At 38.7% G+C, this 124135-nt stretch overlaps 3 protein-coding genes across 7 annotated transcripts; 2 read left to right on the top strand and 1 right to left on the bottom strand.

Moving 5' to 3' along the window:
• Positions 1-3067: 3067 nt before the first annotated feature.
• ak6 (adenylate kinase 6) lies at positions 3068-10132 on the bottom strand. The gene is made up of 6 exons (XM_084729369.1): positions 9995-10132; positions 9828-9911; positions 6806-6898; positions 6484-6542; positions 5026-5171; positions 3068-3418 (listed from the first exon to the last, which is right to left on the bottom strand). Exons 2-6 carry the CDS (start codon positions 9862-9864, stop codon positions 3229-3231), a joined length of 525 nt encoding a protein of 174 aa, XP_084585495.1. The 5' UTR covers positions 9865-9911; positions 9995-10132; the 3' UTR covers positions 3068-3228.
• Positions 10133-10145: 13 nt separating this feature from the next.
• Positions 10146-43144, top strand: rad17 (RAD17 checkpoint clamp loader component). 5 transcript variants are annotated; one of them, XM_084729365.1, is made up of 17 exons: positions 10149-10317; positions 10694-10783; positions 20568-20798; positions 21976-22050; positions 22399-22537; positions 23099-23235; positions 27183-27235; positions 27637-27762; positions 28246-28315; positions 28400-28514; positions 29228-29434; positions 35200-35303; positions 35395-35541; positions 36692-36820; positions 39564-39684; positions 41691-41748; positions 42967-43144. In XM_084729365.1, exons 2-17 carry the CDS (start codon positions 10742-10744, stop codon positions 43136-43138), a joined length of 1926 nt encoding a protein of 641 aa, XP_084585491.1. In that variant the 5' UTR covers positions 10149-10317; positions 10694-10741; the 3' UTR covers positions 43139-43144. The 5 variants fall into 5 exon arrangements, with proteins under 5 accessions (XP_084585494.1, XP_084585491.1, XP_084585490.1 ...); XM_084729364.1 differs by having other exon boundaries at positions 10149-10450; XM_084729363.1 differs by having other exon boundaries at positions 10149-10463.
• Positions 43145-43728: 584 nt separating this feature from the next.
• On the top strand, positions 43729-65241 carry ccdc125 (coiled-coil domain containing 125). Its single transcript, XM_084729362.1, has 12 exons — positions 43729-44009; positions 45924-46167; positions 52785-52846; positions 52938-53024; positions 53207-53284; positions 56538-56623; positions 56705-56787; positions 57032-57144; positions 58525-58629; positions 59689-59839; positions 61095-61213; positions 64462-65241. Exons 2-12 carry the CDS (start codon positions 45924-45926, stop codon positions 64807-64809), a joined length of 1476 nt encoding a protein of 491 aa, XP_084585488.1. The 5' UTR covers positions 43729-44009; the 3' UTR covers positions 64810-65241.
• Positions 65242-124135: the final 58894 nt, after the last annotated feature.

Raw genomic sequence — 124135 nt, 5'->3', positions numbered from 1 at the left:
ACTTTAAGTTTCAAATGTAATCTATTTCCTGATTCACTATTCACTTAAAATCTCAGATAATTGTAGGTCTGTGCTGCTCATATTTCAGTAAATCTGTGGATCTGCCGGGCTAGAATAATAACAATTGACGTTATGGTTAATTGTGGTTGGATCGTGGGGGGAAGCATCTCTTGCCCGGGAGAGAAGCGGTGCGCAATTGCGCACTTGGTACAGGAGACAAGGAAACGTCTGTGGCAGAATTCTCAAATCATTAAAGTAAATCATTAAAGAAAACACTCAGACTTAAGTACAACACACAGTAAAACATCACCTGGAGACTGTTCTTAAATCTGAGAAAATAAATGGTTCAGGTGCGCACAGGAGGATTCAGACCAACTCAGAACCGATCAACTCATCACCAAAAATCACCACAAACAACCTTCTTCATTTGAGATTTTTTTTTTCTGATTTCCCCTGTTATTATCTTTTAAAATTCAAATTAGAACTTAAGTCAGAAAGAAGTCTGTCTGTCAGTGAGAAACAGTTTTACGTTATTTGTCGTCATTTCATTCAGTCACAGGTGTGGCTGATCATTCCTGAACTTCGGGTTCGATACGAGTTACATCATTTAAATTTTTCCTGAAACATTTAACCTAATAAATAATTTATAATGTTCAAAATTCACAATAATCATAGTCTGAGTAATTCAATAATCAATTTACAATCAGAATATCAATAAACACAGGTGCAAAATAATGAATAAATCACACAAACTCGTTCTGCATCTGATATATATTTGTAAAACAGGCTGCTGCGCTGACACTGATAAGAACTGAGTCTTTACTTTTAACACAGAGCATGTGTGCAGACACAAACTCCATCAGAAGTCTGCACAGCTGCTAAAGCTGGCTGACAGCTGTCCCAGCTGTGATCAGCTGCCGCCGTCATTATAAACGGAAGTGGCTTCACGAGACACTTCAGAAGAAAAGGACGTCTCGTATGTCTTAAAACGGATTCCAGTCATACTGGGCCAAAATTATTTCCCTATTAAGAGGTCCAAAGTGACTTAATGAAGGATGTAAAGCTGTTTATTCCAGTTTACCTCCCTTCCCTCCTCACCTGAGTGATTGTTTTCATTTAATTGTTTTACTTTTTTGTCTGTTTTTGTTTGGTTTTGATGCTTTTTTATGGTTAACTTGATTTTGAATGTGGTTCTTTGTCTTGTACTTGTCTTTCTCTATAGCTGATTGCATACAAAAAATGTGAGTCATGCAGTAAATGTTCTTAGTCAGGATGGTGAATGATTTATGTAATTCTCTCAGTAAAAAACATAGATTGCAAACAGTGCAATATGTTAACTTCTTCTTACTTTCTTCAGTCCTGTTTTTAAGATAAATGTCATGGTCCGCTTTGGCACACATTCATATTTCTACCTCCACTGGATTAAGATTTACCAGTCGTATGAGTTTGGGTCACTGTGTAGCTAATGTCTGGATACCAGACTAGCAAAATCCAGTTAGCAGTCATCACTTGGCCAATACCCATAGCAATAGCTACAACATGTTGCAGGAATGCTTGCAGTATCAGGGACTCTGGCAATGAACACAGGATGTCTAGAAGGGTCCTTGAAGCAAATCTCCTCCACATAAAAAGTGTAGTGTCCTGTTGCTTGCCAAATAGTGAGCCAACATTTATTATTTACTATCGAGCCTCAGATCACATTGCTTTCTGAGCTCTCTTTGACTGCTCCATCTAACCATTTATACCTGTCAGCTTCATCAGATTTGTTAAAAAATTACTGCATTTAACCAGAATCAGCAGATCTCACAAAATTTAATTTGGCATCAAATTATCAGATGAAATTACAGATATCTTCTTCAGAGGAGAATTCCAGGTGTGGCACAGTTGGTAATCCTCCTTTGAATGGTGTACTGATCACCCAGGCTTAGTCATCAATCAATAAATCGATAAATGTAGAGGTTTCACACTTTACAATAAGGGTCATTTTCCCAGTTATTAATGGTCATAACTCATTAGTAACATTAATAGGTAAGCAATGACTGAATCTTGCTGAATAGTTTTCCCACAGTCTTATTGTAGTAGTATTATTGTAAAGTGGTACCTGTTTAAATATTTCTTTTTGAAAAATACAAACGCTTTTTCTACAAAACCATTTTTTCAATCAACAAAAGATGCTAAAGTTTTCAAATGTAAATGTTCTTTAAGTAAAATGACCTAAAATTGGAAATGTTTTTATTTAAGTTGGGATCTATCTGATAACAAAAGTAAAAAGGCTTCAAATTTGACCACACATTTGCCACCAGCTCTTGTGACAGATATTGGCCTTTGCACTGGTCATCAGACAAACTTGTGTTTTCATTTGCATGTGTGAATTAGTGTGTGGATGTCAGATAAATAGGCTCTCAGCATATTATTGAATAGGTACAAGCCCAAAAATGTTGGTGTGACATTCAAACCCAACTTCAAATTTTAATCATTAAGGTGGTTCCGATGCCAGTTGTGTGCCCCAGCAGTTCTGCGTTTGAGTCTAGCATGTGGCCCTTTAGTGCACACTCTCTCTCCCCGTTTCCTGTCATACCTTCAACTGTTCTACCTCAACTAAAGGTACAAAAAGCCCCCCCAAATATTAAAAAGGTAGTTGAGTCTTGCTTTATGACCTAAGAAACACAGCAAAGCTTTGATAGATGTTTATTTTTGAAGACATTAAAACTGTCATACGTGGCTTCATTTTGATGAGCCCAATATTCTTTACATACCCACTTCAGTCCTGAAGCTTTTTTCAAACCTCTTAGTTGAGTCAGTGTCCTCTTAAACCACTTTTCAAATCACTGTTCATTCTATCTCTCCTTATTCTGTCACATTTTTTACTTTGTTTCTTCTACTGCCTTATTTGTAGCCTCTACATTTTATTCTGTATTTCACAAACAATTTGTTTTGTTATGCTGTAAAGATCTCTATAAGATTTGGAGAAGTGCTCTATGAAAACATTAATGTTGCAAGACCAAACTATTATCCAATAACCACTAGGACATAGTGAGAATGCTGTTTCCAAGCAGTCATTTGTTTATAAAAAAAATGATGTCTTAAAAAGCAGGTGAAACAAGCCACTGAAGAAAGTGAGTCTTCATGAGGGCAAAATCTATGAGAATGAATGCTGACTGGAAAATAACTACATTTGTCATTGTCCAGATAAGTTTAGTTGAAAGTTCTGCCAGTGGAACCCAGCTGCTAGTTATGGTCCTTCATCCACTGCTCAGTCCACTGCACTATCTGCTCCAGGTTGCGCTCCAGGTCCTCAGGAGTGTTGCTGGGCAACTGGTGGACAATCTCCTCACTGTATGCCTCCATGGCCTCCTCATAGATGGTCTGGAAGATTTCACACTGCACGTTGTCCTGCAGCTTCTTCCCTGTGTAACCCCTGTCAGTCACACAGAGCACAAGAGGAGGGAGACCAAGGTTTCTACACATTCCATTTCAAAATTCCATACTTTTCTAGACTCAACTAGGCCTGACCTGAATGCTTTGAAGCTTCTACAGTTATCATGGTTTATCATTGACATCCAAATCAGTATTTGATTTTTGCATTTTTTTTTTTTGAAGAGAGGAAGGAGACACTGTGTCGACTACACCAAAAAAAGAGGTGAAAGAATGATAAAAAGTGAGAGACGGAGCTCCTCTTTGGGGGTCAGAACCTGTACACATAAAAACCAGGTGTGTTCCCATGAAACAAGTGTGCAGAAAAACATCCTCACAAGGGAGCATTTTGGCTCGGCGTGACTGATGTCCCCTCCCCACCCCCCGTCCTCATCTCGTAGACTCATAAATTCACTCATACCCAAGTAGTTAGGTAACTAAGCCTGATAGTGATGTGTAGGTCGACCCACAGCCTGTGGGTTGAATATTCATGGATCATTGTCGCTGGAGCTTCTAACCCCCCAAAACTACTATTCAGGGCAGCCCTAAGAATTTCTAGCTTTCCAGGTAGATTTTTAGATAACATCTGAATACAAATACCTAGATGTTTATGATGTAAATAAAATGGTTTTAAAATCTGTTAATATGTATTGTGACATTCTGACTATGTATGATATTATATTGCCAAATAATATGTTGTATGTAAAACATTCTTATACAAAACACCTAGCTTTCCTTTCCCATCTGGAATCCTTATCCAACCCCAACCAGGCTTTATATGTGGGATTGTCAAGCCAACCTGCAGAAAACTTGCATTTACCCATTGTGGATGTTCAGTTCATGCTCCTGGACAGCTTCCACTGCCAAACATCTCTGCCCAAACAGGAATTAAACTAACTAGTGCTGCTTATATCTGTATTATTTTCCCTTGACATATTAAAATAATAATATAGTACAATAATATAGTATAATAAAATTCTTCTTTTTTATATAAATAAGAACCAAAAATGAGTTTTAAAAAATTCAATAATTTAATTTTCCTGCATATGTGCAGCCTTATTTATTCACTGTGTCAATGGAAACAACCATGAACACAGTCATAAAGGTTTGGTTTCCTAGAAAGGCATAGAGGCAGCTCTGCTTGTATGATCCATTTTCTTTTAGAAATTCTGAATTTTCTGTTTTAGAAAATATGAAGAAGGGGGGTTATCCTGGAGACAAATATTTTTTAATACTCCAATTTCTCTTTTCCATATCTCATATAGTGAAGAAAATCTATAATTAAACTTATTATAAATGCTAGACAATAGTGGGGCAGGCATGGATTTATCAAGCAGCCAAGGCTCCTAGGAACAGTGTGGCTGTAAAGACTGCTCTCGTTTATGGAAAAATGCAATAATAAAAGTGAGCTAATATTAAAAAGTAGCTGATGGTATGCTACTCTTGGTTTGGTGACACCTACCAAGTCTTCAGTGTTATGACACTGTTAACTACTGGTTTGCTGTCACATAAAAATGACAAGCCACTTGTTGTGGTTCCTAACAGAATCCAGTAGGCATAGTCATACAGGTCTTGAGGTTCAGTATACATGAGGAGTAAAGCAGAAGTTACCTGCTCTCTAAGCGTGTGTACAGCTGGGTGTTGTCTGTACGTAGAACAAAGATGATGTGGAACCAGCGTTCAGGGAACAGGTCACAACCATGATAGTCAACAATTACACCACCTTCCACCATCTTTTCATCCAGCTCATCCACCACCTGCAGGACAAGACAAGTCACAATATTTACACTGACATCTATTCACCTTATTTTGTGACTGCTGTCAATAAAACTGGGTCACAGGTGCCCCATAGAGCAATGCTCAACATTAAAATGTGTTCAATAGCACCACCATGTGGTCAGTTAGTAAGCATTAAAGTTTTGGCTTATATCTCATGAACCTAAGGGAGTAGAAGGAGTAGAAGATTTTTTTCTACAGTAAGTTCCTTGGATTAAGCAGATTCAAATGATACAGGCTAAACGTTAACGCTAAAACATAACATAAAACATATCAGCTTGTAATGTTTGTCTGTTATTGGTTATCAAATTTTTGAAGGTGTGGCCTGATGCATTTAACAGGCCTAAACTCTTCAATGCAAATTTCTATACATACAGCCACACTGAACATGTGTGCAACTTTTCATACAACTCAAACCACAGGGGGTGCTACAGTAACAGTGAAAATGATATCTCTACAAGTCTGCTGTCTTTAATGAGATGAAACTTGGTAAACAGCTTCTTTACAAGCATGTCCAGGACATACTGAAGCATGGCGCCAATAGTGCCACCTTGTGGCCATTCATAAAACACCATCATATCTCTTGAACACATTTTTCAATTACCACTAATTTTGGTATCTTCAGATGTGAATCACCAACACTTCTTGTTGATACACTTTCAGATGGCGGGCTGTTGAGCGGCAGCAGCAGCAGATGCAACAGTCACACTGTGACTGTGTGAAATGCAAATATTCTAATTCAATCTGTAGTGTTACTTTAATTCACATTGGTTCAATAACTTCAAATTAGACACACATTAGCTCAACAGAGGAACTAAGCTGCCCTGGAATTCAACCAATTATAGTGACAATTTAGCCTATCATTTGTCTACAGTCAGTATATGGAGTGGCAGTCATAAACACAGCACCTCCTCCTTCACTCCTGACCAAGATGTGACGTGCACAAAGTTATGCTTTATGGACGCTCCCGACCAGCACCTAGTTGCTATATAACAAGCCACTCATTACCACTTCTAATTTTCAGCTCTGTTCTAATTATTCATCTTGCTAGGTGCTCCACAGTCAGGAGTGACCTGGCTGGGTCAGGGACCAGAGGCCGGGGCTGGGGGACCTGGGGGGTAGGGTGGTTTCCCATAGTGACAGGGGTTTTGAAATCAGTAACAAGCAGACAGCAGATGGCAGGATAATGCTGCCTGAAATAGGCGGCCAATGGCATGCTTATACCCACAGTCTACAAGTAGTGAGTCAAACTAAGACCAGCATATCAGAACCAGGTTCAAAGCTTGTACTCACCCTGTCCTCATCCAAGATTGGGCACTGGTACTCTTCATCATAGCCATCATAAAGTTGTCCTGGGGGATAGAATCAGGGTCATGAGAACATACTCAGGATGACTCTGCCATTATCTGCAGTCATTTGCATACCAATCTAAATGACTCCATTAGATTTAAAACAGAGCCAGCTACGGCATAAGGACAATGGCCAATAAGATTTTTAATTTGTGATTCAACAGAAAGATGAAGGATGATCCATTTTCTAGAAATTTCAATTCCAGTCAAGTATTTGTTTCAGGCTTGTGTTTCTATTTGTAATGAAAGTTGGTTGAAGGTTTTACCTTCCTTGGCCAGGTCTCCTATGTTAACATAGGTCAGTTCTGTCCGCTGAGCCAGCTCCTTTCCTAAAGTCGTCTTTCCAACCCCAGGGGTTCCTGGAAGAGATGATTAACAGCAAGATTTCATTTAAAAACATCAGCGTTGTCCTATTTTAAAGGTAAAGGTGTGCCTATTACATCATCTGGCAAGATCTGATCAGGACCAATGATGGTGCAGTGAAGATGCTGAATTGTGCTGACATTTACTGCTTAAATCATGTTTAGAAATGGGGTGATGCTGATGGTAATGGGAGATGCTTCTGCTGCCAGATTTGTCTAAGAGGCAGTGTTGATGCTGATAAGATGCTGTTTTATGTATAAACCCCTCTAAGACTGCAACTAATGATTATTTTCATATTGATTAAGATACCAGCTTCATCCATTAAACTACTGGACTGATGATTTACTCTAGAAAATGTCAGCAACAAAGAAATGCCTGTAACAATGTTGCAAAGCGCCAAGGTGAAATCTTCATTTGTTTCTTTGTCTGACCAAACAGTCCAAAAAGATAATCAGTTTATGATGATATAAAACAAATTAAGCTCCAACTGAGGCTTTGGTGAAAAAAAGACTATTCTCAGGTGTGTGTGATTCTCTCTTAAATATTATGAATCAGTAATCTAAATTTTAAAATGCAATTATCAATATTTATGATCCCTTACAGCTGAACAGATGGTGAAACATAACAGATGTAAACATGTGTGTTGTGTTTATATTCCAAACTAGGCTACTTCTTGAGTTTTGGAGATCTGGCCACACTGTGTGCATGTTGAGTCTAAACTAATTATGGATCATTGCAAATATGCTGCATATTTAAAAGTAGTGGGTAGTCACACAAAAAAAGGTCTTTAAATTGGAAACAAATAATGAGGCGCCAAGAGTTTCCCACTCCTTGCTGCAACCATGTTCGGCATTTTCGCTGGAAGGGAAAATTAAGGCTGTACTGTGAAGCAAGATTAATGGGTTAGTGAGATATGTTATGCAAGTGTAAAGTCAATTTTCAAGGTTATAAAGAGTCTCTCTTTTAACCAGGCTAGATCACCATGGTTACTTATGCTGCACTCATAGCCTGGTTTGGAGCAGATTATGTCAAGAGTTTCATATTAAATCGGCCATAAAAGGCAACACTCTTTAACTAATTCTTTTCCTGACGATGTTCTTTATGAGTGATATAGATTCTCAACTAAGGGCAGATGTTATATATGCAAAGTCACAGAGTTGTATGTTAGTAATGTCACTGAATGAAACCATGTCATGTAATTACAGCACCCCAAACTGTATCCATCTTGTTGCCCCAGGAACCTCAGGTAATGATGCAAAAAATCTTTTTTTTTTGCTTCATGTAATTAAAAAAACCCCCCCAAACTTTAAAGTTTACACAGCCGGTCATTCACACACTAAAAAAAAATAAAGGGTGATCCCATAGCTTAGTTGGTAGAGTGTGCTTCATGTAGTGAGGCTGTTGGTCCTCTGCAGCGGCCACTGGTTCGATTCCTGCCTGTGGCTCATTTGCTGCATGTCATTCCCCCTCTCTCTGCCCCCTTTCCTGTCATATCTTCAGCTGTCCCTATCCAAATAAAGGCAAAAGCCCAAAAAATATTCTTAAAAAAATAATAAAGCAAACAATATAGACAACTTTAAATATTTTTAAACTCTGAGCAACCAAGCTGTTTTGCAATGCTGATACTGCAGCTCACAACAACGACTAGAAAATGAATTAGTCCACTGGTATTTATCACAGAGAATTCTTAATCAGTAACGCTCATTTTACTTTGATTTGGCCAAAAACTAAAGTGATGTCTATGTCTCCTTCATTTTGGGACAGTGTCAGACCAACAGTATCTGATCTAAACCTGCTGCATTACTATTCTCTGGAGGCTCATACATTCGTACTTCTCTCCTTTTGGGATCTCTTTCCATGCGGATGGGGAGCCAGAGATTATGATTTGTATGTTTTCTTTACAGCCTGTTACACAGCAGCTTTTCTGCATTTCCCTGTCTCTCTCATTATATGATCTTTTCCCCAAGAGGTGACACTGCCTTAGTGACTGGCAATTGATGGTGTATTGCCAGTTAGATGAATAGCAGCACTGAGGAATTTATTAATTCAATTTACTACATTTACCATCAACACTGACTGGACATCCACATAAAAAGTGCAGAATTTCTCTTTAATAAATGAATTCAAAGATAATTTGGTGTTCAAAAATGCTGGTAGTTAATTTTCTGTTTATTAACTCATTGATCAAAAGACTGATTATTTCAGCACCTTATGTAATAACTTACTCTCTACACACGTAGTAGGTGCTTTATATGTTATTGAGAGCTGCAGTATACATATAGTCAGTGTGTGATTTGTTCATTTTTACAAGGAGGATAGACCCTGTTCGGTTCATTCACCCACAACTAGCCAAGCGACTCATTAACTCTTTCGGTTCTGAAAAGTTAGTTTAAAAATGAGAATATTATAGATCCAAGATTAAAATGACAAGACTGGAATGAAAAGAGTCTGTCACAAATCAAAACGGTCAATCAGTCACACAGAAGAAACCCCTCTGCCTTGCACTCTCTCTGACCAGGTTTGTCAGGTTAACAACGGGGATGAGCTACAAAGCCTAAAATCGCCTAATGCGAACAGTACAATATAATCTATTAGACCTCTGATAGTAAATGGATGCCATGCACGTGTACATCTGACGATACATGTAGAGAAGAACACAAACGCCCATCTGAATATCATCTGATCGTTGATAATCCTGATGCAAATCAGAATAATCCCTATATACCATCATTAAAACAAAGCTCCTGCTCAAACTGGCTAGTGATAGTATGACTTTACAAAGTTTCAGACATGCAAATCCTGATGCTTAAGTCCAACTCTAATGTGATTTTTCTGCCGCTGGTTTTATGTAGAGAACAAAGGCATATGGACTGAGCAGTTTGAGGTTCGTAGCAAAAGGACACAGTGAAAGTTAGTTTTTGTCACCTGTTAACAGAATGTTTGGTCGCTTCCTCATCTTCATAGCTTGTTAGTAGCCAACACGTGTTTGATGAAGGTCCGTATGGTGACCTGAAACACACAACAGTCCTGTTATCTCTTCATACCATTTTTCACACACCGTTTATCTCTACAATACATGTCAAAAAACAAACCTGACCAAGAGGATGCAGTCAAAATGGAAGGAGTTGTTTCCAATCACACCACAAACTGCTTATAAACAAACACGGCAGTGAGCAGAGGGTTGACGGCAGTTTTACGTGAGCTTTACGTCAATGAACAGTCAGTTTGCGGCACTCTGAATCCACGGAGTTTAAATAGGTAAACTTGACTTTGCGTCGCAGTTCCTTGAGCTCTTCCCTAACACAAACTCATACTCTCTTAATCACATACGTTAACTTTGCAACCGTACAACAGTTTGAGGTGACGGAAACACCGAAGTGTTTGTGTCAGCGGACACATCTGATGGTCAAACAAGGTAACCTCAGACAGATATCACACAGTCAGAAGAGCTTAGTGTTAACCCACTCCATCAGTCTGCAGTAACAGCGTGAATGTAGTCAAACCACAGGATCTTATCGTCCAGAGACATTGAAAGAAAGTGACTAAAAGTACGTTTATCAGGTATGTGGCACTTATTAGTACAAGTTTGGCAGCACAGTAATAAGGAAAAAGAAGTTGGGCTAAACATAACGCAACATTAAACCTCGAATGTCCGTCAACCCTTTACTTACGCTTTGTAGTGTAGAAAAATAGTCCTCCACTAAGAGAATTATGCCTTCTTTGTGCTGCCTCGTGTTAATAGATTTTATAGCATCACCACCAACAACTGTTCCCACTGCTTTCCTTTGCAGTTGTTCGTTGAACTGCTGCCCTCTCAATGTGAAGCTCCACTGCGGAGGATGAACAAGCTCTCTGTTGAAGATAAAGCTGCTTCAAGCAGGGTGAGTTCTCTAAGAGCTTTACATCACAATGACGTGTGATTTCCAGAAGCAAATTGTCATCGATAGATTATCTGATACGAATATATGAGTATATATGTAGTGCAGTTTGTGAGAGGCTTTACCCTCAGTTCCTTTCAGTGGATTAAAAAGTTTTATCAGACAGTCCTCTGTTGATCTTTTACTTAAAGGAGCTATATGTTAAATCTTAGCATTAGACCTTGACAATATATCGAAATTATATCATATATGAGACTAGATGTGATAGATTTTGGATATTGTTATATTGTGATATGGCATACGTGTTGTCTTTTCCTGGTTTTAAAGGCAGCATTGCAATAAAATTATGTGTTTTCTGAACTAACCAGATGGTTCTAGCTGTTCTGTTATTTGTTTTTGCCCACTTTGTCATTTTATCCACATTACTGATATTTATTTATCAAAAAATCTCACTTGGCTAATGTGCGTGAATGTGCTCATTCATCCAGGTCATTGCAATCTTAAAATAAGATTAAATCGAAGGCAACTGGACTTGTTTATATGTCTTTGAAAACGTTTCGCCTCTCATCCAAGAAGATTCATCAGTTCATGTGAGTCAGACTAGTCTGAGGTAGTCTAACTAAATGGTGGGAACTCAGGTATTTAACCTTTGTGGATGTGTTCACAAGGCTATAGATGTTAATGGCTCATTGGTGTGTAGGGTTTGGTAATGACAACGGATGGAATCAACTTCATAAGTGCTCCATTCAGTTTAATGGCAGTTGTTTGGAGTTGTTATTGGGTGCCACCTGACACCAGGTATGAGTGACAGTCATTAGAATCACATGACTGTGAACAACTGTTGTTTTTGTATCTCCTGGGCAAGGATGAAATAACAGCATTGTGAGAGGTTATGTCTCAGGCCTCCCACTCTGTTGAGAGTGGGATTCTCCACTTTAACATAGATGGCTTCCTTAACTCCTCTCTCAAACCATCTGTCCTCCCTGTCTAGAATGTGGACATTGCTGTCCTCAAAGGAGTGTGCCTTCTCCTTAAGGTGTAAATAGACAGCTGAGTCTAGGCCTGAAGAGTTAGCCCTCCTGTGGAGAGCCATGCACCTGTTCAGTGATTGATTGGTTTCTCCAATGTAGAAGTCATTGCAGTCCTTATTGAATTGGACAGCATACACCAGGTTACTTTTTTGTGTGTGTTTTGGATGTACCAATTTCTGTCTGAGTGTGTTGCTGGTAGGGGTGGGAATCTTTGGGCACCTGCCGATTCGATTACGATTACGATTCAGGGGCTACGATTCGATTATAAAACGATTATTGATGCATCTTTATGTATATTGATGCACTTTTTCACAAACACATTTATTTTTGTCTCACTGAATAAGCATTCGTCACTTGCAATTTTTAAAAACAGCGCATTTGTAATAAGAATTCATTTCGATTATATTTTATTAAACTATTGGAAATATGTGCAAACTGGAAAGTACCAACAGTAGCCACTAGTAGCCGCAGCAACAGCAGCCTGCCGTCTCCCCGACTCCTCCGTCGGGTGGAATCGAGTTACGGCTTCTCATGTTTGTTGTGTTGCCAAAGTATTTTATTTTAGCTCGACACAGCTTACATATAACGTGGCTCTTGTCCAGTTCGCTTCCGCCGTCGACGTTGTAGAAGCCGAAGTGTTTCCACACGGCTGCTTTTAAATTAGAAGGAGCTGTTCAGACCTCATGGCGAGGTGGCTGCCGGTCGGCCATGTTTGTTTTCCGCTGTGCGCGTGTCGCTCCAGGTGCGCGTCCCAAAGTGTCCCGGCGATGACGCGTACCGCGCTTCTTAGTTCCACATTATTTAGAAGCTTCTGTATCACTTTAATTAACAGATTTAAATAATCGAAATTTGGACGTTTGTGAATCGATTCAGATTCGTCCACGTCCGAATCGCGATGCATCTAAGAATCGGAAATTTCCCCCACCCCTAGTTGCTGGGTTTGAAATATACTTGTTGAACACCCTCCTGAGTTTCTCAGATATCCCAGCCACATACGGGATCACTACGTTATTTCATTTGGTTTTCTTTTTCTCGTCACCCTCAGTGTTGGTCTTCTTTCTGGTCCATGTGGCTGTTTTCACAAAGCCCCAACTAGGGAAGCCACAAGTTTTAAGGGCTTTCCTCAGGTACTTGTGTTCTTTCTTTGAGGCCTGAGTGCTGACTGGCACATTATCAGCTCTGTGTTGCAGAGTTCTGATAAGTGGTGTGAGTCAAAGTATAGGTATTAGTCTGTGTGAGGGGCCTTCCTATATACCCTAATGTGGAGGCTCCTGTCTTTACCAGTGTGAACTTCACAGTCCAAGAAAGGCAGGCAATTATCCTCTTCTCTAGTGAATTTGATGTTTTTATCCACTCAGTTGATGTGCTTTGGCCAAAAATATTGTGATATTTTATTGTGTCTATATTGCCCAGCAAAAATACAACAAACTCATTTTATCACTTTAAGCTGCTTCCACCCCTACACGCACAGTCACAACCTACATGATCAAGAATTATCAATATCGACCAATATCTATCATGATAAGTTTTTCAGCTGTATCACCCAGGCCTACCTAGCATTTATTTATTTTTTATTTTTTTTTACTTTTTTTCATTTATTTGAAATATAAAAACAAGGAACATGAGGTTGTCATGGGTGTTACATTTAAAATCTCAATAAATTTTTCCCATACATCATGCTATAATGTCATACTATTCTAAACAGAGTGCATACATAATCCATTTTTCCTAGCATTAAGTACTTTTCTCCAACTCAAGTATTAAAACAAAAGTAAGTCTCTCCATACAGTAGATTTCTTTCATGATCCCCCACCATTGGGCCAATGTTGGAGGATCAACTTGCAACCATTTATGGGTTATAGCTTTCCTACTACTTGCCAAAAGTATCTTCAATAAGTATTTATCTTTGCATAGGAGTGTTTCAGGTATTTTACCAAGATATAAGGTAACAAAAAAGTAATCTAACTCCCTAACTCCCATTATTTTGTTTATTTTGTTTTTGAACAAGCCCAAAAGACATGAAAATGATTAGCCATAGAGGTTCCACATTCTCTCCAACAGAAGCCCCAGCTCTGTGTGCCTGTTTGCACTGCTGTTATTTTAGGAGTAATAAAAAATCTCACTACATTCTTCCAGACGAACTCTCTCAACAATCTTGAATTTGCAGTGGTTGCTTGATTCTCACATATTTCCATCCAGGTCTCCTCTGATATTTGTGTTTCTGACTCTTTCTCCCATTTTTGTTTGATGGGTATCGTAGAGTGATTTTTAGAGGCTTGTATATTTCCACATATTCTTGAGACCAACTTTTTATTGTCTTTTTTTGTATGCATCATGAAATATAGAAATCAGGTTGTACTGATTTTCCTCTTTGATTTGTAATTTTTGAATATAATAGTCTCTGACTTGCAGGTATCTGTGGAAATACTGTGGAATTACTGCTATCTGTGTAATTTCCAAGGATTTCCATTTAGATTCATAGTTTGGGGCACACCAGTAAACCAAGGGTTTCAATTGCGCTGCATAATAGTAATCCTGCAGGCATGGTAAAGCTCTACCTCCCTTCTCTTTTTTCAGTTGCAGTGTCTTGAGCTGTACCCTAGGTCTTCTACTGTTCAAGATGAACCTTGAAATCTATCCATTCCACTTATTGAATTGTTTTTGGGGTACCTCCAGAGGCAGTGACTGAAAGAGATAGAGAAACCATGGCAAAACGTTCATTATGATTATTTCAATTCTATTATTCATATCTAGTGGGAGGAGAGTCCATTGAGAAATGTCAGATTTTATCTCTTGGTTAATGAGGTCATAGTTGGTTTCAAAAAGTTTTGACATGTCTTTTGTTAGATTTATTCCTAAATATTTTATTGTGGGAGAGTTCCATTTAAAGTTGTATTTCTTTTTTGTATCTGGTGGGGTGTATAATTAAATAGGAGGGTTAGGTTTTTTTTTTGAATATTTAGCTTATATCCAGAATATGAATTGTAAACCTTTAGCAGGGACATCAGTTTAGGGACACTTGAGTCAGGGCTTATAATAAAAAGTAGAACATCATCTGTGAACATACAAGTCTTATGTTCTCCTCCTCTGATCGTAATCCCCTTTATCTCAGAGTCCTCTCTGATTGCTTGAGCCAGGGGTTCAATAAATAAGGCGAACAGGGTCGGACTCAGGGGACAGCCCTGGTGTGTCCCTCTTTCCAGATAGATAGTTTGTGACAGGTGTCCATCAACCCTGATCCTGGCTGTTGGAGAGAAGTATAACGCTTTAATGCATTTAATGAAGTCGTCTTCACAGAGACCCACAGAGTCAAATGCCTTTTCGGCGTCTAGGCTGATCAACATTTCACTAGTATTTTCTGATATAATATGGCTCATCACTTGTAGTGTTCTCCGTAAATTCTCCTGTGTCTGTCTATTTAATACAAAGCCTGTTTGATCTAAATCTACCAGCTCTGAGACAATTAATTCCAGTCTCTTTGATAGGATTGAAGCAAATAATTTATAGTCTACATTCAGAACTGAAATTGGTCTATATGAGCTGCATTCCTTTTTATCTTTACCTTCTTCTGGGATTACAGACATAACTTCTTCCTTCCATGTTTGTGGGGCTTCCCCTGTTCTCAACGTATGATTAAAACAGTTAAGCAGTACAGGTGTTATTTGTAGTTTAAATGTTTTATACCATTCGGGTAGATATCCGTCTGTGCCCGGAGCATTATTAGCTTTCAATCTTGAAATGGCTTTATTCAGTTCTTCTGCCGTTATATCAGCCATAAGTTCTTTATTCTGTTGTTCTCCAATGGATGGCAGGTCTAGTGATCTTAGAAAAGTCTCTATTAATGTAATATCTGCCATGGCAGGTTGGGTAGGTCTTTTTAATATAGTTCAAATGCCCATTTAATATCATCTGGTTCACTGCAAATATTTTTTTTTGACTCAGGGTTCCTAATTTAATAGATTGTATTCTTTCTCTGTTGTTTTCATATCCTCCAGGAGAGAGGTTTCATTGCCCTAGGCCCTGCCTCATAATACTTTTTTTTGGTAAATTTAAGTTGTTTTTCAATTTCCTCATCATATATACCATTTATGTCTTGTTTAATTTTGTTAATTCTAGTTAATATCTGGGGATGTTTTTGTTCAATGTGTCTAGTCTCTAATGACTTCAATTCCTCTTATAGTTCAGTAAGTTTTTTCTGTTTTTCCCTTTTCTGCGAAGCTGTGAGGGCAATAATTTTACCTGGAATGACTGTCTTCGCTGCATCCCATAAAGTATATGGAGACACCTCTCCATTATCTTCATTTTGTAGATATGTTTCAAACTCCTGATGGATCTGTTTCTGTACTGTTTTGTCATTTAAAATACTGATGTTAAGTTTCCAAAGTGTATTTTTCTGTGGATTAGTTAGATGAAGGGTTAAGTACACACCTGAGTGGTCAGATAAGTCCCTAATCCTTATTTTACTATCCCTAACACAATGCCAGTCTGATTTATACATAAATAAATAATCAATTTGTGTATATACAGAGTGGCATGGGGAATAATAGGTAAATTGCTTTTCTCCTAGATGGGACTCTCTCCACACGAATCAAACCCAGTTCTGTAAGCATCCGCTGGATCATGATGGCATTTGGACTTTTCTTTTGGTGCTGGTTTCGACGTTTCTAATTTAGGTTGAAGTTGTACATTAAGATCACCACCACAAATCAGGACCTCTTGTGTTTCCATGACTATCAATTCAAATACTTTCTTGCTCCCCAAGAGGGCATGCACATTAAGTAACGTTACTTCTTCATTATCTAATTTGCCCTTTACTAGAACAAGTCTCCCTTCCTTACCCTTCACTTCTGAAAGAAACTCAAAATTTACTGCATTAGGGATCAGTATAGCCACTCCCTTCCTATGGCCTGATTTATAAGATGAGTAATAAGTATTTTGAAATCCAAGTTTTTTTTAATTTTTTGTGTTCTAAAGAGGAAAGACGTGTCTCTTGCCAAAAAAATACCTGCAGCTTTTCTTGGCTAATTTTTGCTCTAATTTTACCGCTTTTAGTCGGATTATGTAGCCTATTGACATTTAGTGTGACTACCTTATATATCTGATGATGCATATACTCTTTTCAACCTGTGTGCACTTGTGTTACATTATCCATGATATCCAGAACAAGAACAGTGAACAAAACAGGAAAACAAAGACCAAAGACTTCCAAGTCCGAAGTTCAGGAAAAACCTCAGGTTAAGATGAAATCCTCGCGTCCATCGAGGGCCTCTCGTCAGTGTCAGAGAAGATACTTTGCACTGCTAACATTGCTTTTAAAACAGTTCCCCCATACCCGGTATAAAGTTCCATCTTTAACAAGCTCAAAAAATAGTGATGTTAAGTCTCTGTGTAAAATAAGTAGAGAGTAGAGAAACACAGGTATTATTTTCTCAGGCGTAAGTATGAGAATGAGCATATTTGAGAAAGAAAAATTAAATTCCTTAGTAAACTGACCAAGTTGCAAAAGCATTTTCCCTTTTGGTATAAAAATTCAACATAGGCAGGTTTGAGGAGTAGTTACATTTTTATAATATGAAGTAGACAAAATCAAATACTCAAAAGCCAGAATGTTTTCATCTTAGATATAAAAATTCAACTCAGGTAGACTTATAGGGTTAAATCTCTTAGTGGACTGATAGGAATAGAGATACCATAGTATTTGGCTCTTAAGTATAAAGTTCAATTTAAACAAAGCCGAGCAGTTACAGTATTAAATCTCTTGGTAAACTGAATAGTGTGCCATAATAAGTAGAGATGCACCGATTTCAATTTTCTGAAGGGTCTGACCTGCGGATTCCAATTTTGGGCGATTCCGATTTTGAGTCTTTCTAAGAACTGTAACCGACAGCATTCACAAACATTTTTGCAACTTTTCTTGTAAAAATTAAATTGGATGTTCATAATAAGACACTGACTATTAAATATTCATTAAATACTATTTAAATTTTCTTCAAAGTCCTCCAGGGTACAGCCAGGCCTTATTATAGTTTTATATTAAGATTATGAATCAGGTGAACGCGATCTCGCAGGATTTCGCTGGACGCAATTTCATGTGATCTCCTGGGGAAGCAGATGAAAACAAACCAGAGACAGACGCGGTGCAACAGTTTGCTGCAGTAGAACTTTGCCGTGAGAAAAACAGAGGCAGAAGTTAAATGAGTCTGGATGAGAAAATGCTTGAGGAAACACATCAACACAGGTTGTTTATTCTTCAGCCAGAACAGGAGGTGAGATTTTAACTGTCCCTTTGTGAACAGGAGCCTGCTGCTGGCTAACATTAGCCTGAAGAGCTACAAAGAGCTACAGAATGGCTGTTCTGTGACATTGTCAGCTGCTCTGTCTTGTTATAGACTGTTTGTCTTCTCTTTATCATGTTCTTGGAATCTGTCACTAACACCATCTTCAAGCTAGCATGTGTCTGAGTGTGTGTAGCTGTTATCAGCACTGTGGTGATATTAGGGTCAGTTTGTCTGCTGTGCGCATGATGTGACCATCATGCAGAACATATGTGTGACAATGACCAGCACAGAATCGGATTTGTGACGCTGACCAGCCGGTCACTGGTCAGGGTCTGTGTCACGTGAAAACCGGCCTGATTCCAAGCATTGCTGATTACTCGGTGCAAGTCTAATAATAAGTCCTCCTCTTCACATGAGGCAAGAACACTTTACTTTAGAAGCCCAGTGTTAAAGAAGTGGTAACTTTATGGATCCAAACTGGGTTAACCCCAGGTCCTGCAATGATTTTCAATTATCAGACACTGGCTTTACCTTTGAGGAGGTAAATCGCTCCAGCCACCTACCCCGTGGTCACATGGAGATATTTACCCTCAGGCGTTTCACTCACCAGCGTTGGATGCTCCTGATGGAGCACGCTGAAAGCTCCATAGTCTCTCCCTTGTCTGCCCTTGGTCCACTACCTGTCTGCGGCGATCTGCACCTACCCTCTCCCACGTTGCTAATTTCTGCTGTTTCAACACTGTGGAGTCTGGCTCCTTAATGTCTTCCAAGGAGAGTCCTCTCTTCTTCAGGTCTTTAGCAGCCTCTGCCGTGCTCTCGTAGACTTTGGTGCCGCTGTCAAAAAACACTTTCAACTTAGCTGGATGTGGCGTTTGGAAGTGGATTCCTCTGGCTTTGAGCTCTTTCAATATCCCCACATATGCCTTTCTTTTCTTCAGTATCTCGGGAGGATAATCTTGGTCAAAGTAAATCCTTTTACCATCATAGCGAACATCTTTCCTTCTCCACGCTGTATGCAGCACCTGTTCTTTCAGTCTGAACTCCATATATATGGAGGTTGTTCCGGCGTGAGCATGTTTCTAGCTCGGTTAGCTTTGCCTGCAGAACCTCCTGATTCTCTAGTGCCTGGGTGAGAGCCTCTTTAGCCATCGTGTCCCATTCTTCAATGTCGGTTATGTGCTTATGTGCCTCTGCCACTCTTCCTGTGGTAGCCTGTAGCTCACTTGTTGCTTCTTGACGTTTCCGGTTGATTTCTCCTCTAAACTCGTTCAGCTCCTTCCTCATGTCGTTACAAAAGGAAAGTCCGAATTCATTCATTTAATTTTTGAGATCAGACCTGAGTGCCTGAATCTCATTGTAGATGGTCTACATGAAGGGGCTAGCTGCTTCCTCGTTAGCATTGCCATTGCTCTCATAGCTTTCCTTGTCACTGTGTGTTGCTTCGACTGTTTCTCCTTTATCGCATCTTGAGCCTGGTTTATATTTAGTCTTTTTTTTTGTTTTTCCCCTTCCATTTTAAGTTTCAGTTCAGTTTTTTTATATTTTAGAGTTCTTAAGGGGATTATATCTGACCGTTTGGGAGTGAGATTTTTCAAGTAGCCATTTGCTTCAGCAGCACCGGAAGTCCGCCTACCTAGCATTTAAAAATTAGTACTACAATCCAAATATCAGTTTGGAGCTACAGATGATACATAAAATAGGTTGAATCCCTACTTTTTATACAGTCAATGGGTGAAGCGAGTTGTTTCCAGCCTGAAGCTCAGGGACACTGAATCTCTACGAGCACAAGATAAGTGCAACATTATACTTTGGCAATGATAAGCAACAACAAGTCCTAAACTGTAAATCAATTATTTGTAACTCTCTCAGTTGTTTGTCAATGTAAAGTTAGGCCCCTTATCCTGAAAACAAAAGCCCACTGCTCCAAGAATACACATCGCAGAGTTGTACTTCAGTGACTGGCTACTGCCTGCCAGACTCTGAACATATTGCTCAATTTAACAGTTCTAGACTCTAGAAATATTGAGTTGATTTCTTATGACTCATGCAAAGAAACAAACTCTTTCAGGGAACATTCTGCATTAATTTAAACTGATACATGTGAAACCAGCAAAGAAAAACAGTTATTTTGGAATGGAAATTGTAAAGGAGAACATGCAGGCTGTAGTGTTGTTGTTTAGAAAAGCAAATATATTTCACTTTTTTCCTTTCTCCTTTAATATTTGTGCCTTACTTCTCCTCGCTTTTTCTTCTTTTCTTAGTCATAGCACACATTTAATCACATATAATGTGCCTCAGTTGCCAGTGGGAAGATACCACCTCTTTGAACACACATTGACCTTTGCATCCTCTTGGAAATGATATCCACTGGTTCTTTCTAGGAATTGGATTTGTATTTGGCTGTAATGTACAGATGTAGATTATCGTATTCAATTGTTCCTCATGAATCTTGAATCATTTTGTCTTTTTTTATAATAGCTGAACCGCTGGGTGGATCCGTCCTTCACTGATTTTCCAGAGGAAAGCTTTTCTTTGCCTGGAAGGAGAAAGGGAAGCAAGGCTTTGGGTTTCAAGGCTGAGTCCAAGAGGCCCAGGAAGAGGAAAGGAGAGGTTGACAGCTCAGATCCTCACTTGTCCTACCTACTGAAAGAGTCAGTCCAGAGGGACCAGTATGAACCCTGGGTGGACAGATACACACCCCGCTCACAGGTCAGCATCATCGCTGTTGTCATTAGTTCTGGTATCCATGAATAGTTTGTATACAGCCCCTGTGGACTTGCAGACTTTGTCTAGTACTGTGATGTGTTTGAAGTATTCTTTCATCACGTAAAGGCAGTGAGGGTGCTGGGCCACAGGGAGGTAATATACCTTACCTTAAGACCTTACTCATTGCCATGGATATTAACAAATGCTGAGATCTTGATGCAGTAGTCAGTATGTGTGGAGTTTTTCCAACAGTTCAAAACAGAATATACATTGGTTATATACATGCAATATAAAGCCTCAATATATAAGTATAAATAACAACATAATGTCTTAAGACTGGCAAGCAGCCAATATGATTAAAATCTTCTATCATATTATATTTCATTTTAAGTCATTATGATGATATATACCTTAATACAGTAAAATTCTGGAAAATCAGTTAAGAAACCAGTTATGATACAATAATCAGTTTTATTTGACAATAGTATTGCCACGTTTTATTATTATTGGCCCTGAAGTACTACGTTCTTAACAAAACTCCAATGTAAGAGATGTGGGTCAAAATCCTCGTCCCTAATTCTGTTTAAAAATGCATTATAAAGTTCAGCTGAAGCCTAAATGGGTCAGCAGGCACTTTATAGTCAAATTAAGTTATTCTCCAAAGTTTAGAGTCTTTTAGTGTGAATTCCTCATTGGAATTGCACAGTATTACTCCACAACCAGTGTAGCAAGGAACAGCAACCATTGAAGGTCCTCTCTGGTTGAAAAACATGTTTTTAACTTTGTTAACATGTTCATGTTTTTTTTTTAATTTCTTATTATTTATTTTATTACAAAATAAGCAGTAAGCACCATGTCTGAGCATTTTTTTGCTTTTACTTCATAGTGAGCAAGGACAGTCTGAATTGAGTCAGGTTGGCTTATATGATGCCATAAACCTAATCCTGTTAATAGAAGGGGTGGCACTATACGTATCATTAGCAGCAATTTCCACACCATTTATTACCCTACCCTTCTACACTGGCTCTAATTTTGCCAGTTCAACATGGAAGCAAATATGACAGATATGAGCATGTCTTTACAGTTGATAGCCATTAATTAAGTACCAGTGATGAGGGGTTGAAGGTTCAAGATGGAATCTTGAACTAGAACTAACTAGAAGCTATTTGTGTTTGTGTAGGCTGAGCTAGCTGTCCACAAGAAGAAGATAGAAGAAGTGGAGAACTGGATAAGAGCTCACACACACACATCAGAGGTACTAAGTTTCATTTTTCATTCTAATAATTCATGATTTCAGTAACTGAGCCTTGGGTCCCAGCCTTGTGTCCTATGAGCACATGTTGCCCCATTTATGACCATTTACTTAGTGTTGTGACAGCACATCCACATTCTTGGTGAACAAAACAAGCTAATTCTAATCTAGTGGATAATGGGCTTTGCTGTCAGTCATGTAATGACTCTTGTCTGGTTACGCTGTATGTCATGAGCCAATCTTGTATTCTGAGCTATTATGATCTTAAACTATTGAAATGTTGTGTGTGGACTGTGAAGGTCTGAAGTGGATCTCAAGATTCAGGTATGGCCTGGCTGTTTTCATCTACAGGGCGGTATCTTGCTGCTGACGGGATCATCAGGCTGTGGAAAGACTGCCACAGTCCAGGTTTTGTGTCGGGAGCTTGGCCTGAGGGTTCAGGAGTGGACCAACCCCACTAGCCTGGAGCCATACAGCAGCAGTTGGCATGGTGATCCTTCCTGTCCTGCCTGCTTCACACCTGTCATTGTCACTTTCAAAATAAGAACTGGCTTGAAGTTATCAGTAATATAAAAGACAATTACCTTGTTGATGAAAATTTGCTCCTAAGTGACCAGAACAACTGGAGCAAAAATGCTTTTGTTGAGACTGTGTGAGAGATGAGTTGGAGCTAATGTATTGGATTGTTATATTTAGAAAGTATTTTGTCCACGCAGGGTTTGTAAATATGGATGGATGTTCTGTGGGTGAATGTAAGCTAAAAGTTTCAATGTAATAAATCATCTTAAGACAGTGCTTCCCAATCCTGGTCCTCAGGGCCCACTGTCCTGCATGTTTTAGATGTTTCTCTGCTCCAACACACCTGATTCACATGATCAGCTCATCATCAAGCCTCTGCAGAAGCCTGATAACAACCTGATCATTTGAATCAGGTGTGTTGGAGCAGAGAAACATCTAAAACATGCAGGACAGTGGGCCCTGAGGACCAGGATTGGGAAACACTGATCTAAGAAATCTACACTGTCCTGTGTAATTCTTCATCTTTTGTCAGAATGGAGGACAAATGGCTTGTCCTGCAGCTCCCAGTTGGCCCAGTTCCAGGATTTCCTCCTCAGAGCCAACAAGTATAACTGCCTGAAGATGGTGGATGATGGAAGACCGATAGACAAGAAGCTCATACTGGTGGAGGTATGTACTACACCTTCAACTAAAGCCACTGTTCCTATAATTACCCCAACTTGTCATTCCTATTCATTTCGGCTGCACAGTACAATGCTTGTAGACGATGATGATGTAAATTGCTCAGCCTTGTTGCTCTCTCTTGTCCTGGTGTATGATTTGGCTTGGCTGGGCAACATCACCTGAAATTCATATCATGATTAAATAGACCTTTTACAGCAGCCATTTCAACACGAAATAGGGTAAACACAGGTGGCACTGATGATAATAATTAAGATTCTGTTTCATTCAGGTCAAACAGAATGCAGCATGTTGACTTACTGGAAATGGAACAGGACCTTAATTAGTATCACAGGAAACACCTGTGTTTACCCTACTTTTTCATATCAATATGGCTGCCATGAAAAAAGGTCTATTGACACATTTAACTGTGTAATGATAAAGGCATCCATATTTTTCATTAGACACACCAGTACACAAGACTTTGTAATAAACCAAAACAAATTTATTTATCATATCCAGTAGTTACTAATCTATTTAGTAAAGTATCTATTTAGTGTATAAGACTGCTGCATCTGAAATGTGCCCCGTTTAACTGTGTGGGTGTCTTTATTCTTGGTCATGCACTCTTTATGTTGCATGAGTTGTTATGTTTTCGGTGAGCAACAAATTGCCTGTGTTCCTGTGTTCACTGAACCTAAAGTGTGCCTGCACAATACAAATGGCATATTTTTTCTGTACCAACTGGCCATTATGTTTTCAAACCGATAAACTTTATTGTTTTTTAAATATACACTCATTCTGAACATGAATGAAAATGAATGCCTGTAGCACCTCTCCAAAAGTTGGCACAGGAGCATGTTTAACCACTTTGCTACATCACCTTTTCTTTTAACCACACTCAGCCAAATGTTTTGGAGCTGAAGACACTAATGATAAAAGTTTGGAAAGTAAAATTCTTTCTTATTCTGGCTTGACATACAGTATGTCACAAAAGTGAGTACACCCCTCACGTTGCAGCAACCATTTTATTATATCTTCTCAAGGGACAATACTATAGAAATGAAACTTGGATATACTTTAGAGTAGTCAGTGTACAGCCTGTATAGCAGTATAGATTTTCTATCCAATGAAAATTACTCAACACACAGTCAACACATGCAAAACCACCTGTCCTATTCATCATGTTCATGTTTTTGCCTGCTTGACTCAACCATACAGATTTGTGTGTCATGGATTAGAGCTGTTAAATTTGGTGCTTTGGGTACAATTCTCTCATACTGGCCACTGGATGTTCAACATGCCACCTCATGGCAAAGAACTCTCTGAGGATGTGAGAAATAGAATTGTTGCTCTCCTTGAAGATGGCCTAGGCTGTACGAAGATTGGTAACACCCTGAAACTGAGCTACAGCACGGCGGCCAAGGTCATCCAGCAGTTTTCCAAGACAGGTTCCACTCTGAACAGGCTTCGTCTGGGTCGACCAAAGAAGTTGAGTCCTCATGCTCTGTCATATCCAGAAGTTGGCTTCAAAAAACAGACGCATGAGTGCTGCACGCATTGCTGCAGAGGTTGAAGAAGCGGGAGGTCAGCCTGTCAAGGTCAAGGATATTTATTGTCATTTTCACTGTGCATTTACATACACCAGAGAACAAAATTTCGTTTCTCAATCAGTGACTGCAGTGCAATAGAAACATGTCAAGGGTGAGTGTGGGTGTGTATGTGGGGATGGGGGACAGTCCGTTAATAAATCTTACAGCCTGGGGAAAGAAGCTATTCAGCATCCTGCTAGTCTTGCAGCTGATGCTGCTGTATCTCCTCCCTGATGGCAAAAGGGAGAAGATGTGGTGGGAGAGGTGGATTGGGTCCATGATGATGGAGGTGGCTCTACTGATGCACCGCTGCTGGTATAGCTCCATCAGGCAGGGGAGTGGGGCACCAATGATTTTGCTGGCTGTCTTGACCAGTCTGTTAAGGCGCTTTTTGTCCTTTGTACTGCAGCACCCGAACCATGTGGTGAAGCCATAGGTCAGGATGCTTTCAGTGTGCCCCTGTAGAAGGTGGTGAGGTGTGTGGTGGGGAGGCCTGTTTTCCTGAGTCTGCGGAGGGAGTGGAGCGGCTGCTGAGCTTTTTTGAGGACTGCTGAGGTGTTAGTGGTTGAAGTGAGGTCATCATCAATGTGAATCCCCAGATACTTCACACTGCTGACCTTCTTCACAGAAGTACCATCAATGAATAGTGGTTCATGATCCTGTTTGCCAGCCCTCCTGAAATCAATAACAACGTCACTGGTCTTGTCCACATTGAGGAAGAGGTTGTGGGAGCTACACCATGAACTCACCTGTTTCACTTCCTCCCTGTATGCAGACTCGCTATTGTCCTTAATGAGGCCCACCACTGTTGTGTCATCTGCGAACTTCAGGATGTAGTTGCTGCAGAATCTGGCAGTGCAGTCAGAGGTGAGCAGGCAGAAGAGCAAAGGGCTCAGGACGCAGCCCTGCGGAGAGCCTGTACTCACTGTGATGGTCTTTGATGTGTGGCTGCCCACCCTGACTGTCTGCTGTCGCTGAGTCAAAAAGTTGTAAACCCAGTTGCAGATGCCATTGTCCACTTTTAGTAGCTGCAGCTTTTCCACCAGCTGCTGTGGGATGATGGTGCACTGCTGAAGTCTAAGAACAGGAGCCTGGCGTAGGTGTTCTTCTTCTGCAGCTGGTGGAGGCAAAACTGAACTACTGTGTAATCCCTCAGACTTAGAATTAAGTGTCTGACACATTATGGAAAGGTTTTCTACAGAGCTGGACCTTTTTTTAAGGAGTAAGATTTTTGTGTTTAACCAGAAACAGACATTTTATTGCTGTTGCCAGATCTTTACAGAAACAGTAATTTTAACATCATAAAAACACACTTCTTTCAAACTTGACAGAAACAAAATACAACTCCTCCAAACCATTTTGGTTTGTCTTTCCACTGATCAAAAAAATCACCAACTCTGGTTTAGTCAAAATAAAGCCTCACTTATGTGAGTATGATATGATGATGATATGTGAAAATACTCTGGCTGTACACGCCATTTCTCCCCACTGCTTCTCTGATGTCTGACTTCCCTTTCACTCTTCTCCCAATATTTTCACATCTAACATGGTGGAAAAGGGGGTTATTGCAGCCAAACCAGAGTTGGTGATTAGTGACTTTATTTTGTTTCTGTTCAGTGTGAATGAAAAGTACTTGTCCTGTATATATGGAATCCAGTGGATTTGAACAAAGTGATAGGTCATATCTTCCTGGTTAAACCAAACATATCTCATGCTTAAACAAAATAGTCTGTCTGGGCAGGGATCATTTCCATAAATGAATAACAATCTGAGCCTTTCAATGGCAAAATGAACACTTTAAGTGGACATACTTTGACAGTGTGCAGTTGCACTGCAGCCTGTTTGGCCGACTGATGGCTATAGTGGACCAATTTTTAGAAATTGTTGTTCCCATCAGACACTTACACAAAACATGAAGAAATAGGATCTAGGTTAAAAAACAAAGTTACCCTGTAAGAAACCAGGATAGAGCCTAAATCAAAACAGTGGTATCTTGTTTATCCACAAAGGACTGACAGCTCACCTTTTGTAGTAGATGAAGTGGTGGCTGAATAGTTGATCAGGTCAAAAAAAAAGTAAATCTTGACACTGCTGGCAGATGCCAAGAAACTTCACAAAAAGAAATTGGAAGTTGGCTTGAACTCAAAGACTCATTACTGTTCTTCTGTGAAAACATTTCTGTTGAGATGCTGAGCTCAGGCTTTCAGTGCATCTATGTGCTATTTTCTCACTTAGAAGTTGTGTATTAACTTCTTTTCTAAAATTGTCTAACTGATTCTTTAATAGGATGATAAAGCGGCTTTGTTTTGATTAATTTGGATACAGAGCTGAGTTAACACTTGATCATCATATGTCCCCCTTCAGGATTTTCCAAACCAGTTCTACAGGCAGCCCGGCAGTCTGCACGATATCCTGAGGTGAGATCAGATTTCCTTTCACACGTCCACAATGTAAACCAGGAGAAGTAACTATGATGACAAACAGCTTTGAAGTCACTTTGTAAAAGTAAAGACAGAAGCATTGTGACCAATAGCAGTACCAGTGCTAGTGATTTAATTGTGCAGCTTTCAGTCTCTCCAGTAATAGAGATTAATAGGAGGTCTTGGAGTCTTACACTTTGCTATTAAACCATGCTTGGTCCCCAACATCAGGAGCTGCCAAATTGTAGTTCTGGTGTAAGCGATTCCACAGGACAGAGTGGTCCTGTTGTGTCCCTGTTGTGTCAGGTTGTGTTCATTCTATTCACTATTCATTCTATGTCCATCCACCTGTGTATTCCCCTGCTCTGTGAGAGACTGTCTTGCTGTGTGTCTTCCAGGCGCTTTGTGAAGACCAGTCGATGTCCTCTGGTGTTCATAGTGTCAGACAGTCTGAGTGGAGACAGCAGCGTGCGCCTTCTTTTCCCCAGAGAGATCCAGGAGGAACTGGACATCAGCAGCATCAGGTTCAAAGCGATGCACAGTACTGGCTATGACAGGGATGTTAGACCCCACAGACCCCTAGACTGTGTACTGATGAGGGATGATTGTTCTTCTAATTCATGGCCATATTTCCTAACAAAATGTGGAATGAGTTTGCAGTTGTAATCTCTATGTAGCCAGCACCTGAATACATTCAACAAAGAGACACTCAGCAGCAGAGTGATGAGTATGACATGGTTGATAGTCTTTGTGCTTTGGAAATGTAGATTACTGACTTGACCATATATGTCTTAATACTACTACTCCTACTGTTTTGGCCTTTAATTGTTCATGTTGATGTGATTAGAGTCCTGGACATGTTTTAAAGAAATTATTTGAGATTTTTTGGTAATCAAATGCAGATTAACAGAATACTGAATACTACAGGGTACTGAATTAAGTCCATTCCATTTGCGAGGTGGTACTGGATTCTTATGAACGCTGTTTTGTATGTTTTCTGTTTCCAGTTTTAATCCAGTGGCTCCCACCACAATGATGAAGGTCCTGACTCGAATATCAACACTGGAGGCAGGAAAGGTGAAAGAGATACTTGTAGTTCATCTGACACAATGTAGTCTGTGTTTTTTTGTGTTTAATAATACATTTTTCCATAATTCTAAGCAGAGCTCTGGGAGGATGTGTGTCTCAGATCAGGCGGTGTTGGAGATGCTGTGTTCAGGAAGCTCTGGAGATATTCGCAGTGCCATCAACAGCCTCCAGTTCTCCTCTCTCTCAGGTCAGGAATAAATCCACAAACCACACCAGACTGTCTGAGCGGTCTAGAACATTGGCTCTTATCCTTTGTCTTTACAGGACCCCTTTTCTACAATTCAGTAAACTGACTCCTGACTAAGTGATATATTTCTGTAGAGAACACTAAATGAAATTACTATTTCTTTAGAGTTTATATTTTTATTTAAGATATAAACTAAAACAAATCTCACAGGAAAAGAGCACAGTGACAAATTGACCACAAGCTATATTCTGTATTCAAGCTATATCCACAGAGAAGTACACATTTAAAACAACCAAAGGAGAAGAAAATGTTGAATTTGTCAAAATTGAAGCCTATTACGATTGTTGAAAATAAAAAAACAAAAAACAAAACAGATACAAAAATCATCAGGAAAATTCATCTCTGATCAACATTTATTGGGAATTATCTGTTTAAAATTCTTCCAAATCGCTTGTTTTCCTCCCATCACTGTCTGGAATTATTGTCACTCTGTATTGTTATTGCTATACATTGAATATACTATGAAATATCCATTAAATGAGTGAAATGCTGACATATTGGCCTACTATATATAAAGAGCAAAGCTTTGACAACCCCTAGTAGGGGTTGGCACACCCAGGTTTGGAACTGGTGGTCTAGAGAGTACATACAGTGCATGCAGTGTAATTTGCTGTAAATTTCTTTTGCTTTTTAATGATTCACTGACCCTCTAGACACATCATGGACAACTCTGGAAAAGGGGCTGTGGAGGATAAAGAAGGACAGACCTGTGACTTCAGGGGGCAAAGCTGTTTCCAGAATAAACCAGAGGAAGAAGACATCCAAACAGATGAAAGAGCTGGAAGAGGAGCAGGCTATTGGAGGGAAAGATGCTTCTCTGTTCCTGTTCAGAGCACTGGGGAAGATCCTGCACTGCAAACGTGAGTCTTATCCCCCAGCTTCCATACAAGCCTTTACTCTGTTCTGTTCCTCGTAACTTTTCTGTAATGGAGAGACACATTCTTTGTGTGTGTATCCAAAGGCTCTGTGCTGCAGAAATGAAAAACATATCAATGAGCCACACTGTGGGACTGTGATGTCCTGCTAACACAAATACTCACTTGAGCACCAAATGTGGATTAACTGGCTGCTGAAAATAGTTCCTAACAAATGGGTAACATTAAGTTTAGGGAAAAGTTCAGTAATTTCCTAATCATTTTTGTCTTCAGTAGGAACCAGGGGATTAGAGTTTGAGTACTACATACAGGGTAGGGTAGACAGAGAGTATTGAGAGACAAACACATTGATGGTTTTGATCTTTTCATGGGATTTATTGAGAATTAGAAAAAAATTTAGATTGACATCAGTCTTATCCTTTAGGTCTTGATTTCAGTAAACTGTCTAATCAGGAAGTTCATGCAGATTTGGTCAATTCTTAAACATTTGGATTATGAGGACCACAAGAAGCACAATTTCCATTGTGTTATAAACCACACTGTCATTTTCTGTCACTACACCTTGCTGATGTACCAGAGGGCTGTATTACGAAGGACGCTCAACATAGCCAGGCTGGCTTTACAAAACCTGAAACCCAGATCAGAGATTATGGGCACCTCAAAGGTGTTTATCAATTTTCTTTGTTAACCCAGGCTTTCTGCTTCGGGCTCTGTGTATGGTCACATATAAAGGGGCATTTGTTGCACCATTTAACTCTTCTTCCAAACAAACTTGAGTGATCACGAGCCACCCACTTCAGTCAAGATTAATGCTACATTATAATGGAGAGCTATGGAGAATATCAAAAATAGATTTCTGCAAAAAGCAACACTGTTGTTGCAAATAAGACATGAGAGTAATGCTGTCAGAAAGTTACTAATCAGGTTAATGAGCTCTTGATGCTTGAAGTTTATTTCTAGTGTAACAGCTGCGTGTTAAGGAATTAAACTTGATATAGCAGATTTAAACATGATCCTGTCAGTCTCATGCGACCCATAATGAAGATATGCATTATGATATGATGATACGCTGATATTCAAGCATTTTGGTCAAATCAAAATAAAATCAATGCTACTGATTGGATATTTTCTGTGATAAATAGGATAGACAATTTTCTAATCCGTGACCTGAGCTGTCTGTCTACATCAGCAGCCTCTCTGCGCATGTGTTGGCGTCTTTGATTGTCAGTCAGACAAGCTCCCATAAAACAAACTTTTATCTGGTTCTTAAGCTACTTTTTAACGATACACGTTTTAGACCCTGGTCGTTTTAGCAGTATCTTTGTTTGATATGTTTGGATCTGAAGTTACCAAAGAAACAAGCTGAGCACTGGTTCAAGGAGCCATGACTCCACTCACCTCACCACTGGCCTGTGAGAGCTGCGTCAGCCTCAGCCAGAAGATCGCTGAATTGGAGCAATGAATCTCCACACTGTACAAAATCCAAGAAGCGGAAAGGCAACTGGACACTATCATCTTTGGTTCTGCACAAGCCCCCGTCACCACTCCTGAAGATCTGGCTGCCACAGTTCCGTATCTACCTCGCACTGCTACACCTCCAGCTGCAACGTTAACTCCACCTGCTGCTACGGCTCCATCCGCTGCTTCCCTCTCTGCCTCTGTCACTGTCTCCGGCTCGGGGCTAAACCCAAAGCCCCGGTCAGCTCTACTCCAATACAACCAGAGCCATATCCACAGCCCTGGGTTGTTGTCGGCAACCAGAAAAAAAGGGGGGATATTCTCCTGCCCACCTGTCCATGCTTCTGTAATCCAGGACATCCAGGCAGTAAATCGATATGACTTCCTCGATTTACAGGAATGCCCTCCACTGGCTGGGGACATGGAGCCTCCATCTTCCAGAACAAACCCACAATTTTGGTCACCTGTAAACTTCACCGCGCGCCTGCCGCACAGACGAGCATCACCTGGTCTGGACGGGCCGGATGAAGCCTCTCTCCCAGTTCACAAGGACCTACAGCCTAATCACTCTCAATCGCCTACTGCCCTGGGATCAGCTGATGTCCAGCGACGGAACACTCGGCGTCAGGTTCCATCTCACCACCGCGCTACTGAGTTGGTGACCCGCGGGGCCTCTGACAGCTCCCGCACCCCACACTGGCCGGGATGAGCTCCTCCATCAACGCTCATTATTGGCAACTTTATAATCCGGAATGTGAGAGTGCACAGAGCTCATACTGTCTTTTTCCCAGGTGCTACTTACAAACCATCACTGATATAGTCCCAGACATAATAAAATCCTACCTTGAGGTTGACAGGGTCATCATACATGTCGGTACAAACAACATTCAAAAACAGCAGTCTGAACTGCTGAAACAAGACTTTATTAGCCTCTTCAACGTCCTCAAACAGTCCCACAAGAGAGTGCATATCTCCGGCCCAACAACCACCCTCGGTCGTGGAGTGGGTCGTTTCAGTAGACTGCTCAGCCTCAACACCTGGCTCTCATCTGCATGCGACACCAATGGACTGAACTTTATTGATAACTTCAACCTCTTCTGGCAACGTGGTCATCTCTTTGGTGTAGATGGTCTCCATCTGAACAGAGCTGGTACATGGATGCTCTCTGCCAACCTGGCATACGGCATCTCCCATCCACGTGCTCCCAAATCCATCTATGCATCTCATCACTGTAGCATGACCACCCATCAGTCCGGTGCTGACCAGTGCATTACTAATTGATGCTCCCCCGGTCCTAGTCCCTATCACAATGGTTCCACCACACCCACAGACACACCTTATGTCGGACTTGGACCATTAAATGTCCCTTCTCTTACCAAACAAGCTGGACAGTTCTCTCAAACAAACAGCTCCAGAAAATTAGTAAGTAAACACAAGCTCACCAAATTTTCCAACTGTAAATCATGCAAAAATCATATGGGACAGAGATACTAAACCAAAGGGCATATTTGGTGGGCATCTTAATGTTTGCAGCTTACTTCCTAAACATGATGAAATTAAAACACTGTTAACAGATTCAAATCTACACTTTTTGTGCCTCAGTGAAACCTGGCTCCACAGTAGGATTCAGACCAGTTTAATTGATGTCCTTGGGTACAAATGCTTTAGGAAAGACAGAAAAACTGGTAAAGGAGGGGGAGTGGTAATTTAAATTCGAAACTAATTGAAATGCACAGAAATGGTGTTGGATTATGATGTTCAAATTGAATATCTCTGTCTTAATGTTTGTTTATCACCTTGAATTCACTTTAAGATCATGGTTTTATATAATCCTCCTGCTTGTGACAGTTCATTTTATGATAATTTAGAGAAATTAGCATTTGGTGATTTTAACATTGATTGGTCAGACAAAAGCAAGAGAAGAAAACTTATAGCAGGTCACAAATTGATTTAATTTTTTCAAACAGGGAGGAACGGATAACTAAATCATATAACTTCCTGACTGGCTTGTCTGATCACAACATGATTTTAACATCACGGAAGTTGACTAAAAAGCGCTTTCCAACTCTTAAGTCAATCTAAAACCAATACAGTAACTATTCTAAAAAGTGATTTCCCAGCCTTGGAGGGTGAACTGAACAAAATGCAGTGGGACAGAGTTATGGATAAGGGTGATGTACATAGTTGTTGCGATGAACTAATGAATACAGTTGAAGGGATTGTTGGCAAGTTTCTAAAAAAGCCCAAGAAATCAATCAGAAAATCCTCTTTACTATGGGTAAATGAGTACGTTCGAAAAAACAAATGAAACAACGAGATCTGTTTCTACAAACTGCAATGAAAAGCTGCTTAAATAATGATATGGTTACATATAAAGGTCTAAGAAATCGTGTTTTTAAAGAATTAAGAAATGCAAAAGCTGAATATTACATCTCAGCAATCACAGAGGCCAGAGGGAATTGTTCTGCAATATGGAAACAAATAAATAGTTTAATAAAGCCATTGGGCAAATCAACAACAATATCTAAACTCAAAATTGGGAACCACCTTTAGAGGTCCCAGTGTGAAGCCATCTGTCCCAGAAAATATATTTGCCAACAGCTTTACATTACAACAAATCCATCAGACTGAAGTCCTAGTAATAATAGATAAACTCGCTAATAGTCACTCAAAAGATCTCTTTCACCTTGATACTGCCTTTCTAAAAAAACACAAGAACACTTTGGTAACACCTCTCACTTATCTAATCAACCTTTCCATTACTACTGGGATTTTTCCAAGTAAATGGAAACTAGCCAAAGTCATACCCATTTTCAAATCAGGAACAGTTGATCAGGCATGTAACTATAGCTAACTATCTTTTCAAAGGTCCTGGAAAAAGTAATTGCTCATCAGTTGCTCAGTTATGTAGAATAATCATCTATATCCCCTACAATTTGGCTTCCGTCCAAATTATTCCACACAGACTGCTAACTGCTTTCTTATAGAACAGCTCAAATTATCATTTGATAAAGGTGAGGTAGTTGGGGCAGTATTTCTGTACCTAAAAACAGCTTTTGATACTTTAAATGATGATATCCTCATGCATAAACTCTCCAAATTTAATTTTGCCAACAAAACATTACATTGGTTTAAATCTTATCTGTCTGATCAAGAGCAGTGTGTTACTGTTAATAATAAGAAGTCTTCTTTTTTAAAGACTAAAACAGGAGTACCTCAGGGTTCTGTTCTTGGTTCACTTCTTTTTAGCTTGGATCAGGTTTTCAGATGTATGCGGATGATACAGTTATACATGTGTCTGGTAAAACTGCTCTGGCAGCTTCCATACACTTGTCATCCCACTTACAGTCCATCGCAGCATGGTTTGAAAAATCACATCTTACACTTAATGTTAAGAAAACGGTGTCAGTTTGCTTTTCCTCTAGGGCTCGGTCATCAGCAGAAGCTAATGCGTTAAATCTGAATATTAATGGACAACATATTGAACAGGTCTCAGAGGTAAAATACCTCGGCCTCATATTAGATTCCCACCTAAAATTTGACAAGCATGTTAAGATGGTGAGCAGGGTTGCAAAAGCAAACTTACATATGTTTAGACTTATCAGAGATTGTCTCCCATTTCATGCTGCAAACAGTTTCATGCATACTATGATTTTTTCACATTTGAGTTACTGTGTAACCTCTTGGTCACAAGCAGCATCTACAATAACCAAACCTCTCATGATGATATACAATCGAGCAGTTAAAATTTTAGACAGGAAACCAATAAGATCACATCGTTGCCATGTTCTTCAGAAACTAAATATGTTAAGTTTTAATCTCGCCAATCTCAAACTCATCCATAAATGCCTACGTAATCAGGCTCCTCAGGTGCTCAGTGACCTTGTGGTTCCACTTAGAGCTTCAGGCTCAGTAACACATGGAGCATCCAATGAGAATTGTAAGGTTCCCTTGTGTAAATCCTCATTTGGACAAACAGCTTTTTCTGTCCGTGGAATTAACGTGGAATTTTTTACCTGTAGAACTCAAAGTGGATCCTGATTTAGATCACTTTAAATTCAAATTGAAACAGTTTTTGACGAGTGACAAAACTCTGACTTTAGACTCAACATACCTTGCTAAAATGTTAATCTCATTTCAGCCCTCAGCTAGTCCTAATCCTGACCCTGCAGCAGCAAAACATCTGCTCAGTGAAGAGGACAACTGCTACACTGTGGCTTTGATCAACCATAACACTACTTCAGTAATTGTAATGCAGATAGTTTGTATACTTGTTTTTTTGTCATCAACAGGAGGGAAAGATGAAGGTGCTGAAGCAGCTGAGTGTGCTGCTGGATCTGGTCTACCATCCCACCTGTCTCATCATCACAGAGAAGCATTACTAGTAAACCCTGAGGTACAAACAGACTTTTCTGTAGCTTTAACAGGAAACAAACAGCATGCCTAAACAGAACACTCAGAACTTATTTGTCTGTGTCTCTGTTCAGATGGTTGTTGAGCGTTCACACATGTCTGGGGAGTTCTTCAACCTGTACCTCCACCAGAACTACTTGGACTTCTTCTCTGAGGTGGAGGATGTGGACCGGGCCAGTGAATACCTGTCTGATGCTGACCTTCTCACTGCTGATTGGACGGTTAGTCTCTCCCCAGTCGTGAAAAAAAACATATCAGGATGGTTTGATCAGTAGAATCTAAACCAGTGTCCATGTTATTTGCATGCCATATTTAAATGTACAGTATACAATATTGAGCCTAACTAGATGTCAGCAAACAACTGTTTGCTATGTATTAGTGGAGTAATGGCATCCTGAGCAGAGAACAAAGTCATGCTCCTTCAATGTGTGTTGTAATGTGGTTCAGCTGCACGTGCATGTTAGTGCATGTGAGTCCCTCTCCGTCCTCCCTATGTCTGTTTTCAATATGGCAGCCTAGTGAGTGACCTTCTCATATTACAGTGAAACAGTCACTAAAATATGTTGGTGAGAGCTAGGCATTGTAGTAGCAGGATATTGATCCATATTTGTTGAGCACTGCCAAGTTTGACAGTTTGTGTTCAGATGGCAGCACGTTAATTCATTCATTCATTCATTCATTCATTCAACCTTTATTTATAGTCGGGAATACATTGAGGTAGAGACCTCATTTACAATGTAGCCGAGTAAAACAATTGAAAATAAAAGCACATAGACATAGAACACCAAAGAGAAACTTATGTAAGAGTGACAACCAGAATAAAAAAAAAAACACACATACAACTGCAATTAAAAATCTTTAAAAAAAAAAAAAAAAGGGCAGTGAATGCACCTTTTAAGGAGTTGCTCTCACATTAATGTATCATACCAATGGTTCCATGCCCCTACCTGCTACCTTCTGAGCTGAAAAATATTTTGGACTTCTAATAACCAAGGTTATTAAGAGAATAAATTCATACCAAAAATAGCACTATTTCAAAAGATGGTGCTGGGAAAATGAAATAAGAACCGAAGTGCCAGTTTGTAATAAACATATCCGGGGTTTTAAAGCCTATCACACACCACAACATAGTGATTAGGATGCTATGAGACAGGATGTTACAAAGTACTCCAACAGTATATTTTCTCAGGTGGAGTAGGTGGTACTACAGTGGAGAACTGTAAGGAGTATTAAGTAGTAAAGTCAAGACACAACTTGAACGTATTTGTTTATTACTGATATTGCCTCTGTATTAGAAATATTGTCCATGGTGTATTGACTGTTAACAATAATTTGTGGTCTGTGTAATGGGCTGTCCTGGGTTGTTTTCAGAGTCGCAGCACCATGGGGGATTACGGGTCGTCAGTGGCCACAAGGGGGCTCCTTCATGCCAACTCTCGGCAAGTTTCTGTTGGCTTCAGACCTCTGCACAAACCCAACTGGCTGCTGGTCAACAAGAAGGTAACACACAGGGGCTGTTGTTCCATTATTACCGTTGCTCTGGTTTAAGTATTAGAGGGATACTTAACCCAAAAATGAAAATTCAGTCACTATCTACTCACCCTCATGACGATTGCAGGTCGGTTTTAATTTTTTCAGAAACAGAAAGAGCTTTATTTTCATTATATTCAGATACAATGAAATTATGAATGGCTTCTCTGTGTGTGTCAGAAAAATAGAAACACATACAAATATAAAATATAAATGAAAGTAGATACAGAGAAAGAGCAGTAATATCAGCTTTAAAATACATTAAAGTTTAGGTACATTGTGCAGATTCTTCACATTTTGTGGCTTATTTACAAGGAGGTAGCTGGTAAAATTTGAATAAATAGATGCTAAAACAAATGGTGCAATGTGTATCTGCAGATGCAGTCTTTGAAAGTGGGAGGTGTGTGTTAGTCACAGTCTTGTGCACACACTTTACTTTCTGAAGGTGTGTGTGTGTGTTTCGAGGTCCTTGAAGAACTTGTCAGTTCTTGGGGTCTGTTGTGTGTTGGGGCAGGGAGGGTTTGTGATGGAGGCCACAGCTCTGGGAAAGAAGCTGTTCCTCAGTCTGTTGGTGTGAAATTTTATTGTCCTGAGCTGACCTTAGTCGACTGGCATATATACTGTCCAGGTGTGGGAGCTCCATCCCGTTAATGCGCCGGGCCGCCATCACCACCCGATGTAAGTCTTTCTGCTCAGCTGTGCAGCTGCCATACCACACGATGGAGCAGTTAGTCAAGATGCTCTCACTAGTGCTCCTGTAGAAACTGAGCATCAGTTCCTGTGGGAGCTGGACCTCTTTTAGCTTCCCAAGGAAGAAAAGTCTTTGTTGAGCCATTTTAACCACATTTGAGGTGTTGGAGGACCATGTCAGCTGTTTTGACACAAGGAAGTTTGACACACTTTCCACTTCTTTTCCATGTATGTAGAGGCACTTGACAAACTTTTTAGGCACTAGAATTATGGTGGTTTGGAGGTTTTGAGGCACATTAATACAGTAGCTTGTAGTGAGAGATTGAATATTTTAATAAACGTCTCTATAAGCTGTTTGGCACATGCTTTCAGTACGTACCCGCGCACTCCATCTGGACCACCTGCCTTTTTTGTATTGATCTTTTTCAAGGTATGTCACACCTGTTGGTGCTGTAGAAAAGGGCTACATTGATCAATAGATTAATAAACTATATTTCAACTATACTATATATATTCTATATTTATAACAATATTTTGATCGATTAATCAGTTTGTGTAATTTTCTAAGACAACAGTCAAAATTTCACCTTATTAAATGTGAATATTTTTTGGTTTCTTTACTGATAGTAAACTGAATATCTTTGAGTTGTGAGTAAAACAATACATTTGAGGCCATCATCTTAGCCTTTGGGAAGCACCAGTCAACATTTTTCACCATTTTCTGACATTTTAAAACAAACAACTATTAATTAATGAATTGAGAGAATAATTGACTGATTAATTGACTACAAAAATAATTGTTAGTTGAAGCCCTACTATAGTATCCGTGTTGACCTGCTGGCAGATGGGTTGGTAAGGGGAGCAGAACCCTCCCTCTGGGTGTCAAAGGGGGCAAAAAACTGATTCTGATTGGTCTGCAAATCCAAATACAGGAATTATGAATATAGAAGGTCTGAGACCACAGGTCAGCATCCTTGGATCTATAGATCAGGGTCAGTGATATGATAACAGTTACGTCTGCTCCGTTCAGAGAGACAAGACAAACACATCTCCAACCTTAGCCGCCATAGCAACACTATTGGATGGTTCCCTTGTTTATCTGAAAGGAGAAGCTGCATCTTCTGTCTAGAAGAAAGACAGTATGTCTGTTAAGAATTAGTGTGACCCTCTCAAGGACTCTAAGGTCTTATGATATCTAAAATTGGAAAATTCCCGAACAGTCTTATTGTCCTCGATGTGAAGATGGGGCTGCTTTAAAGGCTCCTGGGATGTTTGTGTAGACTTGGCCCAGCACATTATTTTCTCTTGTTGGGAAATTTGTGTTTTTATGAAATTTGAAATTTGGGCATGACCACTTTGAGATCTGCATGATTGAATTTCCCTTGCTATGATCATTATGCCATCTGAGTGTGCCATTGGCTGCTTGATGATAACTTAGCCTTAGCTTGTGGGGGAATGTATACTGTCATAATTGTTACTGTTGTGAATTTACTGTTGAGGTTTTTTTTATGTTTGAAAACTGGTCACCATTCACTGTAATTGTTTGCAATGCTGTTTTCAAGTGAAACTCCAGCAGTGTTTTGTGGACTAAAAAATTAAACTTTATCTTCAGTCAGCATGAGGATGAGTAGATGATGACGACGTAATAATAATGGCTTCATTTTTGGGTGAGCTATCCCTTTAAGGTTGGTTTAAATTTGTGTTCTCTAGAGCAAAGACACCAAACAATAGGCAGAGACTTACTCTGCCAAACTAAAGTTGTTTTGGTTATGGTCAGCTAGCTCAGTTTGTCCACCAGAGAGCACTACCTGTTTTTCCCAACTGCCCTTAACTTGTTCACAAATCTTGTTCACTAATCTGACCCTTAAATATGTAGAACATTTCTCAGATCAGAGAGTTTGATTATGAATGGATCATCTAAACAAAAGGCTGGTGTAGCTGTTTATTTGTACAGCCTATAGAAGTAGACTGTAAATAGCAAAAGTAAATGAGACTGTAATGAAGTTGATGTTGTTCCTGTTAGCACCGGGAGAACTGCCTGGCTGCTCAGTCTCTGCTCAGGAGCTTCTGTCTGACACCAGTCAGCCTGCAGACTGAGCTGCTGCCCTACCTGGCCAAACTCACCAACCCTATGAGGAACCAAGGTAACACACACACATCCATAACACACTACCCTACAAAGTACTCAAGTTGGAAATCCAGATAGTTTTTAAATGTTTTTTAAATTAATGTAATCAGTTGTGCTGTATTTCTATGTTTCCTTTAGTCTCCTGGCTTTGATTTTTTTTGGACAGTGTAAAAATGACAAACCAAGCAATCCAAGTAACAATAAGTATTGTAATATATTCACAGTTTATTGGAAATCTGTACACAGGTTACAAGTTAAGAAAGGAATAAATTCAAAATTCAATTTAATTTAGGCTGAGTTAACAGGCTCGTCTCATGAGATGCAATAAGTGCATTTAGATGGAATTAACATGCTCTTTTTCTTGTTCAATATTATTATTATTATTAGTGTTCCATAGTAATTGTACATTCCAGAAATTCAAAAGGCAGCAATTGTAAGGAAAAAATACATATATGTACACTATTCCTCCTGAAATGAATTTATGAGTGCATACAGTATCCCACTCTCCACTAGCCTGAGGGAAATGGACATGAATGGAGGACACTATGAATGACACCTGATCTATGGAAACAGAATATAAAAAAAGTATTTAAGATGTTCACATGAGTCTGCGTACACACAAGCACACTCACACTTTTACTCACAGGAAGCAGTATTATAATACATATCTTAATAGTAGTAACAGTCACAGTTCTTCTAAATAAATCTTACATGTTATCGCCATATAATGGAGACAACCCAATTCCAAAAAATGGAGGCCCTGAATCCCTTAATATGACTGCAGGTGGGAGTGTTTTGAGCTGAGACACATCTAACACTTCCATACAACCATCAACAAAGCCACTGGACCATCTGAAAAAATACATTACCACAAGGTTGCTGAAATGTCATCTTTTATACTGATGCAGACTTGCTGCCAGGTGAATAGGAATTGGACCGTTATGTTTTAATTTATGTTTGATAACCATTGAGTGGAATTAAATTTATGATTTTTTCAAACAAGAGTGACACATCTGGAGATTCATGACCAATCAACCTTTGAAGAAAACATAACCATCAAAATAACTCAACACACAGCCATTAATGTCTAAATCGCTGGCAACAAAAGTGAGTACACCCCTAGGTGAAAATGTCAGAGTTGGGCCCAATTAGCCTTTTTTCTCCCCGGTGTCATATGACTCGTTAGTGTTACAAGGTCTAGACATTAATGGCTGTGTGTTGAGTTATTTTGAGGGGACAGTAAATTTACACTGTTATACAAGCTGTACACTGACTACTTTACATTATATCAAAGTGTCATTTCTTCACTGTTGTCCCATGAAAAGATATAATTAAATATTTGCAGAAATGTGAGGGGTGTACTCACTTTTGTGAGATACTCTATAAACAGATTCTCAATATATATTTTTACATACCAGCATGCTTTCCCCCCTCATCTAGTCCTGAAATACAAATGCCTGTGTTTAATGTTGACCTGCATCTCAGCATACCATCAATTTTCCTTTTAACACTTTACTAAAATTCAACAATATTTGGGCATTCCCAGGACTAGGAATTCCTAGGAATCAACAGGCTCTTGTTTTTTTCTTCTCATCACTAAAACAAAATACAAAATAAATTCTTTATAAAAGGTTACTGCATATATGAAACATATTAGTCATATTTATTTGGGGACCCAAGTAAAATCTCCTGTGACCCACTTGTGGGTTTCGACCAAGTCTGTGGGAATGACTGGTGTAGTTGCTTACAGCATGCCAGAAATACCAACCACTCTGAGCAATATTTCAAAGCTTACAGATAATTGTTGCACAGTATTTTCAGGGGACAGTTTGTCATTTTGCTCTGTGGGGCTTCTGGTATTGACTGCTTATACATAATGTATTGCTGAGGAACTGTGAACAAAGTACATGAATGTGTATTTATGACCCTTAAATCCTTTTTGCTTTGATAATCTGGCATCTGTCTAAAATCAACAGAGCTTTGTTTCATTTCAAGTGTTCTGTGCTTCACCGTCTCTCCCAGCTCAAATAGCTCTTATCCAGGATGTGGGTCAGATGTCACTGAGGAGGTTCCCTGGCAGGTACAGATTTTATCCTCTCATAATGCAGTTAGATTCAAGTGTGTCTGTAAGTTATGACGATCCCCGGTGACCCACAGTGTGCAATCCAAAGATCCACCCAACCTTTATAGCAGCTGTCTGTATTGTCTTGTTGACATCAGAGAATGGTGGAAAATCAGGCCCACAGCTGGAATCAAACCACGGTCATCCAACAGCTGAAATGGTATCAACTGTTTCTAGACAAAATAATCTGAACTCAGATTTTACTGATTACTTTTTTCAATTTAAAAGCTTCTGGCAGAAGGATTTGACGACTACTGATGATTCATTATGTAGTAGTTATGGTGTCACATACAAGAAAACACTATTTATCACAGAATTGAACAGTAATGATTTTGTCAGATGATGTTGTTTTAGTGAATAAAAGTAATTGAAAACTGTAAGAAAAAACTAGTGGTGTGAGTCTGAGAAGAAATGGCTCCACCTGATGATAAAATTGAGAGCTGATAACTCTTTACTTTGTGGTGTCTGTAACCAACAAAACAGTTTCATAATCAATGTATCTGTATTCTATGAAGAGCTGCAAAAACCTGACTGCCACCAGACAGTATTGTCTGCTACTTGACAAATGGATCAGTTCTGAGTGTGAACCTTAATATTTTTAAAACTCATCTGTCTTGTTTAAGTAGCTATGTGATGGATTGATGGATGGATGGATCTTCTGAAATGAGTTTGACAAAAATAACTACATTTTTTTGAGTGCCATCCAGGCAATCAAAAAGATGAGAACATACATAACAACAAGAGGGAAAAAACTGAAGTGGCTCAGTTAACATGTCTTGACCACTGTAGATCTTTGTCAAAGCTTTAAACAAACAAACACAGGTGTAACCACACCTATATGGTAGCAACACCCAATGGCAGTCCCAGATAACATAACCTGTAAAACAAAACAAAACAAAAAAAACTAAATAACATGAGATAACACAGAAGAAAGAGAAAAATATTTTTATATATCATAAATAGAGGATAAAAAGGCAATTATATGTGTTAAACATAAGCTGTGATAAAAACAGCAAGGCGTATACAGAGAAAAATAACAAATCATTAAAGAAAAAAAAAAAATCAGAAAACATGAACACTCCAGTGGTATATTTGTCACCATTGACTGTTTCCATGGATACCTATGGTTTCATGTACATTACCGAATGATGTATATAATGTCGTGTGCATGTGCAGATTAAAACTGGAGGCTCTGACAGACAAAGAGCCGGGACACCTGGAGATAGATACTGAAGAGGAGGAAGAGGAGAAAGAGGAAGGTCTTCCAGCCAGTCAGCCCCAGCCTACTACAAGCCAAGAACTTGTGGAGGAGGAGGACCTGATCATAGAGGAATATACCAGTGACTAACACTTCCAGCGATTGTCATACTTGTATTGTCATACATACCTTTAGCTGACATCTCTTTTACTGTTGGATGGAAAATAAGAAATATTACATTAAAATGCTTATTGAGAAATGCTTATTGACTGTGAACGGCTGATCATGGAGCTCTTTATTTGAACATTATCTCCCCTCACACACCCCTTCATCCAATATTTACTCAACAGTTTCACATGAGGTTCTTCAAATATTCCCTCTGGTGACTGTGACTAACTGTCTGTCTGCTGCAGGAACTCGCTGAAGTACTTTCAACTTAAATTCAAGAAATGATTCGTCCTAGAATACATTTTAAAATGTATGCTGCTCCAATAACATCTGTAATTAATAATTTAGGATTGCATTTTTAAAAAGTTTCAGTTCAAATTACATTATTTTCTGTCATAGCGTCTTTTGGAATGTCATTTTTTTTTCTTTTTTTCAGAAAAGATTTTTTTTTTTTTTACAGTATGTTATTCTGTGATTGAGTAATTCATAAGTCAGGAAGTCAGTTATTTCCAGCAACACTTTGTTTTTGTCTTAAACATATAAGGGACTTATACTTACTTATCAGAGTTGTATGGAGTTTATTTTGAAGGTGATGACAGGAAGTAGTTGGTGGTACAGCTTTAGCTTGATTATGCTGGCATGCCAGAGATTAGACTGGGTGGAAGAAGGAAGTCACTTTGTATTCTCTCCGTGCGGCACGGAACGGATTTATGTGGAACTTGTCCTTGCTGTTACTTCGTAGGCGAAACTAAGACGACATTTCACTAAACTCTCTTTTTGTTTGTGTGGTTGTCGGTCGGTCGGTGGAGGTTCTCAAGCATCGAGGAATATAAAGTTCTCTTCAAAGTTGCAGGTAGGAGGAGGTCGTGAAAAACCAATAATTATTAACATTAAAGGAAAATTCCACTTGATTTTAGAATCCTCTGTAACATATATAGTTGAGGTTTTATTTATGTCTTTCCAAAAATGAATCACCTTTAGATGTCAGGCTAATCCTATGAATGTAAAGAACTAAAACTAAACTAACAACTAAAACTGGGTGTGAAAAAACATTTTAGTTAACTGAAATAAAATAGAATTCTTTAGTTTTAGTTTCTGTCATTTCAAATATCTCAACAGAGAAAGCATGAAGAGTCACTGAGGTATCTGTTTAGACTGGGATATGACTGAGTCGGTTTCTTTTACAAAGTGTTGTTTTTATATTGTAATACCTATTCTAAACTTGTGAAATGTGCTCTGACCAAAAAAAAAACCAATTTAATAAAAATAAATCTAATATTGAAACTAGACCTAATAATAACTGAACTGAAATAAAACATTTTAAGAACCAAAAACCGAAGTGAAATTAACAAACCCACATGGGAAACTAAACTAAACTGAACTGAGAAGAAAGAAAGAAGCGAAATAAAAATGAAGAAAAATCCCAAACTGTAATAGTTCTGGTCCATAGTCGATACTGGAACACAGAGCTGAATGATAAAACTGAAATCAATATCACTGTACGATAAGCATATTCAATGGCAAATTAATAATTAGTGCAGTTAACTTTTCCACTTGCATGCGTCACATGAAGCATTTCACACGTTAAAAACAAGTCAGTAACAAATTTTCTTACTTCACACTTTGCTTGGAACTGTGTATTTTGTCAACAGAACAAAATGATTTTTCCCTCCACACGTGAAAATATTAATTAAAGTGATCTGAGAAAGAAAGAATCAGTGTTTGGTTCATGTTGGCCAAAAACCTTGAAAATGTTCAAAATGATGGCTTCATATGGAAAATACTGTAGGCCTCCTGTAGTTTCCATATAGTTTAACATGATGTTTAGTGCTGTAAATACAGAGGATTAGGCTGTGATTTGAACAAGTACACAAAGTCGGTAGGCAGAAACCACACTGATACAATATCCTTCATGATGTCTAACCTATGAACATTTTCAGCGTTTATAAACAAAACAGTTTAGTGAATGTTCACTTTTAAATTTGTATGAAGCACTAATCTCACAACCTTCAGAACTTTTTAAGAATTTAACTACAAAGATGAGTTGTGGGCCTTTTAATGTTAATTCATTTTATCTTATAAATATCAATATTAATAATGGTTGTTTATGAAGTGACCCCTGGCCTCCTGTCACTTTGCAGAAGTGGCCCCTTGGTAAAACAAGTTGAATATCCCTGGCCTACAGTTTATGTTTTTTTTTTTTTTTAACAATATTGAGATTCAATCAGTTATCTGGAAATTTTATTCAGAGACTGCTTATGCATAAAATAACAAGACAGGAATGTCTGATCTAGCATGTATTAAATACAAATCAAGACCGGCCTCTTTTTTTAATGTTTTGGTACAGTATGACGATTTGGAGATTTAATCCAAATGTGGAGGTGAAAACAAATTGGAGGTTCAAATTGTGTAGGGCCTGTGAAGTGTTTTGATTTTGTGACATGTAAAGGATAAGGTATGACTTCTTGACAATAAAGCAAAAACAAGGAAAAATACAAAATTCATCACATTGATGAAATATGAGCATAAAGTGGTCCTGTTCATACTGGCCTAATACAACCAGAGATATTTAAGAGACAGTTACCTGAATATAAATGGTTTAAATGTTTAAAATGTCTGACAGTTGATGATTGATACCATCCCATGAAATACAATATCACTAGAGGTAAGTGAGCAAAATATGTTTGTGTGTGTGTGTGTGTGTTTTGAGTCAACCATATCAAAACCACCCTGTGGTGAATGTAATGTAAGGTTTGACCTGGTGCAGATGCAGGAGGTCAGCAGCGTGGAAGATGACATGGTGGATGGAGACCTGGGGGATGGAATGGGAGTCAGAGCAGCACCCAGCTCCACAAGGATGAAGAGCCAAAGTTTTGCAGGTGTCGCAGAGAGCCTTCTGCCCAGAGAAGGGCAGCTGAGGCGCAGCAGCCACACAGGAGAAGCAGCCTGCATCCCTGGACTGAAAACTGCAGAGACACAGCGGAGAGCCCGCTGGAAGCTGTCACACTCTGGTAAGAACGTCTGTCTACTGACCCTTTACTGTAACAAAGGAGCTAAACAAGATCAAATCATACAGGAAAGAGCACTCAGTTCTCACATTTTAATCAAATTTATTTGAAATAGCAGAGATCACTTCATCTCTCATTTCACATAAATCAAAATAAACATTTTTTAATGAAGGAATACACAAAACTCTGAAGTTGTAGATTTTTTGGGGCATTTTAGTATAGTTAGTGAGGAAATAGGAAGGATGCTCTGAGCACTGCTGTTTCTATACTGTAGTTACTTACTAATTTTGAAACATGTAAATTCAAATACTTAAAAATATGAACCCATAAGGAGGGTTTTTGTCTGATGAGATAATTTATATAAAAGTCTTATCTCCAATCCTCATGCTGCATGTTGGGTGAATTGGCTCTGTGTAATGTAGGGGGATTGCTCATAATAACTCATCAGTTCTGCAGAGCCTTTTTGCTACTTTTCAATCATAGTCCTGGTTCAGTCTTCAGCAGCTGCAGCTGTTTTCAATGGGAAAAGCTCTAAAAACCCACATTATGCCTCCTGCTGAGCAAAAAAAAAAAAAAAAAGCATACAGACTAGTGCTTTAATTGAGCCTGAAAAGCTGGGCCTGTCAAGGTCAGATGCCAACAAAGTTCTGTCTGAAATGGACCTGAACCTGACCCTCATTAGTATATTTCAGCCCGAACCTGATTACAGCCCAACATCTTTCTTAACAAGCACCCCTCTATACACCCAACAGTAGGAGTTTTCAGTGACAGGGACAATACATGCAGAGAAATGTAATTGGCAATGACTAAATTGGGGAGAAAAATGAAAGTAAATAAATATAGTACAGCTGGAACCCAGCAAGAGACTGTGAAATATGTGAGAAATAAACAAACCTGTTAGGTCCTGTTTGGTTCAGGCACAGGTCTTGGGCTGTAATACAGACAGAATTAGAGACAATTAACATTGTGGGGCATCTAGAAGAGTAGTGTGGGGCATCTAGAGTCAGAGATCTATCGATATCTAACTGTCTGATATTTAGAAGAGACCAAACCAGAGAAAAAAACGAGTGAATATTGGACTTAAATTCATCAGGTGGACACAATCACCTCTCAAAATGCAGAACACGCAATATTTCTTATCTGATTACTTTATTAATCGGCAGAATAATCAATAGATTATGCTTTAATTTTACTGGTTCAGCCCACTTCTGATCACATTGGGCTGTGTGTGGCCTCTGAACCCCTGATCTAGGTAATTTATTATCACCATAAAACACAGAGTGGCACAACAACATGGGAGCTGTAGTTCCTTCATGCTACACACACATGCAATACAAATAATTAAATTCAGAATAAAATGCAGCAGCTTGGACACTTTGCCATCCTGAGTCCCATTTTGTCTGTTTCACTTTCGTGACTGGACATTATCCAGGAGCAGCCTCGGAGTAAAGTCACTGCTCTTCTTGGTAGTCTGTGGCAGTGTGTTCAGCTGATCTGGTTGGGTGTTGAAAGATGCTGTGTGCTGTGTTTGTTGATCATCTCAGGGCGCACTGTTCTTTAATCCAAACTCCACACTTCCTTTTCCAGTGCCGGCCTGTGCGTTTGTGCCATCATGTGTGATTCAGCAATGAAGCCCAAATAAAGAGGAAAAGATAAAAGTAGCTAAATTTGAAGGAACTTCAGGCTGCTGTATTTACATGCACAGCCATATCCAAACCATGTCTTTAAGCCAGTGGAAAAAAGTCAGTGGACACCCCTACTAATTATTAAGTCCAGGTGTTTCAGCCATAGCAATTGCTGAAAGGTGGATAAAATCCAGCATATAGTCATGAAACCTTTGTTACGGCCACCGCCCCCCGTGTCTAACCTCTAACCCTTTGCCGTGTAGTTCTTTACTTGTATATTGCAGTGTGTGAAATCCGACCCGTGATTGGCTTCCAACTATGAGGGGCGTTACCCTTCGCCACCCACTCCTGTGTTGTTCGACTTGCTGATTGGTGCTCTGCGTTCATCCATCCTCCAATCACGGGAGTGCGGCCAGAAGTTGACATATATAAGCTCAGTGAGCGTGTCAGTCATGGCGGCTGCCTCTACTATAGACAGCATGCCACATGTGCCTCTTGTTGTTGTTGTTAGAGCATTAAGCTCTATTGTATGAGGTACTCGTTGCAAGGGACTGGGCCAGGAAATCAGATTCAAAAGCTGATAAAAGTTGTCACACACTTGTTAGGTTGTTTAGTATTGTATTAGATTACACTAGGCACAGGGTGCTGGCTCTTTGTATTTATGTTTTAAGACCTTAATAAGGTAGGTGGCTATAGGTGTTTCTTTTTCGCATCCTTATTTTTAGCTTATTTAGTTTCCTTAGATAGTTGTAAGCTCCAACTCTGGGAGCTCTCCTTTTGTTATATTTCTTTCATTGAGTTGAGCAGCACCCATCGGCCCTGTTGGCTGTTCAGCTTAATTTATCTCATTTGTGTTAATTGTCAGTTTAATTGCTGGTGTAGATAAATAACTTTACTGTACCAATTACAACTGGTTTATGTTCCTTCCCTTTTGCCACCACGAGCTAAGGGTCTTAACAATCTTTATAGACACATAATTTAGAATGTGTTAAGGGACTTGAAATGTGGCGCTGTCATAGGAAGTCAAGTTTGTTAAATTTCTGCCCTCCCAGATCTGCCATGGTCACCTGTAAGTGCCAGGAGAACAACAACTCGGCTATTAAAGGATAGATCATGCAAACTCATGGAGCAGGGCCAACAAGTGCTACAGTGTGTCACACATAAGTTGCCTTGAAGATGCATCATTCACTACAGAGTTCTAAAGTGCCTCTGGAAGCAACATCAGTACATAAAATGTTGGTCAGGAGCTTCATGAAATGTGCTGTCTGGAGTGATGAACCACACTTCATTAACTGCCAGTCTGAGTGACAAATCAGGGTTTGGTGGATGCCAGGAGAACATTGAATTAATAGTGCCAGAGAATACAAACATTTTAACCAACTGGTCACTTCCATCTTCATGGCAACAGTTAGGGGAAGGCCCTTTTCTGTCCCAGTACATCTGTATCCCTGTGCTCAAAGTGAGGTCCATTAGGACATGGTTAGACAAACTTGAGGTACTCCCTTCACCTGTACCAAGTCCTGTCCTCAACCCCACTGAACATCATTTGGAAGACATTAGAACACAGATTGTGAGCCAGTCCTTCTTGTCTAACATCAGGGCCAGACCTCACAAATGGTCTTTTGGCTACAATGGCACAAAATTACCACAGACACACAAAATCATATGTAAAGCCTTCCCAGAGGACTGGGAACTGTTATAGTCACAAAAGGGGTCCATCTCTATTTATATATTATATTAATACTATGGTTTTAGAAAGGGATGTCCAATAAACCCATATAGGAATGATGGTCAGGTGTCCACTGACTTTTGGCCATATAATGTATATGTTGCTGACTGACTGATAACAGGTCATTTTTATTTATAAAGCACCAAATCATAGAAGTTATCTCAGGGCACTTTTCATAGTGCAGGTCAGACCACACTCTTTAGAATATTATTTACAGAGACTCAGTAGTTCCCACCAAGATCAAGCACTCAGGCGACAGTAGTTGGGAAAATCTTGAACAGTTGATGCATCTGCTGGTATATGTGAAAAGTCAGAGAGTTTTGAAGGAAGTTTTCACTGACCACTGTTGATAGATTTCCAGTGTGCAGCTGGTGCTGCATGTTATGTGTATGAGCTTCCTACATGATTTCCTATAATATTTTATAGTGTCCTGTTATTGGTTTGAGAACAAACTTTCTGGCTTGAACAAAATAAAGTTCACATGTCAACAGCAGCACCTAAAAAATGTGAGTTTGTCATGAATGATGACTCTGTACGGTCAGTGTAGTTATCTTGTTGCAACTGAGATGTGATTTACATTGTTGTAAAGACATTTTGAAAGTCTTCTTGTACAAAAATGTAATTAAGTGTAACTGCAATGCTGTGTTTGTAATTAATAAATACAAATACTTGCATGCATGAATTGGTTTACCGAAGATCACAAAGATTGAAAATACTGTGAATCTTGTAAAAGGATCATAATGTAACAGCTGCAGCCTCCCACAAATTGAAATGAACTAATTCATTTGTGAATCACTGGTTTCACAATATCACTGAAATAAAACATCTACTATATTTCCACTATATACTTACAATTAGTTTTTAGCTATTTCTAAGTTTTCTAACCATCATGATGTGTTCTTATTACAAGGAAAAAAATCTTCTCAAAGGCTATAGTGTGTGACAAATTTTTATTTATTTATTTTTTTTTTTTTTTGACATAAAATAGTGTAAACACAGGTGTTATCAATGGTACTAAGTAAGGTTGTGTTTTTTCATGCTGTTGTACATGTTGTCTTGCTCATTTTTTTGTAGCTAGGAACATCAGGTGGGCCAAGTTGAACCTGATTATGAGCCAATTTTGGCATACGAGACCCACTTTGGGCAGCCCTGATATAAATGAAAACCAACATGCACTACAGAGGCCAGTCAGACAAGTATGGTTTGTACTTTCAATAACTTGATGGTTTCGACAAAATTTGTTTCAGTAAAATTTGTCATCCTCACTAAAGTTTTTTTGAATGAATTCTTCTGGCCTCTGCTGTTGTCTTGTCTCTGGATTCACTCCATTTTTCTGTTCCATTTTTAGCACCATTAATTACTTACCTCACTTCAGGGGCCTCAATTATAAACACTGTGCATGCACAAAAAGGTCTTTAAATGTGCTTACGCCACTTTCTAAGGATGAATTGGGATTTATAAAAAGAAAAAAATGGAAATGTTTGTATATTCATGTAAATTTGACCCATGTGTACACATTTATTGGAGACTTGGGAAATTGGCAATGCGATGGTGAGGTGGTGAATTGAAATCAGATTGGATAATAATTTTCCTTAGTGGTCCATGTTACCACCATTGTACTTTTGCTTATAGTGACCCATAACTATTCCCTAAGCACCTTTCACTTTGAAAAGATATAATCCAAATCTTAAATCAAATTCTGCTAAATATTTCATTAGCACTCTCACACCATCATGTTCTCCAACACCAGAGCACAGGAGGAGGAAATAGCCAGACTGTATGAAATGATGATTGGTTGTAGAAAGATTACATCAAATAGCATTAAATAACTGCAGAACAGAGCGTGAGTAGTTTGTAATAATATTCTCCATCTGTCATACAGTAGGGGGAGAACATGAATAAAAAATCATATACTGGTATACTGGTCTTCCTCTCTGTTGTTGCCATGATTCACCATGCACATGCACAGTGTTTGGCTCATGCATTTGCAGACAATTCCAAGTTGTTCCAATTATGCACTGGCAGATGTATGCATGGTTTTATAAATGACATTATTTTTGGTGAATGTAGATTTCCTCTTTTGGACTCCATAGTCCCCAAATTTAATCCACATTCATGAAAGCTACTTAAATATCCTGGTTTAACTAGCAGGCGGTCAGGGGTCAGCAAACTGCGGCTCCGGAGCCGCATGCAGCTCCTTTGCCCCTCTCTAGTGGCTCCCTGTGGCTTTGTCAAAGAATTAAATGGAAATGAATGACAGCTCTTGTTTTTTTCTTCTCACAGTTGTAGACCTAAAGTAATTCTTAAATTCTCCAACTGTAAAAATGTATAGCCTATACACCAAACAAACAAACAAAAAAAAAGCTTTAATATTTGGTCAGCTACATCTCTAGACATCTACAACTCAGTGCCTGTTTCTCTAAACTTCACCTGTGGCTAGTCTTGTGTCTCTCTAGGAAAGGAAAATCTCAGGAATTGGAGAATTTAACAGTTTAATAGTCTTATTTTTGTTCCTATTCAGCCCAAAATGGCTGTTTTGATAGTAAAGGTTGCTGACCCCTGATCAAAACCCTGTCTGTGAAACCGGCCATAAGAGTCTTACAGTGCCAGGGTTAGGTGAGGGCTGGTGGTGAATCTCAGGCAGGATAAGAGGAGAGGCTGGGGGCAAGCTTGAGTCCAAAGGGCGAACAGCCTCCCATATGAATGTTGCCTACTTCCGGTAAGTCCTAGCTGCAACCATTTAGCAACTAAATGGATTGGGACCTTAGTTAGTATCATTTCTAACACCTGTGTGTATCCCACTACTTCATATCAATATGGCTGCCTTAAAAAGGTCAGTTATCATGGTACATACTGAAGTGTTTTGTAACAAACCTGGTTGTTGAATCTGTAGACATATTTCACTTAAATGCCAATTTTATTTTCCATTCTGGTTTCATTGTGATGATGACTTTTTAATTTGTATATTCATCAAATAAATAATCAGCAGCAGCTCAGGTGAGAGTTTAGTTATCAGAGTACGACCATAAAACACTGCACACACAGTAATGGAGGAGGCACACATATTAACTGTTCTACACAATAATGTGAACAGCTAACTTTCCAGTTGCAGGTTTAACCACAACAGGTGCTGACTCTGACAGCACTCTGAAGATTTTTACACTTTGCAAGTGTCTAAAGTCTAAAGTTCCACACACACACTCACACAGCACACACATACAGGTTTCTATGATGTCTAATGCATGAATGCACTGTTTGTGAATCAGCAGACTCTGTGGTTGAACTGTCCAAAGACGAGCTGAAAGACAGACTGCAGGAAGCAGCTGAGGTGGGAGAAGTAAAGATAAACTGGAGTTGACAGAATGTCCACTTGACTCCAGCCCAGCAAACTGTAACTGATGCTTCTGCTGTATCAACAGGTGATAGATGTGTTGTGCTGTGAGTTGGAGGTGGCACATCGTTACCTTGAAGGCAAATATGAAGCTCTGAAGATTCTACAAGGGAAGGTAGAGCAGCTCACACATACTGAAGTACTGCACTTACACTTCACTGTAGTTCAGCCATAATCACAAGGGTGCCGAGACAGCACAGGAAGCACATATCTGTCTGTGTCCCTGTAACCTAGTTGTCTAATAGGGGGCTCCAATGTTTCTCTCTTGAAACATCAAATGTCATCATCTTTGTGCAGGCCATTCTGGACAAAGCCACGAGTCACACTAAAAGTCTGCTGCAGAAAAGTGAGGAGAGGGCCAAAGCTCTAGAAAAGGTAAGTGGAAGTGCAAGCTGTTCAAATAAGGGCTTGGTCTGTTTGCTTTAGAATTCTACAGCAGGTTTCTCCACAACAGTAAGGAACTCACTGCTGCTTTAAAGGAAACACAAGTGTAATAGTGCTATAAAGAGACATGTCTCTGTTTACAGAAACGTTCTACTTTTTTCAGCTGATGAGAGCACTTCTCCACACACAGAAAGTCCTCAAAGTTGCTAAATTTTATGAGAAATATCTGAAAACATTAAATGAATCAAGAATGATGAATGAAGAATTGCCTTGAATATAACATTTCAACTTAGCTCACAGGGCTTGTTTTTGTATACGGATAACTGAGTTAGCTTGATTTGATCACTGTAATTTGCTCATAACAGTTGTCTGAAAGTCCCTCCTTATTCACTCATTCATTGTTCCTTACATATTATACACACTATAGTGACCACTAAATTGAGATTTCAGACACTTATGAATCACTTACAAAATACAGAATCAATTTATTTATCATTATACAACAGGGTTGTATAGCAAGATTTAGATGTAAATCTTTGTTAATCATAAAAACGCACATTTGAATAACACTCACCGGCCCCTTTTGCCCTAAGAACTGCCTTAATTCTTTGTGGCATAGATTCAACAAGGTGCTGGAAAAGTGTCTCAGAGATTTTGGTCCATATTGGCATGATAGCAACACACAGTTGCTGCAGATTTGCCATTTGCAAATCCATGATGCAAATCTCCCGTTCCACCACATCCCAAAGATGCTCTATTGGATTGAGATCGGGTGACTGTGGAGGCCATTGGAGTACAGTGAACTCATTGTCATGTTCTTTAAACCACTTTGGGATGATTTGAGTTTTGTGACTTGGCACATTATCCTGCTGGAAGTAGCCATCAGAAAATGGGTACATTGTGGTAATGAAGGGATGGACATGGTCAGCAACAATACTCAGGTAGGCTGTGGTGTTGAAATGATGTTTAGTTGGTACTAAGAGACCCAAACTGTGTCAAGAAAATATCCTCCACACCATTACACCACCAGCAGCAGCCTGAACCATTGATATAAGGCAGGATGGATCCATGCTTTCATGTTGTTTATGCCAAATTCTGACCATCTAATTGTCACAGCAGAAATTGAGACTCATCAGACTAGACAACGTTTTTCCAATCTTCTATTGTCCAGTTTTGGTGAGCTTGTGTGAATTGTAGCCTTGGTTTCCTGTTCTGAGCTGACAGAAGTGGCTCCCAGTGTGGTCTTCTGCTGCTGTAGTCCATCTGCTTCAAGGTTCTGCATGTTGTGTGTTCAGAGATGGTCTTCTGCATACCTTGGTTGTAATGATTGGTTATTTGAATAACTATAGCCTTTGTATCATCTCAAACCAGTCTGTCCATTCTCCTGAGTCATCAACAAGGTATTTTTGTCCAGAGAACTGCTGCTCACTGGATATTTTCTCTTTTTCAGACTTCTCTGTAAACCCTAGAGATGATAGTGTGTGAAAATCCCAGTAGATCAGCAGTTTCTGAAATACTCAGACCAGCCTGTCTGGCACCAACAACCATGCTATGTTCAGAGTCACTGAAATAACCTGTCTACATGGCATTGGGTTGCTGCCATGTGATTGGCTGATTAGATATGGCTGGGGTAGGTGTATCACCTCACCTTCTGGACTGTTTTAATCACCTGCTATGTAGTCTACCTGTCATGGGCCAGTTTGTGATGTTTCCAGTTAGGAATCTTTCAGTTGCTCCTCTGTAGAGGTTGACAAGAAGTTGGCACAGGAATTTCAACTTCTTCTTAAATTTCCTTTGGAAATACAACTGTTCCTGGACCTTCTTTACCAGGGTGGAGATGTGTGATGTCCATGACAGGTTCTCTGTGGTGTTGATTCCCAGGAATCAAAAACTATTCACCTGCTCTACTTTGGCTCAACTGATGTAGACAGGAGTGTGCGTCTTTGCCTCCTTTTTTAAAAATTCAATAATGAGCTGATGTTGAGCAGTGTGTTATTTTCTGTGCACCACTCTGCAAGATTGTTGATTTCCTCCCAATATGAAGTCTCATTGCTGCTCATCTGCATGCTTTACAATAGTGAAGAGTTCTAGAGCTTTCTCCAAGTCCGGGGGCTGCAGTCATGGGTTTACAGTGTGAACAGGAGGAATGTAAGCTAAATTCCATTGTGAGATTGTTATGAGAATATAGTGTAGATGTAATACTTATTTTCATTCTGAGGATATTCAACATCTTGCATAGTATAGTGCCTACATTTCACACTCAAAAATTCAAGACACATTCAAATAAAATGGAGGACTGTAAATGTAGTCCTCTGTAGCCACTCTGTTCATCTGATTAAGGCTTTTTATCTGTTCCCAGTTCTGATTTTAAATCTAGAGACGACTGTGCTGGCTCCTAAACTTTGGAATAGCCTTCTCTATCCTCTCAGATCTACTGAGTCTGTGGTTTGTTTTAAGCAGTAAAAACATTCAAAAATGCATCTTATTTACAGTTAGCTGATCATGACTTTTCGTGGTAAAATCCAAACATGAACTCACTTTCAGATATAACTAATTGTTTTCCTTAGAGGCACCAAAATTAAAATGTCTAAAGAAATATGATTTTAGATGAGGTTTTGTGAATTAGGGAGATGTTATTCAGATCTGTGATTATGTAAAATCAACTTCATACAATGAAATATACATTTCATTTAGTCTAATTAAATATCCTCTGAGTTAAAGAGCAATGTATTTAAAAGTATGGCTGTTACCAGACCTGTAGAATGGTTCTATTATTAGATTTGGTTAGGAATTTAAAACTTGATTTATTACATGTGCTTTCATCACAGGTATACAGTGGATACACCTTGACTGAAACAATTAATTCATTCATTCATTTTAATGAAAAGTGTCCCAGTTTGAAGAATGATGGGTCATTTATTGAAGTAAGATTGATTACTAAACTCTTGAACTCTGAAAGAAAGTGGCTCATTATTCAAGGTATGTTTATTTAAAATAAAAATCTGCCCTCTGTCTTCTGTATGTGAAGGATGGATAACATCATGTTAGCCTGGACAGGGACCAGGAAGGTCATGAATATATTTTTTCATGGAAAAGTCATGCTACTTACTACATTAGAGCTCATATATAAGCTTATATGTAAAACTGGATGCATGTGGCTCGGTGTTATGTGATAATTGGATTATAAACCTGTCTATCTAATTAAAATATGGTAATCATCATCTGTTCCCTCAATCTCTTGCAGGAGGTGAACAGCTTGCAGTGGGAACTCAGCTTCAACCAGGTCCAGATGAAGAGGTGTCAGCAGTCCTGGGAGCAGAAATACAACAGGTCTGGTTAACTCCACATCAAACATGCCTGTGGTACTTTCATTGGTTTGTATTGTAACTTTGTTGTTGTTGTTCTAATCAGAATTATGAATGAGAACAAGACTCTGACTGAGAACCTGGAGGAGAGAGAGAGTGAGATCCAACAGCTGCGAGCAGAAAATTCTGGTAAATAATGTAAAATGATTTGTAGGTGACCTAGACATGTCTGCACACATCATCTCCATCTGTGGATCTGAGATGGATCTGTTTTGAAGGCACTGACTTGACTCACCAAACCTCAGTGTGTGACTCCCAAGTCAGAACATGACTAAATAATCTTAACCCAAAGTCCATTTGCAAGCTTTTCTAGAGCTTTCAACCACATCTCATGTTCCTTATCAGCACATGGAATTAATTTGTGTGTTTGCAGCTCTAAGTCGGCAGTGCTCGGAGCTTCTCTCCATGTTGAATGTGAAGGAGCAGAGAGTTTACCAAGGAACCAAACCTCAGTACAGCCCAGAGAGAGATGCAAGTGTCCTGGAGGTGAGAGAGAGAGCACGGGTCAACATCACAGAGAGAGACAGAGAGAATGATATCTTAAGCTGTGACAAAGGCAAAGACTTTATAATTCATTTCACTGCTGCACACCTGACCACATCTTCTTTTCAAAGTAATGACAGTGATGGCAAAAGACAGACAAAGAACACAATGAACTTTACAGTGTTTTAATAGAAATAGCATTATCCAACATGATTATGTGAAGAGCAGTCACATTTCCAGGCCTCATCATTTATGTACTGTTATCTGACTGCTTCCTGTTTACACCAGGACGCCCATGCCCAGTGTATGTCATTGGTCATATGATTCGTGGATTCAGGCCTACTAGTATGGACCGGGGATCTGCAAACTGTGGCTCTTTAGCTCCTCTCCAGCGGCTCCCTGTGATAAAAAATAATATGGAAATTAATATAATTTATTTTTTTAAAACATTTTAATTTCCATATAACATTGTTATAGGTCTATGAAAAAGGCAATGTACTGCAATAGATTTTTGAATTTTGAGCCCAACTCAAACTACTAATTACTTTAGATAAACTTAAATGTTTGAGTTTTAGAAACCCAAAAAAGTAAATGCATTGATATGATTGTTCATAATACAGGGGTTATGATTCAGTATACTGTGAACACCCTACCTGTGTTGTGATTGGTTGTTTAAAAAAAAAAAAAACTCCTGTACTGTGATGGGTTGTTTTAAAACCACACCTGTTGTGATTGACTCAGACTCCATTAATTGCTCAGTTTAACAGTGATAAACATATACACATTCTACAAAATTATTAATGTAGAAGCCATTCATAATTTCTTTATACCTTAGTATAATGACAATAATGATCTTTCTGATTCTGATTCTGATCATTTCTACACTAGCTCATTTTGTGAACACTCCGATTTCATTTTAACAAAAAGTTATTCTGATATCTCAAAATCTTCTTGGTACATTTTAATAATTTGTTAGGAAGAGCAGATTTTTTTTAAAGCTCAGTTAGTGCCAACATGTGGCCATGTACTGAATAAAGCCATTTACATTTTGAACTGGGAAGCAAAGTATGTATTTACCATATTTTTTTTCATAAAGTTTTTTTTTTTTTTTCAAAATTTCCTAATTGATATCTGATATGGTATGTGCAGTTTTCTTGAAACAGACCTCTTATTGCAGATTGTCAATTATCTAGCTACACTGAAACAGTGTAGCTGTAATAAATAGGAATAAAATGGACATTTTCAACCGTTTTATAAATCTCAGATTGAAGACTATCATGAGCTTAAATATAGAATGAGTGTCTTTCTTTTAATTCAGTAATTAAGTATAATTTGTAAGTAACTTGTACCCAGGAGTTTATTGATCTTATCTCTGTGTTCCAGCTGGCAGTGTTGGGGGCCTGCCGGTGTCTTGGGGTCGCTGAAGCCTGTTCATGCAGTCGGACTGCTGCTGCTAGCAGGAAGCAGCTCATCCAGCTACAACAGGAGGTAAACTACTTCTAAGTACTTCACCTCCATCCAGGCTCCATCTTTTTCTCCTTGTGTGCTCTCAAACAATTATTGTTGTCCATTAGATGTAACATCAGTCCTCAGCATTTTCAGGTCTGCTCTTCTTTTTTTCTCGTTTTGTGAGATATGATAAAACAATTTTGTACTTACTTGAGGTTTCAGACCAACTTCCTGACAACTAATGCTGAAAACTGCGTAACTTTTCCTTCCAATGAACTGTATTGAGCTAACTTTTGGCAATGTGAGCTAACGTCTGTGTCATTGTCAGTCCTTCTGTGAAGAATGTGCGGTGTTGAGTTCACATTATTATTATTATTATTATTATTATTATTATTATTATTATTATTATTATTATTATTATTATTACAGTAACTTTATGCATCAGCCTTGTGTAATCACAACAGAGTGTGTGCAGTGACAGATAACCTGATAGACATTTGTTGAGCAAATTTATGGTCTCTACAGAGACTGTTAATACTGGTGACCCCCTGACCTTCCTACCAGCATGTCTTTGTTACAGTGCTCTCCAAGTACAGCTAATACTGAAATAAATGTTGACTTGCAGCACGGTTAGTTTATTTTGTTATTTGGTTCTGTTTTTATGTGACTGTCTCATGTGTAAAGAAAAAGTTCTTCAGGAACAGTCTGATGGAACATTTCTGTGTTAAACATGCTGAGCGGTATGACAGATACAAGATATTTCTTAATAGTTAAAAAAATATATATATTTATAGTATTAATAGCCAAATTTCCAAGGTACAAGTTAGATTTATTTATCATTTTACAACACAGGGTTGTATAGATTAAGTTGTTCTCCCTTTGTAAATATGATACAAAGAAGTGTCATATGTACACAGATTATATACAGTGGACTGGTTGAATAAATAGTAAGACATGAAAATAAAAACAAAAATCTATTTTACATGGAGGATAAAGATGAATTTAGGAGTATTGCGGCCTGAGAGAAGACACTACAGCAGCTGACACTTCTGTATCTCTTGCTAGACAGTTAGTAGGCTTTGTGCTTGTATTTTCCAGCTGGATGCTCAGTGTGCAAGGAGAGATGAGGCGTTGATGGTCGCAGATGCTTTTCGCATTGCCTTTGAACAGCAGCTGAAGAAACGGAGTGAGCATTTCCTGCTGCTGGCTGAGGCCAACATTCTGAAATCCCATCAGCATAAGGCTGAAGGCAAGTCAGCCCCCAGCACAGTGTGCTATATCAGAGCAAAGTGGATGATTAGGGTGGCCCTATCCTGTGAACTTCTAAACATGATGAACGTACCTCTACCTGTACTGTCCTGAGTTTAATTTTCACAGCTTGCATGAATAACAAACTACTTTCTCATCAATTAACTTATTTAAAAATTGGTTGAAATTGGTTGACGATATGTAGTCACATTTCCAAACAGTAAACCTACCTTGGCATTCACAATACATGTCACTGATGAGCTGATTCTGTGCCTCTCTCACCATCCACACACCTTCAAACCTTTGGAACATTTCAGGTCTTCAGCAGTGTGTAGGATCACTGAAAAAATGACATAGTTCACTTTGTTGGTACGGGACATAGAAGGCCAAATTGTCAGGTTGATATTATTAGACAAAGGATGGATCTTCACTAACTATTAATCTTAGTTTCTTTAAATGCTGCAGTCCTTCACTGTAAGTTTGATCAGCATCTACAGTATCTCACAAAAGTGAGTACACCCCTCACATTTCTGCAAATGACATTTTCACCTAGGGGTGTACTCACTTTTGTTGCCAGCGGTTTAGACATTAATGGCTGTGTGTTATTTTGAGGGGACAGTAAATTTACACTGTTATACAAGCTGTACACTGACTACTTTACATTGTATCAAAGTGTCATTTCTTCAGTGTTGTCCTATGAAAAGATATAATTAAATATTTGCAGAAATGTGAGGGGTGTACTCACCTTTGTGAGATACTGTATATAGTTTTCTGAACTTTTCTGTGGTTTACACATCCTAAAATTGGCTTAAATTGAATAATCAGCATCTTATGGTAGATGACTCACTGTGAAAACACTATAATGCATGTTGGCTCACTGGAAGGATTCAGCACTTAACACAAAAAAACCTTAATTAGTATAATTTGTAACACCTGTATGTAACTGTGACCTGTGTATCATATGACGTGTGGAACTCAAGTTGTTAAAATGAAATGGAATTCATAAATCTATTCTAGTGCTCAGAAGAGCATTTTCTGTATTCCCCAAATATGAATGTATTATGTGTAAAATAAACACACAGAGGGATTCAGGTGAACTTTGGATTAGGGTGCTCAAACTGGAGTCCAGATTTCCACTGAATGTACCTGTATATTTTCTTTAACTCACTGTCACTGATTTCCTCATTAAGATATAATAATCATATCTGAGTGCCTAATATTTCCTGTTCATTTATATACGTGTCTTTTCCTTCCAGGTCTAAACAGGAGTCCTCTGATCAGTGTGAGGCAGAGGCTGAGAGGATTCTTGCCTTCCAGTTTGGAGGTAAAAATGCCTGATGATCTGTTAGAGACTCTCTACAGACTGCTGGACCTGGTTAGTATCTCCTCTAACATCAGACTTGGGTAGTAACAGATTACATGTAACAGGATAACATAATCAGGATAGAAAGTGACTGTTGTACCTTTAAGTTATAGAAAAAAAGACATAATCAGATTTACAGTTACATGTAGTAAAAATGGGGATTGTTGAGCAGGTTTGCAATTTTAAAAATACACTCTAAAAGACAGAATGATATACTACCATGCTCAGTGTGCACACATTACAACACTTAGTGAGTCTCACAACAACACTCAGTGAAACCAGCTGATCTTGGCTACTAGTGAAAAAAAATACTTAACTGGGTAGAAATTTGACATTATTTTCTCTTAAATTCAGAAAAGAGGAACAACATTTCTGTACAGTGACAGTTCTGCCTTCAGCTGTGAAAATACTGCCATCATCCAAGAACTCAACATCTAATTAAAAAAAAGGGTTAAGAACGTGAGCCCCAGATTAAGTTTATGGCAGTTTACTTGAAGTTCTAATGTGAAGTGTGAATAGCTGCTTAACAAAGAACAAAGAACGCATAATTATGACTGTTAATCTACATATGCATTTGTGCATAACAAAGGAGAAACAGCTGGATAAACATTTAATAAACTAATAAATAAACCAAACATATTTGACTAAACAATTTAAACATATTTGATATTGAAGAAATCCAAAAGTAATGGAAAGTAATTAGGTAACATTACTTTAAGATTGTGACACCTGGATTACTTTAAAGACTACATTTTTTAACAGCTAATGAGTATCTGTATTGGAAAACATTTTTAAAGCCTGTCTAACATCTGTTACCTAGACATTACAACATAGAGACAGTATGGACTTTACCGGGGAGGTCCTTATATTGAACTAGAAAATAAATGACAATAAATAATCTCTCATTAAAGGCGCTCTTCGAGGACACAGATGCACAGATTCATCTGTCTATGAATTTAAGTGTATATATTGATGGTTGGGTTTACGCAACGTGTTCCAAACCAAGTGAATAGCTATAGGCTTGTGAGCAAAAAAGGAATATTTTTACAAGACAATGCCTAGGAATGAGAAGTCAATAGAATAACATTAAACAAAAGATGGGGTCCTGAATTCCCTGTGCATGGGACCTCTACTGCACCACAATGTAAAAAGGAATTAGGTGAGTATCAGTCAGAAAATTAGGACTGTGGAAAATAGCTGAGTTCAAATGCCATTTTGACTTGAATTTTGAGGGTCATTAACTGATGTAGAAGTAGTATGAGAAAAAATGGGTCAGATTTGTCCCTCAGTTTTCAGTGAAAATGAAAACGGGTAGAAATCGATGCTAAAGCGTTGATTCTGATGCCTCTGCCTGCAACAGTTTCATACAACTGTGACTTTTTGTGTTCCCTACACCTGATTGAAACCATAGATTTATTAAAAATCCAATTTTCAAGTGTCCCAGGAGTTTGAGAAAAAGCTTTAAAATTGACCAAGTTATTGGCATAAGTGTGTTTTCAGAGACAGGTCTGTCAGGCGGCCATTTTGCAGCTATCTTGAAAGCGTTGGTCTCCAAAATTTAATCAGTTCATGTACCTGTTATAGAGTGTTAGCACACACGATTTGGTGCAAATCCGTCCACCCATTCAAAAGTTATCGCACAAACAAAAATCTGTGACGGACAGACGGACACACGGACTCACGTATGGCCGGACAACCGGAGAACAGTATGCCTCCGGCCGAGGCATAAGTAGTGGCTGTGCAAGCTACAAACAACTCCCAGCATATGATTCAGAGAAGAAATATATAACAGTGACATCAAGTGTTTTTACTGGGTACTGCAGTCCAAATTAAAAATACTGGAGTGAGTTGTTTCCCCCACACCTTCCTCCCCAGAGTCAAAGGCTGCACAGACACTGAACCAAACCTGCATGAGCACCAGAGAAGTGTAATGTTATACTCTGACACTGACAAGGATACAAGGCCATTTATGTCATTTACAACAAGGTGTGAACAAGGTGGTTGTTTTAGTTCCCTCTTTGATCAATTAGTTGATTGAAATTAGTAGTTGTAGAGATAAATTAAAAAAGAAAATCTAGAACAAACTGATTTATAAGTTGGAGTGCTGAGGATGAATGAAACAGTCTCACAGTCTGAGGAAAGAAGCTGCTCTTCAGTCTGGTGGTACGGCAGTGGATACTTCTGTCTGATGGCAGCAGGGTGAACAGGATGGTGCTGGGATGGGTGTTGTCTTTTAGTATCCTCTGAGCTTTGAGCAGGCACCATCTCCCTGATATCACTGATGCTTGACAGATGGGTAACAATGATATTCTGGGTGGTTTTAATCGCCTGCTGTAGAGTTGTTCTGTTCTGGGCTGAGCAGATCCCATGATGCCAGTTTGTGATGCTTTCACTTGCTCCTTTTGTAGAAGTTAACAAAAACTTGGCATAGGAATTTTGCCTTCTTTAGTTTCCCTTAGAAATACAGCTGTTTCTGAGCCTTCTTTACCTGAATCACAGTGAGTTCTCCACTTTAAATTGATCAGCTGTTTATTACTCTGTCAGTTGTCTGTCAATGTAAATTTAATCCTGTGATCCTGAAAAGCCCATTGCTCCGAAAATACACACTATGTAGTTGAAGCCAGTATTTTAACTTAACATGTTTTCTTTAATGTCTGATGACATATAATGGTCATTTTTATAATTTAATACAGTAAATATATTACATATTTGTCATAGCTGGTGAGTTACAGTCTGCCATTATAAGTCTGGGGTGTAGATGCTTTATTAATTTAAGTTTTCTTGTTCCACAAAAACTTAATCAAGGAAGTACCCAGCCTCTTCCAATATTTTTTTCTTGTTAGAGCTGAAAAATGTAACACAAGAAAGAACATTAATCTGAATTAAAGAAGAACATAAAGAGAAGAGATACTTTTGAAAAACTGCTGGAGAAATACAGTAAAAGTTTAAAGTCAGCCATTGATTGTTATTTCAACAATTAGAATCCAGGCTTATCTTTACTGTAAGTAGGAAGCTCTGTAGGCCTGACCTACAGAGCTTCCTGAATTCTTGAATGTGTTTCAGTCATGTGTTCATCATCCAAAACAGTAATTTTGCCTTTCATTCCAGCATAAACACAAATCAACCTTTCAAAACCTTTGCATCATTGCTGTACTGCAGCTGTGATGCAAAGCTAAATATCTTGACAGAAGTCACTGTTATGAAGAATTTCTTTGTCTCCAGAGAGAATGATTTTTATGATGGTGTGTTTTGTGCTGCAGCTGAATGACAAAGAGGAAGCCCTGGCCCACCAGAGGAAGGTGAGCCTCATGTTAGCCCACAGCGCTGAGGAACTCCAGAGAAAGTTGCACCTAGATTCACATTGCCACCTATCAGACCCGTCACAGTCCAGGGTCCCATCAAGTCAACAAGATCCAACAGAGAAGCAGAGCCAGTCTCAGCAAACATCTGGTACATCAGAGTCAAACCACAAGTCAGACTCCAGCTTTCACACACAGCAGCATCCAGAGTCCCAGCTTCAGCCAAGACACCACCACGTTTGTCAGAGTCTTTTTAACCATAGAGACCACAGGTCTGACATTCAGCAGTCAGCCCAATCAGAGTCCTGATCCACCCACAGGGGCTAATTCGCCCAATCAGAGTCCTGATCCACGTGGACCTCAAAAAGGAGGGTGCTTGAGCCGATGTGAGACAGCTAGTGGGAACATGGAACACTGAGACATCCAAAATAATTAAGGGTGGATGGAGAGGAAGGGCAGAAGAAAAAGGGACAGAGGAAGGAAGGACATAGAGTGAAGGAAAGGCAGAGAGAAACGACAAGAGAAGCACCTCTCTCTCTCTCCTGAGACTGATAAAACACTGGAGTGGGTGGATTGCTTTGTATTTTATTATGCTAGATTACTGAGTTTAATCGTATGTTAAGTAAGTTAAAATGTTATTCAGCTCTCGTCCAGCTGGTTCATGGCTCCATGATACCTTTGCTTTTGCTACAGAAGGTTGAAAGGCAGAAGTGAAAATAAATCATCTTTTTAATTCCAAAAGTTTGAAATATACACTCCGAGCTCCCCTCCTGCCAGTAAAGTAGCCGGCTTCAGAGTGACTCTGGTGTTTTTTTCCTCAGGAAACACACTCTGCCACCGACCCTCTTCTGCAGAGCTCCCTGGCTCTAAGCAGCTCTGTGTCTTAGGTCAAAAGTGCTGCAGTAAAGTGAAGTCAAAAGTGAGCTGACAAACTCAGAAGTTTCCATCATTGACTCAGGGTCTCACCGCATGGATGTGCATGCGCAGCTACACTAGTAGGAGGAGTCCTCCAGGTCTGAGAAGACCTGTTGGGCCAGATACTCTAAATACTGTCTAAATACTGAAAACAGAGCCAAGGAGAGGTGAAGAAGTCTAGTTCTCTGTCAGAACACTTGATTTACAATATGCTGAAAGGTTTTTATGAAATTATTTCTCAATACCAAAACAGTGTTGCCTACCTTAGATTTCTCCAGTGGCACTTTTTTATGATTAATATTATTGGCATTTCATAAGTCATGCCATGGAAGGGGTGTGACTTAGGCAGTTTTTAATCGCAGTTTATTGTAAAATATCACATTTCAAATCAAAAAATAATTTTTCTCTCGCCATAGATTACCATTCATATTTTTCCCAAAGTTAGGTCCCATGGGGCACACCTGATGTGACTTAGGAACTCTATAGAAAACATTACAAGCATACAAATGAGAAATTTCTGGTGACAGGACAACCGGCAGTATTAAAGGGATAATTCACCCAAAAATGAAAATTCAGTCATTATCTACCCCCACCTCCATGTTGATTGAAAGTCAGGTTACGTTTTTTAGTCCACAAAACACTGCTGGACAGGAAAACATTGTTGCAGACAAACAATGGAAGTGAACAGTGAATAGTTTTCAGATTAAGATTAAGAAGCTTTATTGTCATTGCAAGGGGTACAATGAAATTCCGTTTGGCAACATCTCTTGTAGCAGCTACAATGTCCTGGTCATAAAATATAATGTAATATAAATAGTAAAAATAAGTAAGTAAAATAAGGTGCAGTTAGAATATTTACAACAGATACAGACTGTAATAGTCTGTATCAAGAGTGCAAGACAGTCAGTCAGTAGTCAGTCGGGGGGCGGGAGTGTCATGGTTCCTGCAGCAGTCTCTTCACAGCCATGGGGAAGAAACTGTGTCTCAGTCTGTTGGTGCGGGCTCTCATGACTCTGAGTCTGCCAGAGGGAAGGCTGGTAAATAGAGAGTGTCCTGGGTGGGCGGGGTCATCCCGGATCTTTGTGGCCCGTCGGAGGAGACGGCTGGAGTAGATCTCCTCTAGGCGTGGAAGTGGACAGCCGATAATCCACTGAGCCATCTTGATGACCCGCTGCAGTTGTTTCTTTTCAGATGCAGTGCAGCTGGCATACCACACCGTACATCCATAGGTGAGGACACTCTCTATTGTGCAGTGGTAGAAGTTTTACAGCAGAGGTGGAGGGAGTTTGTTCCTCCTCAGCATTCTCAGAAGAAAGAGACACTGCTGGGCCTTTTTGATGATGTGGGTGGTGTTCACAGTCCAGCCCAGGTCCTCCAAGATGTGCAGGCCAAGAAACTTAAAGCTGGTGACCCGTTCCACTTCCTCCCCATTGATGCTCAGGCCTGAGTGCAGTGTGGTCCTCGATTTCCGGAAGTCACTGATGACTTCTTTTGTCTTCTTGGTGTTGAGGTTGAGGTGGTTGTCACTGCACCAGGCTGCCAGTGCTTGGACCTCCTCCCTCTATGGTGCTTCATCACCGTTGTTGATGAGCCCCACAACGGTTATATCATCCACATATTTGATGAGGGTGTTGGAGCCATGAGTAGCGACGCAGTCATGAGTGTACAGTGTGTACAAGACTGGACTCAGCACACAGCCCTGGGGAACACCAGTATTGAGGACGATGATGGAGGATGTGGAGGTGCCCATTCTGACATGCTGGGGTCTGTTAGTCAGGAAGTCCTTGATCCACACACAAAGGGAGGTTCCAAGTTGTAGTGTCTGCAGTTTGTTGATGAGTGAGGCTAATGGAGTTAAATGCCAAGCTGAAGTCAACAAACAGCATCCTGATATATGTGTTGGGCCTTTCAATGTGGCTGAGAGCAGTGTGGAGGGCGATGGAGATGGCGTCGTCTGTGGATCTGTTGGACCTGTAGGCGAACTGATGTTGGTCAAAGCCAGGTGGGATGTGGGCCTTGACATACTGTAACACCAGTCTCTCCATACATTTCATGATCACCGATTTCAGGGCCACAATCACAATCATTCAACCCTGTGATAGCAGAGGATTTGGGCACAGGGATTATGGTGGCAGTTTTCTGGCAGGTGGGGACTATGGCTTGCTGCAGTGAACGGTTAAAGATGTTAGTGAATCAAAACAAAACAACAAAACAGAAAAGACTTCCATATTGCTTGTCTCTACAGTGTCCAAACCATGTCATATGATTACACCACACACCCAGTTTAGGTGGTGGATGTGCATGTGAACATGACTTCTTGCTAAGGATCTACAGCAAAGATTCAGGCTAAAAACATGGTGTAAGTGACATCTTTCAAGTTCAACTACACCAGATCAGCAGTATGGAGACATTTTGTTTTTTTTCTGTCGTATTTTTTTAGGTTTGAAAGCTGGTCACTATTCACTTCCATTATTTGAGAGATTCTGCAACACTGTTTTTCTGTGACACTTCAGCAGTGTTTTGTGGACTAAAAACTAACCCCGACTTTCAATCAACATGGGGGTGGGGGTAGATAATGACTGAATTTTCATTTTTGGGTGAACTATCCTTTAATGTTAGGGTTAGTATGGAAAGTATAAAATACTGTCAGTGTTTGAAGCATTTTCCGAGCAGCACTTGAAGGCAGCATCCCTCACCATATAGCGATGTTTTTCCAGCAGAGGTCACTGCAGCTCCACACATCGGTTGGACTGTTTTCAGGCTGGTAGGAGACCACAGCAGTGATGGTGCTGGTCCTCATGTGACCATCCTGTTGCCAACAATCACACTGAGTCATTTCTGTATTCACACACATCAGCTTTTCATTCATTTGGCTCTCAGCTGGCAGAACATCCAGGGTGCTGCTGTGTCTCTGCCGACTCTTCATTACTGATTTAATGTGAAGTTGGTCCAGCCGTCCCGGTGTCCGGACTCTCAGCGTCCTGGTCTCAGCACAGTATGTACGGACAGCAGACACAGAGAATACATGACTGGAAGAACTGAAGCTTTAGGACTGTTTTATATTAGCTATAATGCTGTTTATAGACCTGATTATATGTTAGTAACGTTCTCATTTTTATACAACATTTGCCAAATTGTGTTTGAACACAGTCGCAGTGTTCGGATTGACACGTATGAACTGAAGCAGAGGATTAATCTTCAGAAATAAGACGAAAAGAAAGAAGAAGAGAAAAAATAAGATATGAAGAAATGTGGGTAACAGAACATGTCTAACATTTTTTTAAATTCATTATAAATTATGATGCGCAAGGTAATTATTTTGTTAAACATATTTACAAATTTAGTTAATTATTGCTACAATTAAGCAATGCTAAAGATTAAAACAAAATAAATTGCAATATGTTAAAAACCTTAACCGAACAGAAATGATTAAATAAAATAAATTACGTTGATATTTTTTATTTAAAATATTTTAATCAGAATTTTCCTCTTTCCGCAGGGTTTATAGTCAGATTAATGTCTATATTTGAACAGATAGGCCTATTAACCCGTGGCGGGGGAAATCTAGGCTATGACCCGAATTTGTGGTGTTGGTGTATCAGCTCAGTCTGGAGAGGCCAACATGGAGAGAGTGAGCTGCAACAGCAGTCAGGCCAGCAGCGGCTCGGATTGACGAGCTTTAGACATCTGTTACATTCAGCCACAGAAAATACTGCAGCGATGCTGAGAAACGCACTGTGAGCGGGATTAAATCCACTCTCTAATCTGATCACAGAAATCAGATGGAAGCAAAACAACGCGTCCAAAGCGTCATGGATAGCGGGGAAAAGATCGGTGCTTTCAGTCACAGTCGGAGAAGGAAAATATTTCATCTCATTTTATTTCTTCACTTTTGAATTAAAATGTATTGAAGGTGTTGGGTCACAGTGCAGTAAATGGCCTTCATATCAACATGCTGCTGTGGTTGATAGCGTGTCAGAGCTGCCTGTCAAACATCATCATCGTCATCATCATCATCATCGTCGTCGTCGTCGTCCTCTCATCTGAAGGTTAACTGCGTCCCGCTGCTGTCGGATGAAAACCGTGTCAGCTGCTGCATGTGTTGAGAATATTCTTCATGTCAGCTTCATGTACCTCTTTGAAAAAACAAACAAAAATGAGTTTAAAATAAATGTAATTTAAAACATTTCATTGTTGAAGTTGTTCATTTGGTCGAGCAGCAGCAACACATCACAGCTCGTCCGCGAGTGATCTGATGCTGCTTTGGGCTGAAAAAAATAATAAAATAAAATAAATAATAATAATAATAGGTCATAATTAAATATTATGTTTAATTTTGAATGAAATTGCGCATATACAGACGACAAATGTCCCTTATTAAGTACAATGGTCAATAGTTGTTAGGCATAAATAAATTTAATAAATAAATACATTTCATTTACCCAGAATTTGGTTTTAACAGGCTCTTTTGGCCAGTGCCCTGTCTCGCCAAGTGATCTGCTCAAAATCTTTCTATTTCTAAAATTATAAAAATTACTTGATCATATTTCTCTTAGTAGCCTTTTTGTGTGCCCTTGTTTTATGGCTTCATTTCACAAAAGAATGTTAAAAGGCTTATGGTCTTAATGCCACTGTAAGTCCATGGGCTGAATGCTCTGAGCCTCGAGATGATTTGGGGGACAATAGTATGGTTAAAATAAAGCAAACAAAACTTATTATACAGTTTATTATAAAAAAAATGTCTCTTTTTTTTTTTCCTTTGGTAAGTGGCCCTGTCATAAGAACTATGGCTTAATGTCCATGTGGAAAATAATGGATCTGCTGAATTAAACCAACCCAAACAATTATCTATTTTAAAAAAATGTCTAAAACTTTATGTATAAAAACATGAAAACACAAAACTTGGCGATATATGGTTTTCATTAGTGAATTGCAGGAGATTGATCAGCTTCAGTTCTAGATATGAAGGGACTGACACACACACACACACATACACAACACTTGTAAACATATGGATCAAATCTTAACTGATAGATGTGATGACACATATATTGTCATATTCACACCCTGTTTCAGAGTGTTCTCAGGTTTATCCACACAAGAACACACATTTGCTTAAAGTTAGCCTATAATATGCAACATTTCTCTAAAAAAATAATGTATAGATTATACTAATATAGAAACATAATCCCTTTTATTCATCTCTCATGACCCACTGTCAGTATGTGGTTGTGTCTGTATCTGCAGAGAGCCTGTAGTCCTCTGCTTATATTTCTATATTTTTCTCATTATTTTGTTGCTCAGGACATTTTTTCAACCTGAAACATCTGTATTTGACGTTCTGGCAATTAGACCCAACACAACTATATTTCTGGTCTATGCACAGCTTAGACAAATCCTACTTACCATTTTTTAGGCATATTAATTCTCCATTATTTAGGCTTGAGATTATATAAATTCTCAGCTAAAATTTTCTGAAATTCTTAAAGTTATTGTCTAGTTAACACTTGTGTATTTAAAGATCTTTCAATCAGTTTGACAGCCCTGGGCTGTGCCTTAAAATGTTCTTTTGTGTGTCATTTAACGCTTCACCTCAACACACTGTCAAGGTCTCTATTTTCTTTTTGGCTATTTATATATTTCGAACAAAAAACAATATAACTCACACTTCATCCCTGCATGCATAGCTCAATTATTCTGTTGCTTCAAGGAAATTTCTTAATTAGACAATACCGTATATAACAAAATTCTTTGTTGCTAATGCCGCCATCATACAGGCAAAAATAACACTAACAGTAATAATAATTCAATCTTTTTTGTCAGTGGCAGCAGAGGCAGGATGACTAACAGGCTGCTGTTTGTTTCTACAGGCAGCAGCCATTATTCTGAAGTGTGGCTGTGCTCTTTCACTCAGAGCTGCTCATTAACTCATACTCATAGAGTACTAATTGATGTTGTATGGGTATTTGTTTTCATTGTAGGCCACATGAGTGCTTGTACATGTTTTTCAAACTTGGTGCCCTCCCACCAAACCACATGGCAGTGCTCAAATCACAAATCAATGGGTGACACATTTATGACAGAGGATGATTCCAGATCTGCTGTATGACATAAAGCTGACACTCCTGGACTTCAACACACACTGGTCAAGTCTTTCAGTGTTTAATACACAGGTAAATATAATCCTCTAAAGTTGGCCCCATACTCCAGCAGTTTTAAAATCCTAACCCATATTTGAAATCAGGTTGCATCACACATGAGGAGAAACTTCACATATTCTTTTCTCTCTAATCTCAAACACCACACACTACAAGATTTGAAAATAATGGCACATCTCACACTGCAGGATATTATCAGAAATATCATGCCAGAGGAAAGAGCACGATCTCATGTGAAAATCGGCCTGAAACTCCTGTAGTGTGGAGCCAGCATAACTTGTTTGAGCTCATCTACACTCTGATGCCAGTGGTGCAAAAGTGTACAGTATTTACCTTGTTTGAAGAAATCTTCTGTTATTAAGAGGAAGATAAAATGTATTTGGGGAAAATGCAAGAAATGCTCCATGTCTGTGTTTGATTGACAACAGCTGGCAGGCTGAGCCCCAGCAGGGGAACGGGAGACAAAGTAATAGCTTACAGTCCACGGGCAGACAGTGTGTTGTTAGCAGTGGTGTGTAGAACCACACCAGCATCTGAAGGGACCAAAGTGATACATGAGTTATATAGCAGGCTGCTGTCTGGCTGTTGGTTGGTGTGATAGAGCACTGATGTTACTGCTTTATGCAGATATAGTTTAAAAAGAAGAGATTTGATTGGCTGTGTAGAAACAACTTATGCATCTTACATTGTGCAAACTTCTTAGTAGACCAGGACCTTAAAGGCATAATGTGACATTTTTCTAAAAACAAAATAATGTATAGACTCATATGAATCTGTTTCAATTATCACTTATGACCAACTAGAAGTGTGCAATGGTGATGGTGTATTTTCTTACTTTCTCACTGTTTTTCTCAAGACCAACCCAAAACATCAGTATGTGACATTCTGGCACCTTCCTGGTGCATTTCTGAACACCATGGACAAATCCTACCAGTTCTACTTTATTGATTGATATGATAGGTAAGCAAAGTACTACAGCGGACATGCTTGGTATGGTGTTAGGTGGCTGTGTTGTTTGGGATTGATTGGCCACTGTGGAATCCAAAGAAGAGCTTTCTCAGTTTAGAAACAGGTGAAGGTTAAAATCCTTAACCTAACAACAACTAGTTGCTGGTCAGAGCACCTATGGGAATATTTTTGCAATGATAATGAAAGTAGCATGCACAGTCGACAGCCTTCAGCAATATAAAACACCGTCATCCGAGTAGGTGTTGCATTGGCCAATCAAATATGTGTGAAGCACATTCCTGGTAGATGACTTTGTAACACGAATTGTTTACCTGTTGAATGTAAAGATGGAAGACAAAATTATTGTCATTGTTTAAAAAACAGTTTCATTTTACACTGTATGATAATCTGATGTGCAGTGTTTTGGTGTCTGACCAGCCTTCACATTTTTGTATCTTTGTCATTTTTGACATGCCCACGCCAACATAGCCTCCATGCTCTTTCAATGCAGTGCTATTTTCAGTCTGAATGTGGCCTTAGCCATAACTGCACTGTACTTGGCATGGCTATTGCAGGCGTTGTCAATTGAAAAAATGTTAGTGATGAATGTAGTTTAAAATATAATCTGGGTTTGTGAAGTGTTCCAGTATCAGCTGGTAGATTGATGAAAAGTAATAAGGTCTCCTAGATAATTGTGTTTATACACTAAATTGTTTTCCCAATTATGTTGTGATGAGAAACGTGATCTCTGCTTGGATTATGTTCACAGACAATGTTTAGTGAATGAGCTGCTACATTCATGTACTGGCAGAAGACATAAGGCAGTGTTTGGGGTGTACAGAGGATACATATACACAGCATGCAGAACTTTTGACACAGAGTCTGGGGTTCATATCTTGAGTCCTGCATGGGCTAAAAACACCATGTCTCGTGCTTCAAGGCACTGTGGATTTTAAAAAGAAAATGAGTGCGATCTTTCCATAACTTTAAGCAAGTGCTCCAAGTGGCTGAACATAACCATAAAGAATGTGAATAAGGCTGTAGCTGCTGCTAGTGGATGTAGACATTTTTCATAGATGACATTTTCACAAGAAAAAGACCAGCTGCAATTAAAAGCATTAATCATGGCTGCATTCTATTCAGGTGAGCATGTTTCAGGGCCTTGCTGACTCACTGCCTTTGTATATGGGGACACCTAATGGAACAGAGCCATCATTGATGTTATTAGTTACAAGAAAAGAACATTTCTTTCCATGACAAGACAGGATGTCTAGTGTTATTCATTTTCCTCAGCTGTTCATTATCTTGCAACATGCAACATTTGTTATGTTTCGACATTTTGTCATGATTTTTTATAAAAATTTGGTTGGTTTAGTGCTGTATTTTATTTTATTTTATTTGATTTAACCTATTAATAGATTTTGTCTGAGCTCGCCTCTAAGCTGTTGATAAAGGTCAGCTGTGATATGTGTAAAGTTTCAAAACAACAGAATAGAATAGGAGGAAACTTTTGGAGTAAAGGGAATTTAGTGCACAATGAAGTTAGGGAATGTACCTTGAACCCCTTAACAAGTTTCCCCCTTTTATTTCCCCTGAAGTATCTTAAAGTTTGTTAGAATCATTTATTCTGCATTATCTCAAGGTTTGTTTTCTGTATTTTTAATGTTCCAGCTTCCTCATTAATGCTATATGCCATATTTTTACACTGAGTGAAATGTCCAAACACAAGACTGCACCACTCCATCGAAAGAGCATATATGAACACATTTCCCAAAACTCAGTCTGGCATGTGTATTTAAAACTTTGCCTTTCCACAAGAACATAAAAACTGGGATTATGCCTGTGACATAGTTTTAACAGGTAGAAGATACTGAACTCTTGTTATAGAGTGAGAGGGGGAAAAAATCCTTAAACTGTTTGATCACATGAGGCTGCTGAATAACCTTCACCCACATAACATTAATATTGTTAACTACAATAATTATATAGCTTATAGCCTACCATCTCATAAACACTGGATTTATTAACCACAACACAGTGTGACCTGTTGAAGCTCCTGCTGATTTTTCATTGAGCTGGTGGAGTTTATTTTCAGCAGAACTGATTGGTGTTTCAGAGGAATTTGTGTGTGTGCATGTATGTGTGTGTGTTTGAGACCAATGGACCAGCAGTTTGTCTGCAGCTAATCTTGCATACTGCTGGACCCCTCAGCCTAATGTTTTTTTGTGCACTTCAATGACTGCATACTGAAGGACCTCTGTGATTCAGAATTTTTGAAAAACGTTGAAAAAACATTTCTATGGCTCCACACCAGTGTCAGCCACAGGTATTATGTTTTATCCCATTCTTCTGAACATGACATCTCAAGACAGCCCTAAGGGATTTTTTCTTTTACTTAATTACACATTTTTGGCCATAACTCAAGAATTTATAAGTTAATTATGACATGAATTTCATACAAATGTCTAATAGGATACAAGCAGTGATGGAGAGTAAGTCCTTACATGTAACTAGTCACATGTAATCAAATAAAATAAATGTAATTGTAGTCTGTTGCAGTTACTGAGAAAAATATTAAATAAATTACCCATGCTTATCCAAATGTTGGTGATTAAGGGATTACATTCAAATATTCTGTCTGGGTTGCCTGACAGAGATCAGCACTCCACTAAGTGACCCCCTTCTAGTTATCAATAATATCAATAATACACAATGAAAGCACTTGTTCTACCACTCAATACAACAAAACACATTTATTATACATTCCTCCTGCATTGAATTACAGGTCTTGTTAGCAAGTGGCTAGCTGATGTTTGCTAGCTAGCCACAGTAACATCAGCCAGTGTTTGAAACTGTTTGAATTTGTGTTGATAAAACATGTCACCAGAAAAGCTATCACAAGTGATAGCAGCTTATTCTGACTGATATGTCCATTTATTGTTAGGCGGTGCCCCCTAGTGGATATAGTTATCATGAGGGACAGCTCACATCGCCAGGTGTTATGGTCATACAACGCCTGTCCAACAGCACCAACACATCCCAACAGCAAGATACTGTAATGATGGTCTGAGTTCAGATGCAGATCTGCTATTAAATATCCCCATTGGTATTTACCCACAAACATTTACCCAAAACAGAAATTTAAAACTGATAACATCGCGGCAGAAAGAGGACAGTGACAGCGCACAGACAGACAGCACAGTACAGCAGCATTGAGTTATTCAGACCATCAGGGAAGAGCGAGAAATAGTTTAAACACAAACCCTTTATCTTGTAATGTATTCTCCTGCATACTGCTCAGAGTCAGTGGTTCTACAGCAAAGCATCTGTCTCATCGCATCATTCGCACACAGTGACTGTGATTTACTATGGTTACGGGGATGCTCTGTCAACAAGACTGCTAAAATCAAAGCACAGTCCCATTATTTTGACTCTAATAGAAATTCTAAATCCCAATTTTCCAAAAATCTTAAGCAAGAATTGCATCATTTAGCATACTTTGTTCTCTCGCCCTCTAAATGCCACGTCTTAATTACCAAATGGTCTCATTCAAGTCTCACCTGTTAAAAATTAATTGGCAAAGCACCAATACGCCAGTGATGTGTTAGAGCATACAGTAAAAGATGCCTCAAGCCACCTCTACTGTGTTGGTGAACATCTGAGCAGTATGGAGAACAAAGGAAGTGGAAGGCAAACCACTATTTCTAATGAAATTTGTGAAACTCTGGTTGACTTCAAACTCAATTATATTTGTGCTCTGATTTCATCATTACATCCCCAAAATAGAGTCAAACATTTTCTTACTGTAGTGTTTCTCATATCAGTGTAATTACTGTGGGTTTTTGGCAAATTATGGAACATTAACTTACATTACTGTAAGTTTACAGTATGACTCTGAGAAGCTTGGTTAAACTAGAGTTTAGCCCTATTGGTGTTATGATTTAACAAGGTGGAGGACCCAAATGCAGACACCAGGAACCAGTTCAAAAGGGTTTAATGAAATTAAAACAAAAGAAACTTACACGGATATGGATAGGGAAAAATCCAAAGACCAAACAGAACAGAATCCACAAAAAGACAAACTCAAAAAAACAGTCCAGGGGAAAAAATACCAAGATGGAAGCACAGGAGGGAACACATGGGATACAGGCTGACAAACATGGAAACAAGCACAAATGAACTGACAAAGACATAGAGAAACACAGGGACTAAAAAGAAACGCATGACAATCAAAAGGGCGGGAAGACAAAGACAGGAAGTGAAAACAACAAAGACACACGAGGGAGAACCAAGCCTACAAAATAAAACAGGAAATAAGAAACAAAAAACCAAAACCATGACAATTGGAGCTAAACTGATAGAAGAATGTGGATTGTATACATGCCGATACAATGATTAAGTCAAAGCAATCTAATATGCTATATTCACTGTATTGTATTACAATCTGGCAACAGTCTTTATATTGTATCTACAATAAAATTGCAATATAATTTTGGACTAAAATCCCCTAAGTTTTACATTAACAAAGTTGAAAAAGGAAACACTTTTTACACAGCTTTAAACATTTGAATATGTTACATGGTCCAATGAAGCTAAAACATGTATAAACAGTTAATTTTATTTTAAATTCATCACAACAGTGTTTAAAGTTATGCTCTGAGAGATATTCATATGACAGCTGTGTGTAGCATTCTGAGGGGGGAAAAAAAAAGTTTTGAAAAGAGAGAACATGGGTGAAGGTTTTTTGATGATTTCTGACAAAACTGTTAACTCTTTTCAGTTTTGTGTTCAGTTCAGGCTGATATAGTTTAATCGATCGATCAAACACAATGTATTGTTGTGGGGAAATGCAGCAGTAAATGATATTTAGATAGCAAGAAAAATGAATATGAACTGTATTTTAAATTGACATAATGACAAGACGTGCTAGGTTGAAACCCATCCATGAAGTAATTTGAAATACAAATGGCTTGCTTTTGATTCCAAGATAATCGACAACTTTCAAAATTGCTCCAAGGGTGCAACTGTCAAAAAGCTCTGCCCAGAAACTGCTGTAGACATCTCTGACTGCACCAGATACACTACAGTTTTCTACTGAGCTGTCAGGAAGTAAATGTCTCACTTTCAGTGTTTTGTTTTTGTTTTGAGTCATCATCTCCTGTTTGCTCAGTGCCCAAAATGATCTTAAAGTCAGAGGTATCTGCTTCTATCATCTCTGAATCTATAGTTGGTATCTACAGTTGGCATGTGCTTGCTACATCACTTGAGCTTTAAGGGTTTTCTCTGGCTACTGAAGACTCTGTGATGTTTTCTTCAGAAATAATGACACAGGATTTCTGTCCATGGTGAACTCCAGCGTTGAGCTTTCAGCAGGTGGCACTAAATTATGCTTTTCATAACCATTGCACCAAACATCGTCATCAGTCTCCTAACTCAGCAGTGGTTTTGGTTGAGTTGATTGATATAATTTGCATGTACACAAGTGTACAAATTGTAGTACGGTGTGCAAAGTGGAAATTACATAAATGCATTGCCTTGTGCCAGAAGTTACAGAAAAAAATATTTTTAAGTTTTAGCCACTGATACCTCAGCAGTAGTGGTGAACTGTGACTATTAGAGCTGGGACTTTAGTTTGGCCAAAACTCAGTCAGAAACACAAAAAATGCAGCAAAATGGAAAAAGCTTTTGCTGGAATAAGCATCAGGCAGCAGGTAGCTTGTGATATGTTTGTAGTGTGTAGTTGCCATATACAAAAACCCAGTAGAGGGCAGCGAAAACCACACAATGATAGCAGAAGAAGTGTTTTTTTTTTTTCTAGCATTTTCTTCAGTTAAACTTGTATTAAACAGTAGATAACTGCCATTTACTTTGTTGCTATTGTTTGGATAAACTAAAATTAAGTTTGTGTTTGATATCTATTTGACTAATTCTGAGTTTCTTTTTTATCATTCCTATTCTGTTTCAGTGCCACACACAGTTACATGTAGCATAGATCTGCAGTTATATTCTTTCTGTCTACCAACACAGCTCTGTCTGATGTGCTGAACTGTAAGAAGAAGCTTTAAAAAAGAAGATTCAAGTGTTTGAAAATTGTTTTCTAACAGACTCAGGGACAAGGACAATTTCAGTCTCCATGCTTTTCTCCATCACAGCCTCCAGACAGTCCAGTTGAACTACTCCTTTAGTTACTGAGCTGGCTTTTCTAAGCCTTTCTAGCTGGTAAGTTTGTTAGTGTCTCTTGCCCACTTGTTAGAACACAGCAGCATGAAATACAGCACTCACCACCACACACTGGTACCACCTTGAGTTTTAGTCCTGCTGAAGTCCACCAGCTCCAGCTCTGTATTCCTTCTGTTGTCCACTGATTCACCCAACAATGACAGAATCTTCAACTTCTGCAGGTGGCAGGATTATAGCTGAAGTCAGAGCTGTACAGAGTAAACAGGAAAGGAGAGAGGAGAGTCTCCTGATGGTCCCATCCACAGTTCTTGATATACAGTTCCCATGCTGAAGTAATCCATCAAACAGGACCCAAGTGGAGTCTTCACCTACATGGCCCTGAGCTTGTATCCAACAACAGAGGCCGTATGGTGTTAAAAGCACTAGAAACATCAAAGAACACGATCCTGCTATATAGAAGTGAAAACTGGGAGTGTGACAGGGTTGTAAATCTTTTTGATGGATGGTCCGCTCTCTGTGTTTTGCTTTAAGTCTCAAACTTCAAATTCAAAATCAGATTTGTGACCTTTTGCTAGATTCTCAGTCTGGGAAGAATATGGCCTTTCCTTGCTTTAGTTTCTCATCAAAACCTTCCTGAATGTTAATCGTGACCTTCCTTGTCCCTCCACCTTGCTTTGCATTGATGTATGTTCTTACTTTATATTTGGTTTGATACTACTTTGTTGTCTGTTGAATATGCATCCTTTACTTAGCTAACATTGACCATATTCAGAACAAATCTCTTTAACAGACTATTTCTGTCTATCTATTTTCCTTGTGACCTCTGTTTGCTTGCACTCCTAATGAAAAACAGATCTGCCTCTGAGGCTCTCTGGCCTGAGGGATGGAGACAGACAGAGACCAACTAAACATCTGAGCACTGCTGATCATTCTGTGTGGCAGTGGGTTATGACAAAAGACTGCAGCCTTTAAACAAGTACACATATGAATAATATTGTGTAAATAATCCAGCATTATTCTATAAATCCCTGATTTTTTACCAGTGTGGAACCTAATACGCTGTTGTTTCAAACAGAAACACATAAATTGGAACATATCACCCTAATAGTGCCCCAACCCTTAATCGTATGAGTGATCATAAGATCTTCTCCTATACTCAGCTAAACAGCTAGCTGCTTAGTTGCTTAGAATTCACAATCTGTCATATCAGTTTGGTGCAGAGGACACTGCTTCTGATCTAGACCCCATTCTGCCTTCAACCTACTCTCCCTCACATGGGAGATTAAATCAATGGTTAAGCAAGCCCAAAATCAACAGCCTGTCCCAGGTTCTCCAGCGGGCTCATTCTACATGTCTACAATCTTGTATCAACCAACCACTTTTCTACGTCAATGGTTCTGATATCCCACTATGAATATGAATGGACCATGGTCTCATGTCTCCCTCCTCTCTGTGTCTCACACTTAGTTTAGCCACATCAGCCCACACTGATGGTGTTATCGTACTTGTTGAGCCTCCTGCTACAACAGAACTTGCTGCAGTTGTAAGTACTCAATACCCGACAGATTTTGCCAGATGCAGTAGTTTACAACAGTGGTTCCCAACCTTTTTTCCCTGGTGCATCCCCTATTTGTATCTAAGGAAAGCTAGACTCTTTTTTTAAATATTTCTGTGCACAGACTTTTGCATAAATTCATTGTGATTTTAGTTAATGTGCAAATCATAGTTTTAGGACCTTGGAGCAGATACAGTCTTGAGGACCCCCCATGATTTCTGGCATTCCCCCAAGGTGGGCCCAGACCCCAGGTTGAGAACCATTGATTTAAAAAATATGGAAACAGAATGCTCTTTTTTTGTCACATGCTAATGATAAAGGCACTTTGTCTGCTGTTACAGAGGGATTCAGAGAGACCTATACAGATATACTGTATATCTTAATATTATGTTTGTCATCATGTCTGGTGCATCACATATGATCTTAACAGTACAGGGAATGAGACAGCTGCGTCAGGCTCAGCAGAAGGGAGGAGATAGGGAGAAAGTCAGGATTTGTGAAAGAATACCTATCAGTGAGCAGGTTAGAGTCAGTTCCCATGGTAACTGACCAAGAGTTTAAGTTTGGTCTCTTTCCTCTCAGGGTTAAAGTGATAGTTCACCCAAAAATGAAATTTCACTCAATATCTACTCACCCCTATGCTGATGTGAGGCTGGGTGAAGATCTCCAGTTCACAAAACACTTCCGGAGTTTCATTGAAGTGAATGGTGACCAAATGTAAAAAAAGAACACAAAAAACCCACACACAAAATGTCTCCATACTGCTTGCCCAAAAAGACGCAATTTACACCATTTTTTTTAGCCTAAATGTCAACTGTAGCTTCTCAGACCTGATCTGTGTGCACACGCCTGAAGCGGGTACATAAGCTCTTGCCCAAGCAGTGTGACTGCAGCAAAGAAATGATGTTCCTCTTCTACGTCAAGGTTGTTGTGGATTTTATCCTTTGCCCATACATCAGAAGAAGGAAGTGCACAGGAGTCTAATGTCTTATGATGAAACTGGTTTAATAACACTTGGTCAAGGAGAATGAAGAAATAATCAGTACATGCTCTGTCCTCATGTTCCCTTAAATTCTATCATTTCAGTCCTCCGTGATGGTCTTTAAACACTGACAAACAAGGTCTGCTAAACCTATGCCCAAATAAAGTCATACCCCACACAGCGAATTACCCTATTGGCCTGTAAGTAGGGTTGCCAACTTTCTCACTACTAAATAAAGGACAGGTGCATGGTGCCATGGTGGTGTGATCATGATGTGTGAATACAGTGTATATTCATATTCTGATTCAACTGGAAATGCAGAAAATGTGTATATTCCCTTTAATCTTTACTGTATCATTATGTAACCTCATACAAATACACCTTAAATGAAATGGAAAAGAGGAGTATGACTCACCAAATTTACTTTTTCCATGGGTACTTTTTGCTGCTCTTGACTGACTCAAGCAGTCTTTTGTCCTTTGGCACATCCAGAGAGAAGTCCTTTTTGAGTTCATTTTTGAGCAGCTCTGTGCTGCATCTGTTTCTTGAGTCTGACCATTTAATGGTCATCAGAGAGAAAATCCTCTCCACAAAGGCATTTGAGCCTGGCACACTGAGGACAAATGAGATGATCCTGAACATGTTGATCAGGTTCACTTTTCCGACATTCTGGAAAACAGCAGCCCATTTCTCATCTGTAGATTTTGTGGCATCCTGCCTGGCTTTCTGTATTTCCTCCTGGCTTGCATAGAACTCTTCATAAAATCGGTCCATTATTGACTGTCTCTGTTAATTTGAGGGCAGCCACCACATGTTCCAGGTCAGTGAAAGAGAGCTCCTCAAAAAGGCCAATTGGTTTCAGTTTCACCATTACATTTTCTTGTGAGAAGTCAAACCACTTGTTAATGTTTGCAATGACAGAGTCATAGAACTTCACAAAGTCCTCTTGCTGCTTGGACTTTTGTGCTGACACTTGTTTGTCCATCGGCTGCTTGGTCTGGTATCCAAAAAAGCTGTCCTGTTTCCGCTGAAGCATCTTCATTTTGAACTTTTGGACTTCCTCGTACACATCTGTGATGCAGAGCTTTGTTTCCTCCAGTTTTTTAACGAGTTGGTCAAAAACACACCCCACATTGTGAAAAAAGCACAGGTAAATCTCAACAGCTGGGTTTTTTTCTTCATCCTCAAAAATCCTCCTCAGTGCTACAGGACAGGCCTCCCCGAGTGACCTGAAGTATGACATCAGAGCTGGCCAGCTCTAGAGGAGACGATCAACAGCTGGATGAAGGGACAGCCATTGTGTCCAAACATGACGCAGAATTTCACGCCATTCAACGTCAACAAAAGCAAAAACAACACTCAGTTCCTCTCTTCGGGAAGCAGATACTGAGAGGTGACTGTAGATCTTCATAACAATAGACTCAATATCCACTGACAGCTGATCGCAGGCATGCTTGCAGGTATTATGAGGCCGCGGTCCGAGTCTGGACCCACACGCCGTCCTATACGGACCCAGACCTATAACCAATAAATTATTAAGATATTTTAAATTCTGACGGGACGCTTCTATTTTAACTGGTACAACTTTTCTAGTCTTTCTGCCGCTGGTTTAGCTGATCAGGAAACGCACAGACCAACTGCAGAGAAGCTGCACATGGAGGAGACTGTTGTTAATGATGGAGTTTATTACAACAGAAACTAACATGATGGTTAATGACATCGACACCAGCCAGATGCACTTATAAAATTAAACAACTGTATAAGGAGGCCTATACGTAAAACAGGAGAGTCTGTGTTTCTCTGTGAGAAACTTTCAGATCTTCTCACAGCAGAGTGAACAGGTGAGGGAGGAGAGGAGGGCAGACTGATCACTAATCAATCACTGATACCGTTGTCCTCTCAGACTGATTAAAAAATAAAAATGCCAAAATTGGTGACAAACCAAACCTGGGTGTCCACACAAATAAAGTCTTTGTGTAAAACAGTGCAGAGTGTAACATCGTGCTGTTTACAGACAGTCTGCTGTCATTAGTTTGACAGAGAGACAGAGAGGGGCGTGTCTAGAAGGGAACCCTAGACCTGAAAAAGATTGCACGAGTTTGATTATTTTAGTAGAAATAACAAACACAAATCTCGCGAGAGTTGTGCAAATAAAGCGTTACCTTCTAGACACGACCTAAAAAGATGCACAGCTCCAAAAATAGAAAATCATGTCGTGGTGCCGATGTTTTTAATGTGGCGGGCTGCCATAAATAAAACACTATTCACTGATCCACAGAGAGTCACTGAAACACTGATCACTGACCTGCTGTGATGGAAAAAATACTTTACTTAGGTATTTTTTACATTGTGGTATTAGTGTTTTTACTTAATTACAATTTAAAAATTGTGCATGTTTTTGTTTCCTTTTTTTTGAAAAATCAACATTTTTATTGCTGTTGTTGTACTTTAATGGTATTCTTATCGCTATTTTTTTTTTTATTACTAAATACAGACCTGCAAACTCATAAGAGGAGAAAAAGGTGGCATGTTGGTAAACCAGTCCCCTGTCCTCTGGGGGTCTGGGAGCGTCTGTCCTGCTCCAGAAGAAAAATGTTGTGATTTTAACATGTTAACAAAACATTCTGGTGACTGTTTCAGTTGAAAGAGTTAGTTCACGCTTCTGTTTGTGGTTTCTGCAAATATTACTACCTTTACTTTTACCTTTGTACTTGGAAAAAAAAAGTAAAAAGTAAAGTGAAAACAGTAAAAGTAAGTCTACATTAAAAGTAAAGTTACTTTGCTGAGTATTTTTACTTTAGCAATTTATAGTTGTTCATTTAAAAGACCTGTCTTATCTTTTCTTTTGTATATTACCATTGTTCTTAAATAAAGCAAAAGTAATGTAATAGAAAAAAATGCAGAACACGCAATATTTCTAATCTGATTACTTGATTAATCGGCAGAATAATCGATAGATTATACTTAAATTTTACTGGTTCGGCCCACTCGAGAAAGTTAGACATTATGATGTTCCGGACCTTTGCTTTATGAAATTTTCTCTAACTGGACCTCTTTGAATTTTAATTGAATACCCCTGGCCTAGGCTATAAGAAGATTGCCAACACCCTGAAACTGAGCTGCAGCACGGTGGCCAAGACCATACAGTGGTTTAACAGGACAGGTTCCACTCAGAACAGGCCTCACCATGGTCGATGAAAGAAGTTGCGTGCACGTTCTCAGCGTCATATCCAGAGGTTGTCTTTGGAAAATAGACATATGAGTGCTGCCAGCATTGCAGCAGAGGTTGAAGGGGTGGGGGGTCAGCCTGTCAGTGTTCAGACCATACGCCACACACTGCATCATATTGGTCTGCATGGCTGTCGTCCCAGAAGGAAGCCTCTTCTGAAGATGATGCACATGAAAGCCCACAAACAGTTTGCTAAAGACAAGCAGACTAAGGACATGGATTACTGGAACCATGTCCTGTGGCCTGATGAGACCAAGATAAACTTATTTGGTTCAGATGGTGTCCAGCGTGTGTGGTGGCAACCAGGTGAGGAATACTAAGACAAGTGTGTCTTGCCTATGGTCAAGCATGGTGGTGGGAGTGTCATGGTCTGGGGCTGCATGAGTGCTGCTGGCACTGGGGAGCTACAGTTCATTGATGGAACCATGAATGCCAACATGTACTGTGACATACTGAAGCAGAGCATGACCCCCTCCCTTCAGAAACTGGGCCGCACGGCAGTATTCTAACAATGACCACTGCCTTGCCTTGAAGCTGAGGGTAAAGGTGATGGACTGGCCAAGCATGTCTCCAGACCTAAACCCTATTGAGCATCTGTGGGGCATCTTCAAACAGAAGGTGGAAGAGCGCAAGGTCTCTAACATCCACCAGCTCTGTGATGTCATCATGGAGGAGTGGAAGAAGATTCCAGTAACAACCTGTGAAGCTCTGGTGAACTCCATGCCCAAGAGGCTTAAAGCAGTGCTGGAAAATAATAGTGGCGACACAAAATATTGACACTTTGGGCCCAATTTGGACATTTTCACCTAGGGGTGTACTCACTTTTGTTGCCAGCGGTTTAGACATTAATGGCTGTGTGTTGAGTTATTTTGAAGGGACAGTAAATTTACACTGTTATACAAGCTGTACGCTGACTACTTTACATTGTAAAGTTGACATGTATCATTTCTTCAGTGTTGTCCCATGAAAAGATATAATTAAATATTTGCAGAAATGTGAGGGGTGTACTCACTTTTGTGAGATACTGTATAAATATATATATACATATATTTATATATATATATATGTATGTATATATATATATACATACATATATATATATGTGTGTGTGTGTGTGTGTGTGTGTGTGTGTGTATGTGTGTGTGTTTGTGTATGTATATATGTTATGTAAAATCTAAGTTTTACTTAGCTTTCAGACTCCATCTAGTTTTGACACTAAACAGACTTCTCATCACTTACTGTGGGGTTTCCCCTGCCTAAAGAGAAGCCATTCTTCATGAGCACTAAGCCTGCCTGTGGAAACTTGAAGACATCACTTAAAGGTGGCAAAATGACAATCTGACAGATGCTGTGTTTAGACTACTGGCCTGTATGCACTGATACACATGCATTTCCTTAACTGGCAGAAGATACAGTTACTAATGGACCTCTGTCAGGTAACTGCTTTAGCAAAGACCAAGGAGATAGTTACCATGGAAACAGGCATAAATTAAACCCCTTAAACGAGCAGGGGGGTGTCCTTGTCCTTTATGCTCTACTTGTTTCCCCTCTAAAAGGTACAAAATTTATGAAGGTCTAACAGAGGAAGTAACTTTTCAAGCAACATTTGACGTTTTGGGCTCGGATCGTGTATAAAGATGCCAAGATTGACAAATTGAAAAACAGCCAGTGCAGACCTTGAGGAAGGCCTCAAACATGGCATGGCACTCTCTGCCATTTTTCATCTCAACAAACACTGAGAGCTCAAGAGCCCTTTAGGAACTGCAACAGATAAAATCGGAAGTTTTGAGAACAGTGTAAATAGCTCTCATTATCAGGTCATGCTCACTGCCAAAAGGGCAAATAGTGTTTTGTGTGAGAGAGCAGAACATTGTTTACATGAAAACTGTCAGCCACTGCACAGTGTTAATCATTTCTCTGTAGGCAACAGGATGGGCATGTTTGAGTGTGCTAACATATTTCTTATAGTGTCAACATGGAGTGAAATCTCTTCACAAATATACATTAAACAAGCTTTGAACTCAATAAGTTGCTTTAGATGAAGGCATCTGCTATTTAAATACAATGTCATTTCAGGAACTGGCTGTGCAGAATACCGTCAAAATGAAATGTGGTCTGTGGAGCAGCTTGATAACCGAATGATTACCGCACATGTCACATGGCCGCATTGTCTTAGCAATGTTGCAGGTTTAATTCCAGCTGATCGTTGCAAGATTCCTCTCTCCCCATTTCCTGTCTGCCTCTTCTTCTGCCTCTGTTGCCACATAGAAGTAAAAAAAAAAAAATACAGTCCAAAAAAGGTATGTGTTCTCAGTGTGGAGCTTGTTCTCCTGACAAATCAAAAATACAGAAACTGTCCATCTCCTCTAAAACATTCTTTGTCATTTTCAAGTTTTCAAGTAAAAAAAGTTATGTTTTCTTTCAGTTTTTAATTTGTGAATAATATCTAAATAAGAGCAAATTATGTTTTGTTTTGTTTTATCTTTTTTGAATATTTTGTCAAAATAATTTTTAATTTTATTTCTGAATAAAACTACCCAAATATGTGTTTATGTCAAGACATACAAAGTTTACAATATTTACAAAATGTAATTTCTGGTTACGCTTAAATAGTCTTAGTTAACAATTATGTAGAAAATATAACTATTAAGTCATTGTCCAAACACAGCAACAACAATAATTATCATTGGATGCATATAACAGGTTTAATTTGTAACTGATACCAACATCATGTCTGTATATTACAGCAAACAGCAGGGCTCAGCTCCTTGTCTTTAAAGCTGGTCACTTTTTGACTGAGCAGTTTGTATTTACTTACATACAAAATCTGGATGAGAAATGACCTTCAGCAGATGTGACTTAGAAATGAAGCATTAATCATTTAAGAAGTGTCAGTCTAGTCCTCACTGTCCTTTGTCAGCTTTTTGATCCAAGTAAGATGAGAAGTGAATCTTTAAAAACAATATCACATCTGTGACTCTGCTGGAGACACCACCAGAGCTTACCTGCACCACCTCAAAAATGTGGCTTCTGCATGTTAAAGATTGTTTAATATGATAAATAACAAGGATAACAGGGATGCTGGATAAAGTCTCTCCTGCTTACATCATATTCACTTTAGGTTCAAAGTACAATCAGTGATATCAGTTTCAAACAAATCTGCATTTTGTCATTTATGCTATAATTTCCCTTATTATTTTTATTTTCCATGTATTCTCTAATTTCTGTTTTTTGTTGTTGAAATGTAGTTTTAAATGAACTTCTGTATGGTCCCCTGTGGTTAAACATGAAATAAGCTTATCCGTTCTTTGGATTGGTTGCCGGTCTATTCAATCTGTAGAAATGGCAGTAATTGCACCTCATTCGACATTGTTTTGTCTGGAGGAGCCATTTGCTGAATAAGGAAACTAAAACTAAAAATGAGGGGAAAAATGACAAAACAAAATAAAAATTTAAAATGAGAAAAAATAAAAGAAAAAAACATGTTTTGTATCTTATCAATTATTAATGTTTAATCACTTGTTAGCATTTTCAACTATAGCTCAAAGAAAAATGAAATTTAGCGACCCTAATTTGTAGAGGTGACTGTGACCACAGAACAGAACAGAGAGGAAGTTGGGAGTAATTTAGACTGAAGATTTGGAGAAACAAAAACCTCTTTGATTGAATGTCTGCTATTGATAATTTATTGATTATTAAAAACCAACGGTTAAAAAGTAACTAATACTCTGAGTAGTATTTAGATGAGTACTTTGTGCTTTTACATTAGTATTTTTTAAACACCACATTTTAGCAATGTAACAGTACTTGTACTTGTGTACAGATTTTCAGTACTCTTTCCACCTCTGCATATTCTGAATATAACATTATGAAAAGCAGGATACCAGTGTGCATGTGCACTCTCTGTTAGTTTTGTTGTAATTCCATAGGAATGTCTGACCACTAAAATATCTTAAAGTTCCAAAGGCAAGCAGTGTTTTTCTGTTTCACTTAGTAAGTTATCCTTAAAGTGGAAAACAGAAGACATGTTTATTTTTCAGCTACAATGAAACATGATGACATTTTTAGCAGCATTAGTGTAGAATGTCTTGGAGCTAACAGTAGCCCCTCGCTGACTCCTCGGCTTTGTTCAGCAGCTTTGACCTGTCCCAGCTTGTGAATAAGCGTGCCCTCAGTTACAGTGAAGTCTGGTCCTGAGGAGGAGAAAGCAGCCTTGGCCAGCCGCCCTCAGCCTTTCACACGGACATGTTGCTGTGATCCCTAACTGGAGGCAGCAGAGCAAGACACTGCATCTATTCAGCAGGGAGCCAGGCTTTTGATTTGGTTCATGGGGATCACTTCTAACTGCAGACAAGCATTAACACTGAGTGGGTCGTCATCTTTGACTTGATCAACCAATGATATGGGAGCAGCGGCGCTCCGGCTTTAAAATGAGCTGAAGTAAAAAGGGTCTCTGTGCCACCAGCACCCAGCTGAATCAGAATGTTGTCTTTTATTCCAAACCCATTAGCAACCTCCCGACACATGCTATAATAAAAATACACATTTATTTTGGTCAAAATGGGATGAAAACAGCACTTCAAAGCTCTTGGAGATTGAAGTAGCAATTTGGATGTTTCATTTTTTTTCTCTTTCATTGCATTGGTGTGGTGTTGGTCATGAGGAGACCTATTCACAAAGCCTGGGATTGTCCATTCAGAAAGATGATTCTTTAATGAAGAGATATCATTTCTATTAATGTACAGGCTTGTGTGGGTGTGCCCCTGTATATGTGTGTGTGCGTGTGTGTGTGTGTGTGTGTGTGTGTGTGTGTGTGTGTGTGTGTAGGATTCAGCCAGTTGCCAGTCAAAAGAGACTGAAAGTAGGCTAATGGAGGTTTAGGCTGCTAGACTCATATTATGAACTCATTTCTCCGTGACTTATAGGCAACAACAACAACAACAACAACAACAACAACAACAACAACAACAAAACAATTTAAAAACTTAATTCAAAAAGAGCACTGGACTTGTAGAATTTTTCACAAGTAAAGAATCAATACAAAGACAATTTAGTCACACATTAGAAACATTAAAATACACACAACTAACATCTCATGAATGCAACATGAGATTCTCTGCAATCTATTCTCTGCTTTGGAATTGTTATTCCATTATTCCTTAAATCCTTTTTTCTTTATTTTTAAATTAGGTATATGCTCTACCATTATGAATGACTATGTGATGAAAAGGTTAAGAAGGGCTGTACTGTTTGTAAAAGATGTCAGGCTGCTTCACAGGGAAGCCAGAAGAAAGATGTTAAACAATCTAAGTAAGTAATTCCCAAACACTGGGTAAGGACCCACAGGAGAGTTTAATTGGGTCGCCAAATAAATAAAAAGACGATGGAAAAAATTAATAGTATCTTAATTATATTCTTATAATTCAGTAATTAAAAATGTTCTATATTGTTTCCTGATGAGAGGAAATGTGTATGTGTTTGCAACAACATGCATCAAAATTACAGATGGAAATAATTTATTGCCAGTCAATCAATTCATTATATTCAGGATTGATCAATCAGCTGTTGGTGAAAAATATCAATCTTAAAATAATTTATTCACTAATTGATTAATTGTTTAGGTCCTTAAAATGTCAGAAAATAATGAAGATCAATTAATTAATCTTGTCACTGTTATGTGTGTGTCAAAATCAAACAAGATGGAGGACCCAAAAATGCAGACCACAAAGCAAATCCAGTTCAAAATGTATTTAATAAAGTAAACAAAGGAACAAAAGCTTATAAAAACACAGGAGGGTCAAGAAAAGGTTCAGAAAAAAAAAAAAAAAAAAAAAAAAAAAAACAATCCACAAAAGGGCAAAGCACAAAAAAACAGTCCAGGAAAAAAGAGTACAAGAACCAACACAAGGAGGCATACCAGGAGGCAGGTTGACACACAAAGAGCAATGTCCAACTGACAAAGAAACAGAGAAACATAGGGGACTAAAAAGACAAAGAACTAATAAGACACAGGTGGACAGACAGGTGAAACAGGAGATAACCAAGACAAACCCCAAACAATAACAGTCACAATCTTGTCAATTGAAAAATAAGTCCAAAACTGTGAAAACGGGTGGAGCGCACAGACATACATGCTGAGGGTGAGTGGATTGGCTATGGTGGAACAGAGAGGCTTCAAAATTGTAAATGAAATGACATGGTCTGTCCACTGAATGGGCATGCAGGGGTTGACCAGTCTGCTCCCACTGGCTAATGTAAATGTTTTCAAGTAACACTGGTCCTGGTCCTGAAGAGTAAATGACCATACATTAAAATAACAAACATATTTTTATCAGCCAAGGTTAAGAAATAAGCCAACAAAAAATGCTAACAGGTAGTAGCTAACTTTTGTTTAGGGAATTGTTTTGCCTCCACCTATGCTCCACCCACAAAAGGAATTTATTGTTTGTTTGGACATCAGGGCCATTTGTCATGATTTTGTTCATCATATATCATCATTTGACAACTGACATATTTTTAGTTTTATCCGAGTACATTTTTACACAAATACTATTACTTGCTCTTGAGTACAATTTATTCACAGTAACAGTGCTTTTACTTGAGTATAATATACCAGTACTCTCTCATGCTGCATTTTAGCTGTCCCAGGTGCTGGGTCCTGGTGTACAACAGCCATTTTAACAGCATCAGGGTGATGTTAGCGTATGTAGCTTTGGGTCCCAGTGGGTCTAATCCAACACTTGTTTGTGGCACGGTGGCACCTGGAGACCAGCAGTCTGATGTCTGACATGCTGTTGCCCATGGCTGCTTTCCAGCTCGGCATCAGGCGGGGATCAGCAGCAGGCCCACACGACCTAAAACTTTAATGCTGACATAAAGGCTACCAGGATCCTCCTCTTCCCCCATCCTGATGTGCGGTGGGACTTCCTTAATGTCAGGAACAGTAATCAGCTCCCGGACCTGTGCACTTCAAGTCATGATGGTGTATGTGCTGGTGAGTCCCACCTTGGCCTTCATGAGAGGGACATAGTAATGAACACAAGGGACAAATTTTCAGATGTCGCAACAAGATATGACAACATACACTCCCCACCCCTACACACACACACACACCATGCTCCCAGCTTCTGCCTGACTTGTTCCAGCACACCAGCGGCACTCTGTGAGCAGTGTACAGTTAATTATTGAGCACCTGAAGAGCAGCACAGCTCTCAGCCTGCTGCTGTCTGCTTGTTTAAAATAGCTCCTCACACAGTCTGTTTGCAGCACACTCACTGTTTACATCAAATCACATATGATGCTGCATTTTCACAATATGTCACTGTGTTCTTTGTTGGTAAAAGCAGCAACTTCTATTCACATGTGTCAGCCTGATATCAACAATTATCAACATTATAATTTGTTACTGTTGCTTTGTGGAGTCAGAGGCAGTGTTGGAATTCAGATGAAATATAGGATCACAGATCCTTTGTCAGTATCTTCACTCTGCATGCTTGGTAAGTGTAATGAAAGATTACCAAGTCAGGTGCCCACATGTAAATCAGTTTACAGACAGAGCTCCTCAACAGTTAAGTTTTATTTTCAACATAAACAAAAACTGTTGGAGACTTACACCTTATAAATGTCTCTGGTATTTTGTGGCATTAGTAGCAAGCCTCCTACATGAACAACAATGGGACTGTGTAAGAGTGGGGCTCTGAAATTCTAGTATAATCTCTAAATGGCTCTGAAGTGACAACAGAAGCCAGGTCTGACATAGCTTAAACTTCATCTTTTAGTAAAAGTAGCTGTCTAGCTAACATTTGACCAGGTAATAAGTAAGCATAAGTGTTACTTTAAAAATGTATTCCAATACAGTTAGTGATTACTGGTTAAAAAATGTAATCAGTAACTTAATCCAAGTATCACAATATTCAAGTAATGTAACTTGATTATAACCATTGTTAGACTTATTAATTGTTTCTCCAGATATTCCTTACTTTGCTATGTGCAAAATAAATGTAATTTAGATTAATAGCAGTAATTATGCACATTTAAATGTTCCTTGTTAGGTAATGTTCACACTTTACACTCAAACTTAAAGTAAACTGATGTAAACTCATTCCAGTCTGAAACTTCTGTTTTTACCCACACACTATCCTGGTCCCCAACATCACCACCTACAGTCCCAAAATATTACACAGTAACAGTAGTAGTATTGCCATGTTAGCTAGATAACTGGATTTCTGCATAGCTAATGTTAGCGGTTGGTCTTATCAGTAAATATTTGTTTAAATGAGGCATTGAGTTCTTGGATGATGACAGTATTTTCACACCTTAAGGCAGAACACTGTAGTGACAATGTTCCTCTTTTCTGATTTTTTTTTTTATTTCCACCCAGCAAAACATTTTTTCACTACAGGCCATGCTAATACTTTGACTGTAAGATCAGTTGTTTCTCTCTGGCCAGAGTGGTGTTGTGAAGTGTTGTAATGTGTGGACACTGCATGGGAGTATACAGTTCTATATTTTAAATTGCATGCTGAAATGGTAATTCTGCTAACTAATCCCCCTTTTTACTAAATGTACCTGTAATCAGATTATGCCTTTTTTATGTAAATGTTTTATCCTGATTACATAATGCTGTTACATGTAATCCGTTACTCTCCGAGCCCGAGCATAAATTAGATAAAACACATTCATGTACCTCTAGATTTGGTAGTGATGGATGAAGTTGGATGTTGAGGTGGTCGTGTTTCTGATTTTTGAGCTGTAGATCTTGTATAGTACTGTTGTCCTTTCACAGGTTGGCAGATTTGTACACATCACCCAATCATCTTTCAGACATAATAAAAATGTAACATCTCAGTATTAAGGAAAACGTTGCAAATGTTTAATTAAAAAAGTCTTCTGAATCATCTGTCTCAATTATAAGTCAAGTCTCAAGTCAGGAGTACAAAGTCAACAACAAGTTGAGCCTTTAATCATTGTTATGCAAGCCTTACACCTAACCAGTGGTGGACAAAGTACTCAACTGCAGTACATGAGTCAAAGCATAGATACTCCTGGTCAAATATTACTCACCTACAACTGAGAGTTAAGTTAAGTACTAGAGTACTTGTTTTTAAAAATACTTAATTATTCAAAAGTACATGCTTTTAAAAATACTTTCGTATTCAAAAGTATGGATTACAAAATACATTTTCTTATGTGGATAACATCCACGGGCAGCACGGTGGTGGGGGCTGGGGTAGGGCCTTTCTGTGCAGAGTTTGCATGTTCTCCCTGTGTCTGCGTGGATTCTCTCCGGCTTCTTCCCACAGTCCAACGACATGCATGCTAGGTTAATTGGTGACTCTAAATTGCACGTAGGTGTGAATGTGAGTGGTTGTCTGTCTATGTGTCAGCCCTGTGATGAACTGGCGACTTGTCCAGGATGAACCCCGCCTCTCGCCCAATGTCAGCTGGGATAGGCTCCAGCAGCCTGCGACCCTTATGGAATAAGCGGTTACAGAAAATGAATGAATGAATGATAACATCCACTGTTTTCACAGTGCATTTACAGAACCTTGTGACTCTCTGAAACCACCTAATGATGCACTGACTTGCTTGTAGAACCACTTTGCTACACAAAGTCTATAGAAACACTTATAAAAACTTCAGCAAAGAAATGCAATCAAAAACAGCTATTGTCATTTTCTCATGTAACTGTATTAAAATCACCACATCAGATTAGATTGAAGCCAGCTATAAGGAGTTCTCCAAGTCTGTTGAATAACTGAGATTTCTTTCTGGCATCATAATATACACATATACATTAATTATGTGGTATTTCTCACCCTGATAAAAACAATCCAACATTAATTAATGGAATTATTTCTCTTTTTCTAATAATAACAACATCTTGAGATTTAATTTGATCTTTCTCCTGCCATCCCCATTACCAAGTTTTGTTTAAATGAAAGAAGAAGAGCTTGCTTGTGTCTGGATGATGTATTTCTGCTTTTACATCAATCTCAGTTGAGAGCGGGCACTGTGATTGTAAATATCCTTTGTGCTGTGATTGGCTGTTGTGAAATTCCCCTGTGCAGTGATTGGCTGTTGTAAAATCCCTCCTGTGTTGTGACTGACAGTTGTAAAATCCCCCTGTGCTGTGACTGGTTGTTGTAAAAATCCCCTGTCTTTTGATTGGCTGTTGTAAAAATCCCGCATCTTGTGAATGGCTTTTGTAAATGTCCCTGTGTTGAGATTGGCTGTTGTAAAATCCTCCTGTGCTATGACCAGCTTTTGTAAAACTGACCTATTTTGTGATCGTCTGTTGTAAAATTTCCCTGTGTTATGATTGGTTGTTGTAAAAATCCTCTGTATTCTGAGTGACTGTTGTTTAATTCCCATGTGCTATGACTGGCTGTTGTATTTCTCTCCTATGCTGTGATTGGCTGTTAAAAAATCCCCCTGTGTTGTGATGTTGTGGTGTTGGCTGTTATAAATCCAATATTGCTGTGATTGGCTGTTGTGGAACGCCGTGCTGTGATTAGTTGTTGCAGAAAAAAAAAAAAAAAAGAAAAAAAGAAAAAAAAGGAAAAAAAACTGTGCTGTTATTGGCTGTTGTAAAATACCTGTGCTGGGTTTGGCTGTTGTAAAAGTCCCCTGTGTTGCGATATCTTTTTGTAAAATTCCCCTTTGTTGTAATTGGCTGTTGTAAAAATCCCCTGTCTTGTGATTGGCTTTTATATAATTCCCACGTGTTGTAACTGGCAGTTGTACAACTCGCCTATGCTGTGATTGGCTGTTAAAAAATCCCCCTGTGCTGTGATTGGCTGTTGTAAATCCAATATTGCTGTGAATTGCTGTTGTGGAACGCCAGTGCTGTGATTAGTTGTTGCAAAAAAAAAAGAAAAAGAAAAAGAAAAAAAGGAAAAAAACTGTGCTGTTATTGGCTGTTGTAAAAATACTTGTGCTGGGTTTGGCTGCTGTAAAAGTCCCCTGTGTTGTGATTTCTTTTTGTAAAATTCCCCTTTGTTGTGATTGGCTGTTGTAAAAATCCCCTGTCTTGTGATTGGCTTTTTAAAAATCCCTTGTGTTGTGATTGGCTGTTGTAAAACCCTCTTGTGATGTGATTGGGTGTTGTAATACCACTTGTGTTGTGAGTGGCTGTTGTAAAAATCACCTGTTTTGTGATTGGATGTTGCAAAACTCCCCTGTGCTTTGATTGACTGATGTAAAATTAAAAATGTTAAATGTTCACTGCATGAGTTAGTGTCTGTTAATGCAGTGGTTCCCAGCCTTTTTTCCACAGATTCACCTCTACTTGTATTTAAGGAATTGAACCCCCCCGATGACTGCGCCTCAATATCCAGTCCATGAAAGTCGAAGAGAATTGATGATAAGCCCTGACGGAGGCCAACCCCCACCGGAAAAGAGTCCTACTTACTACCGAGGACCCAGACACAGCTCCTGCTTTGGGCATACAGAGATTGGATGGCCCTGAGCAGTGATCCCCTCACCCCATACTCACGCAGCACCTCCCACAATGTCTCCTGTGAAATCCGGTCATATACCTTCTCCAAATCCACAAAACACATGTAGACTGGCTACGCATACTCCCAGGCCCCCTCCAGGATCCTTGCGAGAGTGTAAAGCTGGTCCGCTGTTACACGACCAGGGCAGAGCCCACATTGTTCCTCTTCAATCCGAGGTTCGACTGTTGGCCTGACTCTCCTTTCCAGTACCTTAGAGTAAACTTTTGCCAGGAGGCTGAGTAATGTGATGCTTCTATAATTGGCACACACCCCTGGTCTGCCACTCCCTAGGCACTGTCCCAGACTTCCATGTAATGTGAAAGAAATGTGTCATCCATGACAGCCCCTTAACACCCAAAGCTTTCTCAATCAAACCCTGGGGCTTTGCCACTGTGGAATTATTTGACTACCTCAGTGACTTCCTCCAGGGAAACTGCCTTTACCATAGAGGGTGGGTTAGTCGGGTTTAGAAGTTCCTCAAAGTGCTCCTTCCACCACCAGATTACCTCCTCATTTGAAGTCGACAGGGTCCTATCCTTGCTATATACAGCTTGGATGGTACCCCGTTTCCCTCTCCTGAGGTGCCGACCGAAAGTCCTTCTCCATGGCTTCTCCGAACTGTTCCCACACCGGCTGCTTTGCCTGTGTCACGGCCGAGGCTGCCGTCCTTCAGGTCTGTCGGTACCTTGCAACAGCCTACGGAATCCCCTGAGATAACATATCCCAGAAGGCCTCCTTTCTTTAGTGGGACAGCTTCCCTGACCACCGGTGTCCACCACGATGTTCGAGGGTTGCCACCCCTTGAGGCACCTACGACCCTAAGACCACAGCTCTCAGCTGCAGCCTTAGCAATGGACGTTTTGAACATCGACCACTCTGGTTCAGTGTCCCCAACTTCTACAGGGAATGGCAGAGTTGAACGTCTCCCGGGCAGAGGCCTCCTCCAAACATTCCCAGCTCACTCACACTGCACATTTGGGCTTGCCAGGTCTGACCAGAGGCTTCCTCCACTACCTGACCCAACTCACCATCAGATAGTGATCAGTTGACAGCTCAGCCCCTCTCTTCACCCAAATGTCCAATACAGATGATCAGATGATACCATAACAAAATCGATCATTGACCTTCAGCCTAGGGTGCTCTGGTACCATGTGCACTTATGAGCATCCTTATGCTTGAACATGGTGTTCATTATGGACAGTGACTCCCAGTCAGGGAGGTCGTTCTACCCAATCAAGCCCCTCCAAGTGTCTGGGTGTCCCGGGTGCACTGAAGTCTTCCAGTAGGACTACCGAGTCCCCTATCAGATCCCCATGCCATGCGACCCAGGTCCGGTCCGCCAGGACTACCTGACTTCAATGTCACCCAACTGGCTGCGCACCCGGCCCCAGCGGTTCCTCCCACAGATGGTGGGCCCACAGGATGAAGGAGCATTGTCCACATAACTTTTTTGGGCTGTGCCCGGCTGGGCTCCGTGGGCCCCCCTTCCAGGCCTGGCTCCAGACGGGGGCCCCAGGCTTCCTTCAGGCAGGGTCATTGTACTCCTTCCTTGCTTTTCAGTGGAGTCTTTGGACCATTCTTAGTCTGGACCCTCGCCTAAGACCATAAACGATTTATGTTATGTTATGATATTACGTCATTTACCACAGCTGTGAGGTTCTGGAAAAGCTTGAAAATGCATGAAAAGTACTTGAATTTGATTTTAGAAAAGGTGTACAAACCCTGAATTTGTGATGAAATATGTGCAAATCTGATTTTGGGGGCCTCAGAACAGGCAAAGTCTTGAGGACCCCCTGTGATTTCTGTCACCTCCCTAAGGGGGGCCCAGACCCCAGGTTGGGAAATAATGTGTTAATGAGCCAGATGTGTGAGCTTGGCTCTTTTAAATTTCGCAATACATTGAATCCATGCAGAACTTGAGCTACACTAACATTAGCCTACTTTTAGTTCTAAAAGGGAGTGAACATACATGTCATTGAATCAATCAACTTATGCAACTAATATTACCTTGAAAGACATTGCAGGGTAGTGTGTTTCCAGGTGTCTTTTGTTTTTTTTCTGCGCATCTTTAATCCACAAGGCACTCTGTCTTAATGGGGAACAATGAAGTCAGTCTTACCTACAGTTTGAATATAAGAGAAAAATGTCCACAGACAGGTTGGCTATCCTCTTTCTTTTCTTTTCTTCTCACCTGACAGGCCACTGGTGAAGATGGGGCACAGATTTATCAGTGCATTGAGATGGATGATTACTGTGATCTAATTAAGCTGTCTGCGTGAACAGAGCCAACTTTTTCATCTCATCAGGCCATAATAAACAGAGATTTTGACTTAATTTTGTTGTCACTATTTTTCTCTTTTCAGTCATTGTTGCAATTAAGTCAAATAAATAAAGATAAAAGAGAAATAAAAGAATGTCAACAAATACTTATTGTCAACATTTCTGTTGACAAAATGAACACTGATTGATACTTTACCATCAGTATAATAATAAGCTCTTTTCTGATAGCAAACTTAGTTTTACTTCATGATAGGCAGAGGGCCACTACAGGAGACAAACAGCCCTGGAACCTGATCAATATCATCACTCTTGTGTATGTATTAAAGAAAGAACCATCATGAAATGTCAGATGATGTCCAACATGTCATGTGTTTGACCTCCTCTGGAGATGCTTCACAGCAACACCAACAAATCAGAGACAATTTGAGACCTGCCTATTCCACTCCTTTTTCCTACATACATACATACATACATACATCAAACACACACTTAATTAAATAGTAATCAACATTGCTATCAAATTTATTGTTTAGGACAACAAAGTCCTATGCCAAGGTTTAAAAATGAATTCTCATTATTTTGGAGTGAGACAGGTTTTGTATAGTTGAGTTCAGGATTGTGGATATTGTGTAAAAAAAACAAACTAACATTAACGACTGAACTGCAATGAAATGCTCAAGTAACAGCGCTACACTCCCACTCATTAACCTGACCTTCACACCCTCACCATCCACTTAACTATATAAAACACATAGACATGCTAGATATACTAGGAAGACACATTGCTCCTGCACTGGTAGTGAATATTGGTGATGAACCAAGATGAACATAATATTAAAACAAATGGCAGGCTGCATCTGCCATTTGTTTTTCATGCAGTGATTGTTCATTGGTTGGTTTGTTTAGATCTCTACTAGCTGGTGTATCACATACAGTAATCAGCTTTAATGTACAGGTTTATGTACATTACAATAATTTTAGATGGAAATTCATAGTAAAGAACAATGTTAACGTGGTGGGACTCCTCCAGCAGTGCAGAAGACTGAGTAGGCTGAATGCAGCCTGGGCCTGACTCCTCCTTTGTTCCAACCTCCAAACAACCCGCCCACCCCCCCACCCCCCCCTTTTTTTTTCTTTTTTTTTTTCTTTACCACTGCTGCCTACTGGTTTTCTTTTGCTTTGCTTTGCCCCTTGCCTGTTTTGCCCTTAATTATTAATTTGTTTTTCAGTTACTTGTTGCTTTAATTATTGAACTGTTGATTTGTAATTTAGTTTTCCCCAGTTCTGCCTATTTTGTCATAGATCCCCTTTTGAGTTCTTCGTCCAGTCTTGAGTTTGTAAATATTGTTTAGACCAACTGGGATACATATTGTTTTTCTTAATTATTTTCAGTGAGTTTTCTTTATTTTAGGAGTGGAAAGGGTTAGGCACCTGTGGTGAGGTCCCTTCACGTTTGTGTGTGAGTAGTTGCACTGGGACACCCCTAGACACTCCTTGGAGTGGTCTGCTTCTCCCAAGTGGCCTCAGCTCAGTTTCTTAGTTTCTTTAGTTTTGCTTAGGTTGGGCTGAGTTTAACTGTTGTATTCACTTTTTTAGAGTTTTTTTTTTTTAGAGTTTTAGAGCCTCTTTTAGCATATATTGTAATAAAGTAATTTTATCTAGTTATTTTTGGTTATCGCTTGTTTATTAATAATCATCTTCTTTTTCAGCAGCTCCAGCCCTTGCTATTGCTTTGATTAGTTTGCTTATTCATAAAAGTTTCTGTTGTAATTGAGTACACATCACAGCCACTCCACCCCTCACCTACACTAACTTGTCTATTTTATACAAACACTCATATTTAATTCAGATACTAGCAGAAGCACTTGACCAAATTGTACTAACAATAGCCATGTTGGTTCTTGACATTCATTGCGATAATGTCAGGTGTTTTTTGTCATGTGAATGGGACATGAGGTAGTTGTTTTAGTTAGCAAATCGTCCTCTGGCAGTGTGCACTCATGTGTGTTAGGGGAGGAGCTTTGGAGGGAGGCCTGAAGGGAGAGGGTGGGTTTTTTTCTGTTGGATACTCTCAAAATTTAGGGTACTCCTATGTTACCAACCCATATTTATATACATGCTGGGAGTCAGTTCTTGAATTATTCCCACTCAAAACAAACAAAACTTATGGGTTGACAGTTTGATCATGAAAATGGCACTCTTCCATATTCTGGGTCTATTTTGTGCCAAGTTTGAAGAAATTCTCTCAAGGTGTTCTTGAGATTGCTTTCAAAAGGATGGGATCACCTGAAAACATAATGCCTGTGGCCACAGCTGTTGCTCATGCTCGAGGCATGAAAAATGGTTTTCCAAGATTTAAAGAAAAAATTCTGAATCAGAGGTCCTTCAGCATACAATCATGTACAAAAAATGATGTTTCTTGGTCCAGTAGTATTGGAGATAATCTGCGGATGAGCTAAAGGTCTGTTGATCACACACACGCACACATGATCCCCACCAGGCTTACACCTGAGGAGGGGATAATAAAAAATGATAGCATCTTGTGATTTGGTAATAAATTTTCCTGCAGAAAGTATTCTTTTAAGTTAAAGGGTTTCATAACTTATTGACATAAGTATTATGAATGAAGATCTGGTTGACTTTTTCACAGAATGTTTAATTTGTACACCCCTTGGAGTTATGCAGGCCTAAAGTACGTTGAGCATGTATGCTCACGTGACATTTGCAAAGGCCCATAGTGTCTCATGCAGCAACAACGTTTCCTGAGGACATAATTGAGGACTTTTCGCATCTGTTCAATTTGAAATAGAAATGGCCAATGGAAAAACTCCACTGACCAATGCAGCAACTTCATCAGTCAGAAATTCAGACACAGATGTTTGTGTTTATTGGACTGGCCCCGCTGACCCTACTGTGTGGTCCAGACAAAAAGATAATGGCTCAATTTGAGGAACAAAGCTCATACAGCCTAAAGGTGAACTCTCAGCTCTGCTCGCTTCTGGAGGGGCAATAAATTGAGCTGGTACATCTAATTGTTATTTTAAGCTTATCATAAATATTGTGATAACTATGTTTACAGGGGTCCTGTTGCTATATGTGATGTATAGTGGTCCATCTTTAAACACACCGACACCAGTGTCTGTGTCTGTTATTAGTGTTTGCTTTATAATTTGTTGTTTTCTTATTTATTTCCAGGATCTGTCATGTACTAGTGTGTATATATGTGTGTGTGTGTGTGTGTGTGTGTGTGTGTGTGTGTGTTTGTGTGTGTGTGTGTGTGTGTGTGCGTGTGCATGCTTGTATGCATTTGTGTGTCTCTAAGGGTGGTGCTGTCCATCTCATGTTTTAACTAGATATGACACCCAGTCCTTTCCAATCAGTGTTTTCAGGAGCTGCTCTACTGAGATCTGAGCAGATGCCTCGGACAAGACAGTGATTCTGCTTTGGATTTGGTGCTTGGGTTTTGCATATAAATGTATTTATATAGATATATATTTACATATACATATGTTTATGTTGAGAGAGAAAAGACAACATCATGCCAGCAGCCTCTAAAATGAACGAGGATCTTTAATGTTGCATTTAGAGTAAATCAGGCAGGCAGAGAAACAGGCAGACGCTCCCCAGTGACCTGAATGGGGAGTCACGAGAGAATACCCATATGAGCTGCTCTCCGCTAAATGCACTCTGATATTAATATTTTATAACCACCCATAATGCTGCTGGAGAAAAAAGAGGAGAGATCCAGAGGGAGGAGGAGGAGACATACATCAAATTACCCAAGGTCCTCACTCCAGGAACTTGAAATAGAGGGACATTTTGCCATTAGATGAAATAGTTCATTGTGCCAGCTTCTCAGGCACATATAAACCACCAGCCTAACCATCTCTCGGTCTCACACACACACATACACACAATGTAAAGACACACATTATTACATTATTGTCCTGTTGTGCTGACTTGATTATACATGAGACACCGCCCAGCCCTGCTAAAAATGTCCACTTATGTCTGACTAAATGTTTTTTTAGTAGGACAACACTTTGACAGCAGAGACCGAGGTTCACGTGCTGAGTCCCCTGTGAGTTTAATCAACTAATGCATTAGATTAGGAAAAGTTCGGGGTTACAAAGATTAAATTAGAATTATTAGAATTAGGATTAGATTAAAATAAATAAATAAAACTCCTGAGAGCCTGAAGTTTGCTCTTTTGCTTGTCATGACATCATCATTGTTCACCAACACCTTATTGACCAAACGTTAAAAAAGTGGTCTGAGTCACCTATACACAACCATAAAACAGACAGTGCATACTGCAGGTATTTGGAGCAACACTGTAGAAAAGCATATTGACATGTTGACAATGAACAATAAATGTTAAACAAATGTTAAACATTAGAGATGTTAATGTGGAGATTAGGGATGCACCTGAACCTATAATATGTTATAATAATATGTTATATGTTATAATAATGCACCTATTGTATCTTATATGGGAAAGCACAAATAAAGTGAAAAAAAATATATATTCTACCCAAAGTTGCTTGTTATTGTTCAGGAAACAATAGTTTCCAAAATGTAGCACGATAATGTTCAGAGTACTACTTTTTACTTTTATCTAAGTATACAATATTTTATTGTTCTGTATTAGAATATTAATATAATATTCTAATACTGTGAACTGCAGTAAGATTAACACATCAAGACACATGAATGCAGCATCATTGTAATTTAAGATTATTCCACTTAACTCTTTATTGTAAAGAGTTTCTAACAACAGAATCGTTCGTTTCAAATGAAAATAAAAAGAGAGAGATGAAGAGTGCAGTATGAGGATGTGGAAATATATTTCATAATTAATGATATGCCAATAGTAAATCAACTTGATGCTTTAATGGCACAACAGTTGCAATGTCATTGAATATTAGGTTATGAAATACAATTTCAATTTGACTTCTGGTATAAGCCATGCCCACTTCTGGTCTTCTATCTTAATACATATACAGAGACAGATAATGATGTCACTGTGCACCTCTAGTATGAATGTATATATGTTTATTTATTAATGAATTCTGTTGTAAATTAGGAGTCAAGATAGTTTTTAAGACACAGGGCTACCCAGTGATTTACATGTCAACAGTAAATTTGATGTTCTATTTATTACTACATATGACAATGTTTTTTTTCCACAGTAGAAGTGACACTGCTCTTGAAACCAAGCTAACCCCGGCTCTGTATCTGACTGCTGGAATAAATTGTAATAATAAAAGCTGTAATAATAAATGCTAGTTTATTAATAATGGTAATAGTGGTAATTATAGCAACTGCTGATGCTGAAAAGAATGTGTGGCTGCTTGATAAGATCCAGGCCAGCTAAAGCAAACAGAGTGCCCAGTCCTCTCAGTGTGCTGGCCCTCCATTCATCACCTTGCTGCATCGTTACTTTTACACATGTTTCATGTGAAATTCATTAGCATATCATTGACGGTGACCGTAATTGTTTAATGAGTCGTTAATAACTAACACAGTAATTAGCATCAGTGGCATAATTATGTGTAGTGGGTGCAGCATTTTGTTTGGAATAATTATCACCATTGACAGCCTTTTCCACAAACAAGCAGAACCCTGAGAGGCAGTGGAGGGCGTACACAGACTGCTGCTACAAACACAAACAACACACTCATTCTGAGGAGCAACATGACCAAACACAACACACAAATAAAACAACAGTCACAAACCCGGCCAGAGGCACCATGTTACAAACACCGAGGTCATGAGTCCAAACACAGCAGCTCTGCAGAAACCAAACACTTTAACTATCTGTGACATTTTGTCTTTCAGTCTGCATGGCTATATTTTACTGTTCAAGTTATTATTCATTTAAGCAAACAAGCATTCAGCAATGTGTCTGAGCCATCTCAAGAAAACAAAAACAAAAGAAGAAAGAGTAATGTCAGGTGGTTAAAGACTGAGACAGTACTGTACTGTGTATGTAATATATTCTGCAAATTTTGGTATAAAAATATTGTTATTAGTCTTAACAGTAATGGTCGTTAGGAACAGTTAAAAATGATTAATAACAACACTCTACTTCTTCTTTTACTCTAATTTTTGGTGAACATTTAATATTTAAAGATTTATATATATCAAATATATGCAATGTATGAGATGTCCTCTAATTAATTTCATTTATAAATATGCCCGGTGCCAGAAAATATCCTCGTCCCAGACAAGAATTCACAACTTCAAAAATTTAAAAGTGTTGTTAAAGCCTTCAAAATCTAAAACTACCAATGTCTACTGATAACATAAAAATAAAAATATGCTATTGTAACCATTTTTGTTTTAAAAATCATTTTTTAAATGAAAATGCTTTAAAGTCATAGACTTCCATCAACTCCATCAGATTTTTACAAAAAACAAAAAGGTTAGCTATATCCTAAGGGCCCTGTCTCACTTCCTGGTTTAAAAAAGTGTGAATACAGCTCAGGCACTGGTAAACTTTCTATTATTTTACAAATTCATTAACTGGTATTGCTAACAGATGTGTTTCAACTATAACATGTCAAACTTCTAAATCAAAGCTAAAGAAGAATTATGGTTTAAAAAATTAAATGGCTGCTCACTATGTGGTGAAATGAAAACATGGAACATTTTGTCAACTTGTCAATTCTGTCAGATTTTGCATCTGATAGAGTTGACATCTACATTTAATTAAAAAAAAAAATCACTAGAAGGTTGGCCCATCACAAAGTCTAATAGCCAAGAGTTTGATCTTTTAAAATACATAAGTAAAAATCAATGTGTGTGTATGTGTGTGTGTGTGTGTGTGTGTGTGTGTGTGTGTGTGTGTGTGTGTGTGTGGTTAGGGTTAGCTGCTATAATGCTATTTTTCAGCAGCACCACTGTTAGATGTTGTGATAAAAAGCATTTACAAAAAAGTTAAACAACATGAGTTGATAAATTCAATTTTTATTATTAAATGCAATATGTGGGAGGGAACTACCACTCACTTACCACTCATGTATCCTGTATCCTTTTTTACATGGAAAAAAAAAAATAATTTGAACAGAAAAGAATGAACATCATTTTAAACTAACTCAATACATGAATAAAACATGTTCATGTAATGTGCACAATAAAGAAGAAATGTCAAACATTTATGGCTGTATTTTCAGCAAATTGAGTTTTGCTTGTGGTGCCTCTCTCCTTTTGTCCTATGGACTGTGACTTTAAAGAAACTGGAAGCAGCATCATGTTAAAAATGATGACGCTGAAAACACTGGTAGGAATAAATGTGATGGATACATTGTGCAGTCTGGTTTATTTCAATGGGCCTGAAGCTCTGTGTGCTCTGTGAATGCAAAATTTATTGACTGTCCACAAAAACATTTCTTGGAAAATAAAAACGACATTTAGTGAAGGAAGGCCCTACTGTAAACAGATGAATACAAACACCAGGATGTTGGCTGGGCAGACAAAGCCATTGGAAACATTCTATAAAACCCACAGCACTTCAGCTCAGCCTGCCTTCTATCTGCCTCCTCTGCTCTGAAACACAATTATGTGACCATTGGCAAACACTGGCACCAAACACAGCTATTTTTCCTCCTTGCCACCAGATGGTTCCATTGAGAATAGATGCACGGCCACTGTTTGTCTTCTACTTAGAGCTGGGGTCGTAATGGAGTTGCTAATGATTATAAAACACCTGCTCTGAAAATAAAACAAACAGCGGGCAGGACGGAGAGCTAAATACCTATGTGATCAGGTTGAAAAGGTGCTGGGCTTGCGCTTGCCTGGTACTTATCCAGGGACACAAACCCTCAGCAGATGTCCCACCTATAGAGGTAAGAGGCTGCAACTTCATCCACAAAAAGCTGACACACACACACACACACACACACACACACACACACACACACACACACACACACACACACACACACACACACACAAACACAAACACACACACAGTCAGTCTTCATAATAGCTAATTGGCTGTTTGCTCAATGGAGAGAAAGGCTTGTTTCCACAAAGGGGTCATGTCTGTGATGGTCTGTGGTCTCTTCAGATGCCAGGCTAGAGTTTCATGTGGTTTGGAGGTTATCAGTGCCCCAAAGCTGCCTTACAATGGGCATGTTTGTACAGTGGTATGATGAGCACGAGATGGCTGGCATGAGGAGACACAACTTGCTGCAATAAGCAGAGGGCTTGAGCAATAAAGTAACATGCAGCAACCAAAAACTATTTCATATTCACTCATCAATTGATTTTTTTCTATTGATGAGTTAATCATCACAACATTTTGTCAGAGTCAGCAAAGCCTCAGTCATTTCAAAGCATCTCAGTTATGTTTTATTCACATAAGAACTGAAAAGTCGTGCTTCATCTCAGCATACAGGCTCCTGCAGCACAACCGAGCTTGGATGAGACATTGTAACACTTTATAATAACCTTTAAATAATATGCTCTTTCCAAACCATTTATTAAGCAGTTGTAGAGTTTTATAAGCATCAGTTGCAACTTTACAATAACCATTGTAATTATGTTCATAGCCAACATGCTCTCACTCCCAGCAGGTCAAACACAGCAGCTGCACTTCAAACTGTGATGCTGTAGTAATCACTGTAGTGTCAACTTTGCACATGCGGGGTGGCATGATATAGTTAGCAGTTAGTTAATAAAAAGCAACATCCAGATAGACTTTCAAAATAAAAGGACAAAAACTACATTGGTAGGTTTAGGAAAAGATCATATTTTGGGTTTAAATAAGTGTATTTTATGTACCTAAAATAAGGTAAAAGGTAAATAAAATACGCTTATTTTATGTAAGGTATGTAAGGTAATGATATTATAGACATCAGTAACTTTATTGCCATCCAAATAATGGTTATAAATGGTTTACAAACTAAATATTAACCACTAACAAAGTATTAAAAATATCTGCTCAGTCTCTCCATGTAATATTTTCTTAATTGGCAATCATTAACTAATACATAATATATCATATAAAATGCTGCAATATGTGCAACAATAAACTCATTCATCAGAATGTAATTGTGATAATCTCTTATCAGCTATGACACAATATTTAATTTATAAACTAATTCTTTTATATTACACATACTAATGATAAAGTAACAAATTAAAGCATTACGAATAATTTTTAAAGATTTCATTTTTTGTTAACATTGAAATAACTATTAACTAAAGTTAAGTTAACTATCAATTAAGCATTTATCAATGATGGTTATTAAAAAGTGTTTTACCTTATTATTATTATTATTATTATTATTATTTATTATTCATTTATTTCTTATTCTTATTAGTATCATTCTTGTTATTTTAATTTTATTGTTATTTATTCTTATTCTCATTATTATAATCTGTATTTTTATTACTATTATCACTGTTATCATTGTAATAAGAAAACCATACTGTTTGCGTACTGTTAAAAAGTAACCCTACCAAACTGACAGGATTATTGCACTGAACATTCTGGTTTCAAAGTCTGTCACTCCATAAGGCTATGTTTTTTTCTTTTCTTCTATATCACCGGAATTATCTCTACACACTTCAAACAATATTTAGACCACTTTGTAATCAAACAATAAACTGGGTAAATAAATTGAGAAAATGTCACAGACATTTCTTATGGTGCTGTGGTTGCACTGCAGGAGTGTTGACTTATGATTTGAGTCTTTTTACGAACCTGCCTCTGGCCCTGCTACATGTGATTATCAGGTTTGTTATTATGTGATATGCTTTTTATAGTTTAGTCATTGTCATAGAAATATATGTTACATTTGAGTATGAATATGCTAACATGCTAATAATACATAGCTAATGTGTTAATTAATTAATATTGATCTGTTGACTACAGACAAATCAGTGTTTATCAATAACTGCCTTCATTGTTTTGACACCAAAGTATGCTATAATAAGGATCCCTAACTATTTTGGTAAATTTTGAGCCTACATATGTTCAGCAGGTATAGAGCCTGTATGGATGGATGAAGAACAATATGAAATCACACACACATTTACCTTTATTTCTTTGAAAAACAGGGAACCTGTCGACTTTGTGGCTGAAAACAAAGCGTCCTGGGTATCTGTGACCCATGAAACATACAGATTAACAGGCAGCAAATCTGCATTTGGGTGGGGGTGAGATGGTGCTGGAGCTTCCCCTCCCCTCTGGTCTTCAACATCTCAATCACGTCTTCCGGGCCCCGCCCCTTTGTATCAGCCCTCTGAAAGTGATGGAAATCCTTTCACTAGCTGCCTGACCTCTAGTAATCCTGTTTCACAGACCAGCTCCCTGCTGAAGCCAACACAATGGCAGGCGCTCAGCCTCCTCCCAGTCGATATTCTGACAGACTTGATCGAGCAAATTAGTATCCTTTGGTAAGGGCATGACCAAAGACCTTTTCAACACCCTACCAGAATCAATAAAGACCAGTGAACAGCATGTCTTTCTTTTTGTCCTTTTACTTCTCTTCCTTGCCACTGTGTGTGACTTCTATCCAGGGTTCAAGCTCCTGTGTGTGTTTCCTACACACTGCCTCCACTACTGGGTGGAGATCAAAGGTTAAAATGGCTGACAGTCAGTGTGTAATCAAGATTTTACCCTGTAGTAAAACAGTTGTTACATGATGTATGACTGAGGCTGGTGAGTGGATAAAAGAAAAAGAAAAAGAAAAAAGAAACGAGTGAAATAAAAAGTAAAAATAGCAATGTTTTGGGGGCAAGGGAACTGTAAAAATATACTGTGCATGTTGTTTTGTTTTTTTTTACTTAAAATTTTTTGAAGGGTGTGTTTTTTCCCCTTGTTGTCAACAATCTCATGAAATGGTAAAATCCTGTGATGAAATGAAAATTTACCAGGAAATGGAGGCTTAAACATAAAAAGAAGTAATTTTAAAGTTTTCTTTAACAACAACAACAACAACAAACAACAACAACAACAACAATAATAATAATAATAATAATGCAATTCATTAAACATCTGTGCATTTATTTAATGTAGCAATAATTATTGTCATTCGATTCATTATTTTCTGTAGTCTACAAAAATGTACAATGGAAACTTCTAATATGGATCAAAAGCAGGAAAAAGAAAGTCATTTTCTGTCATATAAAAGTCTCCTCAAATTTTATAACAAACTGCTAAAATAGAGCCGACGAGATGTAGCAGTGAACCTACAGTAAGCTATATTTTTGACACAGTACTGTACTGTATTATGTTTTTGAATTATACACATTACAGTAATTAAATTTGTCAATAATACTCAATTAGATGGTGACCTGCGTGAGAAATAAAGACAAAGAAAAAAAAAGATCTTTAAAATAACCATCTGCTTATAGTCATCAGTTTGGCCAAGACAAACATTATTACCCTAAGATGTTTTTGCTGTTACAACAAAGACAACAAACTACTTTCAGCTGAACACGATTGTGATTTCTGCTCTGTTGTGTTGTGTTGTGTTTTGAGACTCTGGCACACAGATATGTGATAAAGCACCACACTGCTGCCTGCACAGTAAACCCTGTCCTACCCTCTGAGCAGGCTAATCCATTTTCACATAACTCTTTTGAACAAATCTAACCCTGCATGAATTAACTTTGTCTGGTGTAAATTATTATTTTTTAAATAAATTGTGCTTATTACTACTGTTTTCCTTAACAGAGACTCATCTCTCTGCCATTTTAAGTAACATTAATGACATCGAGCCTATGTAACCAACACAACCTTTCCAGCATTACCACCAAGCTATAATTGTACATTTTTAAGTGTACCGCATGCATAATTTTACTCTGCGTGATAAATAGCACTTTATCAGTGAAGCCACAGCTGTTGTTGCAAAAATGTTTCAGTGTTAATTAACACTGTGAACCATCCAATGTGCATGGGTTATCATGTGCAGACTAAAGGTCTTCTGCATTAGAAGATTTTGAGGTGATACAATGCAGCAAGAGCAAAACATGGCTGATGATGTTTCAGTACAAAGATTTACAATGTGACAAAAAACATATTAAGGAAAGTAGAACAGATGTCATGGTATCAATTAGTTTTAATGCTGTTACAATATCAGGTATCTACAGCAGCAAGAATCACACACTGTGTGATGCACTCATTGTTCATGAGTTAAAATCAATCACTAAGCATCATAATTTTATGTGGAAACAAAATGTGTGTGTATTTTTAATGCAGGTGCAAGTGATATTTTTCTCAGTTTAAATGACCTTCTGGGGTTGCATGTTTTGTTCCATTCATCTCTAAACATGTTTACATCACAATCCATTTGATTTTAGTTGCCATTTATATCCACATGCTGTTATAATCAACGGAGGCATGAACATACTTGAGTTACATGATGTCAGTTAACCTAAAAAAAAGTTTCAAAAGGTGAACAATAACAATAATTATTAAACATAAAAAACAGAGCACAGAATATTATTCTATATTATTATATGTAAACTGTGCACTGCAGAATTGACCACAGCATAACTGTTAGGACAATGGGTGAGGAAAAAAAAGATAAGATAAAATAAACTCTGTTGATCCCACACTGGGGAAATTCAAATGTTACAGTGGCTCCAAAAGTAAAGGTAGAAAAAGGAGTGAGTGACATTAGAAAACTGTACACACAAACACACATTATATGATCTATATACACTTTTCACTTGTACAGATATATGGAAATATATAATATAATATATATATAACTGTGCAGAATTACACACACTGTAAATATACACATAGTGTGTAACATTATAATAAGAGAACAAATATAAATAATACTGCCTTGTAAATGGATAACTACACAGTTGCACATAATTGCAAATTTAAAACAGATCATAGTCTGCAAGTATAAAAACAAAAACCTGAAAAATGATTTTAAGTATGAAGTAGACATGCACTGTTGTCAGGTAGAGGAGCCATGGTGAAACTGATGTGCTGAAACAAAACGAATGATGGTTTCAGAGGGGGCAATTACATATACTTTGGGCTCCCTGACACATTTATGACAACAAGATCCTCCCCTCCCGCTGTTCAGCTCTTTTGTCCCTTAAGGAATGTCTCTAAATTGTCAATATTCAATAATCACCAGCAGTACCCTGTGTCTTCAGGCTGATGTTAGGACACTCCATAGCAGGTCACTAGCTTACTTTGTATGCACATTGGATATATATATATATATATATATTTACATATATGTACATTAGTTGCAGAATCTCTGCAGTCCTCTGCAGCAGCTGCTGGTTCGATTCCTGCCTGCAGCCTATTTGCTGCGTGTCATCCCCTCTCTCTGCCCCCTTTCCTGTCATATCTTCAGCTGTCCTATCATAATAAAGGCTAAAAGCCCAAAAAATAATCTTAAAAAAACAAACAAACAAAAACAAACAAAAAAACAAAAAAACAATGGAAGTGAATGATGACCACTTCACAAATAGAAAATATCTACAGAGAAAAACAAAACAAAACGTAAAAAGTTCCAACCTAAGGATCTAAAGTGAAGATTCAGGCTAAAAACATGGTGTAAGCAGCATTTTTTCGTCAATTTGGTATGTTGGGTCTGTGAAACTCCAGCAGTGTTTTGTGGACTACAAAGCTAAACCTGACCTACAGTCAGCATGAGGGTGAGTAGATAATGACTGAATTTTCATTTCTGAGTGAACTATCCCAACAAAAAGCTAAATACTGCTTTGAAAATGAAATGAAAAATCTGAGGTATGGCTATTTTGCACTCCTGATATGAAAGTATTAGTTGTCTATTGTTTTGGACTATTATATGGCCTGACCTTTAACTGAATACGTGGAATGTGTGGTTATAAGTACATGCATGTGTGGTAGAACACATGCATGTACTGTACATGTGCACTGTAGCACTTGGCCGGTTCCTGGTGCATGGTGAATGCCACTGGGTCAGATATTTGTGAAGAGGAGCAGCAGGACATTGATAGTCTTTAGTGGATGTACTTTGTCACAACAGATAAACGACACCTTTCCCTCTGAGCTGTTGGCCTCTGTGAACTTGTCTGCTGTGGTAAACAATCAATAGTGTTGCTGCGTCTCACAGGAGGCCGCCTGTAGACCCATCTCTGTCTGTCTATAGACAGCCATGCTGTTCATGTCAGAATTAGGCTTAAGTAAACAGGCTGCCATTACTGCCTTGCCTGCAACCTGCACAGTATGAGCCACCCATTCATCAATCTGTCCATATTCTCCTGCTTATCAGGGTCTGGGTCATGCTTGTATCAGGATAAATAAGATAGCCCAGAGGTCCTTCTTCCCAGTCCAAACATGCTTCCATTGCAGAATGTGTAATCCCACCACTGTGATTTGGGTCTGCACCAGGGTCTACACCAGGTGGGATGTGTCTCATGTCAACCAGAAGGAACAGTAGTGAGCTTCCAACCCTACTGAGTTTTACTAACAGCTGTTATTATTTTGTCCATTTCTCCATTTATATCGAGGGTAAGCTAAATAACAAACACATCTCTCTGCATAATGCAATACAGTTGAACAAAAAATTGCATCCTCCAGCATCGTATAGTTGAATCAACACATGTCTGAAACAGTTTCAACAGAGTGACCATTTGAACCGTTATGAGAGGAAGATTGTTACAGGCCTGCAGAATTACACTGCATAAGTTTTAGCTAAATCAAAAACTGAACTGGACAGTGAGTATATGCAGATTCATATCATCAGCAGGTATTTGGAATACATCCTTGGATAAGTGCAACAATGAAGCAGTATTACCTTGGCCCCACCATGCTATGTAGATGAATCTTATGCCCTGGTGGAACACAGTTAAGGCCCTCGGCTGCTCTATGTTTGTTCATATTTGCTTCATGAATAAAACTGAAAAGCTGATGAGTGCCTGGGGACCTTCTATATGTGTCAGTGGCAAAGGTCAAGCACCTATTGTTGACTGGGAGCGCTGGGCCTGAGTGAAAAGCACTCTGTTCACCACTGGGAGACTATGGGACAAAACATAGTCTTTAATTAAGAGACTCTACAAACAAATTACAATTTCAACAAACAAGGGTTCTGTAATATAGTGTGAGGACACATCAATTTGTCATTCTGGTATTCAAAAATAATCAACTGCTCCTCTGTATGTGAGGATATTTTTAAAAGGCTTTTGGTCTAAAGCAACAAAACAAAACAAAAACAAACAAACAAACAAAAAACAAACCACTAAACATCATCATAGCAATGCACAGGATGGGTGCTCTACATAGGGTTGAGTTTTGATACAAATGCCAAACTAATGTTTTTTTTTTAATATCTAAAGGTATGTAATTAATTGAAAAAAAGTCACAGTTGTCGAATTTTATGCCATTAATGTTGCTTCAATTAAATAGAATAGAAGTGGCTCATATGGACACATTTCAGTTGGTGCCAAATAGAATTATGAGGGTTGATGCTCAGTCAAGATATGTATTTTGTGTAGAATACATACAGATTCTATGCAAAGTACAAACATTTTCAGATCTTACAGCATAAAAAATGATGGCTTTGTTTTTTTTTTTAAGAAATCCTTTAAACTGGTATATATATAAATGATCGATTCTATACTTGGCTACTCCTTCTTTGTTTTGGTTCAGCTTAGGCTTTTTGATAAAGTTAATGTTTTGCTTTTTCACCACTCATTCTTGAGATAAGGAACAAGACATGTCCCACATACCAGTGTTATTTATGTTAAAAAATAAATAAATTAATAATGGTAGAAATACTTCAAATTACTTCTAAAGGACTGGAGTATTCTGTCAATAACAATGTCATATCTCAAAACACGATGTTAGCTGATTTGTTCAAATGCAGGCTCTGTACCAAGAAACTACATGTTTAATCTGCCTTCAGCAAGCAGTCACAATGCCAAACTAGAAAAAAGTGCTGCTAAGAATGAATAAATACATAATGTGTAAATGTACATATAAAATGTATCAAAAAATGAACTTTACATCATATTTCCCTCTCTGTCTCTGTCACATTAATGCTTTCTTTATTACTTGACTTCATTACTGAATACCATTCGATAGTTTAGGACTTTACATTCTTGTTAATCAAATTAAAATGAAATGCTTTTTAGTGTGTCTGATAGTGTGATACAAATAAAGTTAAGAAGTGCATAAATGTACATTTTCAGAAAAAAAGTCTTCTTCCCACTGGTTGAGAACTTTGACTACAAATATCAAATTAATGTGTGGTGGAAAAAATCAGATTGGAATCATGTTTTGCTCCTCATGTCAAGAAACAGTGATCCACTTTAAAAAGCCATACTTTTTAAAAAAATATCTATTTACTATACCAGGGCTGGCTTGAACCTTTCAGTGCCTTCAGTACAATATTAGCAATTCCCATATTGTGTTTAAACCAGTACACAAAAGGGATAACAAAATTTCCTTCCAGCTTCCAGATGATATTTTTTGAAATATGTATATAGCACAGTGCAGTTGTAAAGAAAGAAGCCCTGTCCCCAGTCATACATGAGATAAAATCAATTTGCTGTCGTGTCCATAAGTAGCAGTTCCAGAAATTTAAAAAAAAGAAAAAAAAGATAAAGAATCAGAGGAATCCACTCAGGAGTTTTATCAGGTTTTATCAGCGCCATTCTCTGGACTCCCCTTCTCCCTTAAGAAGGTCAAGAGTTGGGAGCAGACACTTTTCTTTCTGAAGGAGGGCCAAATAAACTCAGCTAACAGAGAGGAGCTTTCAGCAGGGAGCTCTGAGTAATCAGATCAGATTTATTGTCACACTCTCAATAATCACTGTAGCAACAGTTAAACAATGTAGTGACTTTGTTTCTACCAGCCTGGTTTTCTTTGTTTATTACCAGAAAATGATTTAGATATGAAAACCTTCCCCCACAGTTTTGGTCCTGGTGATGCTGGACTCTGCTCTATGCTGCACTGGGTTTGTATTTTTTTTAAACCCTGTAAAATGGGAGTCTAAAAAAATCAGGTGGTGACCTTGGGTCCATTTTGTGCGGGGCAGCGTGCAGTGCCAGTGAATGGCCGGACGCAGCGGGGCTTGCAGGCACCTGGCCGGACGGCCTGGGCGCTCCACAATGCTGTCTGGGGGGTAATTACCACAAGGTATTCTTTAAAAAGACCAGATGGGGATGAGGTCCCACCCCACCCCATCATTTACAACAGAACCCCATTCAACGACATACTTAATCCACCCACCGGTTAGCTCTTTCAGAGTCTGCTGTTGTTGTGCTTGTTCCTTTATGCTAATTCAGCCTCAGCCCACACCTCCCCAACAGATACAGAGAGAGAAAGTGAGAAAGACATAAGTGCCTGAAGGGACTCAAAAAGCATTATTCATTTTCAAATCGTTTCCGCCACAGCAAGTACAGTAACATTTGTACCTCCCCTCCTCTCCGCTCTGTCTCTGCTGCCCTGAAGTGTGTTTGGCTCTTTGACGAAGACTCGGCAAGGAGAAGCTGAGCAACAGTGGGAGGAAAATAAAGGGGGAAGGGCGAGAGAGCGGCCTTTATAGACAAGGTCAAGTCAGGGTTCAGGGTTCATGGTGGCACCAGCTGAAGTTTTGGGAGAGTGTATGTGTGTTGGGTGGGAAGGGGGTGGAGGCGGGGGTGCTGTTATTTTGTGGGCACATATCTGTTTTGTTTCCAGCTGGACTGCTCCCCCCCTTCCTCCGCTGTGCTACCCCAATCTAGTTAACCAGGAGCCCCCCACTTCCAGCATCCCCAGAGAATACATAATCAGATCCTCCCTCTTTTTATAGTCATGTTTGTCTCTGCTCATCACAGGCTAATGTTTCATCAGACTCTGACTGCTGCTATGACATTGTCTCATCATGGTTTCCTGTTCAGTTTTGGCTATTTGAATAAGTAATAAATAGATTAGTAGTTAAAATCAGGATTAACATATTTTAGGCCTTGTAAGTGCAGACAAGAGTCAGTGCTTCAATAATCCCCAAAAAATCTGGTTTGAGCCAACAGGACGTTTCTCAACAAACAACAATTGCAAGAAAAAAAAAAGTTTGGTAACAGTTTATTTACTTATAGCAACTAAAAGCAACTTTCATTTTGTGTTGATTCTGGTTGTGCCTGTGGACAAAAGCAGGATAACCTCCCTTTGTGGGTGACCCACTTTGTGGGTGTGTGACAGGTAAAAAGTATATTTATATAAATTCATGAATAAAATGTAAATATTATTATTTTTTAAAAAATAAATTGTATTATATTATTTATTTTTAACATTTATATAAACTAATACAGTAATATCAAGCCTAATCAGCTAGCAGTATTTTATTGTGAAAGTCTACAACACTGCCTTTGACTCCACACCCTGCCAACCAATGGGATATCACTGTTCAATTTGACAGCAATGAAAGCTAGCTGCGGGCTAAAACTGATGACATAAAGACAAAAATGGCCAGCAGAAGATACAAAATTGTGGACAGTACATTGTCAAAGGCCAAGCTGGGAGGATTGGGGTTGAGAGGATTGTGGTTTGCTCAAAGACTGTAAAAATAACGTTGTCAGTGTCAGCGTACAACTAACAGATTGGGTTGCTCACTGACAGTAATTTTATTGAGATGGCTAAAGTTATCAACATTCCCTGGTTATTTTTTGTATTTATTATGAACAAGGCCAACATAAAACGCTGCGTTATAAACCACTTGTTATGCTGATGATAAAGAAATGTCCAGTGTTGTACCACCAGTTTTGTTTTTATGATTTATCATTGGATTAAATTCTTCCAGAGGTTTACTTTGCAACAAGAAAAACCCAACAGCAATCAGTACTACCAAAGTAGTTACCTGGCAATGGATAATCAAAACTTGCTTACACTTGCTACACATACTGCAAAATCTGGTTATAAATAGTTTTTTCACTTCAGTGCAGTGATGGACAGTAATGAAGGACATTTACATGAGAACTGTGCTTAAGTACGTTTTTTCTGTACTTTACTTGAGTAAACTTCTGACTTTCATTCTACAACATTTCAAAGACAAATATTGTCCTTTTGACTCCACTGCATTTCTAGGAAGGTCAGGCTCGGGGTGGCCATAGGGAGTACCGGGGAAATCACCGAACGGCTGCAGCGCTCTCGGGCCGCGGCGGCCGCGGCGCCATAAAAACCAAGCCATTATTCTAGTAAAAATGCCGTATTGGAGAAACGGAAAAATGCTTTTTTTACGCGCACACGCGTACATGAGGGCTGGTCTGGTGAAATCCCCGGGCTGAAAATGAGTCCCACCCCGACCCTGAGGAAGGTTGTTGTTACTCATTACTTTTAAACTAAGCATGGCTTTGAATTTTTAAAAGCATGTACTTTTGAATACTAAAGCAAGAACTGTAGTACTTGAGTAAAATTTTGACTGAGCAACTTTCACTTGTGGTTAAGTAATATTTGATCAGGAGTATCTATACTCTGACTCAAGTACTGCAGTTGAGTACTTTGTCCACTAATGCTTCAGTGGCTAGCCTCTCAACTTCATACAAACTACTGTTGACTGCCAGGTGCATGTTAGCCATCATGCTCAGAACCACAGCTCACATTAGCTTACATTAAAGTAACATTAAGTGTTAGCTAGCTTTGTTTTAGCCACCAACTTGAATTTATATATTAATGTAAAACAACATCTCAAATCTTGAAAAGTATTTCATGAACAAAATACATATTATATTCCTTTCTAGGAAGAAGAGGGCCAATTCATGATATGTTTTGAATCCTTTCAAATCCTACATGTCTCTCCATCGGTTGAACAACAAAGACTGACTCATAAAATTTAATGTAAAAATTCATTTCTCTAAATAAAACTCCACTCCTGCCTCACTCACTGCCATACTTTGCTTGGCAAAATGTGAACACAGACTCTTCTGGGTGAGTGCCGTAAATCGCTTCTTCTGACTTAATTTGATTTTTGAATAATAATTTCATTTTTTGATTTTATCCCCTCTCACACAAGAGAGGGACAAACACAACACATTATGCAATTATTTTACCATTAAATAACATCCAAATCATTTTAATGCTACACTGACCTGTAATAGGGAGAATAGTGCCTGTATGGGTCTCCAAGTGTTTTAATAGTTAATAGTGAGTTTTTAATACAGACGAGTAGTGATAGTCACTGATGGTCTTGTAAAGGGAACATCCAGTCTAGTTATTATCATTTTAAATCAAATCAGCACCATGTTGATTGTTGACCTGATTGTAAAATCTCATAAAATGCAGTCACGGGTTAAGAATTAAGTACCAAGCTCTTTCATCTTGCATGTATTTGAAAATTGTCAATCACCTGTGAGGAGGATGAAATGGAACACAAACATTGGTGCAGCAGGTAACAAACCTGAGCTTCCCATGTACAGTCCAATTCAACAGCTTCTTCGTCTCTCCAGGCAGGCTATTTGTATTCTGATGATGAATATTTTATTGTTTTCCAAGTGCTGTTCTAAAACCAAACCATAAATGAATATCCATGGTCAGCATTGCTCTTGACTAGCATTGTATTGTCTGCCAAGTCACTGAGTGCCTTTCAAAAAAGACTTTTATATGAAAATCAGGGAGCTTGGGATGAAAGGCAGAAACGCAACAATATCCTGCAAATTTTGTCCTTTGTCTGAGAGGGATTACTCCATTAGGGAAATTTATGGAAATGCAGCCGATTTCACTTTGTTGAACTTTCATTTATGTAGCAATATCGTTTTAAAACCTGAACAAAAGTATGTGATTTATTTGGAATTAAGATAAGCAGAGGCAGTTATGCATTTCGATGGGTAATTTTGTGTTCATACAAAGTAGCAACCCTTTTGGCAGCAGCTTCCTGCAGATAACAGGGGTCACCCTCAAATGATCTGCTGCCCCAGCAGCTTCTACTGTACACATGAGAAACATGAAAATAACATCAACATGCTAAAATGCAACACTACATTTAAGTGGTCCAAATCTGATTTCTATCACATTTTTTCTGGCATATATGACACAGACAATTCTTGTAACTAGAGCGAGATACAGTCTGATACATCGGTCGCCTGATATTGATCACTCAATATTGGCCTTGCACACTATAGATCCATATTGGTATCGGTGTATAAATTGTCCAATATTTTTTTTTAATAGAACATAGTGCAGATTGTTTTTATTTATTTAGTTAATAATTGTTTTATTTGAAGCATTTCTGAATATTTTATCATTTTTCTTAATTTGAGTTCTATTTGTGGTTTTTAGTTTAAATATATATATATTATATATATATATCTATATATATATATAAACAGTGAAAGTTTCACAGCCCTGATGTCATTTTGAATTTTCTATGTATTAATAAATAATATTGGATGATATATCCATATCAGATCTTTTTTTACTCCTTAATATTATTATCTGCATTGGCCCCAAGAATCAAGTCTTGGTCTGGCCCTATTTAAAAGTACATGTGAGAAAGAAAATTAATGTTTCTCACTATCTCTGTTGTCATGTTGGCCATCAGCGGGAGTGTGAGATTTCTCCCACTCCCAAAAATATATTTGTAAACATGAACAGCTAATAAGCTAGCTAACATTAGCTAACAATTAATGATATGTCATACATAGAGCAATTAAACACTGTACATTGCAAGTATTAATACATGCATGTGTTTTTTTTTTACGTTTAGTGTTTAGCAGAAAACTGGGTAGGTACTAGGGTAATGGACAAAAAACCTTCCTCCAATATCATCTCGCACACACACACACGACACATTAACACTTTTATGACTCAGTGTTTAATTCTGTGTATCTGATCAGGATTTATTTTAGTGAGAAAAAAATAAAATAATGCAGCTAAACAAGGGGAGCTGGGGGAGTTAGGGCAACAACATCCAAAATATAAAATTCAAATAAAAATACAGTTTATCTTTATGGATTATATTTATGCTGCATTGATAAGAAGAGTGACAACATATGAAGCCTTTTATCTTGTGCTTCTATGCATTTTACAGACATATAAAAAAATGTTAATGAATCACACTTTCTTAAAGGGAATTTGGTGTAATATTTTCCCCAGAAAGTGCTGGGAGCTTCAGTTTATTCAGACTGCTAATATGTCATTTTTAACATTTTTAACATTTTGTCGGCATTACAGAAACACTTGTTAAGTGTGTGATAAGGTCTGATGTTGACTGCTGTTAGTTATTAGTTTGCAGTCTAATAATGTGTGTGCATATTGATTACTGACGGTGGTTGATCAGCCTAATTATAAACTAATTGTCTTAAATACTGTTTTATGTTCATACAATGTAATTATCACTTATACAAGATAATATAATACACCAAATAGATAATGTTCTTGATTCTGTCAAAGAAGATATTAGATATTAGACATGTGATTGAACTTTCTGCTGTCCAGGATTCTTCTCCCCTTCTTCTTTGCTTGTGATCATATAAAGTCATCCTGCACTCTCTCAAGATCAGTATCACATGTAATTCCATTAACCTGTGTTTTTTTTTTTCCCAAATTGTTATATTCAGTTTTACTGCAGCACTAATATTTCTGGTATATTGTGTACTGTGGAAAAATTTGTTCCAGGTGACAGTAGTTCTGGATTTGAATGTAAAGAGTCAAACTGCAGAATATTTATTTAAAAACACAGATAACAAAAATGATATGCAAAGGCCACCCTATGAGCATTTGTTTGCAAGTTTTGAAGGGACTGGAGGAATGTGGATGGGAGGAACTGTGGGACACACGGCATACATAAATAGAGGGGTTAGATTCCTGCAGGGTGCCATGGTGAATAGTGATGCAATAAAATAGCAATTGAAAATCCTATTTAAGCAGTACATTTATAATGGATCTACTTTGAAAAAAAATTATAATACAAGTAATGAGCTATAAAATCAGTACATTGAAAATAAATAGCATATTTAGGTGTGGTAGAAAGCAGTTAATTAAAAAAAATAACTAAATCCTTTGTGCCTCCTGAAGCTTTTTTATCTAGTTGGACCTGATGGATCAAGTTGACAAAACAATCCTAAATCAATGTCCAATTATTAACTTTGTCCAGAGTTTGTCCAGTGGAGCCTCAGTTGGAACTGTTTTGTCTATTATTATTTCCAGCAGAGTTTTGAAACAGCTGACCCAACTTTCAGAACAGCCTTTCAGGTAGAATGAAATCCACTGTTAGTCTTGGGAAACTGAGCAGCAGGGGGTGAGTCTAAGCAGTCATATGGGTCGTCAGAGGTCACTTTGCAGCCAGATCACGTCTGACCTTACTTTAGGAGGATGATTTATAGCCTAAATTGTTTGAAGTCAAACTGGGAATGATATGTTTGGTAAGACAATAACTGACTGATCACACTTCATCATCAAGAAGCTGTCAAGTTCACATTCTCTTTTTCATCATGTCCACCTTTTCTCACTATGTTATCTGAGTTTGATTTTCACACAAATGAACTCATCAGTGTATCACTTTTTAACCGCTGACACATCAACTCAGATGAGACTTTTCAGAGCAGTTTGTGCTTCAGTTGCTCCAGCAAGCGGCGGTCAGGTAAATCTGAGAAAAGTAAGAAGTATTCACCCTTCAACAAATGGCATAAGAACAATCAAAGAAGTACATAAAATACATCAAATCAAAAAACTGAAACTTTTAACCAGAAACTGAACTTAAAAAATAAATAAAACTTATTGTCTTGTGAAATGGATAATTGGATAAAGATCTGTTTGCGCAGGATAAAAGGGCTAATACCTTTATTTGGTACAATAGTTTTTTAGTATAAAGCATTTAACATGTTATTATCCCAACCTGAGTGGTCACATACTGATCACTTGTCAACGCCCCTCAGTGTATGATACTGAGACACCATTTAGGTACCATTTAGCGCCTATATCTGACACAGCCAGAAATACGGTGACAGGTGCTTAATGTTGTGAAATGTTCTTTTAACACCTGAAACGGTTCTAGTTTGGGGAGGTTCAGGCAAATACTACTTGGTTAGGTTAGGAAAAGACCATGTTTGGGTTTAAGTGTGTTTAAGTAAGTTACACATGTCACATGTTGATGTTATTTTCATGTTTCTCATGTGTACAGTAGAAGCTGTTGGGGCAGCAGATCATTTGAGAGTGACCCCTGTTATCTGCAGGAAGCTGCTGCCAAATGAACACAAAAGTCATGTGAGGCACGTGAAGCGACATGAAGCCCAGTGTCCTAGGTGAAAGTCTAGTTAGTTTGATCCGTCCTCCTCCATGTGTGGACTTCTTCCCTCTTTATACACTGTCAATATCCCAGGGTGTCCTATACAGCCACAGGGTTTACACTGAAGTCTCTTGAAAAGCTGTGGACCGGTACCGTCCGCGTCTGACTGTATTTAACAAGTTGAAAGTGAGGCAAACTGGTGTATTACACACTTGTGTAATTACAGAAATTACAGAAATCTAGTGAAGAAATCTAAATCTAGTGAATCTCATCCATTCTTTGAAGGTTTATTGTTTTCCAGCACTGTGAATCACAGTAGATTTAATGTGGTCTTTTTTCAGTGTTCTGCACTGCAGGCGTGTATTTTATATTTGTAAAGAATTTAGATCTGTCTTTTTCTGTTGATCAGTGTCAACACAAAAGTGTGTGACTTTAATACAGGGGACCATTATTTGTTTAATCTTTCTTACTAGCAGTCAACACTGGCATTTCTATATGAGTACCCTCTTTCTCTGACCTTAAGCAGTATGTGTGTGTACACCTTCCCAAACATTAACCATATGAATTGTAATGGTCATTTGCAGTTTAGGCAGAGCTGACAGATGATGCTGTCTGGTTAAATTTGTAAGAAATATTAAGTGATATATTTTGTTGTTTAGTTTGGAGGATAAACACATTCAGCAATCTTCTATGCTACGCATTTGAACATCAAATCAGATCATGAAAGTCATGTCAAATAGCAGTGATTTGTCCAGCTAAAACATGCAAAAACACCTGTTTATCATTGGAAGAAAAGCAAGACAGATGTGGTCTTCAGAGGAGTAGAGCTGTGTTGTCATCACATGCTCTCCTATATAAACACTGACACATTCAGAAAGACATAAAACAACATTTGTGCTTTGCTGAATATTGTATTTAGACTCCTCCTTCACACACCCCCACCCCCACCCAAATAGCTGGCAGCGAGAGAGGGCAGAGGGCAGATCTCTAATACCCCTCTACCCCAGCCCCCCACCCCCCACCCACCCCCTCCCCCCAACAACTGCCAGCCCCACCCCAGCAGGCAGCACTCCCCCTTATGTCCAGCCTCCCCAGCAGGGTGTTTACCCTGCCACCTACTTTATCAGTAAATAAATAATGGCAACATAAAGTGCAGTGTGGAACAGGAGCTGAGATTGGATAACAGTCGGGAAGGCGTGGTGGACTGTAAAATATTAATGATCCTGATTACTTTGTGTGGTGGTGACACAGGCTTCCTGAAATGCTCCATGACAGAGACGGGCTTTGTTGTGGATGAGCTGCAGCAAATCAGAATATCACAGAAGACACAATCACAGAGAAATGTCAGCAAAAATATCAGCATACCAACAATATCACAAACTCAACTGAGTAAAGTCAGGTGTTAATTAAGTTTATTTAATAAAAATGCAGTTAGTCACAGGTGTTTTGAAGAAATGATAATTGTAGGTTGGATTGGGTTCACACTGTTCACATTGTTCACAGTATGCATTGTTAAAGCACAGTGAGGTTCAATACTACTATAATACAAATTACAGTCATATGTTTGTATGTTTGTTTTATGTTAGTCTTTAAGTCCACCAAGTGGTTTTCCAACCTGCCAGACACACATTGCTCTGTTGCATGGGATCACTCTGCAACGATGATCTAACCAAAGCAAAGGTTCTAGTTTCTGCAAAGTGTTTTTTATACCATTCTG

This window comes from Lutjanus erythropterus, chromosome 10, assembly GCF_056507025.1.
Source record: "Lutjanus erythropterus isolate fLutEry1 chromosome 10, fLutEry1.hap2, whole genome shotgun sequence".
Taxonomy (NCBI): domain Eukaryota; kingdom Metazoa; phylum Chordata; class Actinopteri; order Lutjaniformes; family Lutjanidae; genus Lutjanus; species Lutjanus erythropterus.
This window is presented reverse-complemented; position numbering and strand designations above follow the sequence as displayed.

What these genes read in the sequence shown, in the direction of transcription:
- ak6 (XM_084729369.1), bottom strand. Translation starts at nt 9,864, where the DNA reads ATGAAGATGAGGAAGCGACCAAACATTCTGTTAACAG. An exon ending in ACCAAACATTCTGTTAACAG is followed by an intron (nt 6,899 to 9,827) that starts GTGACAAAAACT and finishes CATCTCTTCCAG; the next exon opens with GAACCCCTGGGGTTGGAAAG. An exon ending in AGGAGACCTGGCCAAGGAAG is followed by an intron (nt 6,543 to 6,805) that starts GTAAAACCTTCA and finishes TCTATCCCCCAG; the next exon opens with GACAACTTTATGATGGCTAT.
- rad17 (XM_084729365.1), top strand. Translation starts at nt 10,742, where the DNA reads ATGAACAAGCTCTCTGTTGAAGATAAAGCTGCTTCAAGCAGG. An exon ending in ATACAGCAGCAGTTGGCATG is followed by an intron (nt 22,538 to 23,098) that starts GTGATCCTTCCT and finishes ATCTTTTGTCAG; the next exon opens with AATGGAGGACAAATGGCTTG. An exon ending in CATTACTAGTAAACCCTGAG is followed by an intron (nt 35,304 to 35,394) that starts GTACAAACAGAC and finishes GTCTCTGTTCAG; the next exon opens with ATGGTTGTTGAGCGTTCACA.
- ccdc125 (XM_084729362.1), top strand. Translation starts at nt 45,924, where the DNA reads ATGCAGGAGGTCAGCAGCGTGGAAGATGACATGGTGGATGGAGACCTG. An exon ending in CTGGAAGCTGTCACACTCTG is followed by an intron (nt 46,168 to 52,784) that starts GTAAGAACGTCT and finishes TTTGTGAATCAG; the next exon opens with CAGACTCTGTGGTTGAACTG. An exon ending in GGGCCAAAGCTCTAGAAAAG is followed by an intron (nt 53,285 to 56,537) that starts GTAAGTGGAAGT and finishes AATCTCTTGCAG; the next exon opens with GAGGTGAACAGCTTGCAGTG.